This window comes from Vigna umbellata, chromosome 8 (genome assembly GCF_029865625.1).
Source record: "Vigna umbellata cultivar VRB3 chromosome 8, Vumbellata_1.0, whole genome shotgun sequence".
NCBI lineage: Eukaryota > Viridiplantae > Streptophyta > Magnoliopsida > Fabales > Fabaceae > Vigna > Vigna umbellata.
This window is the reverse complement of record NC_142172.1, coordinates 16238227-16382405: the sequence shown is the minus strand read 5'-3', so window position 1 is coordinate 16382405 and position 144179 is coordinate 16238227. Positions and strand designations below refer to the sequence as shown.

The following is a 144179-nucleotide window of genomic DNA, read 5'->3' as shown; positions in this document are numbered from 1 at the left end:
TGCGACCCGACCATTCATCCTCCTGCTCAATGAGTAATGACGGTATACTGTACGGGCGACAGTGTAAGGCCGACCGGTGACCTGGATCATTAAGACTAGGATTAAGGTAGATGATGATTAGGGCCATTGGGCTGAAATTGGACTGTGATTAACTTTTCACTAATCCCAAGCCCATGGCGAAAACTATAAATACAGGTCAGAAGTGAGTGGTAGATAGGTTGCATTTACTGTACATTCATTACTATTTCATTGAATCGTCAAACGGTTCCCGTATTGACTTTGACATCGAAGAATCTTTAACAGGTTTCCCTATAGGAAAGAGTGGACAACAGGACTTGGAGCGAGATCAGACGGTTAGAAGACAAATTGTGGAGGAGTTCGGTGACTTAACTCCAAATAATCGAAACACTAACTTTTTTTTAATAGGTCATTAATAATAATAAAAAGGAAACTTAGTCTGATTAATTCAGAATTCAAATACGTGAATGTATTAAGATTTGATTTAGAATTCAATCAGGATTCAATTTATTTTAATCTTGACTTTTAATAATAGAATACTGATTAAAAAAACTCTTCATTCTAATAAGAAGAAACCCAAAATTTTAATTTGATTTTAATTGTAATTAAATCAAAATCCTATTTGCTACATAAAAAGAACTTTAATTTCTATCTAGTTTAAGAAAATCATATGTGTATATTATAATAATACATCAATGTTTATTGTTCTAATTAAAATATAAATTTATTAATATTTATTAGGTTATCAAATATTCAAGAACCAATCAATGTATAAACATTTATTCATGGTATAAAACTTATTTCTTATTTGAAAACAACTTTTTTGTATTCTTTTAATTCATTTAATACTTTTTACTTATTTAACCTTATTTCTGTAATTTGTTAAAAGTATGTGCTACAGTCACACAACACAATTAAAAATATTTTCTATATTATATTCGACTTATTTTGAAGAAATAATATTTTTTCTGCCACACTTTTTACATAGAGATTTTAAAAAATGGTTAAAAAAAGTTCGATTGTTTCATTTATATATTTACAATATAACCTTTTTTTCTTATTTCGTGTTTCACAAGTTTAGGACAAGTTAAATGTTGGTTTTTTAATCTTTAAAATACTATTTTTTTAGTTTTTTTTTTTAAATCTTCTGTGTCATCTAAATAATTGAAAGAAAAATGAACACATGATTTAATGATAAGAATGGAAAATCACGATAAGTTGTCAGACAAACAAGCGTAATTTATAGTCATACAAGTAAAATATTCATTAAAATGCAAACTCAAGATAATTTATCATGTAAAAGTAATTCATAGTCAAAACAGAGATATTATAACATTTTTTTTCACAAATTAAAGCAAACATTTATTTTTTTTTTCGAGTCAGTTTTAAAAGCTTGTAAGCTATACCTTTAAATTTCTTTTTATGATTTTAACCAAATAAAAAACTTCTACCCTATCCAAATGAAAAAAAAAGTCTACCTAATATAAATTTTAAAAATAAATTCAAATTTGACATGTTTTAGTAAAACTAAAACAAAAGACAAACATGGGTCAAAACCTTAAAATGGTAACCCAAATTATAGGACCCGGCCCAATCTTGAACGTTAGCAAAAGCTAAAAAGACAATAAATAAATGAATAAATTGTTGGGGAAAAGTAAAAAATAAAAAAGAGCAAAAATGAATAGACATGTTAACCTTGAAAGAGATTCTAAACAATATCATTGATCAAACGTTTATGGCGATGATAGTGCCTCTCCATGAAAGCTCTCGAAGCTCCTTCTATGCTTCTTCGCCATGTCTACAACAACAACAACCATTGAAAAAGACAACTTATGCTAAGCTTTTTAAGACTTCAGACACATCAACAAAATTATTCATTCAAACTCTATTGCACTTCATATTATTCATATAGTATACTTCAAAATGTATTATTCTAGTCTTTTTTTTTTTTTTTTCTATACTTGATGTTTAAAAATTAAAATTTCACAAGAAAAAAAATATAAAATATCTTTTATGAATTAAAATTAACTTATAGATATTCTTTTACCCAAAATTCTTTAAATCATATAAATTTGATTTACCTTCTCAATGGTTCCCAACAGCGACTTGTTTCTGAAATCCCTTGTCCTCAAAATGTGGGCCCCTCCAATCCCAATCTGCCGGAGAAACGCCGTCTTTCGCGTGGCGGCCGGCGGAGGTAGAAGCGACCTCCGTTCGACGAAGACGGTGGCGACTGCGGCAGATTCTACCCTCTTGGTGATCTTCTTCTTCTTTGGAACGTTGTTAGAGTGACCCACTTCAGCAAACTTCCTGAGCAGTTCGTCGGAACTTTTCTTTGTGACATGCTGAACCTTTTCAGCAGTGCTCATTGCAATAACGTTGGAAATTAGATTTGTAATGAAGAATGTTGTTTTACTATGGTTGAGTTTTGATCAAAGGAAATTGGACCGTTGAGGGAAACAAATGATTGTGATTTATGCGTGGGAGAGGAAGAAAATATAGCCGTTGGGATGAGACCTGATTCGGAATTTTAGAAAAATAATTTGTATCATAAAAAATAAATTGCATTAAAAAAGTGACAATAGAAATTGCATACACAAAACTGTTTATTTAAACTTTAATCCACAATTATATTAAATTAACTAAAAATATTTTATTTAATAAAGTGATGTTTGCAGTGTATTAGTTTTAATATTTTATTTATTTAAATTAGCGTGAATACTAATTATTAAAAAATTAAAATAAATAAAGTTAGCTTGGCATCAGCACACTAATCACATTTTTTTATATACTTTTATTTATTTTAGCGTCATTTCAACTAATATATTTTAAATTTATGTACGTTTTTCATAATGAATATGAATCATAAATTACTTTTAATATGATAATCTAAATTTAAAAATATAATTTTTCCACTCATAATTTTTTTTACTATTACAAATTATTAGAATTATTAATGGAATTTTACTAATGAAAATAAATGTATTGGTAAATTTAAATTATTAACCAATTTTATCGGTAAATTCTTTAAATTTTAATTACCGACAAATTTATTTCATTGGTAAAATATGTCAGTAATATATATTTTATTTTATCGATGTCAGTAAATATGTTGATAACATATATTTATTTACCGACATATTTTTTTGTCGATAAATGAAATTTGTTTTAATAAAAATTTTCATCGGTTAAGTTAGTAAAAGAAATAGCAACAAATTTTTCACCCACTATCTCTTTTTACGAGCCACTAAAATTATCTCTTTCTCTCTCCTACGGGCAACCCTATTTCAAAACGATAGATGCGCTACAAAGCCATGAACCACCAACGAGACGTCTCATAACGACTCTCAAAACCACCACTATTAGAGAGACACATCGCGAGCTAGACCTACCACGACTTCGAAAGAGGCAATGCACCGCGACAAAGAGTCTTCTCACCTACAGATGACAAACTAGATTGCGTGATAGAGAGACCACCACGAGCTCTAGATTAGGCAACCACTATAACAAGGACAACAATATTGTAAGAGTTTCGTGCATGGGAAGAAGCCTCTATTGCTATTGTTGTCGATGCATTCTAGTTAAAATCCGCCAATTTGATTTTCATTTTTCTTGTGGGTTTTCTCTTCTATGTTGATGAAATGTGTTGATTTTTCTGGATTGAAAAAGTTCAAAGAGAGAAGGAGAGGAGAGGAAGAAAATGAAGCAGATTGCGATATTTATCGACAAATATTTTCTTCGGTAATTACTGATAGATTTTTCTCTAATTATCGATAAATTTTTCTTTTAGTTATTATCAATGCAAAATTAAGTCTATAAATGTTACCGACTACATTATTACCAACAGATTTCAGTTCCTCTGAAATTCATTGAAAAAAAGTTATTATCAAGAAATTTTTTGTGTTTCTAACGAATTTTAGTCGTCAATGATATTTTGTTTTCTTGTAATACATTTTTATATATATGTCATCATACTCATATTCTTCGTTCACGTTCGTAAATATTTTTACAATTAGATCTTTTCTCCACACTTATCTCCTTTGCTCATATTCGTATCCTTCATTTATGCTCATATTTTCACCCATACACATTCATCTAAATTTTTTTCTTTATACATATTATTTTCGATTTTTTCTTCGTCCACATTATTCTGCTATATACTTCCTTTATACTCATTTATTGCATTTGTATTGATCTCTTTTATCTATTATATTTTTTTTCTATTTTTTTTACATATTTGTTAAGTATGATTTTTTTTTAATTTATTATCATTCACGTCAACCTAACCATGTTAAATTAAATAAATTTTAAATTAAAAACATATTATCATTGATTTGACTAACATTAAATTATTTTAATAAAAAATAATTTAAAAATTAATAATAACTTAGAATCATAAGTTGATACTAATAATTATTTAACGCCGGTTTTTGAAAGACACTAAATACATATTTTCTTATACTTTCTTATGGTGTTAAAATTGAATGTGGAAGTAAAAGATTTGATGATAATTTATGAATGACATGTATTGAAGTACAGATAAAATGAAAGTTGATGATGAGTGTAATGTTACGAGTTTTGAATTATTATATGGGATATTTAAATAAAATTGAAGTTGAGGTAGTCCTTTTAACTAGAAAAGAGTTTTTAATATTTTGGATTGTAAAATGAATATATAAAGGTGTTTTTTTTGTCGGAAATGTTATAAAATACTTATAAAAATAATATATTTTTACTTTTATATTTAATGAAAAAAATAGTGATGTTTTGTGTGAAAAAAAAATTACAAGATTGATTGCATATACTTATATCTTTTTAATCATAGATATCTTGGTAGCAATTCAAAATTTAAATCATAATATATAAATAAATAAATTCAAACAAAAGCTAAATTGTAGTCTATAACAAATATTTACATAGTTTTAAATTTGTATTACTAATTAATGGAAGTTAAAGTAACATTTTTGTTCAATGCAGCACTAGTTGTATAAATGCAATGTTTTAATCAAATATCACTTTTCATTTGTTGTCACTTGTTTATTTTTTGTTATTCTTCATCGTGTTGCTAACTTCTTCCATTAGTTTAGAAATTTGATCTATTTATTAGGAATGGGAAGATGGAAATATACGTTAGTTGACTTATTTTTTAATTGCTCAAATGAAAAGAATGGGAGAGTGAATTTATTACCCTCACCCTTGTGAGTAGAAAAGATGAGAAAGTGATATAAATTACAAATTGGTTGTAATAGTCATACATGTCACAGAGAAATATTTTCTGCAACATTTTGATAGTGTACAACTATTAAAATATACATCACATATAAAGAGATGAAAGAACACATAACTAAAAAAAATTATATAAGAGTTATGTCGTATATAACTATATCATAATATATATATATATATATATATATATATATATATATATATATATATATATATATATATATATATATTATATTATATTTAAGATTTAAATTAAACTTAAAAATAAAACGTAATATTGATTTCTAAAACTAATAAAATAGAAAACAAAAATTGTATACTTTTAGGTTACAATATCACTCACGCCTACACTGGATTAATTGGAATATATTCATCTACTCACACTATTAAGGTGATCATCGCAAACAAGAAGAAAACACACAGACAAAAAAAACATAAAAGAATTAGTAAGTTAATATATCAAAAGAGTTATCATACAGTAGAAACAATAGATGTTAACCCATTTATATATACCATTCCAAACCAAGCAAGAATCATGAAATCATATAAAACATGCACTAACTCTGAGACAGGGAGTGCTCAATGTTAAGCCTGACGCCTAGTGCCAACGCTATCACAACAACTCTCGCCCAATGAATTAGGGTGAAAAGGTTCCAAACCTGTAGGGGAAGAAATGACGCTCAGTGTCCAAAAGCGTCGCTCAACACCACACAACCCAAGAGCTCTTTTTAACTTTGCAACACTCAGCGCCTTTGAGCCTAGAGGCTCTTTGCCTTTGCAATCGTCAACACCACATAAGGCTGTCAATGCCACACAAGAAACCATAAACTTCAAATCTTGATTTGATTGCTCTCAAAACCTATCTAAATGAACAAATTGGTATTCTATTGACACCATGGTTGATTCGAAAACATGTTTGAACATCAAATTGAATACCAATTTGCTTAATTGTTCAATGACTCATTCCATCATATCAAACTAATATCAATCATAGCCCAAATAACAACTAAACATACCAAATGACCAAACTTCAGCAATACAAGTAGCTAACCAAGTCCTAAATTGCACAAACTCATACTCCTAACATCAAGTTCATTCAACAATCGCTTTCCACAAAATTTCATATGTCATACCACCAATTCTAGACCAATTTCCAACCAACACTCAAACATATTACCAAACCAAAGTTCAACGGTAAAATGACCAACCAAAATAGAAATTCTATCAACCACAAATCATTAAAAGCTAGCAACATTAAACAATTATCATAACATGATTTCTAAATACTAAACTTCCAATTTCAGACCAATTCAAATATGCAACATAAATTTTCAATATATAAAAAACTTCAAAACATAGTAATTAACTTTCCTTACCTTACAAATGACCAAACTGCTCTAGAAATCCTAAAACAACTCCAAACGTATAGAAAGTCTTATATGCTGTAAACACGATCAAGTACACCGTTAAGACCACTGATCAACAAAAAGTCTTATAGAAAATTCAAATGTCACATGCAAAACAAAGATCTAACATGCAAGGAAAACAAAACTGTCCAAAGGAAGGAGTAGAAAACCAACTTACTCTATTTGAGCTTATCGGTCCAAATTGAAGAATTTTTCATCAAAATTAATAATACAGTCTCAGTTATTTAATCAAGCAACAAAGGATGAGAATTTAAAAAACTCTAAAAAAATAGGTTTTAAAAAAATGATATATTTTAAAATAATTAAATTCGTTCACAAACAAAATCATTTAATTAAAATAATTTAATATTAAAATAATTGAATCTTACAATTCTTAAACTATTTCTATCCTAAAACATTATTTTTCTAGTTCTTTACCTTCTCGCATCATGCATCATGTTTTCTGATGACAAAATATTTTTTTAATTATTCTTCTTTACCGAATAAATAAATCACTTTCTTTAATTTTAATTATGTAATACTATTTTTTATTTAATCATCAAAATTACTATTAACTATATTTTAAATCTCAGAATATAGTAAATTAATAATATGAATAGTAATAATTATTTAAAAAATATTTGTATGAAATAGCTAAAGAACTGTGTATATTGATTATTTTAATAACATTTAAAACCATTTATGAAATATAATTTATTATGCCTGATACATAATAATGCCAGATCATATATAGGAGTAGAGCAAACCAATTAAAACAATTGAACTTACCATCTTAAACAAAGAAAAAAATATAACATTATAATTCTTAAATTGGTGTAATATACCAAATAATTTGCGATCTGAACATTTAAATTTAAACTTGAATTTGAAAATTTTGATTTAACTACTGATTGAAATTTAATTATATTTCATAACTGCATTCAATAAATAAATACATTAATAAGAAGATTTAAACATTTAGTTGTCTCTATTTTTTTTGTTGTGAGTTTTCCCATTTTGATCTCCTATTTTTTAAATTCCCAACTGAGTCCTTAAAAGTGCTAGTTTGAATCAATTGAACCCCTATCGTTAAATTTACTTAACGGGGTTAAGTTTTTGCACACGTAGGAGGTTGATGTGTCAATTTTTTAAAACGTAGCATAAGCTTAGTGTTACGTGGAATGTCCTAAGTTTAACTTGATAAATGTTTGATTAAAATTATTTAAAAAAAAATCATCCTCCATTACAAGCACCACCCAGAAATCCTACCCAGAAATCTTCTTCCCAGAGAGACAAACAACAAAGAGAGACCCAACAGATAGAGAAGAAAGAAGCAATGAGTATAGAAAAGTGGAAATGGTGGTTGGAGCGTAGTGGTGGATGCACGGTTCGGCGTTTCTCGCGATTTGGTGAACCCGTTTTGGAAGAGGAAGGGAACGGGCCGGCGACGCTTCCGATCGGCGGTGCCTCCGGTTGTAGGTCGAAAGCTCATCTTTCTCAACCAGGGTAGTTTCTCCTTGTTGTGACATTAACGGAGGGATCCACGAGCGGAGGAGGCGAGGCGGTGACATTAACGGTCGTTGTAATGGCGGCGGTGGCCGAAGGAGGAACCTGTCCGCCGCCTTCCATTGAGGAGAGAAGAAACTCTCCCCGCCTTATATTCTGGTCTTTTCTGTCTCGACAGACAATTTGTTTTCTCTTCCAAAATTAATCTAAAATTCTAAAATTGCAGCAGAGAAAAAAACATGAAATAGAGAGGGAGAGAAAGAAAGAGAGATAGACATTGAAGAGAGAGAAAGCGATTTTACAAAGGTTAAAGGCATTGTGTTTGGAGGCAAAGAGGAGTGAGAGGAACTTGTGGTGGTCGTGATTTGGGGGATTTTTGGCGAAGCCCCTATGTATTTTTGTGAAGGAGCAACATCAATGACGTTTTCTAGAAAGAACCAACAATAATTCAGTTCTTTTCTGAAAAGTAATTTTTTATTAAAACCAGTCGAAATGAGGGTTTTTCTGGATGTGAAATATTCACATCACCTCTTTGACACATTCAAAAAGTAAGGATTTTAAACAAAATAACACTGCGCTGCATACGATAATTCAATCCCAAAATTGGTCACCATTGTCACAAGATGTATACCAAACACAGTAGACTGGGCTAATTTATGATAACACTTTGAACGATGAAACAACAAAATCAACTGAAAAATAAAGAAAAGAAAACTTGTTTTGTTCTTATCATAAACCAGATTCATTGTGTTTTATTACAGTAAGAATTATCAGAGCACACAAACTTTTTTAAGAAAAAAAAAATAATGCAAAAAAACAAGTAGGAAGTAAACAACAACAACATTGGATGATTCACAAGAAGAAGAAGAAGCACCAGCAGTAAGAATTACCCGAAAATTCTATTATTAAATCCCATTTCAGAAACCCTATTATCACGTATAAATCTTTCAGCATGCCACGTCTAAAAAGTTTGCCACGTCAATCTTCCACTTCATAAAAAACTTAATTTCGCTAACCAACTTTAACGACAAGAGTCCAATTAATTTAAATTAGCACTTTTTAGGACTCAATTGAAAATTTCAAAAAATAAAGAATCAAAATAAAAAAAATTCACAAAAATAAAAACAAAAAATGTACATAGTCGATATGTCTATATGCATAATTAAATATGTGGAATTATCGAACATCAATGCTGATAAATGCAATTACGAAAAATCTAAATTTTTGTGTGTAAATATGCTAACATGTTGCGTGTCAAATGAACGAGGTTAAAAGCTAAAAGAAATGTATTTTTGTTAACTTTCTCTTGGGGATGTAGCTCAAATGGTAGAGCGCTCGCTTTGCATGCGAGAGGCACGGGGTTCGATACCCCGCATCTCCAAAGTTGTTTTGATTTTTGAGATTTTAATTGCTTTAGCTGCTACAATTTTTCAAGGCTGAATTTAATGAATTTTGCCAGAATAATCCTATATCATTAATTCGTATGAATTAATGTATGTTAGTTTAATAAATGTTTTAAACTTTAAGAGTATAAATTAATGAAATATTAAATAAATGCAATTTTTCCTTTTTGAGTTTAGTTTTAAATTGTTTTTGTTCATTAAAGATTTTCTACCTTTAGAATGCACCCCTTTAAAATTTTAAGTTCTCTTTAAATTATTTTTATCATTTTACAAAACTTTATTAAATTATTTGAATTTTCAAAATGTATTTCAAAATTAAACAAAGAACACAAAATTAAAATTTTAAAATTATAGAAAGAAAAAAATTATCCAATGAATAAAAAGTAACCAACGTGGAGTTATGTTGGGAATGGTGAGGTTAGGATTAAGAGAAAGAAAGTGAAACTGAAGATTATAGTAAAAAAATGAGACAGCCAATTGGTGTTGTTTGTCAGTATAAGTGTTTTTCAACTAACAATTGGCGAGTGATGACAAATTGAAGAAGCACTTCCTTAAGAGACAACAAACCTTTCATTCATTCACTCAATTCATTTCAAACAATGTCAATGACTGCTTCAGCTTCTTCACATGGCTGTATTTCGGCAATCGCCATGTGCATCCCATGCTCCTCTTCCAAATTCTCTTCTCAGTCTTCGTTGACACTGGCTGCACCCCAGAGAGCCTCAACCAGAACAAGCTTCCGTGTGTGCAGAGCCATGGTTCAGCAAGCCGTTCAGGGTGCCCCTGCAGCGTACGCCAAGGAAATGGAACGCCTGTCCGCCAAAGAATCGCTTCTTCTCGCCGTGAGCCTCTTTTTCTTGAGTATATTCCCAATTTGCGTTTTTTGGGACCTACCCATTTGCTTTTGGGCCTTTGTTTTGCTTTTTGTTTGTAAAGAAAATAACTTGTTGCTGTTTTAGATAATGGGTATGTTAATACCACCTCTTTTTCGTTTTTGTTTAGTTTTACTGTTTTAATTTTTGGGGGGAGGGGTACGAGGTTTTAAATTGCGGTTGGGGATGATTTGTTAAGAAATGGGGTATGGAGACCCTGAAAACCATGATGTTGTGGCTATAATTGTGCTTGCAGCCGGTTTTTTGTGACATTGGTGGCATGAAATTGTCAACATGTGTGGATACTGTATAGGTATACATCATGCACTGTGATTGGTTTGAATTGTTGTTAAGGCCTAGGTTTGTGGACGATTTCCATCCTTTTATTTTGATTTCCAAACAAATGCTTTTCTTGTTTATTTCTGTTTCTTATGTTAAGAAAACGAGGTGGAATTTTGCTGTTGTGCTGATGTGGGATAGTGGAAAATTTTATCTGGTATCTTTGTAAGGGAGGTTGCTGTAAATGCTAAAAAACCAAGATAGATATGTGCAATCTCAAGAAAGTTCAGGGGATTGTGGCTGTAAGTTACTCTAGATTCTATTAGTGCGTTGTGTCTGCAGATGAACCTGGTTACCTGCTAGAACGGTGATAGACTTGAGTTAAATATGAAAAGGAGTAATTTGCTTATGTCGTTTGTGCAATCTTTGAATTTAGACTCTTAACATACTCACACCGGAGACATCTTTTCAGTTTAAAGATGCTGGGGGTTTTGAGGCCTTAGTCGCTGGGAAGACTACTGAATGGCAAAAGATTGACGTGAATGAAAGGATAACTGGTCTTGAGCGGCTTAATCCAACCCCTCGCCCCACAACGTAAGTGAATGAAATTATCCATGTCCATGCTTCTGTATTAGATGTTAATGCAATTTTATGCTACAGGTCACCCTTCTTGGAGGGGCGTTGGAACTTTGAGTGGTTTGGTTCTGGGAGTCCAGGTTTGTTTGCTGCTAGGATTATATTTGAGTGAGTTTTCTCTTTGAAGATTTGCTTTTATCTTGTCGATTATCATCTTGGGACTTCATATTGGTCTCTTTTGATTTATAAGAATGTAAAGTTTTTATATCGGAAATTAAATTTGGATTGATCCCATTGTGTGCTTTTGTATCTGTGCAGAAACTTTCCTTCAAGTTTGGCTAATTTGTCAAAAATGGATGTTGTTATTAAGGATGGAAATGCAAAGATTACTGCAAACTTGACATTATTAAACTCGGTACACTTCTGAGTTGCAATTTTTTATGCATGTACAAATCTTGATTTGGCATTCACAAAGTTTTGATTGCTTCGGGTGTAATTTTCTGCATATAATTTAAGTTTTTAACCCCTTCCAATTTTCATGCACCAGTTATCCAGAAAAGCTAAGTTTAGATCATGACATACGAATGGTTTTATATGACATCCTAAACACTCACATAACAGCCCTTTGGCCTTTAAGTGTGGACAATGCGTAGGCCTACCTACCTTGTGCTGAAATTTAACTTTTTATAAGAAGAATGTTGATAGGATATAAGATAGGGGTGAAAGAACCGAACGGGGAATAGTGGAGAAGGCGGGCAAGGGGCCTATAAATGTAAACCTTTGGTAAGTCTGTGGAGAGGTGAGTGATATTCTTTCGTATATACAGGTCTTGAACCTAGTGAGGGGGTTAGGCTCTCGTTAGATGGAGGGAGGGTATGCTCCCAGATACTGATTGTACGATACTTTTGGTGATGAGAATACAAATAATGCATTCTTTTCTAAGTGTTTCCTGGCTGTGATTGTGTGAGTGAGTTGCCATTGTTAGGTTTCGAACAGGAACCTAAAAAATTGGTTCGACCTGCTGTTTCGAGAAGCTGCCAGATCATCGAGCGGTATTAACAGGAGAGCTGCCGGATTCGAAGTGGGGTGTTCCGGTTCGAGAAGCTACCGTATCGAGAAGCTGCCGTATCGAGAAGCTGTCGTTTCGAGAAGTTGCCGTTTCAAGAAACTGCCGAATCGACGCCGCCGGAATCGTGTGGGGGTGAAGGAAATTGCGGTTGATACAATGAAGGCGCAGACAAGGGAGCTGCAACCAAATTATGCAGCAATATGCCAAGATTATGCTGCAATACACCAAGATTTGCAAGAAATCATAAGGATGTTGGGTGGTCGAGGCCACAACCAGGATGGCCAACATTGGGACCGGCGAGAGGAAGAGGAAGGGGAGAGAGGGGATGAACACCATGAAGTGCAACCCAGTGGGAAGAAAAGGGTAGAACTGCCCACTTTCGAAGGGTTTGATCCGTTAGGGTGGGTCTCTGAGGCAGAGCAGTTCTTCGAGTTGCAAGGTGTGGCAGAGGAGGAAAGGATGCGCCTAGCGGACATCAGTATGGAGGGGAGCGCTGGCTACTGGTTCAGAGCCTGGAAGGAGAAAGCCAAGAATCGTTCTTGGGAAGGCCTGAAGGGGGCTGTGGTGGTGCGATTTGGAGAACGTAACGGGGGCACCATCTCTGAAAGGGTGACGGCCAATAAGCCGTCGGGAACCGCGGAAGAATACGTCCCAACATCGAACGTGGGAGAAATGCCAGAATCGAACGGGAGAGGACTGCACGAACAGAACGTGACAGGACGGCCCGAACCGAATGGGCTAGGACTACAAGCTGGGAACCCGAGAGGATTTCAGGAACCGAACGGTCGAGTACTGCCAGAACCGAACGGGAGAGGGCTGCGCAAACCGAACGTGACAGGACGGCCGAAACCGCACGGGAGAGGACTGGTGGACCCAAACAGAAGAGTACAGAAAGAACCGAACGGTCTAGGAGGGATGGATCAGTGGGAGAGAAGTGTGGTGAAAGAAGGAATGAAGACCTCAGAGGGAAGAATGGATGGAAGAATCAATGCCCGGGAGGTAGAGAATGGGAGCAGGGTAGAAGACGAGTCATTTGGGGGACGAACGCGTGGTACGGTTGTTGAGCAGTTCGAAACAGAATTAGACCGGAAGCAAACGGAGTTGTCCACTCTCTCGGCTGGAGGCCTTATTCAGCCAAAAGCGACGAAGTTGCACGGGTCGATAGGGGACCGAACGATTTTGACCAGTATAGGACAAAACCAATCGGTATTCACCAATATAGGACGAAACCGAACGATATTGACTAGTATAGGTCAAAACCGAACGGTATTGAGGGCGATAGGAAGGAAAGAGGAAGAATGGAAGATAGTGGGGGAGGAGTTGCCACCACCTAAGCCTCCAAACCTGAAGTTACAAGTAGTAGTCAGCGGGTTCTCTCCCTATGATAAGACCACATCACAATGCAATGGGCTCAAGTTTCATTGTTCCAACCTTGAGGACAAGGTTGTTTTGCAGCGGTGTGTAATGATAGGATATAAGATAGGGGTGAAAGAACCGAACGGGGGAATAGTGGAGAAGGCGGGCAAGGGGCCTATAAATGTAAACCTTTGGTAAGTCTGTGGAGAGGTGAGTGATATTCTTTCGTATATACAAGTCTTGAACCTAGTGAGGGGAGTTAGGCTCTCGTTAGATGGAGGGAGGTTATGCTCCCAGATACTGATTGTGCGATACTTTTGGTGATGAGAATACAAATAATTCATTCTTTTCTAAGTGTTTCCTGGCTGTGATTGTGTGAGTGAGTTGCCATCGTTAGGCTTCGAAACAGGAACCTAACAGTTGTAGACAGAAAATACAGATTCTAGACCATTTGGACGTTAGGTTTCGAAACAGGAACCTAACAGATGTAGACAGAAAATACAGATTCTAGACCATTTGGACATACATGTATCGCAGTAACTATACCTAAAATTAAAGTTGTTAGGTCAGATACATGAATGATTTTATTTACACTGCTAACACCAACTTTTGTGGGGATTGCTTCTATCATTCCAATTAAATCGTTTGAAGTAATGTTTTGGGCTGGAATATGTGTGACCTTTGGTTTGGCTGCAGGAATGAACAGCGAATAGCTGCATTATATTCTCTGATATGAGTGTTATTCCATTGCCATTGTAGCCATTTTTAGTATCTGCATGATGCTAAATGGTTCATTCCTATTCCTATACTAGAGAGTGGGGCATGCACTAGTAGCCTGTTAATCAAAGTATAAAAGATAGATTTGCTTGTTTATGGGAAGAGGGAAAATAGTAACAGAAGAATTGGAGAAACGATCTTGCTTGCAGTTATAACTAAACATTCTTAATTGACTTTTTTTTAATAAAATAGAATTACTGTAAACATGTATTAATTTAAACAATTAGAGCGTGTTTGAATTAATGATGGTTTTTGTTGAACGTCAAAGCTACAAAAAATTGCTCTCACGTTTGGTGCCCCAGAATGTGAAATTTTGTGTTAGAAAGTGTAATCAAGAGAACCCAACGGATTCCCAGCCATTCAATCAAACATGGAAAAGTGTTTAATAGTTATACTCAGTAGTAGCATGTAAAACTAGTTTGGGAATTCATCTATACAACTTGACCTTCAAGTTAGTTTTAGTTGGTATTTTTCTTAAAAGCTATGATAATGCCTACATAACATATTATTGTACAATGTTTTGTCATGTTTAACTTTGTCTTTGTTGATTGTATTCTTGTGATTATTGTATTTTGAATCAACTTTGTGATCAAGTGTAGATTGATAGTAAAATCATTCTCTCAACCAAGTTATCTGTGGAGGGGCCACTTAGAATGAAAGAGGAGTATGTTGAAGGGGGTTTTGTGTCACCAACAATTATTGAAGAGAGAGTACCGGAACAGCTTAAAGGGGCACTTGGGCAGGCAGCTAATGCTTTCCAACAACTTCCTGCCCCTATACGTGATCCTGTTGCCAATGGGCTGAAAGTTCCTCTAAGTAAGCTATTGTTAATTTTCTATATTCATTCTCAAGTTCTTTGACAGAAGTGTTCTTGTTGATATGCGCCATCTTTTGAATTTTTGTTTCATTTCACTTTGCACTCCAATATAATCATGGTTGGAACATAAAACTGTGGAACCAATAGTTGGAAAATACTTTATCTCTATGAAACTTGAACCTCGTTTATGTTTCTGTCATTTCATCCAGATATTAAAAATTGTGTTATGCCATCCTTGTGATTAATCTTTTTATACTTCCGTCAATTGTTAAAGATACATGTAACTTATTTCTGTAGAAAGAAATAATGTACTTTTTGTGGCCTCGCTTGAAATGGTTACATAGCCGAGAACAATTCTGAAATGTCTTATGTTGGTAATGTCCACTATAACATTATTTGATTATTTTACTCTCAAAACATATATATGCAAAAAGATAGGATAATAACTTGACTGTGATTAAGCAAATATATGTAGAGGGAATTTGGGCAACAGCTGGGTGGGCCCACTTAAGCGTTATTTTTCTGTTATAAACTGTGATGTAAACCGTTTAATAACTACGAAACGGAAATTAATACTATTTGGTGGATTTGGAATGTTGAACAAGGACTATGTTGCAAATTGCATCAATTTTCATGTGGTGGAAGTTAGCTGGATCATGTTATAGTCAAATTGTAACACTTGAGCTACTACACTTTTAAATAGAAAAAATGCATTATGACTCTATAACTTTTATCTTAGTGGTAAGCGCTTGATCTAACAAGATTAGTGAGTCTAGATCTCTCAAAGTATCTAGAATATGTATCATTCTCACAAGAAGTTCTTCACTTGCTTTCATTCAATAAAGCCTTGACCTTTCGTGCTATTTCAGTCACCATGTGTACACAAATGTATATTCAACTTGCACTATTATTCAGATTTTGATGTGAAAACCCCATTCCCTTTTCTTGTGTATGAAGGTGGCAGCTTTCAAAGGCTCTTCATGATTTCATATCTCGATGAGGAGATACTTGTAAGTTTGACATACTTATTTTCAGTAGTCATTTTTTTAATAAATTTGATGCATGTGCGGGCCGTTGTAGATGACAATGCTGACAAAGCTAATCTGAAATCCCAAATTTTGATGCATACACTAAGAAGCATAGATTCAAGTCCTATTACAACTGATATAAATTTGATACGGGTATATGGCCATTTTTTGGAATAAGGAGTTTTAAATAGACGTTGTCAAAGTTGTAATATGTGTTCAATCTTGCATAACTGAAAAGCTTTTTCAATTGGAGTTCTGGATGTATTTTACTTGAATTACCAAATTGGAGTGTGATGAGGCATTCTTATAATGTGATTAGGAATGAGAGGCGTTTAAATTTTTGATCATACCATGAGTAACACATGCTTATGTCTTATCCTTTTCTCGTGAAAAAAGTAACACTTGCTAATTCACCCGAAAAAGAAAGTAGTATATATTTAGTCATAATTAATTGCTTAATGCTAGGCATCTATTGTTGTTTTATCATGTCAAAATAGCTATGCTAGTTACACTTCTTTTTTCTTGCTTTATATGTTTAGTGTCACTAAAATTGTTCTAGATATTGACAATTGTCGTAGGCGTCCTCTTAGTTTCTATGGCTTGATGAAAGTTTCTAAATTATAGAAACAGAAACTAATGTAAATTGCTTGTTACTTTCAAGCTGCTCTTGTATATTTCTGTCTATCTCTACTGGTTGTGATAGTGACAGTAACATGGAAGAAAAGAAAAGAAAACAAAGAGATATGATTCAAATGTTCTTCTTACTCTTTCCTTTTTGTTTTAATTGGTCTGAGTCAATTAAAGGGTAGTCCTAGATTGAATGCATACCATTTTTACGTATAAATAACAAGATCAAATTGTGGTTATATCTGCATGTTTATGTTGGTTTTTGATGCCAGATAATAAGAAACACCGCTGGGATTCCTGAAGTTTTAACGAGGTTGGATGCAGCACCATCTTCCTTGGGAGATTCTAGTCCAGAGTATGAAAGCTAGAACTTCTATATAGACTTGGGAACTGAATTTTTGTCCCTCCTTGCTCATGATGATGAGTCAAATTTCTCTGGAAACTCCTTTTTCTTTTTCTACAGAGGGTAGAAATGTGAATATGGGTTGAAGCTGACACAAATTCTTACAAAACCATGGATTTCATTCTTTGTTTCACAACAAAGTGGCTCTTTGGTGTAGAAATTATATAATGCTACTCATACAACCATAATTGGTGAAATGAAATGAAATAAATATCTGCCTTTGATCCAATTCTATAGAAATTCTGCCATTAGTTTATGTTAATTTTTCAATTTTTCTGGCTTTGATCCAATTGGGTCGATGTCAATGATTCTAGAAAATAAAGAAAATAAAAGCTTACAATTTTAGATTGACATTTATTTTGGTTATCTTTTCTTCATAACCTCTTTCTTCCCGCACCCTTCAAAAAGTCATCTTACCCTCTTTTAAATTTTCAAAATTCCCAAACAAAAGTTTTACATGCACACTTTTCATATGCTTTTTCTGATTACCAAGCTCATAACATCTTAAACCTGAAAGACCTAATTAACCTTTTTGGAATTTTTATTTCATAATATATTCAAGAATAATTATAGAACATGTAATCTAGAAACAAGAGGGAATTGAGAAATATTTCAATAAACATAAAAGAAATTAAAAATCTGCATGCTGCAATGAAATTCTTAATGTGTTACAAAGAGAGATATTCTGAAAGGTCTAATGTCTCGGTAGGTCCCTATTTTCGGCGTGAATCTCAAATAGGTCCCTTTTCTTTTCGGCGTCTCAATTGGATCCTTATTTTTGTAAAATTTGAGCAATTAGGGGTCTGCCGTCAAATTGAATAAACGCCGTTAAGGAAAGTATTACGTGGCATGCTGACGGTGTAGTTTTAATTTATGTGGCATTAAAAACGTGTGTGAATTATATTTTTTTAATTTTTGAGATTCTACGCTCCGTTCCCAATTCCTTCACTCAGTCCTTCTGGCCGCACCCTTTCAACGCCGATTCCGTGACCTCTTTTTTCGTCGATTTCACCGGCTACGTCTCCAAGGCCGCGCAAGCGTCGCTGGATTTTGCCGAGGAGCTCACTGCCTTCATAGTCTACCATTTACTAATTTAGCAACCTGGGCAGAGCAAGAAAAAACAAGAGAAAGAGAGTGAAAAAAACGACATAGCACGAAATTCTTTATCATTGGGATGCAGTTCTTGTAGTAAGGAAAGAAGGGTACGAGAAAAGGAAATTTCGGGTCTTGCAAGTATTAGATTAACAAGAGATAAATTCTATGCTAAAATAGTTTAATTTTGCGCCATGAATGTGACATTTATTGAGAAAAATTGAATTGCATGCAGATGTAAATTGCAATTAGGTTCGGTTATGGTTTGATGAATAGAATAGAAACATCGCCACTGACGTTGTGGTAGTAATGTGCAGTGTTTTCAAATGGTGTTTCTGTCACGTGATACTCTTTTAGTAGTTGTTCCTGCTGAACCAGCAACCTAAGATTCTGTCACGAAACCTGTGGATGGTCGGAATCTGAAAGAAAATGAAGAACCTCAGATATTGTTTCAGTTGGGCATTTGTGATTATCTTCATTCATGTAAATGTACTTGTCACTCCATATCTCACTCGTGCAGAAGGGTTTGATTCTGTGATCCAGCACCCACGTTCCAGGTGGAGAAGAGCACGAACTAGATCGAAATGGGTTCTTTATGTCGGTGATTATGGTGCTAAAGGGGATGGTCTTCACAATGACACTGAGGTAATTGCTTCCTTCTATTTGTGTAACTTCACAATGACCGATTTGCTTAATAATGTTTATTTAGATGATTCTTTTGCTTGAAATTGTTTATCGTAGATTTCATAACAGCCCATGAAATGTATGATAATTTGTCTGAAAGGACTGGGTAGGATTAGGAATGTCCCCATGACTTTGTCTATTTATTTATCTTTTTAGGCCTTCCTGGAAGCTTGGGGAATCGCATGTTCTCTCGCTGGATTTATAAATCTTGTTTTTCCATCTGGGGAAACTTTTCTTATCTATCCAGTGGACATTGGTGGACCTTGTCGATCTAAGATTATTTTGACGGTAAGCTCACAGAGTCAAATCTCTCACATGTTGACAAATTCTGCTGGCAAGCTCACGGTTCTGCTCGGGGTTTCTTGTATCCTCCTACTTGTTTCTCAATCAGTGATGATTTCATTAGACAAAATATCTTCGTAGAGTCAAACCATACTATTCATTCCGTTTGAATTGAAAGTATATAGATTAAAGGTATTTCTTTGTACAATAAAATGAGTACGCGAGTTCCTCGGTAATTATTTTGTACTCTATTGTTTAAGGGGAAGGTAGATACTTGTGATCCATTTTGAAGGTTTTGAAGTCCAGATTTATGTTCAGACGAAGGTAGATATGTTCAGATTTTTGAAAGACATCATAAAATCAGTGAATTATCATTAGTAGCAAGCATATCACATGACACTTTACATATTTCCAACTCAATATTCACATTTTAAAACTGGTTCATAATTTAAAAATAATAGAATAAGCATAGCCAAAAATATTATATTATTGAACAAAATGATTTAGTTTAACTATTTTGAAACCATTTTCTATAGGGGGAAGACATATCCATATCATGATTCTCTGGTCTTTTTTGTCAAATTCCAATCAAACGTTTTAAAAGTTTCGTGTATATCTCTGAGCATCAAAATTATGCTCACTGATAAGGCAAAAGCAAACACATAAAAAGAAAAATGTTAAACTCCATCTGCTTGTTAATTGACATTAACTTTTTTACCATTTTCATAAGGCAGAAGATGACTTCTTCAGCAGCACATAAATGGTAAAGGGAGACCACTAGAATAGCCTATTAATAAACACACTCTATATCTCAAAAGAAAAAAAAAAAGACAAAAACTCCTAGCGTGTTTATGGTACATACCCAGAAGATCCGTTGTATACAGTGTAAAAAAAGCTATGCATAATCAATATCAAGAGTATTGAAACTTGTATGAAGTGAACTGATCAAATAGAAAGGCAAAATTCAATTATAATTACTGCAACATGATAACACTGAAAAGTGAGTGAAACTTAGTTACTCCCAAACTCTAAATATTTCTTACTTAGTGCGCATCTGGACTACATGCTAAGATCTATAAGTGACAACTTTTTTTCACTGACATGCACAAGAAATTTGTGTTGATGATTCAACTTCAAGCTCTAACACGCAACTGGGTCAGCGAGGACCAAGTTTTGGGCACCCACGGGCAAGAGGCTTAGAACTGTTTTCTGGAGCTTTGAATGTTCTAGGCTTAGAACTGTTTTCTGGAGCTCTGAATGTTCTGGAGCTCTGGAGCTCTTTTCGAAAGAGGTATGCCGCCACCGGAACCGCGCGCAGCCGCAATGCCACCAGCTGCACGGCTTCCATGCTGGAGCGAGGTTCGCCGATCGCGGAAATGATTACTTCGCCGGCGAAGGCAGTGAGCTCCTCGGCAAAATCCAGCGACGCTTGCGCGGCCTTGGAGACGTAGCCGGTGAAATCGACGAAAAAAGAGGTCACGGAATCGGCGTTGAAAGGGTGCGGCCAGAAGGACTGAGTGAAGGAATTGGGAACGGAGCGTAGAAACTCGACTATGTACATTTAATTTTTTAATTCAAAAATTAAAAAAATATAATTCACACACGTTTTTAATGCCACGTAAATTAAAACTACACCGTCAGCATGCCACGTAATACTCTTCTTAACGACGTTTGTTCAATTTGACGACAGACCCCTAATTGCTCCAATTTTACAAAAATAAGGATGCAATTGAAACGCCAAAAAGAAAAGGGACCTATTTGAGATTCACGCCAAAAATAGGGACCTACCGAGACATTAAACCTATTCTGAAACTTTATACATACTTCAAAACACTCTTGTTTCAGAAACAAATATATTGTGAATTTTATATTTTGCAATACATTAAAAAATGTTTCATGCAAAAGAAGTTGTATATTGAAGTGCAGTAGCAGAAGTGGAGGAGGTCAATGGCTGTGTTTTAAGAGAAAAGGACCAAAAGTCATTCAGTGGTGTGTGAAAGCTTTATAGGTGTGAAAGCAAAGACTTTTATTTGGTTTAAGAAATTAACATTTTGTAAAGAGTCATAATGTTTTTTTTTTTTACCTCAAACTTCCAAAGAAGACCGTCATCTTTAGGAGAGGTATGTTGTGAGTAGAAAGTTGAATTCACAAGCTTTACCAACATGATGTAATTTGTTTTGTTCTTAATTATATAACTTAATTTCACTAATTTCATTTAGTGCAATATGAACATATATTTACAACAAAAAATAACACTCTTTTGTCAATACTGAAAGATTGTTTTTATTAATACTTTAATTAATGTTTTACTCGGTTTTTATTGCTTTTTTGGGAACGTTATATAATGTAATTAATTAAATCATCAAATTGTATTAAAAAAATATAAATTTACTGAAATGAAATTGATTTTATTTGCTGATAAAAAAATTATTTGGACACAAATTTACAGCAACAATCCCTATGTAAACGCTGTTGCTGTTTCAAAAGCATGTTTTGGAGAAGGAAGTTAAGAGTTGATTATTTAAAAAACAACGACTTTTAAAAGAAAGGTAGCATATGTTGTCTGCCATTAATTTCAATAATGTAACACTTTGGAACTTAATCTGAGCAGTATTATACAATAAACCCTGCAAATATTTAATAAGACAATTGACAATAATAATTAAAAATATTACCTAACCTATTGACTTCGATCCACCTCTTTTAGAGGTCAACCTATTATGGTTACCATTTTTTCATTTATTTCCCAATAAATATCATCGTGTCTTCATATTGCTTTGATTAAGAGTTCTAATCATGATTAGGAGGCTCTTAATTAACTTGTTATTGTTCAGTTTTATAATGAAGTCAAAGGTTAGACAACTTAAACCAGTCAATCATTAATAAACTTTTCATTTAAAATAAGACGTTTTCATAATATTTTTAACTTTACATACATTTTTAAGTTTAATTGTAATATGAAATATCCATCTTGAATATGTATTCAATTTGTTAAAAAGTTCATTAATCTCTGTCAATATACTGTAGTAAAAAATCCAAAATAAATGAAAAGTGATATAAGTATATTTCAAAGACTCAATTTTTTTTATAAGTTAAACAAGTTATTTATTCTGATATATATAATTAATAATTTATTTAGATAAAAAAAATTATATACACATTCGGTTTCAAATGAGAGTATACCTTAATTATTAATCTTAATTATTAATATTAAAGATGTTATCTCAACAACCTTAAAGTTGGAACAATATTATTTTAAAATTAATAAAAATAATTACATGTTTTAAAGGAACCATACTTTAGTCAAATTTAATATTGATAATGGTCTACTTGTTCTAAACTGTTACTCTAGAGTTACATGTCTCCTACCAATATGTACAAAAATCTTAACCTAATTAACCAATTTACTTAAGTTACCGTTTTATATTTATAAACATAGTGTTTTTCTTCTTTCTCAAGAGACATCACTTTCTCTATTTAAAGATATGATAAATTTTCTTATGAAGTTCCTTAGTTAGGAGAGCATATACAGCAGTTTGATGTCCAAAATTTACTTTCAAATGGACTAATCAACAAGACAAATTTTGGTATGAACATCAATGGAGTTTGTTTAATTGAACATAATTTTTAATATGTTTTAATAATTAAAATTTAACTATGGACATAGGAGAGAAAATTAGAAGAAAAAAAATCCAATTTAAACTAACTAAAATTAGCTTATATGTAAACTAATTTAGATAATTGTTTAATTTGCACAAAATTAACTTTAGTTTATAAAAAAATATTTTTATTTTCAAGATTCTTTTATAGAATTGTTCAAAAAAATTTAGGTATCCAAATAATGAGATGGGATTGGTTATAGGCATATAGATATATTCTTGAAGATTAATATACACATATGGCATTAATTGACTTCTATAATTTATTGATAATAGGGAAGTAAAAATGCATTCATATGCGTACAGCTGGCTAAATAATACACACATTTACTTTAATTCTAAAATAAATATTTTTTTTATATTTCTAATAAAATAACACTTATTTTTGTTAATATGGATTAACATATTTAATAATTAAATCATTTATGTTTATTTTCTTCTTAAAATAAGTTCTTTAATCACTACAAGAGATTTTGGTACCAAAATTTTGATAACTAATGCTAGAAATCAATTATAATCCTTTTGATAGTCAAAATATTGTTAAATATGAGTTTAATTCATAAATCAATTATAACTTTTTTATTTATAATAGATATTATTTTAAATATTAATAATATTTAATTTATAAATTAATATATAAATTGGTCATTGTTTTTCTTCACTAAAATTGGTTGTTATTTAAAGATTTTTTATAGTGAATTTTTATAATTTTAATCTTTTAGATTTTTATTTAAATTTTAGTCAATATGTTATTTTTAAATTAAATAAGAGGGGCGACTGCCGATTTATTAAAACATAGTGTTGACAAATGGCATTTCTTAAAAGTACAAGGAAAGTGAATATTTATTGTAAATTAGAAAGAATGTAATTGTTATTTTTCTTAAAATATAAGAAAAATGAATGCTTATTTTAAAAGAGAGTAAATACGAGTATTAAATAAAATGTATTAAAAAGGTAAATGTAATTCCTCTTTATTTAGAGAACATGAAAACTTATCCTTCACTTATCCCCAGTTTAAAAAAAATATTAATGAAATGTAATCATAGGAGCTGGATAAAGACAAGAAATCATTTTAAAACCACCCCTTTAATTTGGTTTTGCGACATGTAATACCTTCATGTTTTTATCTTTTCTCTATGGTGAGAAAATGTATAAAATAACAAAGTAATGCATTTATTGTTTTGGAATTAAGATACTTTATTAGCTTGATTCAACATTAGAATTTTTTATATTTTGAGACTTTTTAAATTAATAAAATTTGTTTATTAAGAATTTTCTAAGATAGTAAAAAAAAATCTCTTGAAATATAACATCATAGTAATAACTTAGTACTTCAAACCTAATATATATATATATATATATATATATATATATATATATATATATATATATATATATATATATATATATATATATATCTTCAACTTATTTTTCTTAATGAAAAATAAAATTCAACCACCACGCAATGTGTCATGTAATAAATTATTAAGAGGGCTTCTGAAATTAGGTCATTTTAAAATGGTGGATGTGATGTGCTTCAGCCATATGCACTCCTTTTAAGTTTTAAAACCCTAGTTGCTGTTTCAAAATTCTTATAGAGTATTCCAACTTGCATGGTATTGGATATGGATGCCTACAATTACAGTATGTTTACTGAACTGGAATAGCTGCCTTACACAACCATATATGCTTTTTTTTAATTTACAAATCACATTTATGCATAAACAAATTCACATCATTCTATATTATTTTTTACATAATTAAAAATAAGATATCGTACAAAAAAATGAATTACCACATCATTTATTTGAATGATCATATTTGAACTTTTTATCCTTTTTTTTATATGCATTTCTATGACTTTGTTCTAATATTTTCCTCTGAAACAAGTGGACTGTAAAATATATTTTCATGTTTCGCAAGTATTCTTCTCCCTGTATGTATGAATAGTGGGAGACAATGATACAAAGAAAACCAAGCATTTAAGACTTAAAAATATCATTATTAATTCCAGCAAGGAAAGCAATACTTAATGTTTGGTTCCTCCTTTTGCTTACCATGTTATCCAAAAATTTAGCTTTGTTTACTTTTATGGATTTGAATGGAAAAACGTGAGAGATGGAGAATGAAGATTGCAGACTTCTCCAGTATTAAAAATTGTTGTCAATCTCACTATATTGTTTTCTTTTCATTTTAGGAGATATTTTATGTAGAAATAAGTTAAATTATTGTGAATATTCAATTTACCCTCCATAAACTAAGAATAAATTAAACTATTGATAAGGATAAAAAAAAAAGCGGAACATTATCCTTTCTGGTATACGTGCTGATGGCAACATTCACAGCCTGAGTTTTGTCTCCGATCCTTAAAAAACACAAATAATTGAACAATATATACCATTTTTACTCATTAATATTCTTCTTCCCTAGAATAGTGAATCAATTAATGTGCCACATCAGTTAATGATATTTATTCTGCTTGAAAATGCCTCTGACTTTTCTGGTTTCTCCAAAGTGCAACATGGACATTTAAGCATGGCAGAAACTAAAATTTGCAGAAGAAGATGCAGACGAAAGTGATAAGTCAGTCGTTTCTCTCTCTCTATATGTATATCATAAGCAAGGGAAATCAATTCATAATCAAACACAAAAAGGATATATATGAACTAGGAAATTGAAGAAAAGATCTCTCTCTATATGTCTAAGAAATAAAAATATATATATATATATATGTCTATAGAAGTTGAGGTGCTTCAAACCCTTGCATCATGTGATTAGCATCCAAAGGGAGAAATGGAAAAGCACCAATCTCAGAAATAAAGCCTTCCAAATCAGTGAAGCCTCCCAAGTAGCCGGCAGAACATTCATCACTGGAACAAACCCCAACCTCTTCTTTGACTTTGTCCCTTGTCACATCCAACCCCCAACACCCTCCATTATTATTCTTCATCGTGATCACTGTATCGTGATATTCTGACACAGTGCTGCTGCTCCTTGAATATTCTTCCTCTCTTTTTGCCCTTGCCTTCTTCTTCTTGCAACATTTTTCTCCGCTTGGTTTCCCAGTTAGCTTCTGCACCAGTTCTCTGAAGTTCTCCACATCGGTCTTGATGATCTCTGGTGCAAATATGTGGATTATGCGGATCTTCGGTTTCGTTTTGGACACCATGTGGGAATCTTTGTGCATGCCTAGGGAAGCTGTGTGAGAGTTGTGTTTCCTAAGCCTCATCATGTTTTCCATGACAAACGTTCAAGTTATACAAGAAGAGGCACATACAATGGAAAATTGGAATATTTGTGTGATTGTTAAAAGGGAAGAAGAAAGGGAATCAGATATATATAGGAGCATGGATTGATGCAAAAGAGAGAGTCAATAAAGTAATCAGAACTCAATGGTCCCTTGATTTCCCACTTTTGATTATTATAGAAAAGAAATATGTTGTTTATATATATATATATATATGTATGTGTGTACTTTATTTATTTATGTATCATACCTTGAGGGAGGAAAAATGGATGTGGACAAATTTTCTTATTCTTGAAATGACCATAGCATAGCATTCCACGTAGATGCAACTTGTTGGTCTTTTATAAAATGGCTAAATACTTATAACCTCAATCATATTCTTTTAGAATTATCAACTCTCATGGAGACACTAATTTAGTCTGATAAGTCAGAAATGAATATATGAACTCCAAATTTGTCAGATAACTTTATTGTTTTGAAGAAAAAAGTTTTGGAGGAGATAAGTTTTTACTAGTATTATTATAACTATTACAGCATGCCATACTAAAAACTATATCTTATACAATGAAAGTTTTATGAAAAACACGTTATTTATTAAGGAAAGGTTTATTCCAATGTTTAACATATAACTGTATTCAAAATTGATGATTTTTGAAGAACTACTTCAGAATGTATTAATTAACACATAAATTTATTAATAACATAAGTGTGACTAATAAATTTTATCAATCATTATGCATCTTTAGCTAGCTTGCTATATTATATTATCAGGCCTCATTGTTAAATTGTTCTTTCGTCTTCTAATCAAGCCACCAAGGCACCAATCATTGCAAAAACTCATATATATTTATCAGATCTCATTCTCCATATATTACATGACAAAAACTCAAGTCCCTTCCACCATAAAACAGCTAAAATGTTGCAAAAATCAGTAACGATCTTCTTGTATGCATCTGGCATTTATATTTTTCTTATACTTAACCAAAATGCCATATACAAATGGACCTCTTTAACCAAATATAGTTTTGAATATTATATACATATATTTATGATACAGATAGGTTTTAGCTATACATGAAATTTGGTTTGAATATTTGGGGTTAGGTATATTGTTACACGAAATGTGTGTGGTTGGAAAATGGAACCCCACACATGTGAATACTTGCATAAATCAACAACAGCTATCAGATATACGTAATCTGGGTTACAGAAGATCAAAATGTACATGCAGCTTTTTACCTATTGCTTCTTTTTTTATCTCTTTCTCCCTTACACTGTATCTTAACTCTGCTCACTTTTATTCTATGTTCACATTACACGTCGCTTTCACTATCTTGGCGTGCAAACTATAAAGTATAAAATCATATGTTTTTTATAAAGAAAAAAGTTACATATAATTTTGAATCTTCTACTTTGTTAAATCTCATGAATTCAGTTTCTTCATTTTGAAATAGAAATATTTTTAAAAAACATGTTCAATTATTGATTTGTTTGTTTCTTACATTTTAGTTAATTCAATTATTCTTTATGATACCTTAAAAATAAGAATTATTACGTTTATGGTTCAAATGCAGTAAAATAATATATATATATATATATATATATATATATATATATATATATATAATATTAAGGGTTGAATTAAAATTATAATTTTTTAAATAAAAAAGTTTTATGTGAATTGATAATACAAAAAGTACGAAGAAAAATAAAAAGATTAAAATTATGTTTATACATTAAGAAGATAAATAAATTTTAGATTAATAAATAGTTTTTAATTTGGGTGCATAATCTTAAACATCCATAATTTTAGACTGTTGCTAGTATATATTATACAGTAATGTTTTATTTAAGAAAATAAAATGAAAATATTACATATGCATGCATACTACTCTCTTTATATAGTTAAGTGGCTGATTATAATTTTGAAACTAATTATGTTTTAAAATCAATAATTTTAAACATACAATTAAACCTATGCAGTGAAATGAAATTATGAATAGATGGATTTCTTTTAAATTATTTTTAAAGATTATATAATATTTAAATTTAATATATATATATATATATATATATATATAATTTATTTTTATTTTACGAAAGTAACGTGAAATATATATTCATTTCAACAAATTATTATATTTTAATATGAAATTCTGTTTATTAAATGATAAACTTGATGTAGAAAGAACATTTTATATGATTTTATAAAATATATAGACAAAATAAATATATATTTTATTAAAAAATAAAATATAATTTTTAGAAATAATTTAAAAGAAAAATGTATAGGATTTTTTTAAAAATTGGTGAACTATCTGGCATTTTGTGTCTCTTGTGGTGTGTCTAAGTCATTCATTGCTGGTACATTCATTTAATTGATAAAGATAAATATCTAAGTTCAAGGTTGCCACTTGTCGTAATTTAGTGAATTTGATGGAACAACACATAATGTTGCTGATTCTATGTGGCTCTTCGCTTATTGACCTTTTCGAACTGTTCATAACACAATCATAATCACAACCTCCAAAGTACTATGTTTCCACATTTTTTTACTTCATTTCAGCCCCACTTTTGGCCACTTTCTACTGGACACTTACATATAATTTCTTTGCATTAAAACACCTGTATTAAAAAATAATATATATTTTATAGATAAGTTTTTAATTGAAAAATGATTAAATTTAAATAACAAAACAATCAAATCAAAAATATTAAATTTATTTTAATTTTAAAAAATATTTTAAATAATTAAATATTTACAAAATAATTATTTTAATTTAAAAAATATATTTAAAAGATAAAATTGGAAAATAAAAAAAGAGACTAATTTCTTTTATATATAGATATATTATATAGATATAATATATATTTATATACAGAAAAGAAAAGAAAGTGGTTATACTGTATGGGAAAGCGTAATGGACACCTAATATTTAAATACAAAAAGAAAACAATCCTAATATAAGATAAACAAATTTGGAGTCACTGGCAGATGTTTGCTTTTACTAATCATTGTGGTTAAGGGTTAAAGAACAATGAGATGTTAAAAGTTTTTATATAAAATTTGAATTTTAATGGTTGTCACTTTTTTAACAGGTTTTTTCAACATTCGCACTTAAAATAATGCATAGGAAATAATACACTTTTGTTTTCGTTTTCTTTAAAGAAATTTAATTTATGAAATACAAAGGAACATACCAAAAAGAAATTGAAGTATGTTTTAAATATTCATCTAACAAAAAGTGTGAAATGAAAATAAAAAGAATGAATATGGATATATATTTACTATTATTGATGAGTCTGTCAATAAAATAATTATTCATAAAGATATAAGTTAATATGATCTAAATTCAATTCGTATACAAAATTTTAAAGAAAATAAATATATTAAAGAGAGAATTCACTAAAATCTAACCTCAATCAACTCGAAATTAAGACCACTGTTTCAATTCAAAATCATAATAAAATAACGAGTTTATGAATTTTTATTTCTCTAACAAACTTCAATTTTTCTTTTCTTTTTATTCTCGTGTCTTGATATGATTTATGCTATTAAGATCATCATTAATTTTAGTATTTTGAAGATAATAGCAAAAGGTTGCTAAATTAATTTATTGAATCATAAATATTGATGAAACTACATGTTAAAGCAATTAAAAAGTAAAATCATAAATATTACGAAGATACAGTTTAGAATATTGACAATTTAGTTTTTAAAAATAATTTTAAATTTTTATAATTTATTTATAATATATTGAAGTATATAAAAAAGTAAAATAAATCATATAAGTGGTGTAATGTAAAAATATTTAAAAAATAATAACATTACAAATAAATAAGTTTATCAGCCTCTTGAAGTATATAATATTGAAGTCATGAAATATATATTGCAAATAGTAAATGGTTACAATAAATTTTTTCATCATAAAAATATCTAAAAACCAATATAAAAGTATTATGCATCATAATTAACATCATATGTAATAAATGTTTATGTGTAAAATGCATAAAGTCTTGGACATTATCATCAATATATTGGTTGGATGATGAGTAAAGTTATACAACTATTTGGTACAATTTGTTACAAGTTAGATCACTCCATTTTCTTTCATCCCTCACCATTACAAAAGTATATGTATATATTTTTTACAGGTTCTAGAAGACAACAACTACACTTATTTCAACATTTTCAGACTAAGAATATTATTTGTTTTGGATTGAAGTAGGTTAATCCAAATCAGGAGTTGTTATTTCTCGGAGAAAGTATAACCTTCAGATATTGAAAAACAGACCTTCTAGATTACAAAATTAATTAATAATTTTATTCACTATAAATTTAAAAAAAGAAAAGAAAATGAACGGAAATAATTAAAACAATGTAATTTTTGTTAGAATTAATTATGAGAAAACATAGTCCAACATTTGAAATAATAAACTTAATAGGAAGCAGAATTGACTAATGTGTCAACCAAAGGTTGAGAAGAGAGAGAAGAATTAGGGTTGAAGAATGAGAAACACGAAAAAGGGATGATTATTTGTACGTGGTAGCAAGTATGGTCTGATGAAAGTGTTCCAATGGCAACCGTGTGATCTTAAGATGATTTTGTAATAAGTGTGATCATCAGCTACAGAAGGACCACATCGTATTCTTTTGTTTGCAGATATGGAACCGTTGGCCACGTGGGCGACGTGTGTGAGTTAGAAGATCATAGAAGTGCAGCAGCAATGTTATGTGCGTGAGTTGTGCCATGTTGTTGTTGTTTGACGTGGTTCCATGTTCACTGTTCGTGCATTTGCACTTCCTTTCTTTTCCTTAGCTGGAATCTCTTTTTCCAGTGCACGCGCTACATCACTCTCTATTGGATAATTATGAAATTCCAATATATAAAATCGACTTTAATTATAATAAATTGATTTTTTATTTGCTTTTAAGTCTTAAAATAAAAATATCTTTTTATCAAGGTTTTTTGTATAAATTATTTACTTAATTACTTGCAGAAACATATACAATTCTGATTTTTTTTTACATTAAAATAATAAATAATTTTGAGTTGCTGAATTATATTGTGACTCTTGGATAGAGGTTGTAGTGCTATTTTAATTTGGCTTTTAAAATTATAAAATCATATTTATTTAATAGTTTTATGCATACTATTGTATTATTGATGCAAAACAAAGTAAAAATCAATTGAAATTTATTCAGATTTAAAAATATTAATTACAACTTTTTCAGGATTCAATAACTTTTAAATTTTTTTAACAAACATAGAAATGTAACCTTTCCATCTTCACCTTTCTAAAATTCTATTTTAATCATAGAAAAAGTAAGGATTTTCTACTCTATCAGAAGCAAATTGAACTTAATAATCCACCATAATTAATTATGCAATTCCATTTGTGTAATATATATATATATATATATATATATATATATATATATATATATATATATATATATATATATATATATATATATAGGTTTGCTAACGCGCGTACGCCTGTTTTTCAGTTGGTACATTTTAGCAATGTGTACCGGGTTTTAGTAGACAAAAATATCCTTATATATCATGGATTCTAAGTTTTAAGGTTAAGGGTATTTTAATAATTTTCATTCTCAAAACTAAAAAAAAAAAAAGAAACCCCCCAAACCCTTACTCACCTCTCTCATTCCTCTCAACTCTTTTTCTTTCCTCTTTCTCACTCCAATCTTTTCTCTGTCATCTCTACTATAACCCCAATTGAAAAAAATCAGAAACACTTGCCGTTAAACAATCTTACAAAAAAAATGATTTTATAATGAGTTTTCATCTTATAATTTTGTTTTATCTAATTTTATCCAATTTTCACAAGCATAAAGGAATTGGTAATTGACCTGAAAAAAATCAGAAATACTCGCTGTTAAACAATTTCTTACAAAAAATGATTTTATAATGAGTTTTTATTTTATAAATTTTGTCTTATCTAATTTTCACAAGCATAATGACATCAAAGGAATTGGTAATTAGCTTGGAAAAAAATAAAAAACACTCAATTGTTAAACAATTTCTTACAAAAAATGACTTTATAATGAGTTTTCATTTTATAATTTTTGTCGTATATAATTTTATCTAATTTTCACAAGTATAATGACATCCGAAAGAATTGGTAATTGGCTTGGATGGGTTTTTTTAGAGAGATTATGATTCAACAAATATAGATGATGAAATTATAGAGGTTAGTGAAGATGGTGAAATTGAAGAGATTTTGAATGAACTCAACTCTTTACAAAGGCAATTTTTTAAAGGCAAGTGTTTCTGATTTTTTCATTTGGGGCTACAGTAGGGATGAGAGAGAAAATGTTGGAGTGAGAGAGATGAAAGAGAAAGGATTAAGAGGAATGAGAGAGGTGAGTAAGGGTTTGCGGGTTTTTTTTTTTTTTAAGTTTTGAGAATGAAAATTATTAAAATACCTTTAACCTTAAAACATGGAATCCATAATATATAAGAGTATTTTTGTCTACTAAAATCCGGTACACATTGCTAATACCAACTGAAAAACAGGCGTACACGCGTTAGCAAACCCCATATATATATATATATATATATATATATATATATATATATATATATATATATATATATATATATATATATATATATATATATATATATATATATATATATATATATATATAATAAAGTTAATTAAATGAAAAAGGGTTAAAAATTATAAATGACTAAGTCGATTAATAAATATAATCACTCGTCGAATTGCATTGGAAATATTTTAATGTTTTTTTTTCACTTTGATGATAGGGTTTAAATTTTAATGTGGGGTGCTAATAGTAGGCTTCTGTTCAAGTGTCATTCTTTAAGATATCTTTCTTTATGCACTCCACCTTTTCTTCTACACGTCCATATTTTTAAATTCCTATTTTTTCCTTTTTAACACAAATAGAATAATAAAAATGTCGTTTCAGATTACAAATTCTGGAATATATATAATTTTGAATAGCTTATCCAAAATTATGTAATTAATGGTTATTTTACATAGCTTCAAAACGTATTTAATTATATTTTGAAATGGTTGTTTCTAACACTACAAAAAAGAAAGGCATTACCGAAGGCCAAAAGCCCTCGGAAAAAGTCCAAAACCGTCGGTAGAAGACATTTACAGACGGCTTATCGATGGCCAAAAAGCCCTCGGTAATACCCTTGTCGCTAACATTTACTGAGGGCTTTCGCCCTTCGGTAATTACCGAAGGGCAGAAGCCTTCGGTAATCAGCGTACGTGGGTAATGCACACTGCACCAGAAATGCACATGAAATGCACACTGCACCAGAAAAAGACTTTGAAAATGGTGGTTTCAAACCCAAAAATGCTTGGAAGTGTTTCAACAGCTAAAGTGATGCTTCAAGCAAGTTTATATCATGAATTTGAAGGTGTGCAATCACTTAAACAATAAAGATAAAGACTACACCAGAAAATCAGTGGTCTACTTTCAATTTTAGGCAAAATTTGGTGGTTTAAAGGGTGATTTTGCACAAACACGTTTGGACACATAATTTGATGTTTTGAGCAACTTTGTATCATCAATTTGGATGTGTTTAAACACTCAAACAGCCAACAAACACACTGCAGCAGAAAATCACTAGTTCACTTCCAATTTTAGGCAAAAGTGATGGTTTAGGAAGTCATTTTTCATAATGGCTCAAATTTGACCAAATTAATAGTGCATACAAGTTCCAAATGACAAAATAAAATTGCACAAATGGTAAAAATGCGCTGAAACAATCAGATTCATCAAACCACCCTTGCTGCAGCCAATTATGCAGCATTTTTTACACCATATTTGCACCAGAATTGAAAACAAATATTAGAATCAAATTGGACAGCACAAACAAAGCTTATGGAAGTCCTAATTCACTACATCTACCTGCAGAATATTAGTTACGAGATGTTTAAAGACATAAAACACATGCAAGGATATCAATCACGGTGAAAAGATTGATTACAATATGCGACAACACTTTGCTAATGGATTTGAAGCAACTTAGATATGCTTTTTGCATTTTATGGATTAATACAAGTTGCCACTACTTCAGACATGTGTAATAACATCAAATGAAAGTGTTCAAATGTTGAGAACAACAAAATGTGCACTGGAATAGGTTTTCGATATTCCACCAGAAATGAAAATTATGTGTAGATTTTGAAAACCAGAATAACTTTTTTTATGCTTTAGCTTATATCATCCAGGCTAGACATTGCCTCATTGCCATTTATGGATTGATATATTGGTAGACATGCATCTAAACACAGATTTCCAAAGAAAACACAGAAAATAAAGGCTGGAACAGAATCAACACTTCATGACAGAAAAGTCACTGCACATAAGGCACATGACTTTAGACAAAACTGGAAAATGAATATGCAAGCTGGAATTCAAGTCAAGCAAACGAAATTCACTGCTTAAAATGATGAAGAAACACTAAGGAACACTGGAAGTACAAGCACAACAAGTACAAACACGATTTAAACCAATTTGTCACCTTTTTAGTACACTTTTTTAGGTTCTAACAACTCAAAATTTGAGTTTTAGGTAATTGATTGCTTCTGAGTACTTTCAAGCTTAGTTTAGTGTATTTACACTTTCTACAGTCATTTCCATTGATAGCTAGCTGTTTGAATCATTATAACATAGAATGAGGTGTGTAGTTGTTTAATTTGCTACCTTATTAGCTGTTATAAGGTCAAATTTTGGAATATACTATTTCTATGCCAAATAATAACTCAAAATACTTTGTTTTGATGATTTAAAGTTGTTCTAAAATTCTAATTTGACTTATAACCACTGTTGTGCAATTTCACAACTCAAAACCTCAATTTACAATTCATTTTTCCTAGTGCAAAGTTGAATCCACACTCTGATTTTTCAATTTCTGCATTTGTAATTGGTTTGGGGTTGTAACAAAAGCTAGGTTGTGATTTGAATTGAAACATGTGAAAAAGAAACATTATACAGCTGCTAAAAGGCATTTACGCTAATGGTTTGATCATGAGCACACTCTTTTCGGGCAAAAATTTATTGATTCTAATGCTTGAGACAAGTGTATTTGATACATTCATACAGGTTCCAAGTGCTAACAATCGGAAATTATCACTGAATCTCAAAAAGAGTAGTTGAGTTGATCATTTTGCTAGTTTTATCATTGTTTCTGTGTTTTGTAGAGCTTTGCACCGTGCTTTAGTCTTTGAGTGGTTTTAGGTCACTTCATATCTCCTAGTTGATAGTCTGCACCTAGGTCTAGTTGATTAGTCTCTTAGCAACATCGAAGGTCAAACCCTTGTGTAAGTCTTTATGACCTTGTTGCACCATTAATTTTCCTTTTTGCCTAATCATATTTCAGTTTTAGCTTACAGAACCAGGGGCACATTCAAACCTTTGATTTCTATGTAAAAAACTGTTATGTTAACTCTTATGACTTGAATATGTACAGAGACCTCTCTTACAACAACCTCACTGGTTCGTTGCCTAGAATCTTGGGAAGAACTAACTACATCTTTAATTACAAGATTTGGGGGAAACATAGGTGTACGTTGAGAAACTGGCAGCATTAAGGCAGAAAGGGAATGTGAAGGAATATATTGAGGATTTTAAAAGATTAATAAACAACCATCTGAGTTGATAGACTAACACCTATTGGGCTATTTCTTTGTTAGATTGCAGGGAGATATAAGGAGCCAGATTAGACCCACAACCCCAAACATTTGTTGAAATGAAGATTGCCAGGGACGTTAAGGAGGTCACCAAAGATTCTCGCAGCAATAGGGGGCAGCCAGCTGGAGCAGCCAATCAGCTGGAAGGTATCAGGGAGGTTATGGGGTTATTTTAGGCACAGAAGTGTTCATAGGAACCAAAACCAGACGTAGTACGAGGAGTAACCTTAATACAACATGAAAGGAAGGAAATAGTACGACTAGAGGTTCCAAGATGGGCAGTAACAATGGAAGTAATATCAGATATAGGAGGTTAAGACTATGTCAACTACTAGCAAAATCCTATAACTATTATTAAAGAGAAAAGAATTGAAAGAGCTTATCAGCAGAATTGTAACAATTGTGACAATACTGGTGAGAGACATAAGTATAATAATCAAAATAATCTTCATATAGGGAGCGGTAATCATCCATAGTCTCCTCCTTCTGTGGTCTTAGTTCATCATGCTAAAAGTTCCAACTTATTAACAACAGAAATATCTGTATTTATGTCCTCCAAAAACAATGCACAAAAAGTTTGTTCTACAGCAACTAATGACCATCCTCAATATGAAATCAAATGCATAACAAACAAGATACAGATTACAAGTATATAATTATTTATACATGTCAACACAGACACACCTTTAGAATCACAGAAATAATACAAATATCAAATTACAGAGTAAAATTTGGATATCACTTGTGCTCTGGTTCATAAAGGATGAGGAAAACTTTAATGGCAATAAAGGAGGGCAATAAAAATAGAAAACCTTTTGATGGAGAGTAACCCTGCCTAAGCTTCATTTCATTTTCCAGTAAAAATAACAATACCACGACCCAATGAATAAATAAACAGGAAAGGAGTGAAGATTGCTTACTTGTTAGAGTAAAGGCAAAGGGATTTTTCAGCTGCTGCGCTAATAGGCACTTCTCTTTTCCTTTACTGTCCTGTGTTCCAATCTCCCTATCATTTTCTTTTACTGCTTCGACTCCTCCCAGGTTTCGTCTTCTGATATGAAAAAAGGGCAGCAAGCCATCAAATTGATATCAAATGATTAAATACCCATCAAGCAAACACAAAACTTACCTCGCACTACAGAACACCCAATTCGAGGGAAGCCCCTGCACATCGCCAGCTCTGAACACAAGCCTCACGCGCACAGCCACGAACCACCACTCCTATGGCGCCAAAGCGTAATGACAACGAAACACCACCCCTGTGGCTACCCTACCCACAACGGCACGAAGAACCTCGATGAGACCGAACAGAAAGGACAGGCGCACAATGCCACCAGACAGACAGAGGTAGACGAGAAAGGTAGACGAGATAATGGAAGCACAAACGAAAATGAAGCCACGAGAGAGGTAGACGAGAGAATGGAAGCACGAAGTAAAACGATGGCAGACGTAGACGAGAGAGGTAGGGCAGGGAGGTTTTCACAATTTCAGGAAATTGGGGACGACCTCGACGAATAGATTTAATGGGTCGAGCCTATTACCGAAGGACACACATCCCTCGCTATTGTCTTCCTGACCTTCGGTAGTTTAATTTCACTAAGCCCGTCGGTACTTCTCTTTGTGGCCGTCGGCACCTCACTTTTACAGACGGCCTCAAGGCCTTCGGTATTAAGCCGCCGGTAATTAGCTAATTTCTTGTAGTGTAAACTATTTAACTCCATTTTGGAATGTATAATTTAAAAAATATAACTTTTAGGTTATGCATTTTGAAACATTCCTAACCTCTTATTTGTTATCTAGTTTTCTTTTTCTTTGTTCTTTTCAACATATCTAAAATATTGAAAAGTATAATTCCAAAATAGATATTTTTGGAATGTCTTATATGGATTATGTAAATGATGCTTATATTAAATAATTCCTAAATGCGCATTTTAAAATTCCTTTTAACAATAATTATGAATAGTCATTCTTGAAAATGTTTATCCATGATTTTGACAAAATCCAATACACGAAGAAAATATGTGGTGTAGAAAGAAAATCTTGTTTTTGAAACACCGACCTTCCCTGATGCCATGTTTGGACCTTGGGCCCATATAGGATAATTAAAAGACCAAAAAGATGTAATTTTGATATTTCTCTTCCGCAATTACTTAATTGAGAATTTTATTAATTACAAGTATTATATTTGTACTGATAGTGTCTTATTAAAAAAATTGATAAAACTTTTGTTTTTCATTTTTAAAAATTGATAAAGTTGAATTGATCACTCTCAATATCAACATTATCGTTCCAATTAAATATATTTTTAGTTTTTAAACTTACGATTTCATAACAATTACATCCTCATACTTTATTAATGTACAGATTACATTTTCATGAGCTAACCGATGTTAAAGATTTACTGACAAACAAGTAAGTAGTTTAAAAGGGTTTGAACATGTTGTTGACACGAGTAATTTTTGAAAAAAAAAATACTTTCTTTGTTTTTTCATTCTTTTCTTTTACATATTTTTTTTCTCTTTTTTCTTTCCCTTTATTATTTCTCGTCTTCTTCTTTGGCAATCTTCCTTTCTATACTTAGGATGCTCCCTTACCTTCCTCTTCGTCTTTTTTTCTGAACCACACTAATTGATATGCATAGAAAAAGAAACCCCTCATGTGAGAGACAATGTGAGGAAAGAGAATGATTACTTAACTAATTCATTTAATCATGATTTTTTGGTTTTTGTTTTTGATTAATTGATTGAATTGTTATTTCAATTTCCATCTTAAATTGCCGAATTTAACGTCACACATGCTCCATCGCAATCCTCCATCACAGCACAACATTCATCATCAATGCACAAGCCTAACCAAATTTTATCATCATCTCTCATGCAAACAACAAACGAACGTAAGAAAAAGTTACATCATCTCTCATATAACTTTTTAGAGAATAAGTAATTATCCTTTGTAAATATGTTGACCCAAAAACGAAACTTAAATTAACAATAACTATTGACGACGTGAAGAAGCACATCAAGAAAAACAAAACAATGACTATTATAGAGACTTAGTGGATGTTAACACTCAAGTTACGTTAACTTCTAAACTGTTAAGAGCAATTCTAGAATAGTTACTTGTCATTTAGTATATAAATAAGTTTATTTTGTATTTTATAAGACTGATAAATGGTGAAACAATTCATACATTTTGAAACGTCGCAAACAGGAAAAATGATTAACTCAGTGTTGATTTTTGCAATTTGGATAACTGCTTTCATTTTATGTTACAAATTCTTTATTTTTCTGAATAATTTATTTTTTGCAATTTACTTTAGTGTTCTTACTATTTTATCGATCATCATATCTACTATTTTGAATTTGATCATTTTTATTGTTCATTTCATCCATTGTCATCACATTCCATCTCCATATTCACTAAAAATCTAAAATAAATAAAAAATATTAATTTGTTATGGCATGAGATTCATGCTAAGATCCAAGAAAACAATCAAATTGCGAAATTGGTGCATTAAATTAATAATCTTCACGTCAAATTCGTTATTTACATTAATACCAAAACTTAAAAATAGACGAAAAAATAGAGACAATTTAGTTATAAAAGAAAGTAGAAAATTAATCCGACACTTATTTAAGAAACACAACCATGTGTATAGACGTTTAAATTCATTCAACATCACTCTTATACATCTTTAAAAAAAAACTTAACGTCTTTAAATGAAGAAGATGTATTTTATATATTACTAAATTATAAGAATAAATTATATATATATATATATATATATATATATATATATATAAAGAAAAACAAATCCTAATTTTAAAAGAAAATTAACTATTAAAAGATAGTTAACCCATTATAATTCTCTAACACCAAACACTAAACTGTCTTGTCGCCTATCAATTAGAGAGGAAAGAAACGTGAAACTTTTTCCTCCTGTCTCGCACACATAACTTGTTGGATACAAACAAAGTCTCACATCTTTTTGGAGTGGTACCAAAAGCAAATCAGGACTTAGCCCAAAGCGGACAATATCTTACTAATGGGGAGAGATCTATGGATATGTGTATATTAAACCCACACAACATCTGGTATCAGAGCCCATGGTTCAAGTCTAGTGACCGGGCTCAGACGAGTACGTATGTTGGGTACAAATAAAGTCTCACATCGAATAAAATAAAAGATGGATTACTAATGGGAAGATATATGGATATGCGTGTATATTAAACCCACACAACAATGGATGTTAACGCGCGTGAACGGATATCAACGTCCGTTTTTAAGAAGAGAAATGAGGAGATCGGTGTTAGCCTTGTGGCCGACGTGGGTCATGGTGGTGGTGCTGCTGAGAGAGTTGTGAGAAGAGAAATGAGGGGTGTGGTGGTGGGACTTGTGATCCACGTGGTGGACGGTGGAGGTGGTTCCAGGAAGGGGATAATAAGCTGCAGTAGGATTATCTGTCTGTATGTATGTTCTGTTTCTTCTTTCTTAACATATCTAACTATAGTTTTCTGCTAACGGAGAGGAGCGGATTTTAGTTGCCACTCTTGATCTTAATCAGTGCTTGAGCCTTCCTGATGAAATTATGGGGTTGAAGCCTGAGGTATTTTCCTATCTCCTGATGTCCAAACTTGTATGCTTGTTTTTGCCTAGTAGAGGTTTTGAGTTTTGACACGAAAACTGACAAATCGTCTTTATGCTTTCTGATTTTGTACAGTGCCACCGTGTAACTGTTTAAGTGTTTCACTGTTATAGGTCACTGGAACTTATGTTACCAGGGCATACCTCAGTAATGTATGTGTTGCTGAAGAGTTGCACAGAAATGGGTTGGGTTATGCACTTCTTGAAGTGTCAAAGTTAGTAGCCTATGATTGGGTTAAGAATCCAAAAAACGCTTAGCTACTACGTTGATGTTGCTATCGTTTCTCCTGTCTTTAAAAAAGATCAATTGATGTGCACATACGAAGAATGCTAACAGTATATTCCCAACTACAGTTCTTCTAATACATCCTCTTTTATTGTTTAAAATATTCGAAATACTGAATCACGAACGAGGCTCAAGTAAGTTTCATAAATTTAAAAAATAATATAGTGTATTCAACATAGTATTTTACATCGTAATCTTTGTTTTGATAAGGATTTATTTATTTATTTATAATTTATTTACATTCTCTGTGTGTGTGCGCGGACGAAGAAGAGAGGAAGAAAGAAAGTGAGAAGGGAGTTTGTGTGTAATAAGAGAAAAGTAAAGGGGTGTAGGGAGACATGAAACAAACAGATATGGGGAAAAGAAGTAAGAGTTGAAAGATGAAAAAAACGGATCTGGTGAGACTTGGAGAGGTGGTAATCTGGAAAAAGATAAACTGAAACTTGAAAAAGAAGGGTGAGACTGCACAGTAAAAATGGGTGAATGAAAATGAATAGAAATTTAGGATTTCAGAATAAAGTAAATAATAGGATTAAAAAGTAAAAAAAAACTAATTTTATAATTAAAAAAATTTTGTAGAGGATTGAAAAGGTAGAGGGAGCAAGGATGGTGGAAGGAGCAACACCCCCACAACCATAACTACCATGTCTACATACAGTAGTTACCATTAAAACCACTTTATTCACAAATTGTTAAGTAACATGCTCTCTATATAATATAAAATCTTTAACTTTATAATTTGTGGATTAAAAAAATATCATTAAAAGATAAAACTCTACTGTGAATGGTTAAGTCAGCTTTTTTAAATGGAAATTAACCATCCACGCAGATAATAAACATTTAGTACAAATAATATAAATTAATAAGAAGGAAAATACAAATAAAAGAGAGAGGAAAAAAAATACTAAATAATTATTTATTAAGCAGACATGACTATTTAATTAAGTAGGCACAGAAAAAGACTTTAAACTGAATTAGGTTCATTTAATTTGATGCGCCTATTTTGCCGTTAAATTTGGAATTTTGTAAAGCCGACTATGGAATCATATGAATTTATTTAAGATCAAAACTACAAAAAATTATTAAATTAGTGTAATTTGACTACTTTTTTTATTAAAATTGAAAAAAAAAAGTTATGCACGTAAATAAATCATGCCAAAAGCAATTCCATACTCGACTTTTGTGTTGAACATTTTTATTTTCAACATCTTAGTTTCACGATTTCTAAATATTTCAATACAGTTCATGTTTGTATGCATAATTTTTAAATTATTTTTTGGTAGAGTTGTATTTTTATGCACCATTTTTTATTTTTGAGTTTTTATTTATGGAATTATGTTTACATCCATGACTTTTGATTTTTTTTTTAACAGAAGACTTTTTAAGAAGTTAAAAAAATATTTAACATGAAAATCATGTATTAAAGTACAATTTTTTTTAAGTCATGCTTCCGATCATATATTAAAACAAACATTAACTTTTAATAATAAAGTTAAATTTTCTCCAATACCAACTACTAAAACAAGAAAAACAATGTCTTATGAACAACTTTATGTTTCAATGTTAATAACATAAAATGAAATTAATGATGTTAGGTTATCGTATATTATGTGACGAAAATTATTAAACAGAAAAAAAATACAAAATATAGATAGGTGATTTTAATTTATAAATGGTAAGTATTTAGATTAAATGGACGATTATCACGTAAATTTAAGAAATTTGTTTGTTATCACTTTAATTAGTTGAAACTGATGTTCTACTTAAATAATATTGTAAGTGTGAAAGATGAATAAATTTTTTAATAATTACAAACTAATTAAAAAATATTTTTTATTTAAGAAACTCTCTTGAAATCATCACAATTATAGAAATTGCACCACATGGAGACGATATTTAGTTACTTTTCAAATAATTTAATTCCTCCTCTTTGTATATGTTAATGTTTAAAAATATTTGGTTTTTTATATTTTATATTAAGATAATATCCTAAAATATTTAATTTTAACTTATTATATTATTTCCAGAATAATGACCATGATTATTTAACTTAATGAAGCTATTCTAAATCATGTTTGACTAATACTATTATTTTTATGTACTTCAAGTAACTTTTTATTTTTAAACATTAGCTGAATCTTTTCTGTTTTATTGACCTTATGGAACTTATTAAAATTGTGTTTTGTGCCCTTTTAAATGAGATTCATATTGTTATATTATAAGATATAAATCAAAATAATAAAAATATGTCGTTCACTTAAGCCTCTTATTTTTATTTTAGATTTGATTAAAAAAATATTTTAAGTTGTCTCCTAAGATTAATAATAGAATAGACAACATTTTAAAACCATTAACTAATTAAACTAAACTATTAATTAAAATACTTTATATAAATAAAAGTTACAATATTTTTAAATTAATTAGCATTGTAAATTATAATATCCTAAATATATTTTTATCAATATAAAATAATTAATTTTGAAATAAAATACCATTTAAACTTTTTCTATCATTTTTAATATATTAAATGTGTTAAAGAATAATTTTACCAAACACTTGTATTTTGTAGCTAGTTAATTTTTTTTTCATATTTCTTCTCGTTTTATTCATTTAGCTTTTGCCAAACATTGTCTAAAATTACAAAGTTAATATACTAATTATTTATTTTGGGTTCACTAGTTTATGTTTGAATTAATTAGTTCATACTCCACCTATATAGTCTTTAATAAATATCCTTGTTCTGGTAACTGTCCTAAATGAAACTCCATTTCAAAAAAATAGAAATCAAAAAACATTTTTAACAGTTAAAAAACTTTATCTAAATAATTGTTGTGGTAAAGTTATATATGTTCTTACATGTTTATCCTTCTATATATTAACGAAAGTTAGCAGTTGCAGTGGTAATTAACTTTTATAATTTTTTCAATGAAATGTAAAAATGAAGAAGATATGACTAAACTTTGAGTAAAGGTATCATGACACCATTTAACACATAACATAAAGGTAAAAGTGTAAACTTTTGTATGTTTTTAAGAATAAAAAGTAAAAAAAAATGTAAAATTTGAATGTAAAAAATTTAGGTGGGTAAAAAATTATTACTCTTCAACTTTTATTGCAAAAAGAACTTTTCTCTCTTTCCCACTTCCTCTGTTTTCTCTGTATCTTCTTCCATGCTCTCTGTTTCTTGTCCTCTAAACTACTTTTAAAATTATTCTTAGTCTTCAAATTTAAGAAGATAACCTTTTAATATATAACATGGTCAAATCTAGCTTTATTTTATGATAAGAACATTCCTCAAACCTGAACATAGTATGATCGCAATTCCTCAATGAAAATTTGAGAGGTATGAATAACTTATAAACATGACAGAGACAAAAAGAAGAAGAACAAAAGTAAAAACAAAAGCTCCACTTTCTTTTCATTACATTATGTATTTATATTACATATACTGTAATATATTACTATATAACTGAAACCAGCTACTATTAGCTTTTCCAACGATCAAGTGAATAGCCATATGAAAGCTGATTTCAACACACCATGCGTATCAGCATAACATAGTATAGTATAGTATACACTGTCCTTTTCTACGACCAACATTACCACTAATCATAAAATGATTCTATAAGACGCATAACCATGATTAGAGGTAAAACAAAAAACAACCTAAACTGTCTCAAGTCTGAAGAACCTCTACTCAATCCAGTTGATTGTTGTACCAGTAAACACCACTGTTCTTAGACTTTTCATCAGTCTCAACGTACATGCACTCTCTTGCCTCTCTCCACATTGCCTTATAGATAGGAGTGCCATCAAAGTGATAATAATCTCCCAGAATCGGTTTTATAGCGTTGGTGGCTTCCATTGCATGGTAATGCGGCATCGTGGAGAACAAGTGATGTGCCACGTGTGTGTCAGTGATGTTATGAAGAACCTTGTTCAGAATCCCGTAATCTCTGTCCACGGTGGCCAATGCGCCTCTCAGCCAATCCCACTCCGCGGAATCGTAGTGAGGAACGGCAGGGTGAGTGTGCTGCAAGAAAGTGATCAACACCAACAACGCATTTACCACCATCAGAGGCACCCCATAGACACAAACCACCCAAAGGAACCCTTTTGCCAACACAAGCTTGTAGAGGCCGTAACACACGGCCAGAACCCCTACATCGGAGACGTAAATCTGAAGCCTTTCGCGGTCGGAGTAAATGGGGCCATAAGGGTCATAGTGGCAGGCGAAACGCTCGTAGCTCCGACCCGAAACGTTGAAGGCCAAGTAGAGAGGCCAACCTAGGGTTAGGGTGATGGCAAGAGTGAGAACTCTCCCAGCAGGGTTGTTGAGGTACTTAGAATGCCAACCAACGCTGGACTTTGTTTTCGGCACAAACACTTCGTCGCGTTCGAGGGACCCCGTGTTGGAGTGGTGCCGGCGGTGGCTATATTTCCAGGAAAAATAGGGCACGAGAAGAAACGAATGGAGAACGAGACCAACCGTGTCATCGAGCCACTGGTAATCGCTGAAAGCGTGGTGGCCACACTCGTGCGCTATGACCCAAACGCCGGTGAGGACGGAACCTTGGAGGATCCAGTACAGGGGCCAGGCCAAGAGGGAGAAGTTATGGGGAAGGGTTGAGAAGTAGTTTAGCGCCACGTAGAGAAGACACGAGGCTATGGCCAGGTCGTAGAAGACGTAGGAGAAGGAACGAACCACCGAACGCTCGAAACAGTGCGGTGGAATCGCTTTCTTCACTTTGCTCAGACTGAACGGTGGTTTTTGGTGTGGAACACGCTTCTTCCAAACCACATCTTCACCGGAGTTTCTCTGTTTTGGAGCAGAGCTTCGGCCACCACCTCCCATTTTCACGCAACCTGCAATTGACAGAAAGTTTTGGTGCACACTTTTAAGAAATAAGACAACCAAAGATTCTTATGATTGTTCGTATAAAACAACACGATGAGAAGTGAAAGTTATAAAGTGTTTGAGTTACAAGAAATTCTGGATCACCTTAAATGTGTTAAGAGTAACGATGGGTTAAAACAATAAAATAGTACATTAATATTAAAATTTTATAAATAAAAGTATATGATTAGAAGCAATTATTATACGTTAAGATTTTTCCTGAAAGTCCCTGAACATCATGGTCATTTTATAGGAAGAATTTGATCATCTTTTTCTAAAGCTAACATTGACATATAGACTAAAGCGTGTGGTGATGAAAAACTGAAGGCTTGCATTTACCTTGGAAGCTGGTGGATTCGTGTAAAATTAAAAATAGGGCTATGTAGTACTAAATATAGGAAAAGTTGAATTTGCAATATAAAGTTTTAGGGTTCTAATGCACGTTTAGCAATACTTTGACGTTGTGAAAAGTGAGAAGAAAATTGATTTTTACACGAGAATAAGTCCTGGCTACGAACGTGTCAAGTGTATGTGGAGTATGGTAACCAAGTCAATGTAAACAAATAGTTAATTTTGTTATTATCTACTTCACCAAAAGGATAACATATTTTCTGTATTAAAATAATTTCATGAGGTTGTAAATAATATCATAATATCATAAAACATAGTTTATTATATAACAATCACATGGGAATTATGTATGCGTGGTCAACTTATAAATTATATTTTACACTTTGTAGTTTTGATTCCTTTTTTTGTTCATGTCTCTTAATTTTAATTATAGTAATTTTAGAGTTTTTAACTTTTTTTCAATTTATGATCTATGTTTTTGTTTTTCAAATTTATATTTTAATTAATGAAATTATTTCTTGATGATATCTTAAACAAATTTATATATGATTAGAAGAAAAATAAATAAAAAGTGTAAAAAAATTAAAATTGAATCAAAATTAGCATGTTTTAAAATTTAAATGCTGAAATCACATAAAAAAAATAAAATCGTAAATAAAAGTTAAAAGAAACTAAAGTTCTAATTCTAAAATAAATTATCATGGACTAGATTGATTGAAAAACACAAAGTATATGGATATATTTTTCTTGGAGCAAAATGTTAAATTCATTATTAACAGACTTTTAATAATCAGAAAAGGACTTTGTTAACAGTTTCTTTAGAAAATTATGCATTACGGAACAATTAAATATGAAGACAAATGGGACAAATTTGATAAAAGATCAAATATATTTCAACTTAACAAAAAATAACTTTAATAATGTATTCACTTCAAAAACCACACGTCACAAATATATTCCCATATTTAGCCTTTCCTACCTAAAAATATTCAAAAACTGTTAATGTAACCATCATTAATCAGAAGGAAAAAAATGACCATCTTGACTGAGAAAATGATCGAATTTAATGGTATGTATAATGATTGGAATTGAAAATTTTGAAAACCTTGAACCAAACGAACATTAAAACATGAAACAAGCAGATTAATCAACTTTAATTAGAATCAGAAGGTAAATTAAGAACAGAAAAAGAAGAAGAAGCAATGATTATTAGATCCTTTAGATCTTAGATGAAAAAACTAGCATGATAATTATATATATGTATAGCAGAAAAAGAATATGAAACATAAATAAGGTGAAAAACCTGAATAAGAGATGAAAAGTGAAAGGTAATTTATCTTTCTCCCTCTGTCTGAAAGGGAGAAAGGGTGGCAGAAGAATGTCTGAGAAGAGAGACGAAAGGAAGTATAATAATACTTTCCATCGGATGAAGGGATCCCCTATTTATCAATAATTTTTATTTTTTTTATTATTTTTATTATTATTTGTGTGTGTGTTTATGCTATTATTTCGCCCTTTTACTCAGCAATGTGTGGTCATAAAGGGTGTAATGGTTGCCAAAGTAATCCATGTCACATACTTTTTCTTGAGATCCAAAGTTTATGGAATAAGCATATTTGGAAGAAAAAAAAAAACCCTAATAAAAAGAAAAGTTATGAACAAGAGGACGAGAGCCAAATATGAAGAATCTTGAAGCCTTATATATATTTAGGTTTAAAACATTTTGAAATTAAAAAAACTCTTTCTTTTTTAAGAAAAAGAATATCTTTTATAAATTATAGTTTTCTCAAAAATTCCATACACAATTCTCGCAACTCATATTTAAAAACAGTTAACAGTAAATCAATCCAATTTTATTCCAACACTTTTATTACATTGCAAAATTGTGATTGTTTTCCTTTTTAAGGATTATTTATTATTTATTCTATTTTTATCGGATTTTGTCAAGATGTCTAAAGAGAGTATGAGAGTATGATGATCTCTATGTCTCATGGAGGAAACTATTAAGTTTCAAATAAAAACAAAAATATTAATCTTCAAAAAATCTTTCGACACTCAAATAAGGAACAATATAAATTAATATAAGAGAGTAAATAAGAAAATTAAGTAAGAATTAAGTGTGAAAATTAGGTGTTCAAAAGGAAACTGAGTGAGTATTTCTTATTGTGAGATGATGTATTTATAAGTTTTTTGGACTCATCAATAAATATATATACAGATTTGTTAAAGAGATTTTATTATTTCAAGATAACAAACTATATCATAAGATATTAATTATTATATTATAAGATATTATTTATATATTGGAGATATTAAGCAAACAATTAATTATTATATTATAAGATGTTATTTATAACTATCTTGGAGTTATAAGGGAGTTTAATAGTAAGGTTAATTAGAAGGGATTGTGGGAGAGGTTGAGTTAAATTCTCTCTACCAACATTTTGAGGGTTATAAGATTGGTTTGAAGAATTTATAAAAAAAAAAAGTAAGAGATGTTGTAAGTTTAATTCTTCATGCTAACAAAATACTAACAAGAAACAATTATTGATAAAAAAAAATCTATAAATATCTTAGAAATACGATAAAATTAAATAATTAATTATTATTTCTTAAGATATTATTTTTAACTATCTTAGAGATGTAATAGATTATGATGATAAATTATTATTCTATAACAAAATTGGTAGTTAGCTAAAGAAATTAACAAAGGAAAAATATTTTTTACTATTTAGTGAGCGAATAACAACTCAAAAATACAATAGCCAACTTGAAATAATTAACTATAGTTTGATAAAAGTGTATTTTGTGTCATTATTTCCTAACAAAATTTAATTTTGTTTGGTTACGAAATAATTTTGTTGCTAATCCATAGCTAACAAATAAAACTTATATTTAGCAAGGAAATAATATCCAAAATATTCTCTCACTAATTTATTTATCTTAAAATTTTAACAAAATTATATTACAAAGGAATATATGTTTTTTTAATAAATAAGATATTAATATATTATCAAACTATCACTAATATATTTTATTATCACGTAACATAACTTTTTATTTATCAATTACATTTATTAGATAAGTTTTCAAAATTATAAAAGATATTTAACTAAAACAAGATTGTTTTCTTTCCAATTTGAATGGTATCACATTAGGAATACAAATATTTCTTGCTAATTTTTTTCAAAAAATAATAAAAAATTTTGTTTGTTATAAATAACAATTTGCAAGAAATTTTATCAATTTTTTTAAAAATATTTTTGCATAAAAGTCTTACTTATTATTTTTTTATTTGAATTTTATATTAAAAGAAGCAAAATAAGTTACAATATTTTCTAAGCTTTCCATACATATTCTCTTAAAAAAGAAAATTGGCAGATAAATTTTATAATACTTTAATCAAATTTGAAAGAAATTTAATCTAGCCATAATTTTATCAATAACGCTATAATTTAATATAGGGATAAGTTGTTATAATTTATTACGAATCACCTAGGAATGGTTAACGATAAATTCCTATAATTTTCTACTATTTAATTAGGGAGTAATTAGAGATAAATTACTATAATTTGCTATGTGTTAGTGGGGAAGTAGCTAGGAAATATTATATTTCATATTTACTAAAAAAAAAAATTGGAAGAATTTACTACAAAATTGTTATAAATTAACAAACAAGTTTTATAACTACTTAGTAAGAGTATTAACATATTTTTCTTTTATTCATTAGCAATTTGCTGTTAAATTGCAAGTAATTGAGAGAAAATAACTCTTTCACTATTTAGCTGTAAATTTATTATTATTTCCTCGATAATCTTCATGGTTTTGAAAGGAATCAATGAGTATGAGTTAGAAATTATTTGATCATAAATACGTTAATGTTATATCATAAGATATTATTTATAAATACCTTGGAGATATTAACATATATCTTGTCAATAAAAAGAAAATTTATATATATATTGAAGATATTTCACAATATATTAGAGACATTTTTCAGAATAGTATATAAATTCTCTAAACTCGAAATCTATAAATAAGATTAAGGTGAACAAGAGTTTCAATAGGTATTAATGAGATGAGCTTGGAAGAAATGCTTACACTATTTTATAACATCATATAAAAATAATACTCTACTTTTTGTGTTGTGTACATATGTCTTTTCCAAAAATTTTATCTTTTAGATAACTTTTTTAACTAAAAAAAATTAATAATTTTATCCTTTAAGTGATTTATTTTATAATTTAACCATTTTTTCATTTGACAAATTTTTTTGAACTTAATATTTTTTAAAACTAAAACAACTATGTATATAAAAAAAAATTATCAACAAAATAAATAAATATTATCAACAATAAAATTATAAAAATTATTTGTATTTATTTTTATAATTATTATAATAATATTTTTATTCTTTTTTTATCATCATAAAAAAGCTAACACACATGAGAATATGTATTTTCAGTGATCTATACTATCATATGAAATGGACTCTTGAGTACACATTTACTTTCACTTTTACCTTTTAAATAGAATTTATTTTAATTAAAATAATTATTTTTTAATTTTATCTTTTAAGTGACTGTTTTTTAAGATTGATATTTTTTTATTTGACTATTTTCTAAATTTAATCATTTTCTAAATTAAACTAATTATCCACAATAAAATTATAAAAGTTATTTATATTTACTTTTATAATAAGAAGAATAATAATTTTATTATTTTTGTTATTATAAAAATAAGTGAACACCTAGGGATAGTATTATTGGTGTTATAATCATCTCAGCCTTTTTTTATATAATTTCCTTACCAATTTTACCTTTTTTATTATAAATTATTTTATTATTTATTTTTAAAATTTTATAATTATTTTTTAAATTTATTTAATTATTTACAGTAAAATTAAAAAAAATTAATATATTATTCTTTTATAGTGTTAATTAGTTTTAAATTCATGTGTTTGTTTATTTATTAAAAGAGATTTAAACGTAAAGAAAAAATAATAAATATTTTTAAGTTTATAATTAAGTTTTAAGTAGAATTAACGTGAAAAATGATTTATGGGTTAAGAAAGTTAATATATTTGTAAAAATATAGATAATAGACCTTGTAAAAATCATAAGATGTGCTAAAATATATAATAGATTCTCTAAAATATGAAGGATATGTAAAAATATATAAAGTAGACTCACTAAAAGTACAAATCAGTGTGCATAAATTTATCTAATATCTATTGTTAGACTTGTCTAATCAATACATCGACAACCTATTTAATATGCAAAGTTAGACTCATTTAATTAGTATATAGATAGATTCGACTAACAGTATATAAACAAATCTATATAATGTATATTGTAAGACTCGTCTAATAAGATAGTGGATAAAATCATGTAATGTGTAATAATAGACTCGTTTAATATATGTATGAATAAACTCATCTAATGTATGTGTATGTTACAAGACTCATTTGATTAATGTATAGACATACTCGTTTAATGTTTATTCTTAGACTCATTTATTTAATATATGAAATAACTTACTCATTTATTCAATGTATGGAATGAATTATCTAATTTAATAAATGTATGAATAAGTTTGTTTATTGTATATTCCAATATTCATTTAATCAATGCATCAATAGTTTTGTCTAATGTGTATTAATATATTTATCTAATTTGTGTGTGGAAAGACATGTTCAATGTATATTGCTAAAGTTGTGTAATCAATATATGAATGATTCGTTTATTATGTATTGTTAGACTCGTATAATCAACACATCAACATACTTGTCTAATACTTTTTTCTTTACTCATTTAATCACTGTATTTGTACTTATCTAATAATTTTTGTTATACTCGCCTAATAATATATGAAATGAATTTTCTAATATTTTTTGTTATACTCATTTAATTAGTGTATGGATAGTCTCATCTAATGTGTATTGTTAAAATCATGTAATTTTTATGCTATATTCATGTGATCAATGTATGGAAAGGCTTGTCTAATATATATTGCTAAACTCGTATATTCAATACATCGACAAAGTCGTCTAATATATATTGTTAGACTTGTCTAATGAGTATATGGATATACTTGTATAATGTGAATTGCTAGACTTGTTTAATAAATGTATATTTAAACTCGTGTAATATGTATTGTTAGACTCATTGAAACAATGAGTGGACACACTCTTTCAATGTGTATTAATAGACTCATCTAATTTGTGTATGGACAAACTTGTCTAACATATACATTCGTTTAATTATTGTACAGATAGATCTAATCAATCTATGTACAAACTCATTTAATGTATATTGCAAGACTTGTTTAATCACTAAATGAATAGACTCATCTAATGTGTATTAATAGACTCACAATTTCTGTATGGACAAACTTGTACAATGTATATTGTCAATCTCGCCTTATCAATGTATGGACATATTCATCTAGTGTTGTTTTATTATACTTATGTAATTAGTGCATGGACAAACTCGTCTAATAATATTCCTAAACTCATGTAATAAATGTAAAATGATTCATCTAATGTTTTTTTCTATACTTATCTAGTGATTGTATGGATACATTAATATAATGTGTATTGTTAAATTTGCTTGATCAGTATATTGACAAACTCGTTTAATATTTTATGTTACTCGTGTAATTAGCATATTCATATACTTGTCTAACAAATGTAAAGAATGACTTGTCTAATATTTTTTGTTGTACTATAACTAATGTGTGGATATATTTGTTTATTTTGTATTATTAGACTCCTCTAATGATTTTTGTTATATTCTTTTAATCAATATATATGTAGACTTGTCTAATGTGTTTATTGTTAAATTCATATAATATTTTTTTTATATTTGTTTTGGGTTAGGGTTGAGATCCCTTATTCAAAGCATTTAAAGTTGTCCTGGAGACTAGATGGGCTTCATGATGGTCTTCAGTTATCCAAGTTGTGTTGTTCGCTCTCTTTCTTTCTTCTCTTCATAATTAATTACCTGACCTTCCTGTCAAACATATATTTATAAATATTAAAATGAGCATATCCTTAGGCATGGCCCATTACCAATAAACAGTTGTAACTATCTCAACAACTATCTTAATTGGTTTAAGAGTGGTTAATTGTTTGTTTGCCCAGTCTACAATAATAATAACTTTAGCGCTGACCCAATTATGATCCAATACCCGTGAAACTTTTTCATCTGCTTTTACCTTTAGCACTAACCCAATTAAAGGAATGAAGTTTACCTTTCGGGTTAGATACCATACCAAACAATATTTATTTAGTGTGTTATTAGATTAGTCTAATATATATTTTTAAAATTCTTTTAATAACAATATAAAAATAAAGTATTTTAAAATAATTAATTTATTAACTTTATCTTTTGTCCGATCTTACTAAAGTTTTGAGCTATACATTTTTAGGTCTTACTAAAAAAACTAATTTTTTTAACATTTAACAAAATAAATGTGAATAATAAAGTAAATTTTATAACAAATTTCTTTTATATTATAATATATTACACCAATATAAAAAGTAAGACGTTCGAAAATACATTTAGCTAATTTGTTCATTTGCTCGAGAATACTTAATAAATGCTAAATGAAGGTATTAGAATGGGAATAAAATTATTTAAAGAAAGGTGAAAGGTGGGCTATGAATAGTAGAACGTGGCAGAAGGCCGTTACTCCCTTAAGTTAGTTTCGTAGAGAAACGTGGCAGTTAGCGTTTAGAAAGATGCCACGTGTGTGGTGTTCGACACGTGTGAAAAACAGAAGGGCTCTTGAATCTTTATATAAGGTGTCAAAGAGAAAGAAGAGAAAACAAGAAGATTGAAAATGCAAGCAGCGAAGAAAGCCGTGGAGAGCGTGAAGGAAACCGCAGCAAACATTGGTGCTTCTGCCAAGTCTGGTTTGGAGAAGACCAAAGCCACTCTTCAGGAGAAGGTTTATTTATCTCTTCTGCATTTCTCTTCAAAACATCAAACCAAAAACTGTTTTTTTCCTTTTCAGTTTCATTTTTGTTCATGCATGGGGAATGTTACATCTTCAATCAACCAGAAATTTTTCTGATGATTATTATGGAAATTATCGAAATCTAGTATTCGTGGAAAACCACGAAAATGAAATTGGGTCAGTTACGTAATTGGGCTTATACTAACTTTGAATTGGGCGGAACAGAGTGAGAAGATAAGTGCACACGATGAAAGGGAGAAGGAAATGGCCACTAAGAAGAAACAAGAGAAGATAAACCAGGCCGAGACGGAGAAGTGCCAGGCGCGTCAGCACAACGCTGCCGCCAAGCAGTCTGCCATCGCTGGACAGGCCGACGGGCCTCAGACAGAAACAACCGAGCCCAGTTCTGGGCCTGACGACGCTATATACACTGGGCCAGGGTCTGAGACTTCGGCCTTCACCACAACTGGGCCCGGGCCCGATGCCATACCCCCCAGTACCGGGTCTGAGCTTGGACTTGGGGCTGAGTCTGCCATGTACCCCACCAGTGAATTTGGACAAATGGGATCTAACCAAGTGACAGGAATGCCTGGGCCTGATAATAGGTATGTTCTTGATCATGGGCCTGAGGCTGGGCATGGGTCACTTCCATCGATGGACAGTAACACTGTCATGGATACAACGACCCAAACAAGCACTGGGGGAGGAAGTGCTCCTACTAGTGGGCCTACTTTCAGTTGAATAACAATGATTCGTGAAGTTTGAATGTAGATTTGTTTGCAGGTAGTTAAGGTGATGTTATTACATAATGTAGCTTTGGTGTCGTAGGTGCTGTATTATTTTACTAATCTTACGTTGTATACTTGTGTGTGTGTGTGTTTCGTAATTCACAACCATTTTGGTTTGGTTATGGGACCAGTGTTGTTCGTGGAACATTTGGTTCCTCTAAGTTGCCTTATCTGTTTGTTTCAATAAATAAAAGTGTAGTCTCAAGGAATGCTGCTGCTTCTTTTTTTTTAATTTCATGGAAAAAGAAATCAGTGAATTATCATGACATCCAATTTATTGAGTTATTTTTTATCACGCTATTTTACAGAGAAAATAATCTTTAGGGCCTCACCAACATAAACAGAATAAAAGACTTAAATTAACAATAAAAAAGTATAGCCCTCTTTTTTTTCCTTATGAAGTCAATTTATTTAATCAATATGTACGCTTGTTAGAATTGAATACATAAGTGTAGGAGGAGTTATATTATCAATTTATGTAATATTTAACGACTTAAAAATATACTCACGGATCGATTGCTTGAATAAATTATAAAACTCAACCCAGCTAGATGTCGACCACTTCAAATTCGTTTCTTTTTCGTCATTGAATAAGTTTATCGTACAAACATTTTGAAGACAGAACAAAACTGTGATAAAAAGCAAAAGAAATGAAATAAAAACATGGCATTTTCTTACATCAGGCATGCGCTTTAATATAGTGAAATTATCATGTGAAGAAAAAAACAGGATACTCATTTTTGCAACCGCAAAAAAGATGATTTAAAAATTAACTTAGTACGGGAAAACTATAACAGGAAAATTAATGTGAGTACCACTAAGTAACAATGCACAACAACATCAACTGCAATAATGATAATAATAGAACTGGCTAATACAAGATCGAAAAACAAAATCATACCCCCTGCTTGCGCAACTCAGCAGCTCCATGAGCAAAGTGGCATCGATCTCCAAAGGTGCAAGACCCTTTTGCAAAATTCTCACACAGCTTGGTCTTGAAGTTGCTTCCAGGTGGAGCAGGGGCACCAGGAACACCAGGGGTGGATTTGGGAGGGGCAGACATTGAAACAGTCAAAAGTAAATCTTTTACCATATTACTTGCCTCCTTTATCTGTTCGAATGTTCCCTCAAGTTCAATGTTTCTAAGGTTTGGATCAGTTTCATGCTCTCGGATTGAAAGTTTCGCTCCTGTTTGGCGACAGATCTGCTTTGAGTTCACACCACCCTTCCCAATGATAGCTCCTGCCAGAGAAGCTTCTACACTGATCTTGGCAGTAGAAATGGCACCAAAGCTCCCAGCCAAGGGAGGAGGCTCAATTCGACCAGCCATTCGACCAGCTGATGGAGGTCCCAAAGGACGATGATCATCAATTGAGGGAGCAATAGGTTTACCAAGTTCCCATTCACCGTGAGCAAAATGGCACTTGTCACCAAATTTGCATCCTTCGGCAGTATTGAACTTGTTACATATGCGTGTTTTAACAGCAGATGGAGTAGAGCCATTAGATACCGGAAGTGGTGCAGCAACAGCTCTTGAAGGAGGAGCAGCAGGTTTCAAATTCATCATATGGGCAACCACATTATAACCACCAGGAACATAATGCAAGAAATGGCAGCCCTCACCAAATGGGCAGCCAGCAGTGCTGCAAAAGGCATCACGGTATAATCAGATCATCACATCAATACTTCTTACATAAAATGCAAGCCTCTCTTTTTATTTCCGGTTTTCTACAGCACAAGTGAAAAAGTAACTCATGGTATACATTGTAAAAGATCATGGGTTATTTAGAAAGACAAGCATGAACTATGTTCAAACTTCGAAAACCAACAAATGTCCAACACTAAGTTCAAGAAAGTGAAACACTCAGTCAAACACAAGGAGATATCAGTGATACAGGGCAGAGATATAGCAAGGCTACTTCAAGAGGATCAACCATGTCAGCATTTTAGCATCGCAGATCTTGCTTATACCATGTCAACATATTAAGCGAGTCAACCAAATTCGAAGTACTTAGTTTGTTTTCACAAAATATTATAACAATCATGTTTAGAGACCAAGTAAACTAATATTGACCAAACTGTATCAGAGCAAAACGAGGAATTGACAAGTAGACTTATTGAAGCAACGAATTATTCTTGTCTGTCTGTTTAATATATTATTAATGAGAAAATTTATCAATGCTTATCACAATGTAATTTTTAGCTCATGAACTTGTCTCGTTCGATTTAAATATTTAACAGTGTGTACAACATTTGACAAAAATACAGTTTCCATCAAAAGCTTAGGGAGTGTGCTCTGGTCTTCCCTTCAAGTTACGATTCAAACCAAAATTTTCACTAGTTATCAAACCAGCTTGGTAGTGTTTGGCCCAACTTTCGTTTTGGTTTTTCTTTTTCAAAAAGAAGCTAAGACACACATATTTGGAAAAGCTCCTAAATTAAGGAGCATTTTTCCGTAAAATATAGAAGGGAAAAAGTAGCTTAAGAGTAGAAAAAGGCGACTGAAGTAACTTTTAACAATCAGCTGCAATAACAACTACCAACTTATCCTAAAGCTAAGTAGCTTTTAAACCAAAGAAAGGATGGCAAAACAAAATCCCATTTCAGATGGTAGCAAAAGATTACACTTATACGGGGCAGTTTGAAGTCTCCATTTCCTACACCCAAACCAAAGAGTAAGCTCGGCAACAGAGCTGTGTTTGCTCAACCCCACCACTATGTACAGCACCCTTCTAATTAGGACCTTGCACACTACTACTTTGAAATCATTTATTCAATCCACCTCCTCAGTCAAGTGCTAAAAAGCTCAGAAAGGGGGATGGGGGAAAACTAACAAAAGCAGAACAGAAATTAAGACACAGAACAACCAAGTGCGTAACAATGTAAGAATGAGCAGTGCTGAGAACCACCACAATAAACAAGCACCATAGAGATTACACAGATTGGCTTGTGACTGAAAAAAAATCAGTTTCGTACTGAAAGAAATTGATGATTGGGTATGAATTCTTAACAAAATCAAGTTTGGGCTACTATTTCCTTGCAAAGATCACTTCACAAGGAAGGATCCAACACAGAAATTATACAGAATTGACTATTAAGAACAACAAAGTATTAAATGAACACAATTTCAACCACATCGTCAAGGTTTAAGGCTACTGTAACCGCAATCCAGCAAATATAATGATGAGACCTTACAGTGAAATTCCCCTCCATGAGCACTGTCAATCAAGGTTCTAAATTATGGTTGCAGTTTTCTTGCAATCCCTGGTGTTGTGGAAATACGAAACCACAGTGGCCACCTTAGTCCACCACATCAAATATTGCAACAACAGCAACCATAAAGTGCTCATTGGGAGGAATTTGATCATAGTTTCGCATGACCATAGTGCTGGATTGCAATCTTCATAATACTAAATTTTTACTGACATATTTACATTATCAAGAATGTAAGTGTAAAGAAGTCATCAGCTAAAAACATATCCAGAAAATCCCTAACAAGCAAGAAGGAATAAAAGATGTTAGAAAACAACTATCATGTGAGTTTACTTCAAAATAAACAACCTCTCAATAAAATTCACCTCTAACTATATACTCAGAATGTAAGATAGGACGCAATTGACTAGTTCAAGTTTATAGGAGCTGAAAACAAATTAGTCTCTTGAAAAATATAACACAACCTTGATGCTAAATTTTAAATGCATCTATACATAAGCTAGACATAGAGTAACTGACCCAAGTAACAAAAGTGCACCGTATCAGTCTATTAATAGCTTACCATTTGAAAGGTGTGTTCATAAATAATAGCATGCAATAAAAACTTCAAAGATATTGTTAAAAACACGAACAACATTTACACTAACTAAAAAGCGTGGGAAACTCAAACAATGAAAACAATCAATTTATCTTTGGTATAATGTTCCATTGCCAACGGTCGTCCTGCAAATTGTTATCATCTTTATTGTTCTCCATTCCAAAACCATTATTCTGTTACAACTTGATTAGACCAAAGAACAGTATGTACCTGTATAAAAGCTTCCAATACCAACCCAGTTAATTCACAGATTAGTTTTATAGCATCACTAAAACAATTAATTCTTACCATACACCGCCATTACAAAAATGTAAAATATGCACTTCAGATATACACATTTAGATGGGAAAGATTAGAACCTAAAAAACTTGGTACAGGGCTTCGATTTGCTTCCTACACCACCTGATAAGGACTCCAAGTCTGTTGCAAAACATTAATTACGTTTTCTCAGTTAATGTTCTTTACTGTTATTATTAAATCAGTACACTCCATTTAAATTTTTTCTCCAAAAACACATATATCTCACTTACGAGTAATACTTATATCTGAATTATATTAAATCAGGTCAAATTTTGTACCCAAGCTAATAATTAACAAACCAACAATTAAAAAAAAATATGTAACACCGTGAACATTAAACACGTAACCACTGTTTCGTTTGAGCAAAAAACGTGTAATATATGCTCTTACTTTTCGCTGGTCGAATTTTCAAGAATTTCAGGAGTGTTGTAACAAAGCAAGTAACTAAGCTAAAACCCTAAAACGAAAAACGACAAAAAAAGCAGAGGCAAAACGACGAAGCAAAAGGAAGGAAAACGGGACATTGCCGAGTAAGTAAACAGAGAATGTTATATAGAGAGAAAGACAAAGAGAGACGGATAGAGTGCAAACCTTGCTTGGTCTTCTTAACGGCGCCGTTGAGGCTGAAGGAGAGTTCGGGCCTTCCACGCTTGCGAAGGTCCATTGAGACGGATCGAGATCCGGAAAAACCCTAACTAACGGCGGAAAAGAGGTTTTGGAGAAGAGGGTGGTGAGACAGAGAGAGAGAGAGAGAGAGAGAAGGTGGTGGTGGTGCGAAGAGAATATCAATAATAAATAAAATAAAATATATATTGAAATTGGTGAGTGGTAGATTTGGGCAATACTGAGAGGATTTAAAAAGAAAAGGTTTCAACGTAGTTAAATGTTCGGTTTGGATTCCGCTGAGGTGGGAATCAAAAATAAAAACAATCATATGTTGCCCTAACTGTTTTGTTCTTTTGCTTTTGCCGCACCTTCATTACCCGTGTGATTTATGACGTCACTCCTACTTTTATTTATAATTAACCTTAAAATATGAATATATATATATACACTTTCTTTTGGATAAATTATAACATACATAATCAAAATTGCATTTTTCTATTGTCGAAAAAAGTTACTATATGAAATATTATGGCTGGAAGAGTGGTGTGATCTTAAACTTAAATCAATTTCTTCGTGTTATTAATTTTGTTAATGTATAATATGGTAGTGCTTTTGTTTAGGTAAATTTTTTTAGTATTGCATTATAATATATATTACGGTTTTTTAAATTATATACATGTAATGATAAAAATTGTATGTGATAATTAATTTAATTAATAAATTTATTTTATATAGAATATTATTAAAATATTTCTAATATAAAATTAATGCTACAGACATTTTTAAATTTTCCATAATATAAAGATGTTATTATAATCACGCACAAGTGTTTATATTTTAATCATTATTTTATTTTTTTAACTTAAATTAACTGTGGTAAATTTACTATTTTATATGTTAATGTTTATATTGATTTCAAATTAAATATACTTACGTTATTTTATTCAATATACTGAAGATAATAGAAAACTTAGAAATTATAAAGAAAAAATATATTTTTGGCAAATCTAGTGTGTCAATTTCTAGTTCTAATAAAAATTATTATTCGAATTCATATTCTTTTTCTTTTAACATTAATGTGCTATTTGTTCAATGCTCAATCAACTTTGGAACAAAGTATTCTCTCTCCGTATTGACTTCAAATATTTTTCAAGCAACAATTTTTTCTTGCAACTTGTGCAAACGAAAAAAGCAAAAACTTAAGCAAAGCACCATTGAAAATCACGTGAATTGGAATTACTAATTAAAGGTCAATCGTTAGCTTTTGTAAATTACAACAAAAATACTGAATTTAAATTCTAATTACCAAATGATAAATGTGTATTCAAATATTAAAATGATAGTTTTTGGTACAATATAAGAGTGAATCAACGTCTCATATTAACTATCATTTCAACAAAATCAACAAAAACATCATGAAAAAAATAAATAAAGAAAGAAAACACAGATAATTTTTTTTAAATTGAGTTCTTAATAAATTATAAAATTTTAGTTTAAGTTCCTAAAGAATTACTTATTTATAGTTTTCCTCTAGGATTATGCTGACTCTTTTAACTAATCTCTAAAATACTTTATATTTTTCTCTTGTCACCTCAATCTATTTTTTATCATAAAAATCAATATATTTTTCATCATAGTAACTTAATACATATAAATTTCTAAAATTCATGGATCCTTGTTTCAACTTAGAAAAATGATGCACACAACATAATCGATTTACACTAAAATATTTAATTTATTAAACATTTAATTAAAAAGTTAACACTCAAAATAAAAATTAATCATATATTTGAAACATTAAATGTAATAGCTTAGAAAATTGTGTCTTTTTAAAGAGAATAATATGTTTTAAATAACACTACTCGATTATTTTAATATTAAAAATTTTAAATATAAATAGGATTTATATAAATGAATTTCATCATCCAAAATCGTATCATTTCTCTAAACTTTTGTTCTTTTGAGCTTTTTACCCTATCTCTAAAGATTTTAGTCCTTTGTTCATTATATGAAGATCAAAGATCGTTGAATAATCTTTGAGACGAAGTCTTCAACTCTAGCAAACCAGTTTCTGTAAAAAAATAAGTTAATTTCTACTCTCTTTTTTTGTTTGCTTGTTTATATATGCATGTGAGCGATCCTAGCTTGTATGTGAGGTATGAATTTTCTATAAGACTTTTTGCTTATTAGTGATCCTAACGGTGTGTCCGGATCATGTTTTTGTTGTTCATAGGAGTATATGGAGTTTCCTCTACTTGTGGAGCTGTCTTAGGACCCTTTAAGCTATTTTTATCATCTATTAGGTAAGGAAAGCTGGATGATTTAGTATGCGTGAGTTGGATATTGTTGGTTGAATTTGGTATGTTGACATGATTGTTGTTTTGTGTTGAATTATATGGTATGTTTTTGAACTGAGTGTTGGTTGTGCTTGGATTGTGGTGATTGAGGAAATTGAGGATTTGACCATTTGAGAAAGTTGGTGTTCATTATGACATTAAAAACTGTTTTTGAACCAAGTATTGAGTCGGGAATACCAATTAATCATTTGAGCAGTTCTTTGATTTCCCAAATCATAGATTTGAAGTAGTTGTTTTCTAATATAGTGTTGAGCAAGACTGATGTGGCGTTAAGTGCTAGTTTGGTACTACAAGTCTAGTAGCAGTTTTGCTCTAGACCATTGAGCACCTACTTTTCCCACCGAGTGACCATGTTTGCTATTGGTCAGACATTGAGCGATGGCAGGACACTATTGAAGGTCACTTTCCACTGCAAGTTTGGAACCATTTTAAGTCCATGTCGTTGAGTGAATGAATGGTGTCATTGAGCGAGTCATTTTGTGAGAATAATGGCGTTGAGTTCCATCTTTTTCACTGAGCGTCAGTTCATATTCCAAGTTTTTATTTTAATTCTTGGGTTGTTTGATATTGATTTGGATCATTTTGTTGTTGGTAAGTATAATAACTATATGAAGATATATATGTGACAACTTTTGGAATGTTGATGTGTGGTTTGGTTATTGAAAAAATTTCAAGGAGAAATTTTATGTTTTGGGTGATGTTTAGTGTGTGCGTGACATATGTGAATTCAGAGAGGAGATATCATGATATACTACAAGTCATTACAACTTAAATAGAGATGAATGAAATGGGAGAGAAAGAGAGAGACAGAAGGTCTTTACCTAAACTTTTGATCTTAGACATAAAAGATTAATCTTGTGAGTATAAACATAAACTTTTCTTCTCCACTACCATGGAAGTCATATAGTTATTCGACTTATCTAATTTATGTATAAACAATATAACCTTATTGTTTTTTGTAACTGCAGTTTTGATCCCATGAGCATGTGTTTATATCCATATAAAAAATATAAAATAACATGATATCTATTAACTTTTTTATTTAATTATAAAAAATTATAAATGAGTTTTCAATTTTGGTACGTACATTTTTTTTTCACTTAATCATTTTAGTCCTTGTTATTTTGTTTTAGTCGATCTAAAATATTTATTTTTGTAGTCTTTATAACTTTTTTTTTATTTTGAATTAGTTCGTGTGAAAGTATAATAGAGACTGAAATCAATAGGCTGCGTATTAGAAGGATACAAAAGAAAAAAAATATTTTAAGGGGACTAAAAATATAACAAGGAAAAATCTTCAAAGACCAAAAATAGAAAATAAAAATGTAGGAAATAGAAACAAAATATAACCATATTTAATGATTAAATACATATTTAAATCTAAAATTTATTGAAGCACGAGTGGTTAACAAATGGATTTGAGATTCTAATAGAAATTTGGTATATTTGTTGTTCTTTGTAGTGATTTCGGAAAGGTTTTAACCATTGTGGTCATTGAAATGATTATAATCTGTAGTGAAGACTTCTTGAAAAGAAATTGTTAAATGGGCACTTGCTACAGTGAAAGAGAAATTGATATTGAGATTCCTAACTATTTGGTAATGAAATCATTTGTTGATACAGTTGCAAATATAGTAATTTTACATATCCTAATTTGCAAGAAAAATGGGATTCCATCAATTTCTTAGATAAATAAATTCTTTGACCGACTCTCGATGCAGATGAATCAATCACTAATTATTTTAATGTAAATATGAATCATATTTTAGTTGACAGTTTGGAATAAAAAAAAACAGTTGATTCACGAAAATGGGTTTAGAAGTTGGAATTGGTGTTGATTGACTAAGAATGATTTAAGTTGTTCTAGCATTTATTTTATCAAGAAATTGATTCTTTTAAAAAGGTATTCATATCACGTTATGATAAAACATGATATTTCTTCCGATTTATGCAATATAATGATGCCAGTGATCGAGAGATTGGGTGTGAATGTTATTAGTGCAATTGTTGAGACTGGCAGCCATGTTGGAAAATACTTGCATCCCTCAAAATGAATTCAATACTGTATGATCGTTTAACTCAACTAGAAATTTCAGGATCGTCAATTCCATTGGTTATACTATTTGCTGTGCCAATTACTAAATAAATGCCAAATAAAACGTACCAATACCAATTCTTGGAATTTTAAAAGTTAGGTCTCCAAAAGGGTTGAAGATTTCATTATGATCATGATAATCATTGTGCACTACAACAAAATTGTTTCTACAGAAATCTTCCAGATGATGCATTTTGTAAATTGAAAACAATGTTATTAATTAATTTTGCATGTACGTTATCAAATGTAAAGTTTCAATGTACATGACTACGAGTTCAACAATTTCCTTGCTCAATTTTCTTTCGTGCCAAATGTTCTGTTTTGCTAGTTCAGTGGTGAAACAAACAAAAGGTATTGCATCTCGAAGTAACATGAACTAAATCGTATACAATCTCACCAAAGTTGCAACCTAGCAAACTATATTTTAAGGAAACAAGAAATTGTGAAACAAACAATGAAGTCTTCAAGAAATCAAGATACCAATCACAAATTGATGAAAGTAACGAAGAAAAGAAAAAAAAATAAAGCAGGTTTATCTCTTGATTCAAGCGTATCGATCATTGCATGAGCTTCGTTGCATATAAAGATTATACAAAATTTAAAAATAAAGACAAAGATTGATGAGAAATAAATGTGGCGTGACTCGCGGGACCTATTTGATGATATTTTTTGGTTACAGAAAAAGTGGAGTTGCTCAAATTATAAAATGTAAAGCACTAAACTATTGTAAGACTGGTATTAAGCTAACTTGGTTGCTATGATATGAAACAATCAGATTTCTCCAGTGTGAACAATGAATTACATAGACTCTCGACTGGTTGCTGTTCAAAAAAATACTGTTTGCATTAGAGAATGGTTCCAACAAATTCAGGTCGTCACGTGAGTCATCACATAATAAGCGAAACATTTGGTTTGAAACTCTGATTGGTCAACTTGGATTGCACATTGGGATCTTAGAATCACTTAACATCGTTCCTTGAACCAAGAAAAAAGAACACCATTCTAAAATATGGATTAGACTCCAAGCATCTCATAGATGGTGTAAACCTCATGTTAAATAATTTAAAGTAGTGTTATAAATGAATGGGACTGACGAACTTGCCACTACAAAACTACTTCGTTCTGCTTCCATAACAAAATATTGCCAGGTAAAGCACTAGACCCTATGCATGCCCCAGCTAAGAACATATGTACGTGTGCATGCAAAACATCACAGGCAAATCCGTGTGACCATTAGAGGGAAGAAAAAATGAAGGCTCTTACCATGAGTACCGATCTATGGGAGATTGACGCTGTCAAATTTGAGCTGAATCCCCAAGCCAATACATAATTCCGAGTAAGAAATTAAATTATTGTGCATTCTACATCTCCATGTTTTTCATTTGGAAACCTTCAGCATGCTTGTCCCTGAACTGTTTGTCTGTATATCGGAAATGGCATGCCTACGAGAGAATTGTAAGAACGCATCGTTCCAATTCGATTGTAAGCCAACGGCAATTCATTAACTGATCAAGACTAACCTGCCAGTAGTATGCCACTGTCCGCCAAAGGTCATTCAAAACTGCATTTCAGGCTTGATTTGATCCACTTATCTAATGTCAGTATATTCAGGGAATGTTGTACAATCATCAAGGTCTGAGATTAAACCAGTAACATAATCATGTGGGATCATTCCAAAACCCTCCATTTCCCATGAACTTTCCACATTCAAGTCAAAGGGGAAACATGTGTCCACAGCAGTAAGTCCAATTTCATCTGTAGTGAATGAAGTGAGATCAAATCTCAGATCCTTAAGTGATGGCACCGACTGGACTATCGAGTCAGCCTGATGGTGATGCATTTCACTGACATCAATTGAAGCTCTTTTAGACTTTGACCTAGAAGGCTTAGCAGAGTCAGATATGGAAGACTTCTGCTTTCCAGAGGATTGTATCCTGGATCCAGGTCGAGACCTTGCATCGCTGGTTGGGAATGCAGATGATGCCCATCCAGAGACGTCTTCTTCACAAATTCTTGTTGCCTCCCTGAGGAGTAGGGATAAAGGAGAAAACACCATTAGAAGCTTCCCAACAGTAACCAGGAAAAAAAATGATCATAAACTAAGGACTTGGATAAAGAAACTTAAATTGACATTTCTGCTTGATTAAAGTAGTGTCACACCAATTGTTTAAAATGCTTATTTTGTTGTGTGAAAAGAGTAATGGCCAACAAAAGGCACTGACGGATTTATTTGATGTAAACAGAGTAACCAAGAGAAAATTATGACTGAAATTCAACCAGGCATGATGTAACAGTAAAAGAGCATATACTTTATTCGATAAATCATAAGTTGATCATGTAGTATAATGAATTTAGGAATTTAGTTTCAGCATAACAAGAATATAACAAGTAGACCAAGAAGAAAAGGACAAATGAGCAGATCTCACCTCATAAAGCAAAGAATATTCACAAGACTGCTAATTATATAAAAGCCAAGAAACAGATTACCGCACAATTAAAAGCACAGGCCAACACCTAATTAAGTCTTCTAAGGATCAATGATAGGCCTACATATTTCCATCCCTAACATCAGTCCAGCTATTGAAGGATCCAAAAAGATAAACAATTTTCTGATATATGACAACCCACAGAATAAACAATTACCATTGAATAAGTCAGACATATCATCCCCTCCCTCCCTGGAAGCAAACCAGCAATGGACAACAAGGGATGCAATTAGATATCAAAATTAATGAAAAATAGATTCCTCGAGAAATTAGGACATACTATACTACTGAACCAAATGCCTGATGCGAAATTAACTAATTCTATCTACCAGTACTCAGTTTAGTTTCTTGTTCTTGCCTCTTGGGCCCTTATTTGAAGCCTTAAGTTGTTTTCTGTTCTGGGCACTAGGCCTCTAATATCAGCACCAAAAATAAAAATACTAATTTACTATCAATATCATTCACAAGTCAAACCATACAACTAAAATCCATATTCAGCCATACCTGAAACGATTCTCTGCCATAAACAGACCAATTTTAAAGCCATCTTCTCCTGTTTGCTTACTTAAAGATGGTGTTGGATCAGTCCCATGTATTGATAAGTTTATAACGGATGGAAACAAAGCTAAGACATCACTCTCCTCTTTTGGGAATTCCAGAGTAATATCCAACCTATCAGCACTCATTGGCAAGCCTTCCCCTTGGTTAGGGAGGATGACTCTATCATTCACTTGCCCAGTTGTGGAATCATCAAGTGCAGCTGCTACTAACTTCTTACTCTGGACCAGATTTGCAAATGGCACCCTTTCAGAGGATTTCTTCAAGGAATTTTGCGAAGGCTGGCCTATGGAAGTAAAAAGACTCTGATCAAAATAGAGACCATTACAGGTGGGTGATGGATTTTTCCTGTGGTCGACATGTGATGCCACCTTCCAGGCAGATGAAAGCAATGCAAAAAAGTGCTTCTGCAGCAGCAACTCCCTATTTGCCTGCTCAGAAGCAACATCTAACAGCATCCGTATGTTATCCTGCCAAAAGACACTAGATGTGAGAAAAAAAGTTTTTCTTTAGCAATTATCAATTTTGGGAAGATTAATGTGTAATAGGGATGGTCAAATATTTTCTACATCATAAATAGTAAATAAAGTTGTAATCTACTCCAAATGAAATGAAACCATGTAGATGAGGTCATCACGACATGCAAAGTAAAAATATCAGACGTGAAATTGTTAAAACCTAACATTGCAAATCTAACCTCTGTAACTTTAAGAAGAGCCTTTCCAGAGCCAGGAGTGATGGCCTTCTCATTATTTGCATTGTCCATTGACAATACATTTTTCTGGAATAGTTCTCTAAACCGCTCACAGCAATGGACAGGATGTCGATATCTCCCCCTGTATGACCCACCAGCAGTCATGCTATTAAGAATATCGCTAACCAAACTCCAGTTAGGACCATATTCATGAACAACAGCGCATAATATAGCATCCTCCTGAGCCAGCCAAAAATCAGCTGATGGAATACAATCTTTGGACCAATGATTTCCCTTTCTCATTTTTTCTGGCTTTATCGTCCAGATCCGTTTTACAGGCATAGGAGTGATGGATATTTTTCCTCCCATCTTACCCCTGCCTGCTGTTTTCTGTTCCAAATCAACCAGACTTTCACTAGTTTTTGATTCTGCATGTTCATATTGCACAACCAAAGCATTGGATTCTAAATCAGACGCATAAATGTCAGGAGGATCCCTCTTGGACTTTTTGGACTTCTTAAGTCTCTTTTCTTCACCATCAGTCGTTGCTTTAGATTTACGTTTTTTCTGCATGGATGAATTTGGAGACACAAATTCCAGACCAGTGATATCCTCATCATCAATGTTCATTGGCTCTGCTTGTGACTCTTCTTTCACAGGTTTCAATCCAGAAGTTAAAGATCCTTTCTTTAGAGATTTGAACTTTGCCTTCTTAGGTTTCTTTTTAGGTTTGGGCTTCAAATCCCCTGGTGTTGTCCTGTGGTAAAAAGAAAAATATAGCATTCTCAGGTATTTTCTTATTTAGGGTTTTACCTTGTTACAATACAAAAGTTTTCATGTATTTCAAACCCTTACTAGTAAAACTGCAGAAGAAACATTAAAAACAAAGACGACTTTCTAAGAAAGTATTAATGTCAAAAACTCAGTTCCCACCAAAAACTTAGTTTGTATGTTGAAGAATATTACAATTACAAAGTGCAAAGAGCTGTTTTCATACGGATGTTAGATATAATTCAAAAGCAAGTGATGGAATGGAGATGGTCAAAGTTCAGGGCTGGCCTACTTTTTAGAATCACAAGCTTCTTCCTCAGCTTCTTTCAGTCTAGCTTCATATTCAAGTTCCTCCATCAACTACAAGATCACAAAAAGCAAAATATTAATAGTCATTCCAAAGTGTAGAGCAGGAAAAAAATTCATAGCTCATCCAACACACCTGATGTTGAGCCAAGGCCTCTACTTGCTGTCGATATGCCATTGTTGCAAAATCAGCATCCCAGCCTATTATGTAGATCAAAATAGTGTTCAATCTAATAGGTCACAATTATGTCATGCATATAAACTAAACATCTTTTAAGACAACATTTGTAACAAACCATCTCCTGCATGAATCAACAAATATACCAAACCCTCAAAGCATTGGAAACCACCAATAAATCAAATTTTAAAATTCAGTGTAAAAGGGTAGCAACGCACCAGAATAATTTTTACACAGTTATATATAAGGTTTCAAGTGTAATGAACATATGGAGGAAAACGAACTATAAGATACTTTGTAGCATGTTTTCTAGTTTCACGGACCCACTAAACTATGCTAGAGAAAAGTTATTTGGATACAGTCATGTCCAATCACTTTTTTCATGAGATCTAATATAATGTCATCAATTTTAACATTTATAAACAGCACAACAATAATTTCAAATTTTATGAAGCAAAGGGAGCAATGTGGGGCGTACTTTCATATACAAGAGGTTCCTCGTCTTCATCAATTTCAGCCTCCATCTCCTCCTTGTACTTTTCAATCCGATCCAACTCCCATTCCGTGTCCTCAATCCTGACTTCAGATTCCAAAGCTGTTTTATCTATAATTGGATCCCACAGTTCCAGAAAGCGAATGGCATATCGATCAATAGGGCGTAGCTCATTTTCAAATGCTGAGATAGCTTGTCCAGCTGCAGCTGCAGCTGCAGCCATCTGTTTGACATCAGCCAGCACATCAGCATCATCTTCTTTGACAACAACAGAGTTTGGTGGTCTATCTTCCTTCTGATCACTTCCATTTAACACCAAGGCATTCTCTTTATTTAAGTTTGAAACAGATTCACCTAATTCTGCAGTTTCATCATCTTCATTTACATATTCATCCTCTTCAAGTCTCCCAATGGCTTCTTCGGTAAACTCCTGGTTGTCCACAGCCTCTTCCAGTTCAACTTTCTTCAAAGCCATGTAATCTGCCTCATCTTCAACACATTTCAGTGCAGCCTCTACATCTGCATTCGTTACAGAAACTTCCCCATTGTTCTGGTTTTTCTCCTTCAGCATATTTTTTATTGAAAGTGTTCTATGGCCTGAAAATAGTTCCATAGGATCAAGCTTCTTGAAGAACTCAGTATTATAACTCCCACTTTGTATAACTAGATTATCAAGTGCACGCTTCTGATTTGCTTTCTTCAAAATATTCTCCTCAATGGTGCTTTCACTTATCAATCTATAAATATGAACTTCACGTGTCTGACCAATTCTATGGCATCGATCTTGTGCCTGTTGATCCATAGCAGGATTCCAGTCACTATCATAAAAAATAACTGTGTCAGCTCCAACTAGATTGATACCAACACCCCCACTACGGGTTGACAAGATGAAAAGAAAATATTTGGGGTTTGTGTTAAAGCGTTGCATTAAGGTCTGTCTCTCCTCTGGTTGGGTTGATCCATCCAAGCGCATGTATGTATAGCCATATAAGTTAATGAATGCCTCTAATATGTCAAGCATCTTTGTCATCTGGGTGAATATCAGAGCTCGGTGGCCTTCTGATTTTAATTTTCTCAACAAATTTGCCAGTTCCTGCAGTTTCCCACAGTCAAATTGTATAAGACGCCTATCAGGGAAATACACTTGTCGGCGAACAATTGCTGGTCGGATTGGTGACAGTAGCGGCAACAAAACTTCAGAGCATTTCTGCTTGTAAGATGGCTGCAGAAACACATTTGTCTCGCTTTTACTGCACCAGCAAACAGGAGAGGGTGCCCGTGCAGCTGGAATTGCAAACATGAAGCTTTCAACCACATCAGTCATCTTTTGAAATCGTTCAATGGGGGAGAGAACAATGTCAGCCAGCTTTGTTGAGTACATATATGAAGTAGGATTTGCTTTCACCAGATGAATGTCATATACAGGATGCCTTAAGGTAACAAGATTCCTCAGAGTTGTTGAGTACATAGGTCTCTTTTTACATCTCAAGGAGTTCCACCATGCAATAGCTGTTGCACGTTCCTTTGCCTGTTTTAGCCTCTCTTCCCAGATTTTCCTTTGGATGTCTTCAAAAATGTTTGTTCCTTGCAACTTTTTTTGACAATTTAGTGGCCTAATAACTTCTAGCTCATCTATATCAGTACGCTCCATGATTGAGGTTCCAGGGGTCTCAATAGCTCGAACTTCATCACTTTCCCATGCAGTCATACTATAGTCAAGATCAGTAAATAAAAGACCCAAACCTCTTAGGTCCACCACTGAAAAGGGGCTAGGCAAAAGCATAGAGCAAACAGAAGAACTTAACTGAACATCAATACCACAAATATCAAACGAACTGACAATAGGACGACCCTCAAATAGATCAGGATGATTGCAAACTTTACGAAGTTGCATGATAATACTAATCATCCCAAAAAAATTGGCACTTGCAAGAGTTGCTTGAGTCTCTGAGCTAGCAATGAAATCCTCATACAAATTCCGCTGCCTCTTTGATAGTCTACAATATATGACATGTTCATGCTTCATTGGAAGTTGTTTTTCCACATCTCTCTTTAGTCGACGGAGTAAAAAGGGACGAAGGACATTGTGCAGGCGGTCAACAACCTCCTTATTAATTTTTTCTTCTCCCTCTACCATCCCTGATATAGGATTACTAAACCAATCCTTAAACTCTTGATGTGACTGGAAAACATGGGGCATTAAGAAATGCATGAGAGACCACAGTTCCATGAGATCGTTCTGTAGTGGTGTCCCAGTCAAGAGAATCCGCCTTTTTGAATTGAAATTCAAGAGTGTCTGCCACCTTTGTGACTTCCAGTTTTTAATGAGATGAGCTTCATCTAAGATCAGATATTTCCACTTTTTGCGCTTGAAAACTTTGGAGTCCTGAATAACTAATCTATAAGTAGTTATGCATATATGAAATGAGTTTGGTTTCAACCATCCTTGCCTTTTAAATTTTCGCTCCTTGGCACTTCCAAAATAAGTCAATATTTTAAAGGCAGGACACCATTTCAAAAATTCGGTCTCCCAGTTAAGCATTACACTAGTTGGTACCACAATTAAATGCGGACCCCAAATCCCCTTTTCACAAGCAAGATGTGCAAGCAAAGATATAGTCATAATTGTTTTTCCAAGACCCATTTCATCTGCCAAAATTCCATTCAGTCTTTTTTCATACATGGTGACAAGCCAATCCAATCCAATATGTTGATACTCACGAAGAGAGTACTTGAGAAGAAAAGGGAACTTTGTACGCACATTAGTTGTGGAGAAGGTGTTTCCAGTAGGTTGTGCTGATCTTGCAGCAGCAGCTGCATCAGCAATTATATGCTCACTTTCTCTTTGATCCAAATTTTCATGAGGTGATTCCCAATGTTCTTCTGTCTGGGACTGTGTGGTAGCCAGGTGTTCACCAGACTTTATATCTTCATCCATAGGAATGGCAGAATCCTTTTGCTCAGCATCTTCATGGACAGGAGAGTCTGAATGGTCTTCGGATAAAGCAGAAGCATAATCAGTTTCATATCCCCCATCTTCGTTGTCACTCGGGTCCTAACAAACAAAGGGGGGAGGGGGGAATAAAAATCAATGGACGAAGAAATGAAGCCATCAGTAACAATTAGAGGTGAATTCCGCTTACCCTTTTATACCTTGCAAGCAGTTCCTCAACAGGCATGTCACTCTCTTTTTGTAATAATGCAATCTACAAATAACAGTTTGTCATGGAGAGTAACAATAAAATATATAAATATATATAAACCAAGCAGACTGGATACAACGTATATGGGGGAAAATTCTATATCAGTAGTAGAATTCTGAAATAATATTGCTGAAGGATAGCCAGGTTAGCTCTTAACCTCATCCTTGGGATCTATTGCATCAACTCTTTCCAGTTTTTCCTCCTCTGATAAGGTTGTTTCATCATCCTGAACATTTTTTTAGAAAGTTAAGACATAAAATTGACAGGCAAACAACCAAGCTTGAAAAATGGAAATAATCAAACCGTCAAAAATAATTGATCAATTGATTAACAGTGCCAAAAATTTCTTCATATAAAATCCAATCTAGCACAGTAATATCCAACAAATTATTGACTTCAAATTAGGACGGAACGATACTAAAATTTGACTACCAAAACCTTTTATAATGCATTTGTATTTGAAATATATAAAGGAAAGGCTTGGTCTACCAGCAGATCACTTCTTCATATTGAATCATTCAACTACTAGCTAAACCCCACTTCTCTCCATGAGCAAAGGCTTGGTGAATGCACATGCTATCAACAGAAACTATAACACACACAAGAAAAAAAAATCCCTCCATAGAGATTTAGCCACACCAGTGTCAGCACTCAACTGAAAATATCATACTTGACGTGCCAAAAATTTCTTCATATAAAATCCAATAACAAATTATTGACTTCAAGTTAGTATGGAACGATACTAAAATTTGACTAGCAAAACCTTTGGATTTAAAAAAAAAAGGGAAAGGCTTGGTCTACCAGCAGATCACTTCTTCATATTGAATCATTCAACTACTAGCTAAACCCCACTTCTCTCCGTGAACAAAGGCTTGATACATGCACATGCTATCAACGGAAACTAAAACTCATAAGAAAAAAAAAAATCCCTCCATAGAGATTTAGCCATGCCAGTCTCAGCACTCAACTGAAAATATCATACTTGACGTCTGACCATATTATCATGTGCCCAAAAATACACAAAGCTAAGCTGGGTATTTGTACTGATGCCACACTTGAGAAAAAGAAAAGTGCATCAGAGAAAATAATAATTAGGATAAGGGCAAAGATAAATCTGCTATCTGACTTGGGAATAGGACTCTAATCCTAGCCTAGAGACCTTACTGAGGTAGTGAGGTCCATAACAATTAGAAGGCATCACCAAGATTATCAGTCAACCAATAGAAACTAAATGATAATTTATAAGCACCAAAGGGCCTTGTGTGTGCAACTGTATTAAAATGCGCCCTTTTAATTTATATGCCCGTAGTCATACACAATTCACAACTTCCTACATTATGCCAATGTCACAATTAAAGTAGAGTACATGTCTGAAACAACAAAGATGTAGCCATCGGTTTGTAAACTCTTTGAACTTTTTAGAGATTCAAAATCAGCAACAGAAATAATCCCAACAACACACAATTGACAATGAAAACAGCTACCATAAACTATAAACCACACCTTCATTGACGATCAAAACCAATTGAAACAAATTTAACTGTAAATGATAACAATTATATCCTCAAATATAATATTACCTTGTCTTCTGTGCCAAGCAAAAAGTCACCATCTTCCTGACAAATATTCATAGTAGATTGTAAGGAACAAAGCAAAAGGAATTAACAATAGAACATTTGTTGGAAAGAAAAAGGTGGAAGGAAAAGGCATAAAGAGTGTTTGTCCCAAAAACCATGACAGTTGAAATTTGTTGGAAACATTTTACAGCTCATGTCAAGTCACCACTCAATTAGCGAGGATGACAGAATACTTTGATGAGGCTCTCAGATTGTACCATAATTAGTTACAAAAAAAAACCTGATGAGTTGATGTTGGTGAAAAAATTATATCCAACTGATTAAACCATGGTCATCAATCATGGATAGCAGAGCATAGCAGCTAACTCTGAAAATGCCTAAGTAGGGTAGCAGGAAGCACTATGACTGCAATTTTAAATATTTTAATACAAAATAAAATTGTTTTATACACAAATACTTATAAACAAAATTAAAGAAACTTATGATAAATACTAAGACAACACCCAATCAGCATCAATCTTGGAGCAATATGAACATAGCAATGAAGTATAAAAAAATGAACAATTAGGGTTAAATTAATAGCAAAAGAGCAAAACAAATTATGGAATGTCGGAAGAAGAAAGACTGGAGCATGGATAGTCCTATAATTTGAGAAGGACTACAGGTCAAAACAAAGACATATAACATTTTGGTGGAATACTTTACCCAAATAAGCCCTAAGCAATGGTCTTCTAAAGGTAAAATAGGGTTTTTAAGCCAGTATGTTTCAGTGCTACAATTGCTTGCAAAATCCACTACCTTGGTCACTGTTACAACTGCTGCTAAAAACTGCTCAACTATTTCAATCCCACAGCAGTCTTGGACTGCTCAGCTCTGCTTCCCACTATGGTGTGCTATTGACAACTATGATTAGAAGAACCATATTTTATTAAAAACTTCAAAGGCTGATCTCGACGATGTTCAATCTCTCCCTACTACAACTTTAACACAGAAATTTAGATACCTACTGCCAACACCATTTACTTTATGCATCCCTCTCTTGCTTGGATGTCAATTGTCCACAAAACTACCTAATTCCTTATTAGAGAACACCAATTCTACAATCTTACACTAAGACTTAATTAAGATGAACCATACAAATTAAGGTGAAGATGAACAGAAACTTGTTCATGGGAGCCAGCCGTTACCAATTGGGGGCACCTGAGCAAGCTGATTCTCCAGTGATTCATATGATTACATGCTAGAGCTTTTAACATATATTAATATATTATATCACTTATTTTCCTCGCAAGCAAAACCATAGATCACTAAAACATCACCACTATAGGTATGGTTGTACTTGTATCCTTCCCTACAATGTCAAAGTCATTCAGATTGCTAATGATGAATCATCATTACCTGCACAAACAGAGACTGCTAGCATCTAAAGTCCAGATAAAATCCCAGTACACGAACTTGTTATTTCTAAATGGCTACAGGTTTTCAAGCTTGATGGTCAGGCCAATTTCCAAAGATGACCGAATTGTGGATCCATAGTATGGGACTTTAGCTTTTGAAATAAACAATTTTCAAACTTTCTAACAGCAGTGAAAAACTTACCTACACGTGATGTCTAACAGACCCAAAGGACTACAGGAGTATCTTATATTAGATAAACATCTTCATTTTGGAGACACTTTTTCCAAAATTTGTGAGTTGCGGGAGACAGAGACAGTGAAGGGAGAAGATATAGAGCAAGGGAGAGATGATGTGAACATATACCAAGTCATCAAAAAAGTGCCCTCTTAATTCTCTGGTGGACTATTCTAAAACATAGTTTCTGCATAAATTATGAAGATGTGCTGTATAGAAGACAGATACATAGATCTTTAACTGAAGGAAATTAATTATAATGAGTACATGTTTGGCTTAAAATAAAATTAAGCACATTATCACCTCTTCATCAGTAAAATCATACGAAAAATCTTCATTGGCTGTCTCACTGGGAACCTCTTTTAGATTTTCAGATTGACCTTCCTCATATTGAGATAGATTTTTTGTTGGTGTAGCCATATCACCATTGCTTTCATCCTGTTATTAAAAAATTAGCATTACACTAAGTCTTTAACTCGCTCTGCTATTCAAAGTGGTAAAACTAAACACATACAACTTACACAACGTCGACCAGAGACCATACTGGAGTTGTTTGTACCATTTTTGCTAACAGATAAATGATCGTCACCATTTTCTGCAAGACATTAACCATGTACTATGTCAGAAACAAGTATAACTAGTGCAAAGAAAATGGGGGCTCATACCTGATGCTAATATTTTCTTACCATCACCAGTTGTTCCTACTATTTTCTCAACATCTTCACTATGCTCTGGACTACTTTCTTTCATCACAGATTCTCCTAATTGGTAAATAAACAGAGGCATAAATTCTCCAATGGTTCATAAGGTAAGCACAATATATGTATAAGGTAAAGCTTTCGGTTTACTAGCAGAAAGGTACATGTTGCACTATCCTAACTACCACATATAACCATCTTCCCTTTCTTGTTCAATACTTGCTTCCAGAGATGAGAAACTGAGGATAACTCCGAATCCCAGAAAATAAAAAATAAGATGGTTGATACAGCAAATTGTCATTTCCTTCTATTTTTTATTCTAAAGAATTTTAAAAATAAATAAATCTAACCTTTCTCCCCTGCATAACGCTTGAGTAACTCCTCAATAGGAAGATCCATTTCATTTTGCAAAGCTTCCAATTCCTCTTGTCTCTCTTCTTTAGTAATAAAAGCCTCATCTTGCTCAATTGTTTGCTCGTCGTCCTCCTGCAAACAGTACCATCATTATCATAAGCCCATAAATGGATTTGGTTCAATTTTCACCCATTAAAACACCAGAAGAAATAATCAGGCATAAAACACGGAGAAGATGTTCAACTTTCAAATGAAATTTGATATTAAGAAAACTTCAACAATGTACATGGAAAAATTAACAACGTTGCAACTAGGAAATGCATAAAATATATTAAAGATATAAAATACCAGTATGTTATTCCTGGCATATCTAAAACATACACTCCTAAGAATACCTTTCAAATTTCAAAATAATTAAATTAAAACAATTAAAATTTAAGTTATAGTGGGGTTAGAAAATAACTTGCCACATTCCCATGGGAATGTAACTTTCCCACCACCTTAGCAGACGAAAAACTGTATGGACATGAGAATGTAACTCTCCTAGAAATAAAAGATACCCAAAAATACCTTTTTGATAACCATCTAATAATCATAGGAATAAATATTCTGACTTTCATATTATAGGGAATTCAGAAAAGATTCTGCAGAATAAATGACTCCATGATAATACATGAATACAACCCACTCTACTATACGTGATTTAACAAAGAAAATGAAACAGTATCTGTGGTAGTGGAATTCCACATATCCACACTATCCAAAAGTTATTACATTTTTTCAGTAAAACAACTAGATAACAGATTATTCCTTCGATTAATTCCCCAAAAATTTCACATTTAATTCTCCTTTACATGCAGAACAATTCTTGAATTATTATTTTTTTCAAAAATAAGGACATTAGTCACATAAACAATGAGCAGATTAACAAAACCATATTTACTTATTACATAATAATATGAACTTGATAATTAAATAAATATTAAAAAAAGTAAATTGACCCTTTATGTAGGTTTTATGAAATAAAAGTTGCCTTCACAAACAACATGCCCAAAACTTAAGAGTCTTGTTTTGTGACCATGTGGTAATAATATAAAAGAATATTATTTGAAAAAGAATTACCGATTCATCATCAGATTGTACATCATATTCATCATCATTGTCGGCAGCATCTGATTGATACTCCACTACAATTGAATTGAGGTAAGTTAGAAAAAGTGATTCCATCTATAACTTCAACGATATGTCTTTCTACCTACCAACATCAGCTTCTTTAGGTTCATTAATAACATCTCCATGCGCATCTTTGCGTTGAATACTCATGTGATGCTCTGCAGAATTATTCTCTCCTGATTTATGAGCATCCACAAGATTTTCCGCCAGCATTGTTGAGTACCTGAAAACAATATATACTTAAAAGATAAGAACAATGAAGTCAAATGGGCTGCCAGGTTCCACAAAACATAAGTGAAAAAAAAATTAAAAAGGAATCAACCTCTCTGTTTGCCCTAATAAAAACTCAAGCTGTTTGTCAAGTGCCTTTTTCTTCTTTTCATCAAGTTCCATTTGATGTTTGTAAAGAACCTGGTACAATAATAGATGATGAAACGAAGATCACCATATGGAATTTACAAAAAGTATGCCAGCAAACAAATCAACTGAGCAAAAAAATATTACCAGCTTTTCTATTTTTGTCCAGAATTTCTTAACATCCTTAGAAATATTTAGTGCAACCTTTCTTAATCGCTGTTCTTCTTCCTGTACAAGATGCAGCTTTCATCACAAAACATAACAGTGGAGAATAAAAGAAGCATGCAATCATTGAACTATGCTTTCTGTTTATAATAATACAACCATAGCATCAATAACTAATGCAGGTTATCACTACTTTCATTTATAGAAGACAGATCAGCACCTTCATCTTCTTTTCACCCCTTGTAGCCTGATCTATCATGCCTTTGCTGGCTCTTAAAGCTACTTTCTTTGCCTGAGCTAATTTCCATTTCCTCTCTGATTCAAAATCCTGCAAAAACAAAGAACAGGATGTAAAATCATACAAAATAAAATATAGAAACACTGCACATTACAGATTTTGAAGGTGAAACTAGTGTGTACCTTTGATAACCACACCATTTCTTCTAAGACATGGTCCCAATGAGTTTTCGGTCTGCGAGGCTCCCTTGGAGCTTCAAGAGCCTGACGCAACAAAAAGTCAAACTTAGACAGAAAATTGTAAAAGAAAAATATCTTCTTTTTTTTTTAAAATAAGCAACTAAAAACAACTCTCATTGAATGATTTCACATTTAATATTTCGGGTTGTTCTAAGACTCACTGCCCTCTTTTTTTGCAACTCCACTTTCTGAGTGAATTACAGGGTTAACATCTAAAAATATAAATATTCTTTCAAGGATTATTAAAATCACAGCATTTGGTGAGGCTTCCCATTTCAGACTAAAAAATACAGAAAAAGAAAATCCTATTTTAAACACATAAAAAATAAAAAGAGGGAAAAAAGCAAGTCAACAGCCAGACATTTAGCCACCAAAATTTCAAGTAGGATTGACAACATGATTTTACAATCTTAAGTTAAATAAAAAAAATTTGAAAATGCAGATACATGCACAAAATATTAATCATGTCATTCCAGCTCAGATTATTTTAACATATCTCATCGCTGTACTTAATTGCGTCATTTTAGTTAATTAAGCTTGATATTTCTTTTTCTTTTTTCTCTTTTTAGCAAGATTTTTAATCCTCCCAAGTTGAACATTATCTTTCCTTCAATCTTTTGGATGTGAAATTAGTTGCATAGTTTAAGTACACATTGGAATTGGATCCTTCTTACAAGGAGACACAGAAGATTGACGAAGATGTCACATCAACAATTAGAGTTGGTGTAGCAACAAAGAAACACTCCAAGCATAATTTCGTAAGTGTGTATCAAGCTCAAATTATAACTTTATCAAAATTGGGACATTTACATGTTGAATTTAGATGGGGAGAATTTAGAGTAAAAGAGAGAAATTAAGAGAATGAAAATGCTGTATTATTCAAGAGAATGTAGTGTGTACAAGTTTTGTATATATCATCCATATATACTGTCTTTTGATAAACTTAGTGGAGACTATTTTCCTAGGCTACTATTAATTAAGTGCAACTTCCTAGACGCTGATGAACATTAAATGCATGTTATTGTGTGAATGTGATACACCATACATGAACATACTACTTTTAAAGTACATTAACTAATATTTTTCCAACACTAAAACCAACGGTGCTCCATAATAGTGTGTTGAGTTGAACAGAAAAGGGTTAAAAAAAGCCAGAAATAAGAGAGATGAGGTGTACAAGGGGGCATACAAAAAAAATATAAGAAATGAATATTCCTGATAGGATATGTACTGTATTTGACTGTTTGTAGACAATTGTTAGATAGTTTGGAAAAAATAAAACATAGAAGTTAGTATGAAGTGGTTAGGGGTAGTTAGGAGGAGTTTAAACAGTAGTTAGGGGAAGTTTTAATTAGTAGTTAAATACATTGTGCAGTAAGATTTGAGTGCTTATTTCTTTACCGAATCTGAAAATCTGGTTTCTTGTTCCCAAGAAACCTAACAATTTGGTCCGACCTACCGGATCAGTCAAACACCATGGAAAGTAGAGTGAGTGCATTAGAGAGAGCTTTTGAGGAGAATAGAGAGGAAACTAGGGCCAACTTTCAATGGTTCGAAGATATGATGAAGGATATCTTGCAAAGACTCAAGAACATGGAAAGAGAGTCATATGGAAGTAGAGGTTCTGTGTATGGAGATAGAGTGGGAAGAAGAGAAAAGGATATCATTGAAGAGGAAGGTGGAGACCAAGACTGTGATGGGAATGTTGTGACTCTTGCTTCTCAGAATGAAGTTGCAAAAGTTGCTGGTTTTAGTGGAGATAGTGTGGTAGCTCTTGGTGAATATCTCAAAACAGTGAAGGAGGGTGAAGACAAAGGAAAGAAGGCTGAATGTGGTGGGAACATTGTAACCATTACTTCTGGGAGTAAAGTAAAAGATGAGGCTGGTTTGAGTGTAGATGGTTCAAAGGTAGTTGGTGTTGGGACAGAAAATGTTTTTGAAGTCCAAAACATCACAGGAGTAGCAGAAGTACACCTAACCATCAATAACATGGGAAAAAATGCAGTCAAGGGGTTCAATACCTGGCAACAGAAATCTCATAACCTTTCTTTGGAAGATCTTGCAACACCTAAACTAAGGATAGTTGAAGGAAACAAGGGAAACATGTTATTGGAGACTTTGGCAGCAGTAACACAGATTGGGAGTGTGGAAATTTTACGTGAAAGGATGGCAGCAGTAACAAGGACAGGGAGGGGGGAAAAAGTCATCCAAGAATTCAAGATATTGGTGTCTCTAGTAAACCCATCATCAGAAAACCAGTTGGGGGAGTATTTCTTGACAAAGTGGCAGGCCCTATGCAAGAAGGACAATAAAGTTGGACAATCTCCCTTTTGTCTTGGGTTACTTATTTGTTATGGAAATGAATTGCTAGCAAACTCCAGTAATAAACTTGTTGATTTTGGAAACCGAGTCAGATTGTTTAATAAGCATCTGTTTGGAAAAGATTATGTTGTCAAAGTTAGATCTTTGCAGATTCAAGGATTAATCCAACGGCCAAAAGGAAGCCTTGAGGCAGTCACATTGGAAGTGGTCGCAATGATTAAGGACCAGTTTCTAGACTACAACCTTGAGGACAAGGTTGTTTTGTGGCGGCGAGTAATGATAGGATATGTAATGTATTTGAATGTTTGTAGACAATTGTTAGATAGTTTGGAAAAAATAAAACATAGAAGTTAGTATGAAGTGGTTAGGGGTAGTTAGGAGGAGTTTAAACAGCAGTTAGGGGAAGTTTTAATTAGTAGTTAGGCAGTTTTTGTCTTTTAAGGAGGGGGGTGTTCTAGTTCTGTGGGTGGAGTGTATTTTGTTTCAGAATAGGGGTTGTCCTGTGTAGAAGGGAATTTCTTCCCTTGGAAGTTGTTGGATGTTTTCTTGTATTATGTTTTTCAGAATTAGAGTGTTAAATACATTGTGCAGTAAGATTTGAGTGCTTATTTCTTTACTGAATCTGAAGATCTGGTTTCTTGTTCCCAAGAAACCTAACAATTCCCAAACCAAATTATGTACTACCAATGTTGGAAAAGATAATGCCCTTGGTTTATATAATTAAGCCAGGTGAGAAGACAGAGAGATTCCAAATAAAAGTGAATCAAAATGGGAGACGGTCCAATTAAAAGGAGTACTATGAACCTAAGTTAGTTTTAGGACAAACCATTAAAGACATTACTCAAACGATTTTACTCAAACTTTGTTTTAGATAGACCTCAACGATGCTGATTAATCCATGTAGTTTACACCCAACACCATCAATACCAACAAGACAACTGATACGCAAAAGTTTCACCTTTTGTTACAAATTGGCATGGAAACTCATGTTCGCTAGTACAAGAGAAAAATGAGTAAACATAGGAAGGATCAAAGACAACATGTGCAATCAAGGTTATCAATGGCAGTATTCCACCAATGACACCAACATTGCAAAGCCTATGGCACTGCCATTGTGTGCCTCCCTTCACAAATTGCCTAAGGTAGAGCAGTTAAAAATCACCATGTTCTGCATTATTACAGCACTATAACAGTTATTTACAACATTGACATAACAGAACAACATCCTGAAAGCCTCATGCTATAATTGATTTCATCACTCAATTTTCTTGATAAAATTCGTGTTTCACATTTACAGGTGACAAAAAGGTGTCACTGTCAAATGAACTCTGTGTTACCATACATTTTTCTTTGCTGAAGAGTTATGAAGTAGGAAAGAAATAAAAATGGGGCCAACTGAATATTGTAATAATGATTTGCTGATTGTGCAGTAAGAAGAAACAGCATCAACATTTCACTTCCAAGGTTTTTCTCACGCATTGCACTAGCAAATATATGCTAAATCACAATATGAAATTCCCTTACTAACTTCAACTTTGCTCATCAAACCCAAGTGCAGTGTATAACTGTGACATGCAACCAACTTTTTCCCAGCCACAGTCATATTTTCTAAAAGGACTATTTTTTAAGCGAATTCAGTTCCAGACTAATTCAACAAGAAAAAATCAAAAAACCCCTTTTTACCTTTAATAGTCTCAAACACCAATCAAAAAAGGTGTATTGATCAAAAAACTCTTAAGCTAGCATGACTGTGTAAGAGGCATATCAAGTAAGAGTTATCGTAGCTAAGAGGAGCTAATTTTAATCATACAAACACGGATGATAGAGATTTTAAAAGGTCTGCCTCCGAGTATTTAACACAGTTGCTTACCCAGGATTTTAGTTACTGAACACTATGATATAAATTGGTTCACCTAAAACTAATCTTAACCATCTATGTAATGATATCAAACAACTAAGATTAATTTTCTCTTGATACCCCGTACATGTCCATAATGGGAACATTCTCTTGCCATACCATGGCATGGTTTGTTATCCATCCTTATCCATAAAGCCAAGGGCAAATCTCCAGCAACTTATGTTAACATACTAAAACATAGCTAACATAATTATTTTCACCATATAAATAAAATATAAGCATCATTCCATACCTCTACTGCATTTTAACTCCTGTTACCGTTCTTTTTCTGTATTAGTCAGTTTCAATCACCACAAGTGTTATTTAAATAATTTTACTCTATTCAAATGTTTTCCCGAATCTGAATTACTTCTTTTTCCATACACCAAAAACAAAACAAACAGTTTAAAGGACCAAAAGGTCGACCCTCATAAGAAAAGGAAAAAAAAACTAGCAAGGAAGAAATCGTATCCAGCAACTAAAATTTCATCCAACTCCAAGACTACCACACAAAACAAAGAAAAATAAATAAATAAATAAATAATGTTGAGACATGCAGGCGGTAATTTTGCATTTCAGAGGAACTAGGTAAAATTTCAATTTTCATAATTATTAATAAGTTTTTCTTTTTAATTTCTCAGCCAGTAACAACAGTATCATTAAAAGCCGGAATTAACCAAAAAAAAGCAAAAAATAAAAGATTAAAAAGCAAAGAGACGACTACCGAGAAGACGAAAACGCGAACTAACCTTTTGCCGTTTGGCTCTGCTCTCATGATCAATCTTAGACCTGGGACCTTTGGAGGCCATCGCGGAAATCAAAACGCAAGCACGAAAAGTATCTGTTTTTCAGTGCAACAAAAGCTTTAAATCTTGGGCGATTAACCAGAGGCAATGCATGTAGAAAAAAGAAAGTCGTGGAGAATAGCTTTGCGGAGAAGAAACAGAACCTTATCGCGCGAGGAATTGCATAAATCGCAAATGGATGAGAGAAATAGAGGCTTGGGAGAAGAGAGTGAGAGTGGAGAAGAAGAATGAGAAGAGGGAAAAAAACGATGTGAAGTGTGAGAATGGAAAAACCTAACGCAGAGGAGAAGAAGGAAGAGGAAGAAGAAGGTGAAGACGAGAGGAGAAATTAGAAGAAGCCACGCACGCGAGGCGAGGTAGACAGCGTAGCTTCTTCACCTGACTTGGCCAAAACGCAGCGTTTTCCTATGCTTTCTCGGCCCGGAAACCCAAGGGCACTCCCTCTTACATTTTCCTTTTCTTTCTTTTCTATTATTTTACTTTTCTTTTCCACTCTATTTTAAATTTGCTAATCTTATCAACAGTGAAATTAAAGTAACCAGGAATCCAGATCATTTACATAACAACTAAAATATTTTTTTCTGTATATAAATTAAATAATGTTTTAATATTATATTTAATATTATATTAACTCACCTGTCATGTCTATTTGCATTTGAATCATAAATCATAATATCTATTTAAATAAGTTATAATTTAATATTTAATACTAATGTTTGTTTTGATGATTAATTGCTTTGAAAACATTTTTTTAACCATAGAGTACTGTTTTGCAATGATATTATTATTTTTATTTATTTTTAAAATTAAAACAAATAATTATTTATTATAATTTTAGAATAAAAAATTAATATATCGGTTACATGTGTATTTTTGCAATAAGTGACAATATCAGCCTAATTGACTTGACAATGTTAGAAGTTAAAATTAAGTTTATACTTATCAGGATGAAGGATAAGGTTGTCTCGACATGTAGAAGACGAATATGGTGGAGTGATGGTGCGATTTGGGTTTTTGCATATTAGGGGTCTTTTGATTTGGGATTTTAGGGTTTTCTATTCAGGTTGCATGTTGAATCATGGTCACAGAGGTTTGAATGAAAATTTCTCCCGTTCTTGAATATCTTAAAGGGAAGGTAATTCGCGATTCTGATTCTGGAACGAGGATACTGGTTTGTTGTTTCAGATTCAAGAGAGAGAAACAAGGAAGCTTTTGCGGTGACTAGCATGGTGGTGGCCTAAGGGAGATGGTGGTTGCCCAAACAAAGAACAATATAAGAATCTATAATAAAAAATAAAAAGTGAAATAAAAACTTTTAATATTGTTCATGTGTATTTTAAAACTAGACAATTAAGTCATTAGTGTTTTAAGAGCAAAAAGATCTAAATTAAATCAGTTTTAAAAGGTAGAATCACTTTAAAAAACTAAAAAAATGTGAAAATCATTTTAAAAAAAACTAAGAATGCAAAATAGGTATTAAACCTTGTTATTATCATGGATTATAACAAAATTATTAAGTAGGAGTAAATTGCTTTAATTTTGAACAACTTTTAGACTTTGTTCACTTGAATGGATTTATGAGAGATTTAGGGGATTTGAGTGGATTTGAAGATAAAATTTTGTTGTTGTTTATTTGAGTGGATTTGGAGATAAGTGAGAATTAATTTGGAAGTAAATTTTTTTAATCTGGAATCAAATGCTACACTAATTCTCACAAATTTTACTTCCTTTTCACTTACTTCCAAATTCACTCAAATAAACAACTACCTTTAAATTCTCGTAAATTCTCTCCATCACTCTCCTCCAATCCATTCAAATAAACGACTTAAATGACAATTTATATGATACCAGTGATAAGATAATGACCTTATGTCTTATTAATATTAATATAAATAATATATAAATAATATATAAATATATATATATATATATATATATATATATATTAATAAAGGGAATTTATTTATATAACTATTTCTTTACTGTTTTAGTATATTTTTTTATCAATTTTACCATATTTTGTTTTCATTTATTAAATTCGGTTAATATTTTTATAATGGGTTAAATATGTTTTTAGTCCCTAAACTATTGGTCGTTTCTGGTTTTCGTCCCTCTTTCAAAGTAAGGTACAATTTGGTCCTCATTCTATTCGAAACGTTCGTTTTAGTCCTCGGAATTTTGGTTTTAGTCCTCATTTGTTGTTAAATGAGGACCAAATTTTTAAACCTGTGTTTAGTTTTCGAGGACTAAAACCAAAATTCCGAGGACTAAAACGAACGTTTCGAAAAGAATGAGGACCAAATTGTACCTTACTTTGAAAGAGGGACAAAAACCAGAAACGGCCAATAGTTTAGGGACTAAAAACATATTTAACCCTTTTATAAACTTAATTAGTTATTCCTCATAAAAATTACATGTGATAAAATTACAAAATTTTTTATTTTATAAATACATTTTTTATTTAATAATATTTTACTTTAATAATTGTAATTAAAATTAATATTTAAATTTTTATCATGAGTAGAGAAATAAATATACGTGTGTATATATATATATATATATATATATATATATATATATATATATATATATATATATATATATGTGTGTGTGTATTAATATGTAACGTTGTATCTATTCAATATTATTATTTTAATTATTTTTTATAAAAGTATTTTTGTTTATACGTTATTATAATCCTTTATTTATTTATAGTAGCTGAAAAATTCAAATACAAAAATATGAATTTAATTTTGTACAATAAAAAAGTTGAAATTAAAGTAATTTCAGTATAATGATCTTGATAAATTTATCATTGTTTGTAAAAAATAAAAAAAAAAAAGCTTTCACTTATTATGGTTCAGAATAATTGAAAATTAGATATTTAATAAAATAAAATTGTCTAATAAGAGAAGACAATAATAATATTTAAAATTAAAAATTGTATGATAATAAAAAAAATTATAATACTTTCTTTTAAATGTTCTAAAACTCTAAATTTAAAAAAAAATCATTTTACTCAACATAGTAATTGAATTTAATAAATATCAAATTAAATAAATATCACGTAAATGATATTTTTGAAAATATTTATAATTTTAAGTTTCGATTAATCAAAGACTATATTAAGTTATTTTAAAATTCAAGTGTGTGAATAATTTTAAAATTGATATAGCATTTTGAAAAAACTTTGTTTTTTTTTTTAAATTGAAGGTGATTTTAAATGTTTTTTTTTTCACAACATTTTATGTGTTACTTGTCTCCTTACAGCTTTTCAGCATTCGGTACTAACACCTCGATCTCGGTCATGCTCTTCACTACTCGGCTCAATACTTGTAAACTTTTCAACTCTTAACATTTTCTTCTATAGTGTTAGTTGGACACAATTTCGTTCGGCTTGTGTTAGACACCGTTCGGTCTTCAACTACTATGCGCCATTCAGCCTTTTAACAGTGTTCAGTCTTCAACGATGTTCAATATCATTCGGTCCTTAACTTGTGTTCAACCAGTGTTAGTGATCGTTCGGTTTTCAGCTGAGTTTCGCCCATGTTCAACTCTATTCGGTCCTGAACTGTGTTCGACCAGTGAAGTGCTATACACCGTCCAACCTTCAACTATTATATGTTGTTCGGTCTGTTAGTTGTGTTCGGACGTTGACTGATAGTGATCGTTCGGTCTTCGTCTGCTTATCTGTCGTTCAGTCTGAATCTTACTCTTGTTCTTTTTTTTCGCTGATCATTATGCAAATATGCTTTTAAACTTGATGCGGCAAGAGTCTTCATATTCTTCACTTTGTAGCATCATCAAAATTATTAACTTCAAAACACCAATGCTCCTCATTGATAACAATCTCCCCCTTTTTGATGATGATAAAAAATTCCATGTTTAAAAGTATTGTTGAATATCTGCACAAAATATAAACTTACAAACAGGTTAGCAGTAACTGCACTAGAAGTATTTCTCCCCTTTTTTTATCATAAGCAAAAAGTAATTATACTCCCCCTCAAAATGTTCTCCCCCTCAAAAGAATAATGTATACACTAAATCAGAACATGAAGGATTCTATTTATTTTGGGAAAATGTCATTACAAGAGAAGGAAATACAACTAAATTAGTACACAAATTGAAAACAAGCAAACAAGCAGCCTAATCTAGAAATCTGGAGTAGGTGGTCTTTTCGGAGGATGAAGATTTAGGCGATTTTCAATGTTGCCAAGACGAGTGTCAAAATCATCAAATTTCTCAATCACATATTCCTCATGAGTTTGTTGTATTTCAATGAGTTCATCAAAATGTGCTTGATGAGCTAAACTCATGTCCTCCGATTGCTTGGACAAATTTGCAAAGTACTCTTCCATTGAGAGATAGGAGGATGAAGGCATGGTAGAAGGTCCAACTTCAAATGGAGCAGCAAATCCTACTGGTTATGCCGTTTTAAGACGTTGTAACGGTTTTTTGTTGAAACTGTACGCGTGATAATCAATTATGGTAAGTGATAATCGATTATCGCTTTAAAAAAGAATTCCCATAAATGCAAGGACAATCGATTATTGATGGTAATAATCGATTATTTGTTCATGACTACCCTAAATTTGAAGAGCTAGTTAGAATAATCGATTATGCCTCAGAATAATCGATTAAGTGCGAACTGAACCCTTTCTCAAACGCTCAAAATAATCTATTACATCCCTTAGATAATCGATCAAATACGCTGGGAGTACGAAAAGCATGAAAAAGTCAGAAATCTTGAGTCTAAGACATGTCTATGACTTCTAACTCTCTTATAAGTTCATAAAATCTATCTTTAGGCAAGGCTTTTTGTGAAAATATTTGCTAATTGATTCAAAGTATCAATATATTCTATAGAGCAATCACATTTTTGGATATGATTTCTTAAGAAGTGATGTCTTATCTCTATATGCTTAGTTCTATAGTGCATTATGGGGTTCTTGGTTAGGTTTATAGCACTAGTATTGTCACATTTCAGAGGAATGTGATCAAGGAAGATATCAAAATCCTCCAATTGTTGTTTCATTTACAAGATTTGGGCACAACAGTTGCCTAGAGCTATATATTCAGCTTCAGTGGTAGACAAGGCTACGCATGCTTGTTTCTTTGAGTGCCAAAACGCTAAAGAACAACCCAAAAAATGACAAGTACGACTAGTACTTTTCCTATCTATTTTACAGCCCCCATAATCTGCATCAGAATAACCAACTAAGTTAGGCAATGCATCAAAAGGATACCAAAGTCCAAAAGAGATAGTTCCTTTAAGGTATTTTAAGATTCTCTTAACAACAATTAAATGAGATTCCTTAGAATTTGCTTGGTACCTAGCACATACACACATTTTGCATAATATTTGGTCTACTAGCAGTAAGATACAACAGAGATCCCATCATCCCTCTAAACAAAGTTTGATTAACTTCTTCTCCATATTCATCCTTATCTAAGTAACAAGAAGTCGCCATAGGAGTGTTGGCTTCTTTACAAGTATCCATTACAAATTTCTTATGTACTTCTCTACAGTATTTGGTTTGGGACACAAAGGTTCCCCCTTCCATTTGCTTTATTTGTAGTCCTAAAAAGAAATTCAGTTCACTCATCATAGACATCTCAAACTCACCTTGCATTATATTTGCAAAAACCCTCACATAATGAATCATCAGTAGATCCAAAGATAATATCATCCACATACACTTGAACAAGTAAAATATATTTTCCCACTTTCTTAATGAATAAGGTTGAATCAACCTTTCCTCTAGAAAAATCATTTTCAATCAAGAAAGTACTAAGTCTTTCATACCAAGACCTAGGTGTCTGTTTAAGGTCATACAATGCCTTTTTCAGTTTAAACACATGATCAGGAAATTTAAAATCTTCAAATCCAGGAGGTTGACTAACATATACTTCCTCTTTTATAAAACCATTTAAAAATGTACTTTTTACATCCATTTGATACAATTTAAATTTCATCAATGATGCATAAGCAAGTAAAATTCTAATTGCTTCTAACTTGGCTATCGGGGCATAGGTCTCATCATAATCTATACCTTCCTCTTGACAATAGCCCTTTGAAACTAGCCTTGCTTTGTTCTTTGTAATGTTTCCATCTTCATCAAGCTTATTTCTTAACACCCATTTTGTGCTAATGACTTGATAGTCTTCTTTTTTAGGAATAAGTTCCCAAACGTCATTCCTTACAAATTGGTTTAGCACTTCTTGCATAACAATGCACCACTTATCATCTTGAAGAGCTTCTTTTATGTTCTTGGGTTCTATTTGAGACACAAAAGCTACTGTTAGACAAAAATTATTTAAATTACGCCTAGTAGTTACCCCTTTTGAAATGTCTCCAATGATGTTGTCCAAGGAGAGGCCACGTGGTTGTTTATAGCTCTTAGGATCCACTTCTTGATTTTGAGTTTGTCTATGATTATTTTCATTTAAGTACATCTCTTCAAGAGCTTCCCTTAAGTAATCCTCATCTCCTTGAGACCTTTGTTGCATAAGTGACTTAGAAGGTTGTGTTTGAGACCTTCAACATATAATACGTCTTTTATGGTCAATGTGTTTCCTCCTCCAATGTCTCCTGTTCCAATAATTCTTCCTTTGTTGTTATCCTCATATGTCACAAATCCTTGCTTATTCTTCTCAAAAGAGATGAACATTTTCTTGTCACCAGTCATGTGTCTTGAACAACCACTGTCAAGATACCACAATGACTTCTTTGACTTTGTAGGTTCCTACAAAACAAGTTAAGCAAGAATTTAGGTCCCCAATCTCATTATGGGTCCTTGGGGTTAGTTCATGCAAGCAAGCATCATTTTACAGTTTTCACCCATGCATATTTTCCATTTGGAATTCCAAATTGTTTAATCTTGCATTTGTTTTATGTATGACCATGCTTCATGCAATAAAAACAACAACCATCATGCACCTTATTTTTCACAAAGTCCCTTTTTCAACCCAAACTCTACGAGTTCTCTTAACTTTAGATTTCTTATGATGATGCATGTTCTTGTCTTTAACGTTACTTTTTCTAAAATTATTTTGAACATGTGAGATAGCCTTAGTTGCATTTGCAAGTAAGTTTTCAAGTATGTCAATATCAAACATATGACTTTTACAGGATAAACATTCAACAAGATTCTTATTTTCATTAAAATCAGATACTTTTGTTTCTAAGTTGCAAATTTTATTTTTCAAAATTACTTCTTCATCTAAAGCTTTCTCATATTTAATTTGCAAATCCTTAAACTCATTTTTCAATTTTTTATGAGCAGAATCTAGTTTCTCAGATTCATTTAACAATTCAAGAAAGGCCTTTTGTAAATCAAATTCATCACTTGACTCAAAACTAAAATCACTTACTTGACTTCTAGTGTCTTCTAAGTCAGCCATTAAGCAAATATTTGCTTCTTATTCTGACTCACTTGAGTTTGAAGTACAAGACGCATTTTCTTCCCAAGCAATGTAAGCCTTCTTCTTCTTAGGAATTTTCCTTTCTTTCTTTTCTTCACTTTTCTTGTTCTTAGGACAGTCAGTCTTCACGTGTCCTCTTTCTCCACATCCATAGCACTTCACGTTTGACGGAGAACCTTGATTATCTTTTCTTTATCCATGGTATTTGTCATTTCTTTTTGCTCTCATGAACTTGGCAAACTTCTTTATCATGAGGCTCTTGTTTTCCTCATCATCAGAGTCATCATCCTCGGTTCTTCTTGAACTTTTACCCTTAGATATTTCAGATTTGAAGGCAAGAGTCTTCTTCCTTCCTTGATCTTCTTCCGCAGTCAATCTATTCAATTCAAGCTCGTGCTCACGAAGCTTTCCAAAGAGAATTGCCATCGACATTTGGATGTGATTTTGTGACTCTAAGATAGCTGTCACCTTTGGTTGCCAAGACCTGTCCAATGATTTCAAAATTTTCACATTTAATTCATCAGTATCAAATGTCTTACCCAACCCAGTTAAGTGATTCACAATATGAGTGCAGCGCTTTTGGACATCAGAAATAGTTTCTACAGGTTGCATTCTGAACATCTCGTACTCTTGGATGAGTGTATTCTTCCTTGTGCGTTTCACGTCATCAATACCCTCATGTGTGACTCTGAGGACTTACCACATCTCTTGTGCTTTCTTACAAACTGAAATTCTATAGCACTCATCAAGTACAACAAAATATGAAATAATATTGCGAGCCTTAATATCAAATTGGGATATTCTATTTTCCTCAGTAGTCTAGTTAAAATATGGTTTTTTCTACTTCTACACCATCAACAATACTTTTTGGAATATAAGGACCATTTAGTACAGCTTCCTAGATGTCTTTGTCAACCGACCCCATAAAAATTTCCATTCTGACTTTCCATAAGGCATAATTATCACCAGTAAAAAGTGGTGATCTGTTGATGGAAGCACCCTCGACATATACGACCGACCATTTTCGAAAAATTTGAAAGAATATCAAAGCAAGCTCTGATACCAATTGTTGGAACAACCGATACCGATTTTGCGCAGCGGAATAAAAAATTACAGAAAGCGTGTTCGGTCATGTCGCAACCGGGATCGCGACAGGACGGCGAGCCGAAGAATAAACGGGTTTGAGAAATAAATTTGTGGAGTCGCCACCATAATTTATTATGGAAAAACTATGGAAAACCAAAAAATAAGACATGGTCTGCGAAAAGTAGTTTTTTAGGTTCGGGAATCGGTTACGCGTAAGGAAGGTGTTAGCACCCTATCGCGCCTGCCCAAAGGCAGTACCTTTAATTAAATGTAAAAAGGTTGATGTGGTTTTTTTTTTAAATGTTAAATTTTCCCTAAAAAAATAATATAAAGAAACTATTAAGAGACAAAAAATATTTTTTGTTTTATGAACCCGACAAGAATTGACCTTGGTCCTATGTGCATCCATTTATAAATGGACAATCAGGGATCACGTAGTTCTTTATCTAGAAAAAGGTTTGTGAGTTTGTTTGAAAATTATTATTGATTAATTTAGATTTTTGACAAGTGAATCCGAAAAAGATTTGGTTTATCAAGATTGACATCTTTTTTTGGTTTTGAAGATTTTTTGTATTTTTTAGATTTATTTAAGAATGGTGAGAAGAAAAAAAGAAACCGGCCATAGGCCGACACATACTTATAAAAAAAATTATGATTTTAAAGAAAACAATATTGGTGTGTAGGAAAAAAACATAAAAAGAGAAAAAGAGGTGACATACCTTTTAGCTTTCAGTATTCTCCCAGTTCTCCCTTGATAATCTCTTTTGGCAGAGTTCCTCCAACCTGAGAGCTTACTTTTCTCTATATTCTTCAGTATTCTTGCTATCTCTATTATTTCAAAATATTTCTCCCTCCCTCTCCTTTTTCTATGGTAAAGTGCGTATTTATATACACACATTGTAATATTATGAAAATCTTGTCTTAATTGTGAATTAATTGACAATGAACAAAACAGGGAAAGAAATGGTCTTGGTTGCCAGAAAACAAATTAAATAATATTTATTATCATTATTGTCAGAAAATCATATTTTCCTCTTTAAAAGCAACTAATGCAACAAATTATATTAATATACTATTTTAATTATTGTTTATAATTATTAGCATAATATTAATTCAAATTATTACCATATTAAACTATCATTTCAAAAATATTGTGTTTGGTATTAAAGTTATTATTTTATCCCTTTTTACCCACCATTAATTATTATTCTCTTATTTTTTTTATTTTATTGATTTACTTACCCGGACGAAATTGGGTGTTGACAGGTCAAATTAAAAAATTGGTTCTTTTAATTTTCTCTCAAATGTTTTATCAAACAGTTGATGAGCAGTAAATATAAAGAGTGCAGGGAGTAGAAAAATCACACAAATGATTTTTATCTTGGTTCGAATCAAAAGATTCTACGTCCAGTCGTTAATCACTATGAAGAGTGATTAACCTTTTCACTAAAAACAGTTTTACAGTTACAATATAGTAATTGAAAATAACAGTAACAAATACTTGGATATTACTCCATTTGCACAACCTTTTTGTGAAAAATACTTGGATATTACTTCATTTTTAACATCTTTTTGAGTGGATAGGTATCCAATAAATACATCATATAGTTTGAACAATATTTTGATATTGTTATTCTTACATTCTTATGGTTAGCAATATATATATATATATTTGTTTTAAATACATCTCAATAATGTAGTTATATTGTTATATATGAATTTGTTCAAATATAATTTGAACAATATTTTTACATTGTAATTTTTGTGGTTATAATTTTATTTGTAGATATTTATTTTTGTTTAAATATGAGTCAATAATTTATTTATGATATCATAATTTTGTTCATACTTTTTACATTAATTTATGTGTTTCATAGAATATGTTTATATCGTGATTCTTGTATTTTCTTACACTTTGTGGTTAAACATTTATTTATATGTGTTTAATTTTAATTTTGTGAGAACATAGAAGAGGATTTAAGAGTAGTGGTGGTTTTAAAAGAACATAACATTGTAATATTTTAATAAAAAAAGTTCAAACTATAAATAGATTTATAATAAAGAAAATTCATTTGTTTTATGTATAAATTTTCTCTTTACCATATTTCTTCATTTTTTACCCAAATCTTCATATGATTAAAGATCAAGAATCATAAAAGTGTTTCTTGCAAAGACTTGTACAAAATCATCCAATTAAAAAGTTTAATAGAGTAAGTTATTGTTTTTCCTTTTTTAGACATTTTAGCTCTTAAGCTGCATCTGAGCTCTAGAACAGGGCATATGACTCAAGGTTGTTTTTAGTAAATGTTTGTTGCTCTATGATCATAATGTCATGCTTAAAACTCTAACTAGGGTATGGTTGTTTAGGTCTTCTTGTGTGAATAGAGCTATAGAGAATATCTTTGAGAGCAAATGTTGTTTAACCAAAATAAGAGAAGTTAATGATTAAATTTATGTTTTCAATTGTTGATAGATTTTAGGATTGTATTCTGATTGAACGATGAATTGTGTGAAATTTTTATATTAATGAAATATGTGTATATATGTAATTAGTTTGCTTGTGAAATTGAGTTATAGAGGATTGTAAATCTAGTATTTGGGTTGAATAATTGGTTCATGAGAATGCTTTTAAATATGTTGAATTGGAATAGAAAAGTAGAAAATATTAGATTAAGCAAATTTCATAAGCCAAATACTAAGTTTTCTTTATGTGTTGATATGACATTGGGCATAAGGTATGTATCGCGCAGGCGCCATCTTGAAATGACCAAGTAAAAGAGCTTCATGGTCTAGAGCGTTGGACATCACTTTGTACTGTCAAAAGCTATTTTGACAATGAGTCTCAATGGACTAGAGTGATGGGCACCATGTCTAGGTCGTTGAATGCTCTTTTGACACTGATGGGAAAATGGCCAAAAAATATAACAACTTATCAAACAGTAATAACACAGCGGAAATTCAATCCCCCTTCTTGCGAGAATCTGTGAGGAGCACCAAACAAATAGAACAAAAATATAATCCAAAGCACAAAGAGACACCAACAATTTTTAACGTGAAAAATCCCTCAATGCAAGGATAAAAACCACGAGTCGCCTAGACCAAAGAAAAAATCCACTATGATCAATAATAGGGTACAAAAGAGTCTCCAATAATAACACCAAATGATGTGTTTAATAAGCCAATTTAAATAAGCACAAATGCTTACAAATGAGAACCAAGAAGATGAAAATTCCACAAAAATAGGGCTGCTGGTGCGGGACCGATTTCTCCCAATCTAGACCTTCGATTGACGATCCGAACGGTCAAAATGAAGAACCATATGTCTGGAACCTACTGTCAAAAATCAGCTCGATCCAACGGTGAATGAGTTCACAGCAAATAAAACACCAGTTTAGGTTTAGGGTTATGCGGGAATGACTTTCTCTCTTTCTTTTTCTCTCACTTGGCTTTTGCCTCTCTTCAAATGACTCTAATGTCCTCTACTAATCTAACCCATCTCAATTTGACCTAATGAGACCTAAAGGTTCACATTATTTGGGCCTATTCTCCACATAGGAAGGGAGCCCAATAACCCAACAAATCTCCCCCTCACGACTATGTGGAGATATCCGCCAAACCGGCGATCTCACAACAAACTTCAAACTTTTCTCTTGGCAATGCTTTGGTCATCATATCATCACCATTATCATTTGTATGAACTTTAGCTAATTCCAACAACCTAGCATCCAAAACATCACGTATCCAATGATACCTCACATCAATATGTTTGAATTTAGAATGAAAAGTTGGATTCTTACCAAGATGAATAATACTTTGACTGTCATAATACAACAAGTATTTACCTTGCACAAAACCAAGCTCCTGCAAGAATTTCTTCACCCATAACAACTCCTTACATGCTTCAGTAAGTGCAATGAATTCTGCCTCAGTAGTAGACAACGCTACACACTTTTGCAACTTTGATTGTCAAGGCAAGGCTCCCCTTGCAAAATGAATCAAATACCCTGAAGTAGACTTTCTGGAATCAATGTCTCCAGCCATATCTGAATCTGAGTAACCCACAAAAGTAGGCTTATCACCTCCAAAACAAAGCCTCAAACCACTAGTACCACGAAGATACCTCAAAATCCATTTCACAACATTCCAATGCTCTCTACCTGGATTTGACAGAAATCTACTGACTGTACCAACAACATGTGCAATATCAGGCCTTGCACATACCATTGCATACATCAAACTACCCACCACAGAAGCATAAGGAACTTTGCTCATATCCATCTTCTCAGCTTCATTTGAAGGACTTTGTTTAACACTCAACTTAAAATGAGTAGCAAGAGGAGTACTTACAACTTTAGCATTTTCCATTTGGAATCTTGCAACACCTTGTGAATGTAGTGCTCCTGTGATAGGCAAAGTTTTTTCTCTTTTCTATCACGAGTGATACTTATACCAAGAATCTTCTTAGCAGCTCCCATGTCTTTCATGGCAAATGACTCGCCCAGTTACTTCTTCAACCTTTCAATTTTGGATACATCTTTCCCAACAATAAGCATGTCATCAACATATAACAACAATATAATCAAATCATTCTCAGAAAATTTCCTGACAAAAACACAATGGTCAGAAGTAGTCTTCTTGTAGCCTTGCTCACACATAACAGACTTAAACTTCTTATACCACTGCCTCGGAGCCTGCTTCAAACCATATAGGCTTTTTCGTAGCCTACACACATAGTCTTCCTTGCCTTCAACAAGAAAACCATCCGATTGGTTCATGTAAATCTTTTCCTCCAAATCACCATGAAGGAAAGTTGTCTTCACAACATCCATCTGCTCAACCTCTAAATCTAGAGTAGCAGCTAAACTTAACACAGTTCTTATGGATGTCATCCTCACCACAGGTGAGAAAATCTCATTGAAGTCAACACCCTTTCTTTGTCTGAAGCCTTTCACCACTAATCTGGCTTTATATCTGGTAGATGTAGAATTGCTCTCTTGCTTCACCTTGAAAATCCACCTGTTCTCTAAGGTTGTGATTATCATGTAGAGATTTCATCTCATCCTGCATTGCATTCAACCACTTTTGCTTTTCTTCACTTTCAATGGCCTCCTCATAACATTCAGGTTCTCCGTCATTAGTCAACATCACATACTCATTGGTAGAATACTTCTTAGAAGGTTGTTTTGGCCTATCAGATTTCATCTCATCCTACATTGCATTCAACCACTTTTGCTTTTCTTCACTTTCAATGGCCTCCTCATAACATTCAGGTTCTCCGTCATCATTCAACATCACATACTCATTGGTAGAATACTTCTTAGAAGGTTGTTTTGGTCGATCAGATCTTCCGGGTTGAGCTTTTGATAACTCAGGTACATCACCAAGACTCTCATCTAGTGACACATCATGTTCCTCTTCATCAACATTATCAATAGAAACATCCAAGTTGTAACGCCCCGACAACTTACAGGGAATGTTGACTGCCCCCACACATCACCATGAGGCTTTCCAATATGATAGCTTAAAGGGATTGATTTGGCTACTCATATCACCAAAATGCATTTGCTTTTCGGTAGCCTAACCCATTAAAACTTCATGGTTAAGCATGCTTAGTCTGGAGTAACAACTTATCAAACAGTAATAACGCAGCGGAAATTCAATCCCCCTTCTTGCGAGAATCTGTGAGGAGAACCAAACAAATAAAACAAAAATAGAATCCAAAGCACAAAGAGACACCAACAATTTTTAGCGTGGAAAACCCCTCAATGCAAGGATAAAAACCACGAGTCGTCCAGACCAAAGAAAAAATCCACTATGATCAATAATAGGGTACAAAAGAGTCTCCAATAATAACACCACATGATGTGTTCAATAAGCCAATTTAAATAAGCACAAATGCTTACAAAAGAGAACCAAGAAGATGAAAATTCCACAAAAACAGGGCTACTGGTGCGGGACCGATTTCTCCCAATCTAGATCTCCGATTGACGATCCGAACGGTCAAAATGAAGAACCATATGTCTGGAACCCACTGTCCAAAAATCAGCTCGATCCAACGGTGAACGAGTTCACAACGAATAAAATATCAGTGCAGGTTTAGGGTTATGCGGGAATGTCTTTCTCTCTTTCTTTTTCTCTCACTTGGCTTTTGCCTCTCTTCAAATGACTCTAATGTCCTCTACTAATCTAACCCATCTCAATTTGACCTAGTGAGACCTAAAGGTCCACATTATTTGGGCCTATTCTCCACACAGGAAGGGAGCCCAATAACCCAACAAATGGCTCAAGGGAAAGCTAACGCTGGATGCCGTTCTGAAATTTAATTTCCAAAGAGCTATAATGCTTAGGGTATGGGGTGTTAGGTTCACTGTTGGGAAAGGGAGCTCATCGTTGGGCACGAGCTTGATCTTTTCTCCCAGAGAGCTCTCTGTTAGGGTATCGTTGGACATTCCTACCCGACCAAGTGAAAGTGAGACCTTTGACACAATCCACTTTTATGATAATACAAGACTTATTGTGCCAAAGTCAATGCATAAATCAAGATAAAAAGTCTAAAATTGTGTATTATGTTTGTGATCAGTTTATTAGATAAATGTTTGTTTTGTGTAGAAATATATAATGATTTTTTATTTAATATATTTATAGTATATGTAGATTGATTTTTTTTTTTCAAATAGCTTACCCTTTTCTTTCGTTATATGTATTGCTTATGTCTCTCTTTTTACAATAATCATCATATCGGTGTGAATAGAAGAACTTACATGTGAAAACGATGATAGGCCATACCAGAGAAAATTCTAATAAAACCTTTTAATGTTTTATATATCATATACATACAAACAATATTTATAGTATAATATTAATTTTCAATTTTGACTGAGTTATATAACTACTTGATTTATTTTGAAAAACTTTTGCATTATGGGTCGTAACTACACTTCATACATGTGTTTATTTTATATATATATATATATATATATATATATATATATATATATATATATATATATATATTTATATATATATATATATTTATATATATATATATATATTATTCTTATATCTTCTTGAGCAGATTTTGCTTAATATTATAAATCGTAGAAACTATTGTAAAAAATAAATTATACTTTAAGGTTGTTACAATATTTGTTAAATAGAAATTAATAATCTATTTACAATGTCATTCTTGCTTATGTTTCATTTTTGTTAACAATCTTTATAGTAACTTGCTTATGTATTTTTTTGTATTTAAACACACTTTGAACAATCCATTTACATCGTGATTCATGCATTCATTTGACCTTTTTGGGTTAGTAACCTTTTTTATGCCTCTCTATTGTGTTTTAAAGGAATATCAGTAATATATATATATATATATATATATATATATATATATATATATATATATATATATATATATATATATATATATATATATATATATATATATATATATATATATTATATTTTTGTTGTTTTTGAATTTATTAGGCTCCGTGTGATAGTCATTATGTAAGACCCATAAAAATAAAAATATATATATATATATATATAGTAGTAATTTTAGCATTTTATTAGTAATAATAATTTTAGTGGATAGAAAAATGTAAATTTTGGATATAAAATTATAGTAATTTTATAAGGAGAAGTTAAAATTTTTGATAACTTATTTAGTATTTTTTTTAAGAAAATCGAATAGTAAAAATTGAATAGTGAATAGTAAAAAGTGAATAGTAAATAGTAAATAGTAAAAAAAAATAATAAAAATAAATTTTCAGCATTAAGATTCCTTAGCATGGAAGAAATTAGTAGGTAGAAACTAAGATCAGATTTGGTGAGTAAATGATTAAAATATTATTTTTTAAATAATATTAAAATAATAAATAATATTAAAATATTAATGAATAGTAAATTTTTTTTACCTATAAATAGCCATAGGAGGGAAGGGTATTTTGCACCAAAAAAAAAGAGGAATCAAGTGAGAGCTTGAGAAATAGAGAAGAAAGAGTTAGGGAGAAATTTTTAGTTGCAAGAAGAGTAGAGGTTCTGAAGAATTTCAGGGAAACAAATTCGGAGTAGGAGATTAAGTCTGGAATAGAGGTAAGGGGAGCTAATCTTTCTTGTATATGATTTTTATCCATGTTATGATAATGAATATGAGTTATGAGTATGTTAAAATTTTGGTAATGGTAGTTATCTATTCACTTATATAAATTTAGTTTTCATGATTATAATTTTCTTATTTTCAAGTTAGTATGGTAAAAATTTTCTTTTAATTATTTTGACCGTTGGATTTAGCTAAAATTTTAATATATGAATCTTAAGACCTATTTCTTCACTTTGACCGTTGGGATTTGTAATTAGAAGTCTGTACTTAGAGAAATAAATCCTGCATGTTTGAGTAAATTAATTACCCCTGTAGATCTATTACTGAGGCATCTCGGTAAAATATATATTACGGACTTATTTGACCGTTAGATCAACTTGAAAATTTTATATATGATTCCTAAGATATATTAATACACTTTGACCGATCGGATTATAAATTGAAAGTCTATGTTTGGAGAAAAATAATTTTTAAGTTTTGAAAAAATCTGATGAACACTATATTTCTGTTCTTAAGTTATTATGGTAAACATTTCATATATATTTTATTTACCGTTAGATTGAGCCCAAAATTTAGTATGTAATTCATAAGACATATTAAGTCATTTTGACCGTTCAGATTTGTAATTAAATGTTTGTGCTTAGGGAAATTAGTTCCGCATTTTGAGTATAATTGAAAACCACTTAAAATTCTGCACCTAAGTTACCTCGGTAAAACCTCAATATCTATCTATTTAACCGTTGGATCAACCTGAAATTTTAATATATAGTTTATAACAAATAGTGAATTATTGTGACCATTCAGATTTGAAATCGGAGTTACAGATTTATAGATATTAATTTCGTATCTTCTCAGAGATCTCAATATTGCTTAAATTTCTATTTTTTGATATCTATATTAAATTTCGGTGTTAATATTATATGCTGTTGTTTTAAATCTGTAAATAAGAAATTTGTTAAAAACTATTTGAGGAACACTTTGGCTAAGGAAAGACTTGGTACTTAAGTTGTCCATTGTGACGCACCTCTCTTTCCTGGAAGTCTACTCGACAAGTTTTTAACTTAAATCCTATTGAACAGATTTTGGACTGTTAAATTATTGTGTAATATATCTTGTTGGAATATATTCAGTTTGTATGATTTCTGAAATAATTGGATTTTATTAGATTTGAATTTATGCATCTGAACATGATTGTGAATTATAATAATGTGATTTATGTGGAAAGTATGTGAATGTATGTGATTTGTATGACTTTTGGGATTGATGGACGTGATGCATATTGGTGTATGCATTCTGATTTGGTGTTCGATGCATATTGGTGTATGCATGATGCATATTGGTGTATGCATGATGCATATTGGTGTATGCATTTTGATTTGGTGTTTGATGCATATTGGTGTATGCATTGATGCATATTGGTGTATGCATTCTGATTTGGTGTTTGATATATATTGATGCATGCAATGTGGTTTAGTGTGTAACTCATATTTGTTTATGTAATTTGATCTGGTATAGTGAGCATAGTATGGTTTGATATCGAGGTATGTTTATTGTATTGAATTGTTAGCTCACCCTTACATGTGTGTGCATGTGAATGCGATGATCGTATAATGCGTGATATTATACGGGAGCAGATGAAGGAATGTCGTCTGAAGCAATACCAATGAAGAAAGAGATCGAAGATAAGTTAGAAGGATTCAAGTTATACTTAGGAGTTTATAGTTGAAATCTGAGTTTAAAATATGTATATCAACTGTGAATTTTTAAGTGTGAGATTACGGGATGTTACCGTAAATGTAATAATATGAATTATCCAATGTGAGATATTGGGATGTTACATTAATGGTATCAGAGCAGTTCGTCCTTAGGATGACCTCTGTGTTGTGGGTCTTCCGTGTCTTCTCTGTGAAGAATTGAGTCTAAATGGTATAATTTACCATTTCCTCCAAATCTAGGTAGTAGAGTATTGTGTCTAACTACTCATGACTTTTACCATAGATGATTTTCCTTTCTTAATTCTGAGGGTTTGAGGAAAGATATTAGAATTAGTTAAAGCCTTGATAGGGAAATATAATACTAGAGTTTAAGTTTCAAAGGATGAGTGAAGATGTTGGTGTTTAGAAGTTTCTAGAACAAAAATTAATAGATCAGATATCTTACGTTTCACAAAAAAGGAGTTGAGTTCAAAGGCTAGATTTAGAGAAGCTTTGGATAAGCATGAATGTAGCAAGGTTTGAGAAATCAGTTTGGTTTAGTATATCAATAACGTTAAAAGTCAGAAGAGAAGGAAGTGTTGATGAGAAACGGAATGACATTGTGTGAGATTGGTAACATGGATTGATGTATCAGTGATGATTGGAATCTGAAGAAAGAAAATGGTGGAAGATTTGAAGAGAAAGTTTAAAAAAAAAAAAAAAAAAGGATAGGAATACTGAAGTAGATTAAGAATAAATCAAATATTAGACGAAGAAGAGTAGATGAGAAGTTATATAAGGAATAAAGAGGATTGAGAGAAAGTTTAATAGGAGGAGAAATTTATAAGTTAAGAGGACACGAGATCTTTTATTGGAAGGATTTTAAGCTAAATGGATGATTAAAAGGAGATGGTTAGATTTTTTTAGAGATAAGATTTGAGGGTATGTGATTGTGGTATGAGGAGTAGTGGAGAAAATCCAGGTACGAAAATTTTGGCTTTCGACTTATGCAAATATTTGGTATTTTTATGATAGGATTAAAATGTCATGATTTATGGTTGTAAATTTTATTGATTTTGGAATATTAAAGATAGTAGAGGTAGTGTAGGTTGAATTGATATTATTATGAACATGACAAGATAAGGAAGAAGAAGAGTTTGGAAATAGATAAAAAGGAGGGTTGCAATGTGATTAGGGAATTTGGAATAATTAAGAAGTTGTAGGTTGTGATTGGAGAAATTTCATCAGGTATAGTTATATGGTAGTATTCAAACCTCAATAGTGATGTAAAGGATGGGTAAAGATTTATATGTCGCACCTTGATCTCTATCCAGTGATGTGTATGAGTGAACTTGTTTATACTTACTTTTAGTTCGCATAAGATAAAAATTTGAGATTTGGTTAACACTAAATATCCTTGGGATATGGTTTTGATCTCGGGGAGCACATTATAATTGAGGTTGCGTTGTGGTTGATTGCCTGATAATCTCTATAGACGAGTGGTAGGAAGTAACATGGTGGTTAAATGGTTGGGAAGGTGTACTTGCCTGAAAAAGTTCTTGAATAGAGTGGTAGGAAGGGATACTTGGCACAATGGTTTTGTGCTATGACATCTTTTGATGACCCATTAATTCTTTATATCTATGGGAGTTATTTCAAGTATTAGAGGATTAATTAGTGTAACCATTAAGCTATATTTTAATGTTATAGGATGGATTTAACTTATGTGGCATACGTAGTTTATTTAAATGGGTAGGTGCAGTACTGATAAGGAAGCTAGTTAGTTTTAAATTCGGCCTTATTGATATAAGTGGTTTCATAAATTATAACATTGTTGATTGAGTGATCTGTTGAGTCTTATCAAAGATACGCAGTTGTTAGGTACTGGGTTACGGATAACATTAAGTTTGTGGATTCATATTAGGTTAGGATGTGGGAAGGTATTTTGAGGACACAATTTATATTCCTAAGATTTAGAGTTTATAAGTTAATTCTTGAAGAATGTTTTAACTTAGGCTAGTAATGGTTGCTAGGAAAATAATTAAATAAAGGTTGAGGTAATTTGGAGTATAATCTTGAAAGAAGCTTGATTATTCTAGTTTTGTTAAGTATTTCAGAAGTGTTTATCAGGTGAAGAAAATAGTGGTTCAACATTTAGTGTGAGTTAAATAAAGGATGATGACAAGTATTTTAGGGATATCTGACCAATGCAAGTGAAGGATAGATATTGTAGTCTAGAGTATGATCGAAAGGATGGTTTGGTCATGTTTCAATATGTTTTTAGAAGTTTATGGTCTTAAAGAATTGTGAGTTGATTGTTGAACATTAAGTGTAGTTAAGGGTGAAGGCAATATTACCAAGAATCAGATAAGTCCATCAAGGACGAGTGAAGGAAATGATGCATGATATTAAGTGTGGAAGGGTTCCTATGAATGTTATAAAGCATACTCAATATAGGTATTAGTTTTGGACAAGTTCTTGTTAAGTGGGTATAGAAAAGAAAACATAAGGATGAATTATTTAGTAATAGTGTTTTGGACTCCGTGTAATCATCAGAGTAATTAGAAATTTTACGGAAAATAGAAGTATAGGGTAAGGTGGAGCAATCTAGTAAAATTTTTGGTAAACATAAGTGGCTTTTGGAGGCGTACAATTTCTAGGAGTAGAAACTGTGTTGAGAAAATATAATGGAAAATTGTTACGGAAAAAGAACGATTCTTAGAGTTTTACATGGTCATGGAAGTCTTAAATAAGGATCTATAAGGAGAATCACTTTCTAGTTATAGTAGGAATGAAAAGTTTTCTCGAATCTTGTGATTATAGTTTATGAGTGATCTTGGCACAAGTGAAGAAACGGACAAGCAATTTGGAGAGAGCCCCACCTATTTTCATACATCCAAGGGATTTTAAGAATTCAGGGGCTGCCAATTGTCAACTAAAGACAAAAACAAAATCCTGAAGTTAAGGGGAAAATCTAATCTAAAACCAAGAGTAGTTCATTATAGGTTAGAGTAAAAAGTTGGAAGTTGAAAGTTTTGAGCTATAAGTGATGATTTGGCATAAGTTATTACTATGAGTGGTTAGGTTACATAAATCTGGTATGGAAGTTAATGGTTGATTATTTTTGTTTTAGGTGATGAGATTTTAAATTAAAAGGTTTTTGTAAAAGGAGGAGATTTTGGGTCTATTATTAAGTCAATTATGACTTAGGAATCTCAGTAGGTAGAAGTCGTATGTTGATTTTAGGAGAAAACCGTTAGAGTAATATCTTCTTATTAGTAAGTTCAACCACGAGTGTGGGAGAAACTCTTCACACGAGGAAATTTCTCTTAAGCACATCAGTCAACATTCATTTAGTTTTAATGCTACTTAACTAAGAAAGTGTGTGTTAGATCTTTCTCACATTTTAGAAGTAGATGCGACTACAAAAAAAAAGAAGATGTCTCATTAAGAGGGCAACCCCTAAGTATAGAAAACCATCGAATAGAATGACTTAGAGGAAAGATCATCTACTTAGTCAAAGTAGTTTGGGAAAGAAGAGTAAATGAATTTACAAGGAAATTAGAAGATAAGGTGAAATAATCATAACCTTATTTTATGTCCAATTTTCGAGGACGAAAATTTTTGTTGTTGGGGAGAATGTAAGACCCATAAAAATAAAAATATATATATATATATATATATATATATATATATATAGTAGTAAATTTTAGCATTTTATTAGTAATAATAATTTTAGTGGATAGAAAAATGTAAATTTTGGATATAAAATTATAGTAATTTTATAAGGAGAAGTTAAAATTTTTGATAACTTATTTAGTATTTTTTTTAAGAAAATCGAATAGTAAAAATTGAATAGTGAATAGTAAAAAGTGAATAGTAAATAGTAAATAGTAAAAAAAAAATAATAAAAATAAATTTTCAGCATTAAGATTCCTTAGCATGGAAGAAATTAGTAGGTAGAAACTAAGATCAGATTTGGTGAGTAAATGATTAAAATATTATTTTTTAAATAATATTAAAATAATAAATAATATTAAAATATTAATGAATAGTAAATTTTTTTTACCTATAAATAGCCATAGGAGGGAAGGGTATTTTGCACCAAAAAAAAAGAGGAATCAAGTGAGAGCTTGAGAAATAGAGAAGAAAGAGTTAGGGAGAAATTTTTAGTTGCAAGAAGAGTAGATGTTCTGAAGAATTTCAGGGAAACAAATTCGGAGTAGGAGATTAAGTCTGGAATAGAGGTAAGGGGAGCTAATCTTTCTTGTATATGATTTTTATCCATGTTATGATAATGAATATGAGTTATGAGTATGTTAAAATTTTGGTAATGGTAGTTATCTATTCACTTATATAAATTTAGTTTTCATGATTATAATTTTCTTATTTTCAAGTTAGTATGGTAAAAATTTTCTTTTAATTATTTTGACCGTTGGATTTAGCTAAAATTTTAATATATGAATCTTAAGACCTATTTTTTCACTTTGACCGTTGGGATTTGTAATTAGAAGTCTGTACTTAGAGAAATAAATCCTGCATGTTTGAGTAAATTAATTACCCCTGTAGATCTATTACTGAGGCATCTCGGTAAAATATATATTACGACTTATTTGACCGTTAGATCAACTTGAAAATTTTATATATGATTCCTAAGATATATTAATACACTTTGACCGATCGGATTATAAATTGAAAGTCTATGTTTGGAGAAAATAATTTTTAAGTTTTGAAAAATCTGATGAACACTATATTTCTGTTCTTAAGTTATTATGGTAAACATTTCATATATATTTTATTTACCGTTAGATTGAGCCCAAAATTTAGTATGTAATTCATAAGACATATTAAGTCATTTTGACCGTTCAGATTTGTAATTAAATGTTTGTGCTTAGGGAAATTAGTTCCGCATTTTGAGTATAATTGAAAACCACTTAAAATTCTGCACCTAAGTTACCTCGGTAAAACCTCAATATCTATCTATTTAACCGTTGGATCAACCTGAAATTTTAATATATAGTTTATAACAAATAGTGAATTATTGTGACCATTCAGATTTGAAATCGGAGTTACAGATTTATAGATATTAATTTCGTATCTTCTCAGAGATCTCAATATTGCTTAAATTTCTATTTTTTTGGATATCTATATTAAATTTCGGTGTTAATATTATATGCTGTTGTTTTAAATCTGTAAATAAGAAATTTGTTAAAAACTATTTGAGGAACACTTTGGCTAAGGAAAGACTTGGTACTTAAGTTGTCCATTGTGACGCACCTCTCTTTCCTGGAAGTCTACTCGACAAGTTTTTAACTTAAATCCTATTGAACAGATTTTGGACTGTTAAATTATTGTGTAATATATCTTGTTGGAATATATTCAGTTTGTATGATTTCTGAAATAATTGGATTTTATTAGATTTGAATTTATGCATCTGAACATGATTGTGAATTATAATAATGTGATTTATGTGGAAAGTATGTGAATGTATGTGATTTGTATGACTTTTGGGATTGATGGACGTGATGCATATTGGTGTATGCATTCTGATTTGGTGTTCGATGCATATTGGTGTATGCATGATGCATATTGGTGTATGCATGATGCATATTGGTGTATGCATTTTGATTTGGTGTTTGATGCATATTGGTGTATGCATTGATGCATATTGGTGTATGCATTCTGATTTGGTGTTTGATATATATTGATGCATGCAATGTGGTTTAGTGTGTAACTCATATTTGTTTATGTAATTTGATCTGGTATAGTGAGCATAGTATGGTTTGATATCGAGGTATGTTTATTGTATTGAATTGTTAGCTCACCCTTACATGTGTGTGCATGTGAATGCGATGATCGTATAATGCGTGATATTATACGGGAGCAGATGAAGGAATGTCGTCTGAAGCAATACCAATGAAGAAAGAGATCGAAGATAAGTTAGAAGGATTCAAGTTATACTTAGGAGTTTATAGTTGAAATCTGAGTTTAAAATATGTATATCAACTGTGAATTTTTAAGTGTGAGATTACGGGATGTTACCGTAAATGTAATAATATGAATTATCCAATGTGAGATATTGGGATGTTACACATTAACCTATTTATTTTCTTTCCTTTGACAACGTCTTATATCGATTAATGTTACTATTAGGTATTTTTTAAGAGTATATAATTACCGACCCAACTTTTATTTTGTCAGTTGGAAGAGGAACAATAAAAGTACAATATAAGAATATAGGAGCGTATTTTAATGCGAGAAAACTTACGATAATTGAGGATTGTACAACGAGAAAAATGATTATAAATAAAACTTGTATCTTTTCAATTAGCAATAGCTAAATTATTTTTAAACGAAACTAAATTTAATATAAGAAATAATGTTAAAAAATATTAGACATAATTACTGCATCACTAAATATACGATTAGGCATAACCTTTACCATATCACTAAATATAGGACAAACACATATGGAAAAATAATATATGAAAAATACAAAAAAGAGAAAGTGAGATGCCGAATCATCAAATACATAGGAACCCATTAAATATGACCGCACTTTCTAAAACAACATAAATATTGTATTTATAGAGAAAAAAATGCATATAATAATAAATACAAAAGGCAACACATGAACAAATAAAAAAATATTACGGTACATGAGATTTAGATCTTTTTATTTATTTTTATAATTATAACAATATATTTAATTATATATGATGGTGTTCTTATTAATCCGTCATAATTCGACCGTACTTGACGCACGTTTCAAACTCGTATTGTTTGAATGAGCTACTGAAATTAGGTAAATATTTTTAACGAATTTGCCAATTGGTAAAATATTTGAATTATTATTTATGTTGAAGAATGATTTTAGTATTGAAAATACTGTGAAAAGTTTTCTTACCCTATTATTCCATGTAATAATGATTTTCTGTTGATTATAAAAATCCAAAGGCCCAATTATCTTCTACAGACACTGCCTGTGCAGTGCAGCCTGTGAAATCAAAGTTACAAAACAACAAGAAACAACAGTGTTGTAGCAGAATCAGAGCAAAGTATCAAAACTTTGTTAACATATCTTCACAGATTTACTCTATAAGAGTGTAAAAAAGAAACCCCAGTGAGCCCCAAATCAAAACTAGGGTTCCAAGTTGAAAGCAAGGATGAAAGCCTCTCTGAAGTTCCGCGACGAACAGCAGAAGCCCTTGTTTAGGGCGAAGGTGCCGCTGAGCGTTCTGGGAATGCCCTTCCAATCCGGCATCGTCGCTGGTGAAACCAAAGAACTAACTCTCAACCTTTCTACCTTTTTCGAATCAGGTCCTTCGCTTAAAGTGGCGTATCGACCTAACGATTCCAAGAACCCTTTCTCGCTCATAGTGAAAACGGGAACCGGACCCTTCGGTTCCCCTCTCAAGAGCTCCATGCTCATGAGCTGCGAGTTCAACCTTCCCTCCCGAACCGGTTCCCCGCTCTTCATGCTCCACTTCAAACCCCGCTTCGGGGACTTCACATTCAAGAAGACCCAGACCTCCCTCTTCGACGGAAAACCCTTTTCCAACGCGCAAAACGACGTCGTCGTCGTCAACGAGGCCGTTCAAGTCGAAACGCCGTCGTTCGCCGGCGCCAAGATTCCTGTTCTGGATACGAACTCCCGCGCCGCGGGCGCCGTGGCGGGGATGTTCTCCGGCGTTGAGGTGTCCGCCCGGACAACGCTCCCCGTGCGGGGTCGCGCCGCCGTGAAGTTCCGCTGGGGGGTTAGAGTTCCGGCGGAGTTCAAGGGCGACGGCGCGTTCCAGCGGATTCCGTTTCTCGTGATGGACAAGATCGGCGTGGAGCACATGATGGATTGCGGCGAGGCGAAGAAGGGCAGGGCGAACGCGGCCACTGGGGCTCCTGCGAGTGCTGACGTGGCGGAGGCGTGCTTCGCGGTGAAACGGCAGATGGAGGTCCTCCAGTCGGAGAACGGATTGCTGAGGAACGCCGTGGAGGATCTCCGGCGAGAAATTGTTGGCGTCCGAAGCGGAGGTTCGGAGTTTAGTAAGTGGAAAAACCCTAAAAAGAACGACAAGAAAACACCGTCGGATTATGGTGGTTTTTCCGGGAAATCGACGGAGGTTGAAGCGAGTGAGGAATTGAAGAAGGCGTTGATGGGAGTTGCTTCTTCTGGGGCTTGAATTTGAATCCGTTGGATGAAGATATTGTTCTTTTATGGTGTATTGTCTATAACTTTTTTTGGGATGGGTAGAATTCTGTTTTTCTCCTTCAAAATTTATAAATTCAGCTTTGAAGCTGCGAATTTTTCTTCTTTACTGTTATGCATGTTATGGTGTATAGGTTGGTTCGTCAAGGCTTGTTCTTGTGTTCAATTTTGAAGCTATGAATGAAGGACCATGAAGTTAAGCAGAGTCAGATTATGAATTGGTGTCACTCGTCACTTTCACATATGAAATTTAAATGTTAGCCGTAGATGTTAGATCAGACTATGAACGTTTGGTTTGGTGTGAATTGGGTAAACAACTTTTGAATGTGAAAAGAATTCATTCATTTTGGTTAATTGTTTCCATTGTTATGATTAGAATTCATTCGTGTTAGTGAGTTCAACATTTCAATATGATTACAGGGCAAGAGACAGATGTGTGAGATTGATGGGGGCAGTGATTCTTGAACAATTGAATCAATGGAACAAGGCACTTTAGATTGTTTTTGCTCAATGCAATATTGAGATTGAGATTGTTCTTGTTGCTCGGTGATTTTGGTTTTAGGAGGAATTAAATTTTCAACTTTAAGCATTTGATTAATGCTCTATGTCAGATATTTGAAGCTATTGAGTTTCTTCATTTTGCATTGAGATTTTTGGTTTGGGAGGGAATTGAATCTTCAACTTTCAGCTGTTGATACTCAACGAGTCAATGTCACATTTGTTGAAAAATATGGAGTTATAGTTATGTTGTTTAGAGCTTTTTGGTTTGGGAGGGAATTAAATCAAAATTCAATTTGGTGTTACTGTCAGAATTCTAATTTGAAAATTGAATTTTGCTCTATTATTGCCAGCTATTGCTTACAGGTGATGCAGATTTGTCGGAAGAAATTGCCCAATAATTGACAATTGAGTATTGCAAAGGAGAGGGAAATGAATAGGCTACAATTTGAATAAACTTGAATCTTTAATCATAGTGTATTTTATTACAGAATAAAGTTTTTATGGTTATATTATATATATATATATATATATATATATATATATATATATATATATATATATATTATTGTGGATATTAATGATATCTTTGTTTAGGTAAAAATAAGAGGAATAGAAAAGAGAGATTGATTGTAAATTTTTCTTACAGTGAGGACTGTAAAAATATATTCTCTACATGATTTTCATAGAACAAGTCTATGAAGATTGTGTTTTACAGTAGATGCAAGTGTTTCATAGGTTTATTAAATTATTTGTTCATAAATGGAGAGAAAAAAAAGTAAAATTTAGGTTTAAATTCTTGGATGGTCCTCGTATTTGTATAAGAATCTCAAGTGGATCTTCATATTTTCAACTGTCTCAATTGGGTTTATATATTTGTAAAATATCTCAATTGGATCTAAATATTTGTAAAATTGAACCAATTTTGTCCTAACCATAGTTGTCACAAATGGTGTTAAAATGTGCTGAAGTGATACATTGAGGTGGTTATTTTATTAAAAAAAATATGCTGCCATGATTTGGAATTTAATAAATTAAAAAAATAAAAAAAGTTATGCAAGCAAAAAAAAGAGAGGAAAATGGTCTGCACTCAGAAAAACCACAAGAGAACCAATTTGAAAGCCCTTTCAACCCCAAATCGCTACTACCTCTTCATCTTCGTTGTCATCTCCTTTGCAAAACCGTAGCCCCGGAAAGCCGTCGTGCCGCAAAACCGAATCGGAGACAAGTTGGTTCCACCCTTTTGAAACGCACTTGAATCGCATGAGATCTTTCACCGGAAGTCACGACAGAATTTCCTATCCCCTTTGAGCTGCACAGAATCACTCCCAGCATACACACTTGCAACTGCCAAATTACATTACAAAATGCAAACCATTACACATATTCCCAAAGTCAAAATCCCCCTAAAAGCCTGTACCTTTCTACACGCCCAAAAATAGAAACCACTCAATTTCACTTAAAACAATGAATTTTATTCAGAATCTCATAAAACTTACCTTCTTGCGCATGAAGTAGTTGATTCCGGAGGCCAAATCGTCGATTGCCCACTTCTCGAAGGTCTCGGAATACGTGAACCTCAAAGTCTCCGTTTCGATCGACTCCAGCAACATCGCCGGAGCCTGCGTCGGCCGCCTCAAAAGCCTTCTCCGGCGCACCGATCTGCTCGATTTCGACATGTCGTCGCTGCCTCTGTGATCCTTGTTGTCATCCTCTGCCTTCCGCGACAGCCGCCAGCTCAGCACATAGAACAACATCAACGCCGCCCCAGCCGCCGTCGCCATTGTCCCTGCCGTCATGAGCTGACGGAGCTTCAATGGGGTTTTCTGCGGCACTGCCTCACGACACAAGAGCTTCCTCAGATCCACCCCTTCAGCTCCACCACCTTCTTCCTTCAACACCAGTTCTTCCTTCTCCAGTTTCCTCATGACACGGACGACGGTGCTGCAATTTTTGCGGAAATAGTAGAAAGTTTTTTTAGGGTGACAGCGAAGAAGACGAAACTCAGACTCTCAAATCCTTCCTTTTTTTTCTGATCGCATAATTTTTCTATTTTTTTTATTAAATTCCATGTCATCACTGGCAGTATATATTTTTTTAATAAAATATTCACATTAGTATATCCACTTCAGCACATTTTAACGCCGTTTGTAACAACTTAACGATTATGGCAAAATTGGCTTAATTTTACAAATATTTGAATCTAATTGAGATATTTTGTAAATATATAAACCCAATTGAGACAGTTAGAAATATGAGGACTTACTTGAGATTCACATACAAATACGAGGATCATCCGATGATTTAAACCTAAAATTTATAGAGGATATGATGTGATAAGAGAAAATAGGTAAAAAAGTTATAAATATTTAATTGGTGTATCAAATAGGAATAAGATAAGTGATTGTTAACGAGGGTTATTAGAAAGAAAAAAAAAAAACATCACTGAATAAAAGTTTCTTAAAAACAAAAGTATTATATTAATATATATATTATACATGCGTTGCTTTAAATTGAAAGAAAATTGTTCATAGAAGAAACAGCAATCTTTTGAAGAAACAACATTCTTTAATGTATAAACAATTTTCTTTAAAGGCTTAATACCTTTTTTGGTCTCTCTTTTAGGGGTAATGTTCAAGTCCGTCCTACCTTTTTTAAAAAGTTCAATGTGATCCCAACTTAGGATAAAAGTGTACAATTAAATCCTTTTTGGTCACGGCGTTAAATATTTAACGATCCAGCTGACAACGTGGAGTGATCTGTGCAACGTGACTGTTTAGGTTCATAACGTACTGCATAAGGGATAAACATGTGATTTTCATTAAAGTTCACGTGGCCGTGGTTAAAAAATTCTGAGTTAGGGTTTGGGTTGCAAAAATCGCGATTTGGGGTTAAGCATTTTGGAGGAGCTGTCTTCCAAATTGGGTAATCTTGAAGCTGAAATCTGCAGAGCAAATTGAATTCCGCAAATCAGGTTAGTGTTTACATTTGATAATTTTAAAAACTTGAGGTTTTCGATATGTTTTGATTGTTGTCGCGTTTCAGGGGGTTTAACTATGGGTGAAATTGTTTTGTGTGAAAAGTTGTCTTGTTTTGATGCATGATAGTGGTCCCATAGGTCTTACTTTAACTGAAATTAGTGGTCCCCCGTTTGCATTTGCAGGGTTCGAGTAGGGATAACCCCAAAAATTTCTCCCAACATTCTTCGTAGTTCTGACCACTTTGATTACTGCAATATCACCACAATAACAAGTAGTGATTAACCCACCTCCCCTACAAGCACCACCATGGGACGAACGAGAAGATCCTTTGGCCCAGCTTTTCAAAAACGAAGAACACCCTTGGGAAGCCATTCTTATGTCTCCCCAAACACTTCCCAAACCTCAAAGACCAATTGGGAGAAAACCAAACCCTAACTCCTCTTAATGAAAATCACTGCCATTGCCACGTGAACTTTAATGAAAATCACTGCCACTGTCACGTTATGAACCTAAAGAGCCACGTTGCACAGATCACTCTACGCTGTCAGCTGGATCGTTAAATATTTAACGTCGTGACCAAAAAGGATTTTTTCACAAGTTGGGATCACATTGAACTTTTTAAAAAAGGTAGGACGGACTTGAACATTGTCCCCCTAAAGAGTGACCAAAAGAGGTATCAAACCTTCTTTAAATTCAAGAAAAACATATGCAGGACCCATATTACTATAATATTTTTTATTTATAAGAAAAATTAGATAAAATAACGATAAATAAAACTATAGATAAAATTTGATATTATACATTTTTTTAAATTAATGTAAAGCAGTTTAAAAAACATATATTTTAAAGAAAATATTAAAATAAAACTAAATTGAGATCATCATAACACAACTTTAGTTTTAAAAAAAATTACATTATATCTATATTTAAATTTTAAAAAATCGTAGTTTTAAGAAAAACCAAATAAGTAACATCCATTCACAATACATCCATTTAAACCTTGTAAATTTTAAATTGTTTCAGGATGTCCCAATCTTCAAGTGGAAGTGTGGTGGAAGCCTGAGGATGAATTTGCGATTGTTTTACGCGGTTATTTAAATGGATTTGAGATTATTTGTTGACGATCATTTGTAAAAGAGATAAATGAAACATTCGTGTATGAAACATAACGTGAGGGGATTGATCAAAAAATCCTTCATTAATAATAGTGTCCAAAAAACATAATTCATTTTAGAGGGGTTGGAATCAATTATGGTGACCTTGAAATCGATTCCATGTGTTTCAAAAGAGGTTGAAATAAATTCCATATTTAATGTTAGAGAGTAAAATTAGTTCTTGTACTCGTGGAATTGATTTTGTACTATATGAAATCAATTCTTGTACTCATGGAATTGATTTTGTACTTTATGTGCTTGGAGACCCTTTGATCCTCTCAACTAAGGTCTAAAGGCAATTGATTGCTCAACATATATCGGATACTAGATACCTTGTACCTAATAGAGATTGCATGTTGATTACCGAATACTTTGTAAAGGTTAATTCCTACTGAAGATTGAGAATTGCTTGCCAAAGGTCAACATATGTTTTAAAGGGAGTAAGCACAATATGCTATATAACAAGTGTCGAGTGTCGGATGCCAAGTATCGTGTGTTAGCTAGGTTTATAGAGGGGGATATTCATTGGGGAGATACAACACCAACTTGAGCTAAACTACATAAGGGATTGACACTACTTTCTACCCCAAACTTTAAGGTAATGAGTTAATGGATCTTCAATCTTATACGGTGCTTTACTTTTTCATTTTTATCAAATGTGAAACTTAGAATAACACTTGGAATCTCAACACTGTGTACCCCCAACTAAAGACTAGACACCATCCGTCGATGGATGCGTTCCTCACTAGAGCTTGGTGCCACCTACTGATATCTATCGGTGCCTGCTGAAAAAATCAACGAACCATGTAACTTAGCCAAAACTGGTTGCACATCACCATAACTAAAATGGTCATTAGGCCAATGAGCTCATAATCGAGGCCCATTTAGGTAAAGGTCCAGCAAGATTAGTAAAATACTCCTATAAATATAATTTTAATCAAGTTTTGACTTTACTTTTATATTAATCACGACCAAATCTTTGACTTTGAACACTAACTTAAGCGTAAAAGAATCTTTGGCAAGCACAACACTCACTCATTTTGTACGGATCAAATAAAAGAAGGTTAGAGAGCGAAGATAAGGTAAAAACAGTTTGTGAAATGGAGAAAGACTTTTTACATGTACCTTTGACTTTATAAATACAAATTTTATGTTTTTCATAATAAAATTTGGAATTTATGATTTATATATTTTTTATTTTTTATTTTTTATATTATTAATAATTAAAATAATAATATTTATAATAATAATAATAGTAATAATGATGATGATAATAATATTTTTTTAATTTTAAAAATAATTTTCTCATATTATAAATAAATATAATTAGTTTTTATTTTTTATTATATATTATTCGTAACATTCTATTTTAATAGAGTTTAACTACTAAAAGAATTATCACATGTCGAGTCTACGTAATAATTAACTTAAAGAAACATTTTATCTGTTATGACAATTATGAAAATATTTATATAATAACAAAATATTATGTTTACAGCGTACTACTAAGAGTTACATTACATTGAAATTAAAAGTGTAATATAGTTTTACAAAAAAAAAGAACAATATACACTCAAACTAAACATCTTACTCTATACTTCAGCACCACTCCTGTCTTGCACTAGATCAACTAGAACATCTTCATCTGCTCACATTATTAAAATGATCATTGCAAACAATAAGAAACACACAAACAAACAAATAAAAAAGAAGGTAAGATAATGTACAAAAAGCAACCATACTTCACCTTTATAGATGTAACCATATAACACAGATAAATCAATCATTCTTAAGACATGCCATCATTTATAGGTTTACCGGATATATGTATTGATATCGAACTCTTGGGGGACATGCACCAGTGCGTTGTGAAACAACCCGACCAATCAAACTACTACACACCAAGGTTAATTCGTCAAACATCCTTGGCCAAGAAACAGCCACTAGACTAAGGACCTCTTACTACTCTCCACGACATACCCACCCTTCTCTACTTGAGATTAGATTATTATTAAGAATGTTCGAAACATCCCCCATTTTAGAGCCCCTACATCAATACATTACACTACTGAGCATCACCATAGAATCTCTCCAATAGATTCATGAAACTACTTAAAACACATATATCATATTCACCATTAATAACGGACTCATGATCATCATAATATCATACATGAACGAGCATCGTAGATGTTTACCAATGATACTTTAACTATATTTATATTCATAGTTAAAATCCATTAAGCATCAATTTTTACAAGATAAGAGGTCCTAAAATCCATACAAGCTAGTTCAAACCAAAACAAAAATTTATAACACGCATAAACATAAAAGGACTAGAAATAGGGGGCGCCTACTGAGTAGGATCCATCGCCCGGTGAATTACTGAGAAAAAGCACCACCCATAACCGTTCAACGCCCAATAACCTGAGAGCTCACTAACTTCAAAGCGCTCAACGCTCATACTGGTCAACCAATGCCCTGGAGTTCCGTGGCTCTCTAACTTTACAGAGCTCAACACCACAAGTTGCCTCTTAGCGCCACACTAGAACTCAACAACCTTAAAATTTGGTCTAGATGCACTTAAGGCCTATCCAAATGAACAAATCAATGTCCTTGACACTGTAATTGATTTGAAAACATGTTTATAACTCAAATTGGATACCAATTTACTTAATTGGCCAGTGACTCAGTCCATAAGATCAAACCAACTACCATTACAACCCTAAATAGTGATAAACATACTAAAGACTCAATCTCTGTAAGATAAGTGGCTAACCAAGTCCTAAATGACCTAAAAATAGACTCCACACATCAGGTTCATTTAATATGCCACTCCCATAAAATCGCACCTGTCAAAACCTCTTCATTTTAACCAAAAACCAACCATAACCCTAATCTTTCACTACACTAAGATCTAAAACCAATTCCCAACTAATTATAACATTAAATCCACCAACTCAAACAACCAAAACAAATAACAATCAACCAATAATCATGGTAAGGCTCTTCCACTATCAAACAACATACATTTAGACCAAATACAATCAATCAAGCTACAATACAACAAAATTTTTGTAATCCTATTTACTCAATCTCCACGACTCAATCAATTTAATCCAATTAAATCACACAAACTCATATTATCAAAGTACTTAAAGCAATATAAAGTGAGGTATTTAGCTTTCCTTATGAGAAGACCAAACTGTTATAGAAAACCTAAAGCAACTCTACAAGTATAAGAAGTCCTATCTACTCTTATGAATCATAAAACATGATGAGGATACACGGTTAGAACCACTGATAAGCAGAAAGTCTTATAGATGACTCAAATGTCACATGCATGCACAACATACTCTCATGCAAAGGAAGACAAAACAAATAAAAAAGAAGAAAAAAAATAACTTACTTTATTTGAGAAACTGATCCATCCAAATTGAAGAGCTCATTGCCATGATCAACCCTACAGTCTCAGTTCTTCAATCAAACAAACAGAGACTAATAACTTCTGGAAAGTCACATAACTTTAGAAAAATGATTTCTACAGAAATAAATTGTTCTAAAATTATAAATTTTGTTATAACCAAACTATTTATATTAAAACATTTTAATATTAAAATATTTAAGCTTTACTATTTTTAAACCATTGTCACTTTTAATTATTAATAATAAAAATAATAATATTTACAATAATAATAATAATTTTTAATTTATAAAAATGATTCTATTTTATTATTATATTATATATACATAAATAATTAGATTTTTTATTATATACTATTAATAAATATTATAATTATAGTAATAATATTTTTATACTTTTAAATAACAATTTTAATTTTATTTTTAATATAATTTTTATTATTTATATTTAACTTCATATCATATTTATTCTTAAAAATGAATGACAATTATCTAGTTTTATCTATTAATTTTTTTTTATTTAAGTTAGCATACTTATCACATCTTACACAAATTTTCATAATTTTTGTTTTCAAATTCCTTCGTCCATCTCTTCAAATTCTTTAATTCAAATTACAACACAATTTCCTTTCATCTCTTTAAATTCATCGAGGGACTTTTCCTCTTATTATCTTCCAAATTCAAACATTACTATGGACAGACATTATAATTATTATTTTTATTTTAAAACAAAAATTTAATAAAAGATTAGATTGATTAATTATTTACAATTTTAGAGATAATTGTATCATTATACTTATTTCCAATATGAGTTACATTTTCCTTACAATTGCAAGCAACTAACTAAAGGGCAGTTTTAAAGATTATTTTATCAATTTATTAATTTTAGGTACTAATTTAATTAATTATTACAATTCAAAAGAATAAATTAATTACTTTCCTTTTTTTATTTTACCTGAAATGCGAGTTAAAAGATAGCTTGGAGACGGCAATCTAATCTTTTTAAAATCCCTAATTATTCTTAATAGGTGACCAAACTTAAACCTAAAGGCATACATTAATTATTATTTAATAAAAGGGTAGGATAATTATGTAGGTAAGTAGAATATGGAACATTGACATTATTACATTCAATTTTTATTTTATTTTTTATATGTATATTAATTCATAAAACTCTTAAATAATTTTTAAAATTTTATTTTTTTAATTCTATGTAAACTAATTTTAATTTATATATATTTTAAAATTTTCAAGAATCCTTAATAATAGCGTGGTTTGTCCCACGTTCCAAATTACGTCGCAAACGGTGACTCTGTGTGTGGGACCCACGCGAATGCGCGCTTGTTCGGCATTTCCTTCAACCTCACAACACGTTGCGCAGAACGACACCGTTTTGGCACGACGTAATCCATACCATCAACCTACCTGAATCGCTTCAGCGAAGGGTCTTTGAAGTTCGAAGGAAATGAACGTAAAGCGCATCGGATCAATGTCGTTTCGAGACTATTTCCGAGGACACAGATCTCTTGAAACTGTTCAATTTCTTCAGGTACATTCAAATCATCTTCATGGCCTGGGTTGTTCTGTTTTTCGCTTCGTTTGGATTATAGTTGAATGTCGTGGACTTTGATGATGGTTACGAGCTGATATTTAGAAAATATTTTAAGGTGGTAAAATTTTTTTAATGGTGAAAATGTTTTTAGAGTTGCAAATATATAAATTATACTAAATTTAAAAGAATATTTTTATTTATATATTAATTTATATATATTTTATTATGTATATTAATTTATATATGTGTAAAAATTGGGAGGCAAGCCTCTCACACACCAAGAACCTCCGCCACTGGTTATGATGATTTCAGTTATTCGTGTTCTGATGCGTTCTTACAGTGCACTGATTCGTAAGTTGAAGCTGAAGGATTTCATTTTTTTGAGATTTGTTATGTTTCTTTTCAGTGGTTTTTGGTTTGGTATAACATCCACATGTTCATGACTTGAAGGGATTTTCAGAAGCATTTTATTGATGCTAATAAAACTGAATTTAGATCTTTTTAAACAACTTATTGGCTTCAATTTTTTTGAATGAAAAAAAAATGTATTGAAAAGGAAGACTTCACTGAAAAAGTGACTGTCAAATTTCGTGAACTTTTTTGTTCTCCAATCATTTCATGGTTCAAGTGACAATAAGCTTGGTTTAGTCCAAGTAACATTCGAAAAAATGGGTTCCATCTAATTCGATTTGGATTATACTAAGAAACAATGAAAAAATATGGTGAGCTTGATAACTTGTATCAAGTTGATTCCGTGTCCTTATTATTTGGGTTAGTAAGGTGAAAATCTAATTTTATGCAAAGAATAGCATTTGAAGCACATGACATTACATGTAAATTTAACGTATAATAATATCTTTTCAGGTTCTGAATCAACTTGATAGATTGAGCACGGTAATTTTAGCGGCTGCTACGAGTTTGAAGCGTCTACCTTTTGTATCTTTCGACCGATCAGACTTCTAGTGATTCCAATCCATCATATCTGTCTGATAACTTCTTCCTGCAGCAATGGCGAGGTAGTCGATCGATTACTAATTTGCTCTCTTGCTTTATCATGAATGTTGGATCAAACTATTCAGGTAATGCTTTTCTGTGAGAATTCTTAGGCGCTTATGGAGCAAACGAAATTTGATCAGTACGTCGAAATTAGGGATGTTGTCGTTGTGGTGTGGGAGGATTCATTGCTTTATGCATGAGTAGGACCGATTTTTGTGTTTCAGTGGCCATAGTTTTCTTACATTATCATGTTATTTCATAAATAGGATGAAACGATTAGAAAAGTATATACCGTTAGAAGTATTTACATCTTGTTGTATAAATTGAAGGATCTTAATTGCAGTATTAACAATGGTATGGGGGTTAGTTTTTTATTTTATGAAAACATCGTTCTGGAAATTGATGGAATCTAATGATTCCTGGTGGATTACAAGGTCTTCCTCAGGTTAGTAGAATTGCTAATTTGAAGTCATAGTGTCCATGTTACTGTAAGTTGATATATATTTGAATTGTTATTAAGTAAATTTTCATTCCCTTGTCATGTTTCTTTTAATTTGCATCTGATGGGTTGAGCCGCATAAACTTTGACCACAGGCCGTAGCTGATCAGGTCCTGAATTATTAGATGCGTTTAGGATTACCCTTCCACCTTTGATGTTTTTTGCTGCAAAAAGGCAATTTGTCTACTATTTATTTTCTTTATGGTTTCATTGTTACGTTACAGGAACTGCATTGAAGACATTGATATTATCTGTTAAAGAGAAAGCATAAAGAAATTCATGACAGATAAATTTATAATATTTTACTTATAGTATTTTACAGTTGCATGCAGACTGAAGAATTGATAAAATGAGGGGCTCCCTGTATTCAAAATCGTCATTGAGTACAAAACTCGTACATGTGGCAACAGTCAGGAAGAGTAATAAATGAAAGACAGAAAATGCATCAGTAAGAAGAAAATCGTATTGGCCATTTGCTGCTGTTGGATCCTACAAGTGCATGCATAAGCTGTCCACCCATTCATCTCTCCAATATTACAGTTCACGAGATCATCAGAGCTTAAAGATATAACGTTTTCTGTGCAACAGATTACCTCCAACATGCAGTATTTCCTGTGCTCTTATCCCCTTTCTATTAATTGTCCATGCTGCAAAAACGGCTGTTCTTCATCTGTAGGAAGGCACAGCGAAAAGTTACACAATAATTTGTGATTGTGATATACATTTCTGCTTAATCCTTAAAACATTATGGTGACCGTGATCACCAATTGTGCAAACAATCCTCATTGAAAGACAATGTTAAAACAAATTTATTAAATAAGCACACAGAACTTGTCTTGTTTGCCTTTTTTTTTCAAAAGTCCTCTTAACGAGCACAGAAAAAAAAGGCAATTTTCTCAATATGCGTAAACCAAACATTAGCTATAAAATAAGAGGACCCTTCATTCTGTTCTGATCCAAAATGAAGAAAAGCACATGTTTTGCCCCAGATGGTATAATAAAAATGTTGATTTTATTAAATTACAAAAGGCTTATTTGTCTGACCTGAACAAAAAAAGAAAAAAACATAAGGGGTTTCAATATACAGCAGTAAGCAGCATGATTATGTAGACGGCTAATTATTACCACTTTCACCGTCAGATGCATCTGCAATCCTTGCAATAGCGTCAACAAGTGCTTGCTCGTGCTCCTATACAACAATTCAAGCAACTGTGAACAACAACAGTGGGTATAAAGGATTCAAGATGAGAAAAGCACGATGATGGAAGGTTGACTTACTTTCAGCATTTGCTTTGCCTTCTCAAGTTCCATTGAATCTGGAGCACTTGTAGCAACAATCCTTTCCACCTGTTATAACATCAATGTTTCAAAAATAAAAAACCTTCACTGTTTATTCTTTTGGATTTAAAGAGGTTGCTTAGGCATATCATACTACCTCCTTAACTAGAGAATCTGTGTTCAGCAATTCAATGTCATCCAAAACTCTCTTCCCAATACCATTTTGAGGTGGGTGAAATTCTTGTCTGGTATGAAGCCTAGGATGACCTCTCCCTCTTCCTGCACCTAAAGAATCACCACCATGGCCAAAGAATCTCTTAACCCCACGACCGTGCCCACTATGTCCACCTCTATGGATTATGCCTGGATCTTCACCTTCCCATCTTATATCCTCCGGTGAGATCTGTAATTGACATGGTATATTTATATTTGTAAGTAAATTATGAAAGATCATTTAACCCAACTTCTATGTATTTGGTTATTGCAACATAATCTCTTTCAGGGTGGGTAGAAACAGTCAAGGATCTGTAGCATTACAAGAAACATGATTTTGCACAAACAGCTTACACGTTCACAATGTATGAGGGTGTATGCACATACAGCAAAAATTATCACTCAAAGAGGGTGTTAAATGACAAGACAAATACTTCTCAGCCCTCTTTCTATTTATATACAGCTACATGTTTGCTAACATAAACCCACACCCTTAATGGGCCCATTTCCCTACTTTCTAACATAATCCTTGGTATTTCTTTGACTAACTACCCTACCTTAAATAACTATTAACTGGCCTATCAAAATCACCACCTTAAATAAAATTTAAAAACCTAATTAATTACTGCTGTTATATATGCAGCACAACATACGAAATATATACCTCTTTGAGATCAACCCATTCCCAAGTCTCATGTACTTTATTAATATCATAAACCAAAGCATGCCGACCCTGCGAGAAAGAAACAATCGAAAAGCTAGGATAAAAAATTACTGAAAAGTTATTAAAAAAAAAGCCTCTCATGCTGCCATGCACTTTCAGGATTGGGTTCTAATCACACTTCAGCTTTTTTATTTCCATCTAGATTAAAAGGTGAATACTTCATTATTATCCTACAAGAGTTTAGAAACAATAAAGAGAGACACATTTATCCTAAATGAAATAAATATAAAATGTTTGCATACTGGTCATTCTCTGTGCATGGGGAAACAAAACCAAAGGCATCTTACATGTGGGCAAAAAAACTCAACTACATAGGTCACCCTAAAGGACCTAAACATCAAATTCAAATGACAATCAGTCCAGTGACGATTCAAATGTGTTCACCAGGTAAAATATAAATGCAGTAATCAAGAATTTTCAGAACTATTTTAAGATCTAAACATACATCAGCAGGGTTGTAATCAGTTACAACAGCCTCATAAAAGTGGTTATCTTCAGGCCACCTAGTCCAAACTTTCTTCCCAATCAATGGATCAAATGCTGCTGCTTCGGCGGGTGGATTGGATGCAAGAGCACTAGCGTTGCGATTTGAAAAATGCCTACCTCCAGTTGGTCCCGCAGAAGTATACTGCACAGACTTCACTGAAGATAAAGCAGGCAAGGACTGACCCTGGTGCCAATAATGGTGGAAAATTAAAACCAAAGGAACATTAATATATCTTTTATATCTGGATCCTAAAGCACCACTTAAAAATGCAGACACTGAATATGAACACAAAAAATTTTGCTCTTAGAGCCCACATCACATCATATATTACAAAATAGAAGGTGGTACCGAATGGGATGTCTTCTGCTTTTTTCGGGACACTGAAACAGTTGGACTAGGTAAAATGTCATGAACAGGCTGAGATGTGCTACGTCTTGCAGGTTGGTAACAACCAGTTTGTCTCCACTCCCTGGTTGAATTTCAATCACATAACATTATAGAAGTAGCAGAAAAATGGCCAAAAATAATGTTTTTTTAAACTATTGCAACTATTCAAATAATCTCCAAACCTAATGCGGTGTATTATTTCATCAGAGTTAACCCTAGTAAGAAGCTCTCTGTGTTCATCATCTGAAACCCTCAACTCTTTTCTAAGCTCAGTTATCAAACCTTCCTTCTCCTGATAAATACATAAAATAAAATACAGGAGATGAATATTTAACACAGCAAAATACAAAAATAAGATAACAATAAATACATGGAGGGAACCGATGGTATATACCCATGTAAGAGCATCAGACTGAGCTTTGAAAGCACGCAAGACAGCAGAGTAAGCTTCCTGTTCAAGTTGATGAATTTGAGCCTCCATGTCAAAGTGCAAATTAAAGTGTGTAACAGAACCTACAGAAGATTTTTCATTCCCAGTAACACTGCTAGATCTCACAACTCTATTTTGATCTGAGGAAGAAAGATCATCATCAGTACCTAACATTGTTTAATACAAAAGGAGCTTAATATAAGAAACAAGAATGACACGTTCCAGAGATTCAAAGGTCAAGTTTATTTTGTTAAGGATATTGACGCATGCATTGGAAGAGAATTTTCTTTGTTACTGAATGCTGGTTACGCAAATTATTTCTTTAAGGATTCAAAGTTGAAGTTTATTTTGTTAAGGATATTAATTCACACATCGAAAGAGATGTTTCTTTATAAGTGAATGCTGGTTACAAACATTATTTCTTTATGGATATTGATTAAATTATTCTTTAAGGTATTCAAAGTTCATGTTTATTTTGCTAAGGATATTGGTTCATGCATTGGAATGCTGGTTACACATTATTTCTTTGTTCTAGAAACAGAGGGCTCTTGACTCTTTAAATGTTCTTTTCCAATTATCAATGAGCATAAATACAATCTATTATTGTTAGTTCCCTCCCCCTTTTAATCTCTTGCATTTTTCATTTTCAAGTTTATTCAACAATTGGAGCAACTCAAATGATTGATCCCACAGGATTTACATGCTTTGACAAAGAATAATGTCTAAAAATATAATTCAATATACAAGCATACGGGAAGCACTGGCAGAAAATGTGACAAGGCTTATATGCATTCACATTTTAATGCGCACACACAACACCTGCTTTACAATGAAACAATTTCGATATTAAAAGTTAAAAATATGATCCAAGTGCAAGGTTCTGAAAAGTATTTTTAGAGATTTCATGCATTAGGGTTGCTGTTTCATTATATAACTTCTTCTACCCTGAAGAACTCAAACGAAACATATATTTGGTCCCTACCATAACCTTTTTGTAATATCTGGTTCCTTCAAACACCTACAGCATCAAATTTCGCTACTTATCAACCACTGCATGTCATATACAGACAAAATAGAAAAAAAAAATAGATCCCAGTAAGAATTCCCCTCGTATAACATGTGGTAACAAATTCCAATTCCATGCATTTCAAATACAGATGTTGCATCTACAGGCACAAATACCAAGAAAATAATTCCTATCTGATTACTCACAGGATTCAAGTTCAAGTTCTGTCCCCTTACCAACTTAAACAGCCTCCATACACCAACGCCATCAAAACCTAACCTCAGTAACCCTTTTCCACAGTAATATGGGCCACCAATCGTGCTCTAACTTCACACGTTTACAAATTACTAAGCACATACCCAATACCAACAGAAGGGTATCCATTTGCATTAAAATCATAACAAATCTATATACAAAATTGACATTAACACTGTATAAACAAAACAGAAAATTCACACGCCCTACATCAAAAAATATTTTTTTCGCCTCAGTCACTTTTCGTTCGATATTCTGAAAGTGCCAATCCGGAAAAATAAGGAGTTAAACTTAAACCCTAGCTGAACATTGTGCACATCAATGTCACAGTGCCCAATTTCAGGAAAGTCCCTGAAACAAATCATTTTCAACATAATAATAACAGCCAATTAAAAAACTATGAACCCCTTCGAATATCGCTAAACAAATTTTAAAAATCAATTTCTTTTTTCTGGCAACATATTCGACAGGTTGAGGTAATAAGAAAAAGAAAACCCTAGAGGGCAATGAGGCTCACCGGGAGTGTTGGAATTGGACAGAGCGAGAAGATTAGAAAAACGGGTAAGAGAGCGAAGAAGATATGCTCGCAAGCGCGTTTGGGTTGGAGAAAGTGGAAGGTTTTGGAGAAGAAAATGGGTTTTAGTTTTTCAGTTGAGTGAGAGAAAACGACAGAGTCAGAGGGTGTTGGATGTGTTCCTCGTACGTGTTATATAGTAGAGTCTAATCGATTCGAGTGGACACAAAAAGCAAACGACTAGAGAAAACAGATTTGGTTTTGGTTTGGTTGAAGGAAACCACAGCAATGACAGGGAAAAAAATAGTTCAGTTAATTAAACGAGGAAAAAATAGTTAATGTTTATTCATATTTAAGAATAAAATAGTTTATATATTTTTTAAAGATAAGACTGGAAATAGTGGCTAACAAATGTAAATCCATAGCAACCTATATGAATATTTATAGGAAGTAATTAATATGGTATAACAGGATTATGAAAAATATTTTATTTGATGATATTTTTAGTGTTTCTTGGAATATTTACTTATAGGACTTTTTTTAGTGTTATAATTTTCTAAAGTTTTATCTTTTTAAGAATCTTTTAAATTAAAATAATTATTTATAATATATTTATAAAATAAATAAAAATTATCTACAACAAAAATAAAATTTACTTATATATATTTTTGTAATATTTTTAATAATTTAATAATATTTTTATAATAATAAATCAATTTAGTATCATAAATACTAATATATTTCTCTTTTAATACCAAATAATAATTTACTAAAATTGGACACGGGTGGAGCAATTTTTTTTTTCTCAATATCTATTTTGTCAAATATTTACATAAATAACATTATTTTTTTTTCTTTTTACATGTATGATTATTTAAATATATGTTTTTTCTTTTTGTTTATAATTATTAAAAAATAACTTATAATTTGTTTTATAAAAAACGTTATTCCCTATTTGTTTAACACATACGGTTATGATTATAATTGTTTTAATAATTATATACATGATTACAAATAAATTTTAAAAGTTTATAAATAAAAATTTGAAAATGGACTCAATATAAAATTTTTTACAAATTAAATTCACATTGTAAAGATCTCATATGTAAGACTAGTTTAAAAATAGTAAGAGAAGATTTTAATATTAAAATATTTTTATAAAAGTAATTTTGTTATGAATAAGTTTTATTATTTTAAAACATATTATTTATTTAAAAATCACTTTTTCAGAGTTTTTTGATTTTTCTATGCTCGTAGGTTGAAGAACTGAGAGACCATATGATGAATCTTTGCGGCGAACTCTTCAATTTGGACCGATTAGTTTCTTTGTTCCCGTAAGTTGAGTTTCAACTCTTTGTTAGAATATTTATCCTATTTGTCATCATTACAGTGTGTCTAGTATATATAGTAGTACCTAGGTCTACACCTAGGGATCTAGGGGCAGACCCGTAATCTTTCATGTACATTTGTATCAGAACTTTCCTATATAGAATGAGTGAGAGGGATCTTTCAAACCCTCTAGAATTATTTTACAGTTTCAATCTCAAGTTGGTATTAGAGCGAGTCGATCTTGTTCTAATTTCTGTCTAGTCTTCTACCCTAGTTGTTGTCCGCAACTATCCAACTTCGTTTATCGTTGACGTTGTTTGCTGTTGTCTACCATCATCTCACACTGTTTTGCCACTGTGAGGAGCTATCCACTGTAGTTTGTCATCATCAACCGCTATTCTCTGCCATTTCGACGTCGTTTGCCACTGTCTCCCATCGTTCACTGTCGTCTGCCGCTGGCCATCGTCACAGTTTCGTTAGGTGACCATCAGATCTGGTTCGTCTCTCCGCGCGACAGCCAACCCCACCGGTGTCGGAGTCCAGTTCTCCTCCACGCGCCGTCATGCGTAGTATCTATGTGCACCGCATGCTGCTCACACCGTTTGCTTGCTAGAACGCCATCGCGCCACCTCCATAACTTTCGCAAGTCTCTCCTCTCTCCTCTGCCCTTAAGAACAATCTTCTGTTAACCTCCAGAAGGAACCCTTTCGATAGTCACCTAGAGTTTTGTGGTTTCTCCTTCGGATTCTTTATCCCTTGCTCTGAAATGGCGTTTGGAAGTGCCATCTCTTTTTTCTGAAGTCCCTTCATCACGTCAGAAAAGTTTAATGGAAAAAATTACTTATCTTGGTCAGTTGCTGTTGAGATGTGGTTTCTTGGTCAAGGTCACCTTGAGTAAGATAACAACCATGTAAAATTGACCAGTGGAAACAAGCAGATTTCCAATTGTGTGTTCTGCTATGGCAATCAATGGAGCCCAAACTTCTTATATCTCTAAGAGCTTTCAAAACTTGTCACTCCTTTTGAAAGAAAGCTCAAAGCATCTATGTCAACGACAACAAACAAGCTTGCATATCTTAAAATGACAAACCATTATATGATATCCTTTATGGCTGAAGCCTAATCTGTTGTCAAAAAATTCAAGATGTTTTTGAAAACGGACTCATTAAAGAATATCAAGAAGAAATTAGACAAAATATTACATATTATTAATCCTTCGTGTCCTGCATCCAGATTTTGATCATTTTGATCCTTTCAAATATTTGACGACTCATTAGGTCTCAAGAAAGAACCTAGAATTTTAAACAAAAAATAAAAGATTCATGGAACTTAGTAACGGGAATCTTTTACTTTATATTTTAGTTTGTATACGCTGACTTCATGTATAATTATTTTCCTTTCATCCGATTGTTTTCTTTTATTACTAATTACAATTTAGTAGTCAGATCAATTTAAAAGAAGTTACTGAATAATATAATAATTAGCTTGATATATATATATATATAATAATTACTTAATATATATATATATTAATTAGTGTAATTTGAACTTTCTTGTATAAATCTTAAAGGTGGCTACTGACTGGAACTGTCATGTGAGAGGATTAAATAAAAATCTTCAACAGTGCCGAATTTCTTAGTTTATACTCATCCCATCTTCCAATCTCAGCAACACAAGAAGAATCTTGAGTACAAAAAATCGCGGATGTAAACAAAACTTGCCAAGTTTAGATCTTAAAGGAGTGATAGTTTTTTCAAATGCGTCTGACATGCTAAGTATAGTTGGGTTAAAAATTGAAAGAAAACCCTATAGTTTATAGTGCAAGGAGATCTTCATCAAATTAAGGTGTAAGGTTTTCACATGATTGTACTGAAAACATGATGACATTTTAAAAATGGTGAAAGATGACAAAACACAAATGATTAGGCACACAGTATACTCAAGAAAGTTATTGCTGTGTGAAAGGAATTCTACTCTGCTAAATGACTGATCCAGGTTGAAGATTTTGTTTTTATTAACTAAATTAAGTGATGTTTAAACCATGGTTTAAGCAGAGAACATGGATTATTAGAAGGTAATTGACTCAGATGCACATGTCTATCACATGAATATATATATATATATATATATATATATATATATATATATATATATATATCCATAGTTTAATAATGAGTGTTTGAAGATTGAAACAAAGTAATGAACACTGTAGTTTGCATTTGTCTTTCATTGCCTCCAACCCCACCGATCAAATTCTTCTCACCAATTACCATTCACTAGATAATGATATGAACAAAATTATGATAGAAAACAAACACACCATTCAAAGTTCAAACCAAACCCTTGACCCTCCCATGTTGTATATATGAACATGCTTGTTTTCTAAGCAGCTGTTATGTCTTTTTCTTCTCAACTATGATGCGTAATATAATAATGCAAGTAATGGTGAACCACGTGCTTAAAGTATGTTCATTGGTTTTCATATATTAGCCTGACCCAACTCTCCAAAATCATTACTACTCTTATTACTGCATCTCACACTATAGTTCTTGCTGAAACCACTCTCAGTTTCTGATGAAGAACATCAGGTGTAGACTTTTGGCTGCAGTGTTGGCCTTGGTGCTTGTTCACATTCTTTTGTTCTCTTCTTTCTGTGTCCACCATGAGCAGAGATTTTCAAGAGACAAACTTCTGTGTAGGAAGTTGCTGTTCTCGTCTTCTGATTCAGCTTTCACAAGTGAAAGCAACAAGACTCAGACCAAGAAAGCTGTGGAGCCAAGCTTGAGGAAAGCACCATCAAGTGTGCCAAATCCAACACAGAACAAGTAGGATTTGACTTTTCTTCTCGAGATCTAATCAATCAAGAATCCATTGTTGGTTTATCTCATTTCATATCTTTCCTTTTATTTCCTCTTTTTACTATGTTACACATCTTTCTTCCTTAAGGTTTAATTGTAGTAATGTTAAAACTTTTATTTTAAATCTTACACCAATTAGATATAGAACGAATTTATAGTATATAAATAAAATGTAAATTTTATTTTATAAATTTTGTTGGTTTTATATAAACTTAATAAGTTAAGTTTCGTGAACAAGGAGATGCAGAAAATATATTTAAGTGTTCTATACTTAAAATATTGCAGCAAGAAGCATTTGGCCTTGCAAAGGGCATAAATTAATTTAACTCCAGGGATCTAGATATCAATATTTTATTTTGATCAATTATTGTCTTTTAAGAGAATAAAAATATTCTCCATAGTAGTTAATCTTGCTTAATATTCTCCATATTAATAAATATTGAGAGGAAGAAAAAAGCACAAAAATTATGGGTTTTTCGAAAAAAAGAAGAAGGTAGAATATCTAGTAATAAAAAGTATACAATTGCTAGTTTATTTATACTGTATATTTTTTAATAGGACGAATTCCCCTAAAAGTCACAAAGTACATCAAGTCACACATAAAAAAGTATGACTTAAGTTGAATCCAATATAATATTTTTTAAAAGAGATTATAAGTGGAATTAGGCGAATCTAACGTTAAGTAGAAGATGATTTGTTTGAGCTTATGAGTATTGAAAGAGTAAGGTGAAACATAGTAGCTAGTGAGAACACATGGAAAGTAAGGAATGCACGTTTGATTGTTGGATAGTGTTTTGTTGGAACATCTAGCCATGCACTTTTAGGTACAAAACTTGGCTTTACAACCAAAAAGATTGAAACCTTTTGGAGTTTATATGATGCATTGTTTGGACGCTTTCATATATTAGTTGGGATGGTACCACCCTAAATTATATTTCACCAAAACTTCTCTATCTTATATTTCCTTATATTATCATTTTCTCTTATGATAATATTCATGACTTCATGTTTTTTATTTGGGAGAATTTTAAACAAGGAAACTACATATATTGTAGGGTAGAGAGGAAATTAATGTAAGGATATTGTCATTTGATTTCTTTCTTCATGTTTTTTGTTGAGCTACATGACGTATATGTAAATGATTGTCTCTAAAATCATACTCTTCCCATAGGCTCTTAAGGAGGTTTTTGAGATCTTTTGAAATAAGGGTGTTGTTGGAAGCTGGAGTGCATAGCTTGCTAAATTTTATACGTAGAACAATTTAGAAAAAGAAAATTATCATTAAATGTTTCTCATGGCTCTTTGTTTGAACTGTTAACTGGTTAGTTTTAATTATTTTCTTCCTTAACAAAAAATAACTAACTTAAAAAAGTTAATACTATATGGTTTCTTACCTACTCCCAATAAAACATAATGCGGAAAGTATAAATCACCAAAATTTGTTCAAGGAAAGAAGCTGACACGCAATGCTAATGTTTATTGCTTTGGTATTTCTAATTGGCAAAATCCCCTGTCATATAACATGTGAAACAAAAGAAATAACGTATGATCTTTTATACAATATAAAAGATTTACCGATGATCAACGTTAAAAACTATAAAAATTCGTCTATAATAATTGTTTCTTGATGAATTATAGAAAAATTAAAATATATCGATAACAGTATTATATATATTTACTAGGTTTAATACGTATTTTGGTCCCTCTTTTCGTAGGGTCTGTTCAAATTGGTCATACTTTTTTTCAAAAGTTCACTAAGATCCCACTTTTCGCAAAAACGATGCACGTTAGTCCTTTTTGGTTACGGCGTTAAAAAGACTAACGGCACAGCTGCCCAGCTGGCACAAAACTGATGAGCTGTACATTTTTCGTTGAGGTGACACTGTGAATTGGTCATCCTGAAAACAGAGGATTCATGGTTGTTTTTCCCAAATTAAAAGTTAGGGTTTAATGGTTACAGGCCTAGCACGAACAACAGGGTCTGGTGTGATTTCAACTCCAGACACCTTCACGACATAGTTCACATCAGCTGCATAAATTTTCAATGGAATCGAAGACAGAAACAGAAGTTATCAACAAATTGGGTCCGACTACAATTTAATCCCCAAAAATAAAGTGTAAAATTTTAATATGGGGGATCAATGTGAAGGGCGAAAAAAATCAGAATTGAGGGGTACAATTTGAAAGAGAATAAAAGAGAGAGAGGAAGTACCGCAGTATCCAAAGGTAGTAGCTTGAGCGTTGGCAAATGAAAGGGTAAGGATGAATAAGCATAAAAGAAAGTTGAGCTTTGGGTGAAGCTGAAACTCCATGGAAAATGTTTTTGAAAGATATGGAACAAGTATCAGGATGCATGTCTTTCTCATACGACCTGTTTGGTTGGATAGAAATTGGAAGAGGAGAATGGATACACAGTTAGGCTTCTTCCCCTTTTTTAGAAATTAAAAAAAAAAGCAGGTTTGAAGGTTCGATTTTGTAACTGGATTGAATCACTAATTCACAATGCCACCTCAACAAAAAATGTACAGCTCATCAATTTTGTGCCAGCTGGGCAGCTGTGCCGTTAGTCTTTTTAACGCCGTAACCAAAAAGGACTAACGTGCATCGTTTTTGCGAAAAGTGGGATCTTAGTGAACTTTTGAAAAAAAGTAGGACCAATTTGAACAGACCCTACGAAAAGAGGGACCAAAATACGTATTAAACCTATTTACTAACATATATCACCTCTCAGTAGTTATCAATGGATACATCTCTTTGTAATTATCAACGAATACATCTTTCGATAATTACCGACAGATATGTCTATCGGTAATTATCGAGAGATGTCGATAATTACCGAAAGACTATCCATTGATAATTACAAAACTCATATATGGGACATTAATATCCATCAATAAATTTCGTAAATAAATGACATGACAGTTGCCAATGCATTGGACTATAATGGTTGAAAATAAACACTAATAAGGCAATACAAAACTAATAATGACTACCAGATAATAAAATTCAAACAAACATTAATATAATACCAGACAAACATCACAAACATGTTTATAAGGCAATTCAAACAAACATAGAGTTTTTAAAAATATGTTTATAAGTAACATAGATTCCTAATAATCTACATATCCATCAAAATTGTTTTCTTCTTCTTGAGTGTTTTGTTGTTGCTATTGAGGCTATGGCTAGATTGAGGTGGCTTTAACTGGGTTTTTGTGGGGACAATTTTAGGTTGGACTGAGGCTGTTAAAGACAACTTTGTGCTTTCGAGGCAAGAATCTGATGACTAGATTTTGCAAAGTGTTAAACCTGTAGCTCAAATCATCATAAGCCAAATTCGACCATGTTTTGTGACAAGTCAAAGGAGGAAAATGTTCAATGAATTAAAGGTGATTAAAGGTTGTTCAAGAAAAAAATCTAGCAAGGGTTTAAATTTGGACCACAAATCAAAATGACTAAAGATGCATAGTTGATCCCAACATTGACTTTTCAAATTAAAGCTCCAAATCATGTTTTAGATGTTAGAGACCATAAACATCACTTGATTGCATATGCTGAAAGCTTAAGGGGATTTTGGAGAGCTAAACTTATAACCAAGGTTGTCTCTATCATGTTTAGTTACTAGACTAGGTTAGTTAGTTTGTCTAGTGTAGGTTTTAGTTTTTAGTTCTAAAATTAATTTTAGGGAAGTATAAATAATATACTAGGTTAATTAGTTTGTCGAACCGTCGAGCTTTTAGGCTATTATGCAAAATTTAACCATTTTGAATTTGTAGTTTTATGTGTTAAAACAAATTAAATATGGGAATACAGGCTTTATGTGTTTATAGTTATGCTTTCATAATTCAGGAATTTTGATTCAAACTACTCTCTATCTCTCTCTCTTTCTCTCTTACTATTGCAAAAAAAAAAAAACAAAAAAATAGAGCAGCAATGCATGAAAGACGAAACTGTATAATGAAGCTGCTAGAGCATTAAATATGATTTTTGTTGCCCAAATAAAAGCTTATGTATCAGAATAAAGAATAAATTCATAAGAGAGGATGAGATTGTGAAAATAAGAGAAAAAAAGGATTAACAGTTGCCCTTTCCAAGCTTCTCTATCAGCGTCACACCGACACTGAATGTGTCACGGTGGGTAGCAACAACATCCCAGACTCCTCACCACAGGTCAACGAACAACATCAAAGTTGGTTTTGCATTGTGAGATCTTTTTCGCACTCAACACTCAGAGGGTTTAGTTTTTTAAGGTGAAATTGAAACGAGGAAAGAATTTGAAATGTTTAAGTCGTGTTGAGTAACTTATCAACAAATATTTGGTCATAAATAATTATCATAAAACTTTATTGACAGATATCTGGTTCATCATTTCTCATACAAGTTTCTCAACAAATGTTTCTGTCGATAATTTAAACAATGATATCCATGAGTAAAATTTTTTTTTCAATAGATATAAATCTCTTAGTATATTTCCATTAGTAATAATTGATTTTTTTTAGTGAAATTAGATAATAGTGGTGAACAATAATGTGGGTGAAACTTTTTCCCTAACATATAAAATTTATTTGATATTTATTATGCTCTTTGTTTTCTTTTAGGATTTTACTTTAAAAGACATAAAAAAACTTTGTAAAATTTCTTTTAGATATATTTTTTACTAGATGTAATTTATTAAAAACTAAAATTTTTGTTATCACAATTCTTCTATTATATGAGTTTTATTCATGGTTTTTGTATTTTCAATAAATTTTAATTAATAATAAAAACATGTGAGAAAAAAATGTGTTGTACAATTATATGTATCCATAAGGAAAATAATTTTTATTCATTGTGAACGAGACTATTATTCGATTATTATGTGATGTGAGATTATTGAGTGTACCAAAGAGTAATGTAAGTTTTTGTCCTACAGACGACGTTAATGTTGTGATCTCAAGTCTATTGAGACATCACCACATTCCTAAGTATTGTCTGATTTGGAGAGTGAAACTCTGTCACTGTTTTCTATTTAAAAAACGTTTCAGAGGGTGAAAAGAAGAATACAAATTTAAACTACATTTGACTTCAATGTTAAACAATAAGCGACTATTGGATGTAATGGAAGAAAATAAATTGAGTTCCATATTTTAACAAACATATTTTTGTAACGGTTATTTTTTAAGTTTTTTTAATACTTTAAATAGTTTTAATTTTTGAATACTTCTAATAGTTTTAAGGTTTAATAGATTTTTTTGTCCCTAGTTTCGCTAGAGTGTGTCAAGTTGGTCCAACCTTTTAAAAAAGTGTCAATTTCGTCCATACTTGATAAAATTTGCCTCAATTAAGTCTCTCCCGTTAAATATGCGAAAATGGAGTTAACTTTTCTTTCTCTCACTTCTGCTCCTCTGCAATGCATCAGCTTTTTATCAGTGCTATCATCATCTCACTATCCTTGACGTGATCCTTTATATAAAACATGTGAATTAATGCTCATAGTTTCTCCAAATAATTATGAGTTAATGATTAAACAAACTAAAATATATTGGGTCTCATTCCTAATTTTTGGTATTTGTCTAATTCTCTCCTTCTCTAATGAATAAATTATTAAAAATTTAAAATATACATAAGAATAAGATTTATAAAAATAATAAATATGATTTCAACTGTGAAAAAACTCTTCAAAAATTTAAGTTTGTGTATCGTATATAATTAAGGGTTAACTAGATTTTTATTCCTAAACAATTTTTAAAAATTGTATTTTGTTTTTAAACTATATTTATTTGTATTGAAGAAAAGTTATGTAAAAGTAATTTTTAACAAAATATATGTTTAAGTTATATTACACTACAATGTAAAGTTCTATTATTTTGCCTTATTTTTATAAAGTAAAAAAAACCATACATTTATTTTAAGGATGAAACACATTCTTAAAAATAATTTAATAAAAAAACATATTTAATCTTATAATTAATGACTAAATAATATAGATATACACATAATATAACAGTAATATTTACTCAATAAAAAAAACTCTATCTTGAAAACATAAGTTTTGTCATTAAACCAAATTAAAGGAATGGAGTGTGTATGAGCCTTGTAAGAATCCTTATATTAGAGTAAAAGTTGCTAACCAATAATCTTAAAAATGATATGAAATAGTAAAATCCACAGTAATAAGCTTTAATGTATTTTTAGTGAATTTTATTGTGCCATGTCAATTTTAATATATTTTTTTACTACTTGTGTAATGTATGAGTTTCATTAGATTATTATTTTTCTAATTAATATTTTATTTTGTTGTTGAAAAACATATATACTCTTCGAGGAATTGTTTTTTATTCTTATAATTCAACATTTTTACAACTTTTAAATTTTGTTATCACTTTTATTACAGTAAAATAGTCTTATAAAACTCATTTTTTTAATTAATGTTTTATGGGTTAAATATATTTTTTATTTTCAAATTATTATAAAAGATTATGTTCGTTTATAAATTAAATTATAAATTATTATATTTTTACAATTTATGAAAGTAATATAAAATATATTTTCAACTCATCAGTCTTTCGAATAAAAGTTTATTCACACAATAAATAAATAAATATATATATATATATATATATATAAATAATATGTGTGTTTTTCTTAAAAAAGTTTCAACTTTTAAAAAGAAAACATAATAAGTCTCTAATATTAAATTGATAAAATTCTGATATAACAAAAGTGTATATAATTACTTCACAAAATGATTTATGTGTCAGGAAGTAAATCATACACTGATAAAAAGCTGACAAGAGTTGCTGCGAGAAGTAGAAGAAAGAGAAAGAAAAACTAATGTCATTTCCGCATATTTAACGGAAGAGACTTGAGACAAATTTTATCAATTATGGACGAAATTGACACTTTTTTAAAAGGTTGGATCAACTTGATACACTAGAGCGAAACTAAGGACAAATAAGGCTATTAAACATAGTTTTAATTTTCGTATGTTAATTATTTTGTATGTAAGTTCAAGTATAATTTTAAGTATATTTGTATAATCATATAATTTAATTTAATTTATATAAATTTTAATAAAAATATTTGTTTTTATATTCAAATTTTAAAATTTTCCGTTTAATTACTTCATTGGATACACATATTACTTTCATGTTCGAATTATTTCACAATTATAAAATTTTAATATTTTTTCAATTCAATAGTTATTTAAAGAAATGTTTACTAAGTTAAATTAATACCTTTATATTATTTATTTAAAATGTATTTAAATAGTAGTTATATACGCGTGATGATACGAATCTTCATTTCAAATTTTGAAATTTTTATTACTTTTAAAGTTTAAAACGTATCACTGATTAATGATAAATTATATTTATATTTACATTCATTCTTAACTGTTTACTAATTTTATTTTGACGTACATATAATTTGAAGTTCCCAACTTTCTAAATCATATAATTTTAACATTTTTTTAATTTAAGTTAAATGTATGTAAATTAAGTCAATTAACGAATTTTTAAAATCTCTAATTATATTTATATTTACATTGAATTTTTTTTATTTACATGGTGCTATGAATTCCCCTTTTGAAATTTTTAATTTGTATTATTTTACAATTTTTTAATAATGATCTATCATCACTTACAAAAGTTATATTTTCATATCAATATATATTTTTATGTTATATTTAGTGACTTCAATATTTAAATATAGATTTTTTTATTAATTTATTATTTTAATATGGATTTGTATACTTAATATTTGAATTTTAATCTTTTGTACCAAATTTAAATAATTATTATTATATATCATTTAATTTTACTTTATTTTAATTAGTTTTTATTGTACTTCATTTTTTAATTATTTTAACCATATTGTTCTTAATGTGTGAGAATTCAATAATTTATATTTTAGAATTAAATTTTTTTTAATAAAAGTTCAATTCAACCTATTTAAATTTATAAATTTTTAAAACTCAATTAATTCTTATTTCTATTATAAAAATTAGCTTTTAAAAATCGTTTATAAAATTTGATAAATTCAATGAATTTAATCAGTTTAAATTGGCTACAAATATCATTTTATAAAATGATAAGAGAATTCATAGTAAGGTAACAGTAATTATGCAAAGAAAGCAAAAACAAATAGAATGAAGAATATAACACATTTAGATTTAGAATTTAACATCCCAATTTAGTAATATAAAACTATTAAAATTAGAGCTGTCAAGTAAGCCCCTTTAATAAGATTTGGCCCTAACCCATGTGGGTTGGGGCCAAAACAAGGCCAAAAATAACCCTTCACTAAAAAAGCCCACAGGGCTAAAAACCCCAAAGCCCTATGGGTTAGGGCCAGCCCATGGGCTTTTCTTTTTACAAAATTTTAACTCCTCTTCTAGAGTTAAGGATGTGAAACTGCTATTTGTTATCAATTCATATGTTTGATAATAAACAGGCCACTTATTTGCGAGAAAATAGGAAATGTAACAGTTAGTGTGCAATCATGGACGATGATGTAATACAGAAAAGGTGATTCCATCAATATAATTCTCAATTTACTAAAAGAGTAGATCAGTAACACGGTAGAAGTTGAAGGCAGTGAATATTAGGACAACAACCCCCACTATAGTAGATCTGCTTCTCCAAGGGTCTCTGAAGTAAACCCACCTCAATGTCCCCATTGCCCATTTCCAAGCATTGTTGTGGTGTTCATTAACATCTTCCATGATCTGGTGGTAGCATGTTGAATTTGTCACATGTTTGCAAAGATCATTAACCAGATTTGCCAATTCTTGATCACTTCCCAGTTCATGGACAATAATTTCTTTCTCAACCAGCAACTCTGCATCATCTTTGGAGTGAATAAAAGAGTCAATCAGAGAAACATAGTTGAAGATGTAAGGTTCTTCAGGATAGTGACACTGCTCAAATGCTATTAGGTTCCTCAGAACACACTCTGTTGTGTGGTCTACTTTCAACTGGGGGATCTGAAACCGAGCTTTGAACAACTTGCAGCATGGCAAACAACCCAAGCAAACAAACCAGCTGAAGAATCGTTTCTTCTCAAACTTGCTTAGACAGAGAGGTTTAGTCTAATACACTCATGAAAAGGGAAAAATACCAAAGAGGAAAACTATACAAACAAGAATGTACAAAAATCAGAATCAAATGTAAAATGAAACTTGCTCATAAACTCCTTATAAATTAACAATATTATTAACTACTTGCTTCACAAAATTAACCACATGGTGTCATTAACCCCTTATAAAGCAAACTTAACCAGTGTGAAATATTTCAATACTCTTTTCTGTATTACATCATCTTTTCTGTATAAATGAACAATATTTTTAGTAGGTCTTCAATAAACATATTGTTGGGTCAGGAAAACTGCTTTTGAAAAGGGAAAGACGTGACCCAGAAAACAACCCGTTAAACTTAAAACCGATTAACCATAGCTGGGATGAGAAAGGGCATTTCCCCCAAACTATAAAACTATTCTTCATTTTTTTTACTCACGCACCTAAAAAATAAAACCCAAAATAAATGGAGTTTATGCTTTCTTCTGTTCAGAGTTAAACTTCTTTTGCTTAACGTTTTTCCTAGATAAAGATATGAAGAGTCAATGAAATTGAAGCCGAGAGTTAGAACTTTGCATTTAAAAAATTATCAACTAAAGAATGGCTGAGAAAAACTAGTGACATGCAAAGTTTAATCTACCATTCATTCTAATAAACAGACTTGTAATTAGTGTTGAGACAAGTAAAGAAATTTAGCATATAAATGCATAAAACAGAAGACAAAAACATATATTCTTCCACCTATTTACCTACCTTTAAATTCAAATCAGAGCATAAACAGAAGACAGAAACATTATGGTATTAAATAACACTGTTTTCCACTCTACCCATCAACTAGCATAAACAGAGAACTTTTACAGGTTGTATATACAAAATCATGTCTAAAAATGTGCAAAAATGTATATACAAAATCAGAAAGTGGTATATAAAATTTCAGAGGAAAAATAAAACAAGGGTAAAGGACCAACCTGTTGCAACAATGAAGAACACAGTGAAAGAACGTTGAAGAACGGAAGGGAGTTCGCAATAGCCGTGAATCAATTCTTTAGTTGTTAATGCCCTAGAAAATGATGGAGGACGTGAGCCCCTTGGCCTTGCGGAAGGGAGAGAACGAAGAAACCGAGTCGTGGATGAGTCGTGGAAGAGAAGAATTCGCGAAAGATGTTGAGTGAAAAGATGAAATTTCGGATTGAGGGCCAGCCCCACCCCATCCCAAACCCAACCCCCCTCCTAGGGGCTTTGGGGGCTGGGGCTTCAGAAAAGCCCCCCATTAAATGGGCCAAAGAAAATGGACTTAATTTTAAATGGGGCTAGGGCCAACCCATGGGGTTGGGGTTCAGTTGACAGCTCTAATTAAAATGAACCTTATATTAATAATGATAAAACAGAACTAGAGATTTTTGCGAAGAATAAAATTCTACACCTGAAGAATAAAGTACAACCTCTACTGCAAGCTTCACTCCCAACCTCCCGCTGAGTTAACTGAAAGATTGTATCCCTAAACTCACACCATTAAGGTGATCGTCGCAATAGAGAAACCACAAACAAAGACAGACCACAAAAAATGCAAGGGTAAGCTAGTTTACAATTGAGAAACGATATATATAAACTCATTTAAAACATGTTATATACAACCAACATATCACTACACAATTATCAAACCCTTTATGCGGAACAATTATTATGATTGGACTGTCCGGACTTAGAATGATTGTCGAGCTATGGCAGGTTGTGCACTTGTGGTGGCCTCTACTGCTTTGCAAAGTCATTGCCACGAGTTTCACCCTACCACACACACAAGGTTAGTATGTTACCGCGCAATAAGCCTCCAAGTAGAGCCTACACTAGGACCTCCTACTATTCTCACCACATGAATCAATCCTCTGTATGTGAGAATGAAAGATCATTAGAGTGTTAGGATAACCCCCAAGACTGAGCTCCTGCATTCATTCTAAACATACTTGAATCTCAACAAGAGATTTCACTTTGGATCATAATATAGGGCATCACCATGTAACCTCTCCGAGAGGATCATGGAATTACGTCCATCAACCATATTTTGAAATCACATATTTTCACTTTATAACATAACTCGTGATAATAACCAATTATGTAATGTAAGACAAACTTAAACATACTTCATATTGCACTCAACAATTCATTTAAATCAACTTAAGACTAAAAGAAAAGAGTGACCTAAACCTGGATCATTCGCACAGCGCATACAATCGCAGAGCGAATCCAGAGGTTTCTCGCACAGCGACCCAACTCGCTGTGCGAATAAACTTTCAGTAGAACCAGACCTCAACCCCCTTCGCATAGCGTCCCAACTCGCTATACGAAAGTCTAGATAGTGGCCCAAACCCCCTAAACACTCGCTATGCGCCACCTTTCGCTATTCGAATTAATTTGGCAGTGACCCGAGACCACCTCCCGTCGCTCAGCTAAATGATTCGCTGTGTGAATCATCAAACAAAGATCAAACACCATATCCATTCGCACAACGCACCCCCTCGTTGTACGAATTGCTCAAACATATAACAACTCTCCAAGACCACTTGCTGTGCGAATCCATTCGCAAAACGAGTCTGCATAATTATGTAGCACGAATTCTGTAGAATTAAGCAACCCAACCCAAGTTTACCAATTCTAACTATTTTTCTCAACTTCTAACATTCCTAAATTGTGTTATATACCTAATTAGACTTGACTAAATGTTCCTAAACCTTTCTAACATCAATCTAAAGTGTTTATGGATCAATTCCTACTCTAGAACATCAAATTTATCAACTTAGGGACCCAAATCACAATCTACCACTTGTGGCACAATTTCAAGCAACTTAAGAACTCAAGCAAGTCCTAATTGACTTACCAAAACTCTCCAAAGTGATCATTTTAGCATAGAACTTCTAACTCAAGTTTTCACTAGTTTACTTCCTCAAATTGAGTTCTAAACCAAGTACAACTCTACCTTATCTATCACCAAACCTTCTCCCCTCATATTTCATCCATTTTAAACATCTTAACCACTCACAACACACTCAAAATAAACTTCACATACTCCAAACCAGTTCACAAGACTTCTTTCACAGTTTTCACTTTTTAAGACCTCATTCCTAGACCAAAATAACCTATAACCAAGAGTAACCCTTACTCCCAATAATTCCATCATCACAATTCACTTTATCAACACTAAATTCAACATCAATCTCATATATAAATAGATTCAACATATTATACATCATTCATCAACACACAAAACGTTAAACACCTTATTGATTTCTCTACATTCAATCATAGAACAAAATTTTACTCACACAGTTCAATATTCATGCATCCTCTAACATACACAATTATCATCAATTCAAGAAAACTCTAGCTTCCCTTACCTCAAATCAAAAACACAGGTCAAAGAAACCCCGATAGTAGCTTGCACTGCAAGGAAATTCTACAAAAACATACAGCTCACCGATTGGTGATAGGAAACCAACCTGAGGACCTAATTGAAGTCAAGAATTGAAGGGAAATGTTACTTGATACATGCAAACAGAAACCATTGCATTATCAAGATTCAAGAATTCACGAAGAAAGAGGAGAAACAACTTACCGGCTTGAATCAAGAAATTGATCGGTAGGAATTGTAGCCCTCGACGCCAGGATCGCCTAGACACTTCCTGATCGTCGAATAGACGACTTGAGATCAAGAACTCTTAGAGAGAAGGTAGAGAACTCTAGAAAAGTGGTTTATAGAG

At 32.0% G+C, this 144179-nt stretch overlaps 10 protein-coding genes, 1 long non-coding RNA gene and 1 other non-coding gene across 23 annotated transcripts; 5 read left to right on the top strand and 7 right to left on the bottom strand.

The window, feature by feature from the left end:
• Positions 1-1371: 1371 nt before the first annotated feature.
• On the bottom strand, positions 1372-2465 carry LOC124838803 (uncharacterized). Its single transcript, XM_047314493.2, has 2 exons — positions 2100-2465; positions 1372-1816 (listed from the first exon to the last, which is right to left on the bottom strand). Exons 1-2 carry the CDS (start codon positions 2385-2387, stop codon positions 1727-1729), a joined length of 378 nt encoding a protein of 125 aa, XP_047170449.1. The 5' UTR covers positions 2388-2465; the 3' UTR covers positions 1372-1726.
• Positions 2466-9464: 6999 nt separating this feature from the next.
• TRNAA-UGC (transfer RNA alanine (anticodon UGC)) lies at positions 9465-9537 on the top strand. The gene has a single exon. It is a non-coding gene; the product is annotated as a tRNA-Ala (tRNA).
• Positions 9538-10090: 553 nt separating this feature from the next.
• On the top strand, positions 10091-17592 carry LOC124838800 (putative plastid-lipid-associated protein 13, chloroplastic). Its single transcript, XM_047314490.2, has 7 exons — positions 10091-10401; positions 11183-11304; positions 11371-11454; positions 11605-11701; positions 15088-15304; positions 16263-16315; positions 17233-17592. The coding sequence occupies exons 1-7, from the start codon at positions 10159-10161 to the stop codon at positions 17326-17328; spliced, it is 912 nt and encodes a 303-aa protein (XP_047170446.1). The 5' UTR covers positions 10091-10158; the 3' UTR covers positions 17329-17592.
• Positions 17593-25430: 7838 nt separating this feature from the next.
• Positions 25431-37741, bottom strand: LOC124838801 (VQ motif-containing protein 17-like). 3 transcript variants are annotated; one of them, XM_088095635.1, is made up of 3 exons: positions 37159-37741; positions 36950-37080; positions 25431-26269 (listed from the first exon to the last, which is right to left on the bottom strand). In XM_088095635.1, the coding sequence occupies exon 3, from the start codon at positions 26265-26267 to the stop codon at positions 25815-25817; it is 453 nt and encodes a 150-aa protein (XP_087951761.1). In that variant the 5' UTR covers positions 26268-26269; positions 36950-37080; positions 37159-37741; the 3' UTR covers positions 25431-25814. The 3 variants fall into 3 exon arrangements, with proteins under 3 accessions (XP_087951761.1, XP_087951759.1, XP_047170448.1); XM_088095633.1 differs by having other exon boundaries at positions 25432-26278; XM_047314492.2 differs by lacking the exons at positions 36950-37080; positions 37159-37741 and having other exon boundaries at positions 25434-27862.
• A 6611-nt stretch (positions 37742-44352) lies between these two features.
• On the bottom strand, positions 44353-47708 carry LOC124820456 (omega-6 fatty acid desaturase, endoplasmic reticulum isozyme 2-like). The gene is made up of 2 exons (XM_088097406.1): positions 47511-47708; positions 44353-45825 (listed from the first exon to the last, which is right to left on the bottom strand). Exon 2 carries the CDS (start codon positions 45812-45814, stop codon positions 44657-44659), a length of 1158 nt encoding a protein of 385 aa, XP_087953532.1. The 5' UTR covers positions 45815-45825; positions 47511-47708; the 3' UTR covers positions 44353-44656.
• A 6323-nt stretch (positions 47709-54031) lies between these two features.
• On the top strand, positions 54032-55166 carry LOC124823596 (uncharacterized). Its single transcript, XM_047295839.2, has 2 exons — positions 54032-54160; positions 54395-55166. Exons 1-2 carry the CDS (start codon positions 54053-54055, stop codon positions 54908-54910), a joined length of 624 nt encoding a protein of 207 aa, XP_047151795.2. The 5' UTR covers positions 54032-54052; the 3' UTR covers positions 54911-55166.
• Positions 55167-55671: 505 nt separating this feature from the next.
• Positions 55672-59898, bottom strand: LOC124823595 (zinc finger CCCH domain-containing protein 14-like). Its single transcript, XM_047295838.2, has 3 exons — positions 59660-59898; positions 59128-59188; positions 55672-56600 (listed from the first exon to the last, which is right to left on the bottom strand). The coding sequence occupies exons 1-3, from the start codon at positions 59730-59732 to the stop codon at positions 55853-55855; spliced, it is 882 nt and encodes a 293-aa protein (XP_047151794.1). The 5' UTR covers positions 59733-59898; the 3' UTR covers positions 55672-55852.
• Positions 59899-64665: 4767 nt separating this feature from the next.
• Positions 64666-84727, bottom strand: PIE1 (SNF2 domain-containing protein / helicase domain-containing protein). 6 transcript variants are annotated; one of them, XR_015781413.1, is made up of 22 exons: positions 84417-84727; positions 84217-84308; positions 79192-79272; positions 78992-79099; positions 78754-78834; positions 78572-78660; positions 78336-78472; positions 78199-78263; positions 77073-77208; positions 76690-76785; positions 76546-76619; positions 76328-76462; positions 74396-74431; positions 72973-73041; positions 72756-72818; positions 69598-72667; positions 69078-69142; positions 68928-68995; positions 67868-68621; positions 67117-67640; positions 65390-66150; positions 64666-65101 (listed from the first exon to the last, which is right to left on the bottom strand). XR_015781413.1 is itself a non-coding variant. In XM_047295840.2 (21 exons), exons 2-21 carry the CDS (start codon positions 84274-84276, stop codon positions 65715-65717), a joined length of 6147 nt encoding a protein of 2048 aa, XP_047151796.2. In that variant the 5' UTR covers positions 84277-84308; positions 84417-84727; the 3' UTR covers positions 64666-65714. The 6 variants fall into 6 exon arrangements, 3 of the variants coding, with proteins under 3 accessions (XP_047151796.2, XP_047151800.2, XP_047151802.2); XR_015781411.1 differs by having other exon boundaries at positions 64666-65568; positions 65647-66150; XR_015781412.1 differs by having other exon boundaries at positions 64666-65546; positions 65647-66150.
• A 24833-nt stretch (positions 84728-109560) lies between these two features.
• Positions 109561-110997, top strand: LOC124848380 (uncharacterized). The gene has a single exon (XM_047326036.2). It carries the CDS (start codon positions 109752-109754, stop codon positions 110760-110762), a length of 1011 nt encoding a protein of 336 aa, XP_047181992.1. The 5' UTR covers positions 109561-109751; the 3' UTR covers positions 110763-110997.
• A 9133-nt stretch (positions 110998-120130) lies between these two features.
• On the top strand, positions 120131-122353 carry LOC148194129 (uncharacterized). Its single transcript, XR_015781619.1, has 3 exons — positions 120131-120393; positions 121261-121412; positions 122214-122353. It is a non-coding gene; the product is annotated as an uncharacterized LOC148194129 (long non-coding RNA).
• LOC124843180 (protein EMSY-LIKE 1-like) lies at positions 122166-127414 on the bottom strand. 5 transcript variants are annotated; one of them, XM_047319839.2, is made up of 11 exons: positions 127189-127410; positions 126393-126460; positions 125375-125550; positions 125163-125272; positions 124942-125062; positions 124552-124776; positions 124047-124115; positions 123327-123572; positions 123170-123238; positions 123017-123080; positions 122166-122561 (listed from the first exon to the last, which is right to left on the bottom strand). In XM_047319839.2, exons 3-11 carry the CDS (start codon positions 125459-125461, stop codon positions 122512-122514), a joined length of 1041 nt encoding a protein of 346 aa, XP_047175795.1. In that variant the 5' UTR covers positions 125462-125550; positions 126393-126460; positions 127189-127410; the 3' UTR covers positions 122166-122511. The 5 variants fall into 5 exon arrangements, with proteins under 5 accessions (XP_047175795.1, XP_047175796.1, XP_087952861.1 ...); XM_047319840.2 differs by having other exon boundaries at positions 126393-126428; XM_088096735.1 differs by lacking the exon at positions 126393-126460 and having other exon boundaries at positions 125375-125577.
• Positions 127415-139846: 12432 nt separating this feature from the next.
• On the bottom strand, positions 139847-140824 carry LOC148194128 (putative UPF0481 protein At3g02645). Its single transcript, XM_088097122.1, has 2 exons — positions 140801-140824; positions 139847-140442 (listed from the first exon to the last, which is right to left on the bottom strand). The coding sequence occupies exons 1-2, from the start codon at positions 140822-140824 to the stop codon at positions 139909-139911; spliced, it is 558 nt and encodes a 185-aa protein (XP_087953248.1). The 3' UTR covers positions 139847-139908.
• Between the last annotated feature and the right edge of the window lie 3355 nt (positions 140825-144179).

Coding starts and splice junctions, on each gene's coding strand:
- LOC124838803 (XM_047314493.2), bottom strand. CDS start 2,387: ATGAGCACTGCTGAAAAGGTTCAGCATGTCACAAAGAAAAGTTCCGAC. Junction 1,817..2,099: donor TGTTGGGAACCATTGAGAAG/GTAAATCAAATT, acceptor TTGTTGTTGTAG/ACATGGCGAAGAAGCATAGA.
- LOC124823596 (XM_047295839.2), top strand. CDS start 54,053: ATGCAAGCAGCGAAGAAAGCCGTGGAGAGCGTGAAGGAAACCGCAGCA. Junction 54,161..54,394: donor AAGCCACTCTTCAGGAGAAG/GTTTATTTATCT, acceptor TGGGCGGAACAG/AGTGAGAAGATAAGTGCACA.
- LOC124838800 (XM_047314490.2), top strand. CDS start 10,159: ATGTCAATGACTGCTTCAGCTTCTTCACATGGCTGTATTTCGGCAATC. Junction 11,305..11,370: donor CCAACCCCTCGCCCCACAAC/GTAAGTGAATGA, acceptor TTTATGCTACAG/GTCACCCTTCTTGGAGGGGC. Junction 11,455..11,604: donor GCTGCTAGGATTATATTTGA/GTGAGTTTTCTC, acceptor GTATCTGTGCAG/AAACTTTCCTTCAAGTTTGG.
- LOC148194128 (XM_088097122.1), bottom strand. CDS start 140,824: ATGCCCTTTCTCATCCCAGCTATG. Junction 140,443..140,800: donor CCTTTCTCATCCCAGCTATG/GTTAATCGGTTT, acceptor TGAGTGTATTAG/ACTAAACCTCTCTGTCTAAG.
- LOC124823595 (XM_047295838.2), bottom strand. CDS start 59,732: ATGGACCTTCGCAAGCGTGGAAGGCCCGAACTCTCCTTCAGCCTCAAC. Junction 59,189..59,659: donor CGTTAAGAAGACCAAGCAAG/GTTTGCACTCTA, acceptor GTTTTGCAACAG/ACTTGGAGTCCTTATCAGGT. Junction 56,601..59,127: donor CCCTGTACCAAGTTTTTTAG/GTTCTAATCTTT, acceptor TGCCTTTTGCAG/CACTGCTGGCTGCCCATTTG.
- LOC124838801 (XM_047314492.2), bottom strand. CDS start 26,321: ATGGAAAACATGATGAGGCTTAGGAAACACAACTCTCACACAGCTTCC.
- PIE1 (XM_047295840.2), bottom strand. CDS start 84,276: ATGGCCTCCAAAGGTCCCAGGTCTAAGATTGATCATGAGAGCAGAGCC. Junction 79,273..84,216: donor GCAGAGCCAAACGGCAAAAG/GTTAGTTCGCGT, acceptor TTGTTGCGTCAG/GCTCTTGAAGCTCCAAGGGA. Junction 76,786..77,072: donor GCGTTATGCAGGGGAGAAAG/GTTAGATTTATT, acceptor TTTACCAATTAG/GAGAATCTGTGATGAAAGAA.
- LOC124820456 (XM_088097406.1), bottom strand. CDS start 45,814: ATGGGAGGTGGTGGCCGAAGCTCTGCTCCAAAACAGAGAAACTCCGGT.
- LOC124843180 (XM_047319839.2), bottom strand. CDS start 125,461: ATGGAGGCTCAAATTCATCAACTTGAACAGGAAGCTTACTCTGCTGTC. Junction 124,777..124,941: donor AGCAGAAGACATCCCATTCG/GTACCACCTTCT, acceptor TATTGGCACCAG/GGTCAGTCCTTGCCTGCTTT. Junction 122,562..123,016: donor TGCATCTGACGGTGAAAGTG/GTAATAATTAGC, acceptor GCCTTCCTACAG/ATGAAGAACAGCCGTTTTTG.
- LOC124848380 (XM_047326036.2), top strand. CDS start 109,752: ATGAAAGCCTCTCTGAAGTTCCGCGACGAACAGCAGAAGCCCTTGTTT.